The 144,179-nt window shown below is 36.7% G+C and overlaps 1 protein-coding gene across 1 annotated transcript; it reads left to right on the top strand.

Annotated features, from left to right (window-relative positions):
* The first annotated feature begins 81,105 nt into the window (after positions 1-81,105).
* On the top strand, positions 81,106-82,695 carry LOC131078996 (uncharacterized). Its single transcript, XM_058016861.1, has 2 exons — positions 81,106-81,441; positions 82,258-82,695. The coding sequence occupies exons 1-2, from the start codon at positions 81,106-81,108 to the stop codon at positions 82,693-82,695; spliced, it is 774 nt and encodes a 257-aa protein (XP_057872844.1).
* The last annotated feature ends 61,484 nt before the right edge of the window (positions 82,696-144,179 follow it).

Raw genomic sequence — 144,179 nt, 5'->3', positions numbered from 1 at the left:
TGGTGACCGCTAGGTTAACTCTGCCTTTATCATACTCGACCAACTTTTCCATGAAATTCGTCATGAATCCTTTCTCTAGCTTTGTCCAAACCTTAGGCATCTCCTTCCATCTAGAAATATTATCAGGTTCCTCTCTTCTTAGATCCCCCCCCATTTTAGATTTCGTTTTACAATTTCTCTTCTTCTGCATCAGAGATTTCTTCCAAATGAAATTCAAATTTTTGAAAATGCATACCCATAAAGTGTGCGGAAAATTAATATTCTTGATCAGGACTCTTCCCTTCTGACGTGTCATCATTACCTTTCTAAAAATTTGAAGATTACTCATTAAAACTTTCATGATTAATCCTGTGATCCATCTTTCCCCATAAATCTATCCTTTCTGATGAGTTCTTTAAAATTAAAACCAATATTAACTTCCCCATTCCATATACATTGAGCTTCATAAATTACGCCAAGGTTCATTAGACCATCCATAACCACATTTTTTTCTCTGAAGGCATGTTCAATGATAATAGATTTAAAGCTAGCAATAATTTCTATATCTTTAAAAATGATATTTTCTATAGTCAACAAAGGCTCAATTTCTCTCTTAAGGCATTGAATGATGTTAAGTGAGTCTCCCTCCAACCATAGATTATCATTATTAAGATTTTTTCTATAATCAAAGTATTCAAAGCCACAGAGGCTTCAACATAATGACTAGTTTGATTACCCAAAGGGCCAACAACTGCCACAAGGCAACTTTCAGCAAAATTCCTGACAATGCCCCCATAACCAGCTTTCCCTGGGCTCCCCATAATCAACATTCCAATGTCTATTTATTTTATGAATGTGATATCTGCTATAAGACTTTCCACAACTTTGATGCCTCAAAAGGGATCAATCTTCTTGTACCTCTATAACTTGCATCTTCAATACCTTGATATTAGATTTCCTACAACACTCATGCCTAGCATAAAAGCTATCTAAGCTACAATACCCAAAAGACATCAATCTTCTAACAAGTTTGATCCTTAACATTAAAAGTAGAGAAGTGAAATGACTCTTGGAAAGGAAATAAGAAAGATTCAACTTCTTCACTTGATGCTTGGTCTATATTTCTAAATTTATGATCTATTATGTCACATATTGGGTTAATTTCTTAGAAGATTATGGGAACTAAACAATCCACATGCGGGCCTCCTAGAGAATATAAAGTTGAAGGAATAGTAAGAAAAGTAAATTTCTCCTTTACACAAGGGAAAGAAATTACAAATAAAAACATGATAATACTAAAATAAGAAGTCATCCTCATTCATTACCAACATCAAGATAGCTAAAGAAAGTAATGAACATTCAAAAACATAATTATAACATATGTAAAAGAGGAAACAAATGTGTCAAGTTAATCATTTTTACAATTATGATATATATTTCAGTATGAATTTATTTTCCAAAGTAATGATAGATTTCTAACCAAATTATAATATTAAATAATTATATGATGGAGACCACGTCCAAAATATGGAAGGATGGCACTCTAATGTAATCATTATATAAGAATATTATTACCACATGATGGGCCACCTCTAAGATACTCCTATAATAGTATACTTAATCTAAGAATCCAAATTAGGAGCTTGTCTAGCTCATTAGAGATCTTTAAGGATAGACTAATCGGGCATGACAATTGCCCACCAATAATGTTACCATCATCAAGTACAAACTATGCATATACAAATTTAGGTTATTTTTGAAGCTGATATACCATTCCTATGGTCAAACTCCATCCATACAATATTCGTAAGGAGGAAACAACACTCACACAAGACTCATATGGAATTTTTTTCACACTTGCATGCAAGAGACTAAAGAAAGGTAATGCACTTGTACATGAGTCACAGATGTTGGCCTCTCATATGATAACATAAGAACACTTGGTTTATAACAACACAAGATAGAATTCTATATATCCAATTAAGAAATACAAAAGAGGGTAGCTCAGGCACTACAATGAACTTTCCTTAGTTCTCCAAAACTAAGATACAAAGTTAGCTAGACCATAAGGTATGAACATATATAAATAATCATGTATCCTTTCAGATAAATAAAATATAAACATAGTGCAATTTAATTGATAGCAAAACTTGCATCTAGTAGTAAACCAAAAATATCTTAAAGCCAAAACAAGGTAACTAGGAACAAGGAGTAAAACAATTATAGCTAAATTCAAGTTTATGGATAACCTAAATTTGCCAACTAATTGTTTGTGTAGAATCAGTTTATAAAATATTTCAATTGCATAATTGAGAGTTGCATATAGAAACTAACCCTAGTCCACCTTTACACATTTATAAGATCATGGGATACTAGCATTCAAGATTAGTTTATTATAATATTGAAATGATTAACTATTGCATTACTTAGTTTAATATCTAGTGTACCTATAATATGTCTTCTTACTAATGAGTAGCCTAAAAATTTATTCATCTCGAATCCTTGCATATAGTGGCATGAAAGGAGACTCCATATATAAATACTCCAAATAGACTAGAAGTTAAAAGAGAGAATTTTAAAGATATCATATTTGTGCATCTTGATTAAATCCATGTATCCAAATCAAATCCACACTTTTGTGAGTCAATTTTTTAGATAAGTGTTTAATCTTTTCATTGGAGATATTATCAACAACAATAAAAGTTGAGTTTACAAATTTAAAAGTGCTCCTCCTAACATTACTAAATTTCCTACACAATTACAAATCAATTGTTACCAACTCTTACAACATGTTTGCATTAAATTTTCAAACCTAATACTATTTTAATTTTCTAATATATATTTAAATAAATTTATTATTAAAATTTAAATAATTATATCAATTATTTATAATATCCTTTTGAAAAAGTACAACTTGAGCTGGCCTAGTGGTGGAGAACTTGTGCTCTTGAAATAGAGGTCACAAGTTCAAATCCCGCAAAGGGGGTAGAGTATGTACACCCTATCGGCTTCGACCCATTACCTATCAAAAAATATATATATCCTTTTGAAAAGAAAGGATATGTAGGGATTTTTAATACTATTGGCATTATGTGAACCAGCATGGCATTATGTAAACCGGCATGAAGACATAATGATATTGTATGTTGTCATTGATGTCAATATGGGACATAGTGTGAACCGGCACATGTGATAAGTGAAGAGAGAGGAACTAGCATATGTATGAACCAGTTTATATGCCAAAGTGAAGCGGCATATTTGTTCAAGGTGAACCGGCATGTAGTTATGGGAACTGGCACATGGAAGCATTGTATGACTACCAATTGGTAGGTAGCTTCCACTTCGGGGTTTCCGATTGGAGTACCTCAAGTCTGTGTGACTCAATCGGTGATCTTTATGTGATGAGTTAGCAGTATGATGAAGGACAAATCATGTTTCCATGTAAGCTCTGTGTGCGTGAAGGATCTTACATGAAGATGACTATTCCTATCTACCTCGGGAATGTGCGAAGTCTGTCAAACGGTGATAACGCGTGATGGGTTATCAACCACCATGAAAATGGTGGATAATGGACGATGGAAAATGTCTTGAGATCGATTCAAGATTGTTGCATTTAATGCAGCATGATTCAACAGTTAGGATCGAACCATTTGAATTGCTTAACCTAACAGGTTTAGGGTTTAGGGTTTTTGCTACTGACTTGTATGTTTCCTATAAGGTCGATGTTGGGTTTCTTTCTGAGGTTGTTGGCAAAAGTTGTGAGTGTGTATCCAAGGAAAGTGATACGTGATTCTTGCCAGACCAAAGGAGAGAAGAGATACCTGCAAAGTGAATGTGCAGAAGGAAAAGAGGAGCCTAAACGGATCTATATTAGCATTAAGTGTTGTTAACAGATCATTGTAATACCTATTGATCTCTAACCACTTCAATAGTTGTAAAATCCCCTAACAGGGTAGCCTTAACTGGCTTGATTCAAAATCCCTTAAATCGGGTGGTCTTAACCAACTTGTTTCAAATCCCTTAACTGGGTAACTTGAGGCTAATGAGTTCTGAGAAGCTAGAGAAGCTTAGGAGATCCTTTCAGCTATTGAGTTCTTGAAATCCTCTAACAAGGTGACCCTACCGAGTTTAACCCTTAACCAGGCATCCCTTAACGGGGTGATCCTTAACAGGATCAGTTCCTACAAGAACCTATTGTAATGTCCTTAACCGAATAAGGCTCCTAATAGAGCGGACTTCTAAAGAGTTCAAAAAGAAGCTTGTGGGTATTAATCCCCACTGTGGTTTTTCCCAATTGGGTTTCCACGTGAAAAATATGTGTGTCATGTGAAATGCTTCTGTCTTGTGATGCTTTGTTTTACCTGTTAAGCACATGAAGGTGCTATGTTTTATGCCTATCTATAAAACATATTGAACTCATTGTTGTGATGATTTGATGGTCAAGTTTACTAGTTTATGCATGAGAATATAATGATACTATAGTATTGAGCTAAGAGGAAAACTTATTGAGTGACCGGTTCATGACTGATTGAGCTATACTAGATGTTACCGGTTGCACTCTGCTTTACTGGTATCCCTGTTTGTCAGTCATTTGGAGCATTTGTTGTCAAACCGGTTTTTGACTGTATTTGTGTTTGTACTGATTCACCCCCCCCTCTCAGTACCAGTTTGGTACTAGTGGTTCATCATTGACCTATCAATTGGTATCAGAGCACTCCAGGTCCTCTGTGTTGTAAGCTTAACCGCTTAAGGAAAAGATCCTAGTCAAATGATGAAGAGGGAAGGTCCAAAGTTTAACAGGGAAAATTTTGGTATATGGAAAGACAGGATGAAGATATTCATCAAAAGCATGGGTGTTCAACACTGGAGTTATGTTGAAAATGTATATGTTGTTCCTACCGGTACTCTCACCGATGACCAAAAGAGAGAGATACAAGAAAATAGGCAAGTCATGGAAGCCCTCATCAGTAGCCTCTCTGACATTGAATTTATTGATGTTCAGGACAAGGCAAATCCCAAAGAGGTATGGGATGCTCTTGAAAATATCTATGGTGGTGATGAGCGTGTAAAATAGGCTAAGGAAGAGAGCTTGAGAGGAAAGTTTGAAGACATGCGGATGGTTGAAGGAGAGACCATTCAGCAGTATGGAATAAGAATCAAAACAGTTGTTGGAGAAATAAAGAGTGCAGGTGGCAAAATAGAAGATTCCACTATGGTAAGCAAAGTCCTGAGATCCCTGTTGCCGGTCTATACAATAAGGGTTGCTACTATTCAGGAGCTGAGATCAATAGACAAGTCTAAGGCGTCCTTGGATTCCATCATAGCCAAGGTTGATAGCCTATGAGCTGAATAGTTTTGATGGTAGTGTTCAAAAGATAGAATCAACTTTTAAAGCTTCTGCTATACCATCCAAAAAAGGAAAAGAGGCTAGCACTAGTGGGGAACCTAATCAGAATAGAGAAATGAAGGATGAAGAGTTTCTGATGGAATTTGAAGCTCTTCTTGCTAGGAGATTTCCAAAAGGGACTAGTAAATACAAAGGTAAGATTCCTTTGAAATGTTTCTCCTGTAACCAAATAGGACATATTGCTATGAACTATCCTAATAGTGACAACAAGGATAAACCAAAAAGGTTCAAGAAATTCAAAGGAGGAAACTGGAGAAATTGTTTTGTGGTAGTTGATGAAGGTGTCACAGATGAAGAATCAGAAGATGAAGAGAATGAAGACATTGTGTTTGTTGCTGTAAAGGAAGATGTGGCAGACAAGAAGGCTCTTGTCTCCTGGTTTGATGATTCCAATGAGTGGATCATTGATAGTGGTTGTTCTCACCATATGATTAGTGACCGGAGCAAGTTTCTATCCTTAGAGGAGTATGATGGTGGTGTGGTTCGCTTTGGCAATGATGCACCATGCATGGTCAAAGGCAGAGGGTCCATCTCTTTGAATGGAAAGAGTAGTGCTGACAATGTGTACTGGGTTGATGGTCTCAAACACAACCTTCTAAGTGTTGCCCAGCTAAATGATAGTGGTCTCACTCTGCAATTCAAGAATGGAGTTTGCAGAGTCAAAGGTAAAGATGGTAAATTGGTAGCCACCCGCATGCAGACTAAAGGTAACCTATTTCATCTGAATGCAAATATAAGTACATGTCTTATGGCTAATCTTGATGATAGCTGGATATGGCATAAGAGATTTTGCCATGTGAACTTTGATAACATTGTGAAGGCTAGTAAGATCAAGGCAGTTAGAGGGTTGTCGGTGCTGAGCAAACTAGATAATACCTTGTGTAGAGAATGTCAATTGGGGAAAATGTCTTCCTCAACCTTTAAAGGTAAATCTTTCACTACTGACAACTTTCTTGATCTTGTGCATACTGATTTATGTTGTCTTATGAAAACTAGAAGTGTGCAGGGTGATAGGTACTTCATGATTCTCACTGATGACTGCTCAAGAATGATGTGGGTCACATTCTTGAAAGACAAGTCTGAAGCTTTTGGGAAATTCAAAGATTTTAGAGCATTAGTGGAGAAGGAAAGTGGTAAAAGGATCAAATGTCTCAGAACTGATCAAGGAGGGGAATTCACTTCCAATGAATTCAACAAGTATTGTGAAGAATTTGGCATCAAGAGATAGCTGTCTGCCCCCCGGACTCCACAGTAGAATGGCCTAGCAGAGAGGAATAACCGGACTGTGATTGAAGCAGCTAGAACCATGTTGATCCAAGGAAAGGTTTCTCACACCTTTTGGAGAGAAGTGGTGAGCACTGCAGTCTACACTATGAACCGGGTACTCATCAAAAAAGGTAAGGACAAAACTCCTTATGAGTATTGGACCGGTAAGACACCTGTGGTTAACTACTTGAAGATATTTGGTAGCAAATGTTACATCAAGAGGAGTGAACATCAAGGAAAATTTGAAGCTAAATGTGATGAAGGAATATTTCTAGGATATTCCACCAAGAGTAAAGCTTTCAAGTGCTACAACAATAGGACTCAGAGAATTATGGAAAGCATCAATGTAAGAGTTGATGAATCCTCTGAGAAGATTGAGGAAACCGACAGTGAGCAAGTTGTAAATGAACCGGTTGCAACCTTCTGGGAACCAGTTGTCAGTCAACCAAGTACCAGTAACAGTGTTCCTAAACCAGTGAATGTTGATACTGATGAAGATGAGGATGAAGAAGAAAAGCAAGAAGAACCAGTTAAGACCATTCCTCGGTATGTCAAGTTGAATCATGATCCCAAGAAGATCATAGGTGATAAGGATACATGAATCCTTACCAAAAGGAAGATCAGAGAAAACTCATGTATGATCTCTGAATTTGAGCCTAATTCATTCAAAGAGGCTCATAAAGATGAAGACTGGATCAAGGCAATGGAAGAAGAACTTGACCAAATAGAGAAAAATGGTACATGGTCCTTGGTACCCAAACCAGAGCATAAAAATGTCATTGGCACCAAATGGGTGTTCAGAAATAAGTTGAATGAGGATGGCTCAGTGATTAGGAATAAAGCCAGACTGGTATGCAAAGGATATGCTCAAGAAGAAGGTGAAGACTATGGGGAAACCTTTGCTCCTGTAGCTAGATTGGAAGGAGTTTGTATGCTTCTTGCATATGCAACTTTTAAGAGATTCAAGGTATATCAAATGGATGTAAAATCTACATTCCTAAATGGTGTACTTGAAGAGGAGGTGTATATTGAGCAACCAGATGGGTTTACCCTATCTGAAGACAGTGACATCGTATGTAGGCTACATAAAGCATTATATGGTCTAAAGAAAGCACCTAGGGCATGGTATGAGCGCCTACATTCCCATCTTGTGAAGATTGGATTTGAGAGAACAATTGAAGATAGCAATATCTACTTGAAGTCTGAAGGAGATCAGATTCTGATCTGTGAAGTTTTTGTTGATGACATCATCTTTGGTGGAGATGACAAGACGAGTCATGAGTTTACTGATGAGATGAAGAAAGAGTTTGAGATGTCACTCATAGGGGAGATTAAGTTCTTCATTGGACTGTAGATCTAGCAGATGGAAGATGGAATCTTCATCACTCAGTCCAAATATGTCAAAGAGGTGTTGAAGACTTTTGGCATGGAAGAGACAGCAAACTGGTTCGTACACCGATGGTGACTGGTTGCAAATTGACAAAGGAGGATGATTCCGCACTAGTTGATGAGAAGGAATACCAGTCAATGATTGGTAAGTTGCATTATGTAGTGCATAGCAGACCAGATATTGCACATGCATTTGGCATCACTGCAAGGTTCCAGAAGAGTCCAAGAGAATCTCACTTGATTGTAGTCAAGTAGATTCTTAGGTATCTAAAGGGAACAGTTGACTATGGATTGTGGTACCCATACAGCAATAATTTCAATCTGAAAGTGTTCACAGATGCTGATTGGGCCGGTAATGTGGATGACCGGAAGAGCACAACCGGTGGTGCATTCTTTCTTGGTGGTAGACTGGTCTCATGGATGAGTAAAAGGTAGAGTTGTATCTCTCAGTCTACAGCAGAAGTGGAGTATGTTGCAGCTTTCATGAACTGCACTCAGACAATCTGGATGAAGCATGTACTGGAAGGCTTCAATATCCCTGTATCTGAACTGGTAATTATATTCTGTGATAACACAAGTGCTATCAATATATCAAAGAATCCGGTTTTACATTCTAGAACCAAGCATTTTGAGCTTAAGTATCATTTCTTGAGGGAAAAGGTTCAGAATAAAGAAATTGCACTGGAGCATGTGTCCAGTAAGGAACAGTTAGAAGACATATTCACCAAGCCTCTCCCAAAGACAACTTTCGTGCATTTGAGAGGTGAATTAGGGGTATTACCCATTCAGGAGGTGAACTAAAAGTGATTGTTCCACATCAGTCAAGTACTCGAAAGACAAAGTTTTGATTGATTGGTGTGTTGAAGGATGCTACTCCTCAAGGGGAGCAGCATGATGGAATAGTGATGATTGTACCTCCAGTTTGGCATTATTGTCAAAGGGGGAGAAGGAGTGAAGCGAAAAGATATCTGCAGCAAATGGGGAGAAGATGTGAAGCAGAGAAGATATCTTTTGTATATTGCCATCAATGCCAAAGGGGGAGATTGTTGGCATTATGTGAACTGGCATGGCATTATGTAAACCGACATGAAGACATAATGATATTGTATGTTGTCATTGATGTCAATATGGGACATAGTGTGAACTGGCACATGTGATAAGTGAAGAGAGAGGAAGCGACATATGTATGTGTAGACACCTAAAATTGTCATGTCTAATTAAATAAATATATTTATTTATTTAATTACTTTAGCCTAATTCTTCTATTAATTAAATAAATCCTTATTTATTTAATTAATTCATTTATCCTCTTCTAGCCTTATTTCTCATTTAAATAAATACATTTATTTATTTAAATTATTCCTTTTCCTAAATTAAATAAATATTTTATTTATTTAATTATCCTACTTCCTCTATTAATTAAATAAGTCTTTATTTATTTAATTAATTCACTAACCTTTTCTACCCATGACACATGTCATTCATCTCTTAATTCCTACACTACCTACCCCTTTCATTATTTTATTATTTTCTTTACCTACCCTCTAATCATAGCCGACCTCCTTTTACACCTCTCAATCTTATCCCTCCATTTCATATAGTGTCTTCTATATAAGGAGATGCTTCCTTCATTATCAGACCTTAACTACTCGACTACTTGACTACACTACGCTTTTCATATGAGATCCTACTTGCAACCACATTCCGTTCTTTGTTGAGCTCTTGTGCACATAAAATCTGAGAGCAAATATATCAAGCAAGATCAATGGAGATAGGAAGAATGGAGATCCAAACCCTATTGGACATGTGATGGTATAATCTTTGTGATTTCATTTGATTTACATTGTCTTAGGTAATCTTCATATGTTATGGTGGATCTTTGTTGTTGTTAGGCTAGGGTTTTGTGGTTGAATCCATTTAGCCTTTCATTATCATTATTATGTTATCCATTTTCACCATATATATTTTGGCATGCCCAGTGGGACTCTTGTCCCTTTTGCATTTAACATTTTTGTTCTAGGTTTTGTGTTTGAAGTTGCAAATCTGACATTTTCGACAACATTTCGACATTTTCGCATCTGCGCACTTTTGGGTCGCGTTTTTTATTTTCTGCCGCATCTGTGACATCTGGAGCCGCGTCTACATCCTCAACAGTATTTTATTTTATTTTATTTTATTTTTTTGCAGTTTCCGAAAACCACGTCTGTGTTCCTTAGTCGTGTTTGCAGTGTTTTTAGATGCGTCTATGTCCAAAAGTCACATTTGGGTTCTGGAATCGCGTCTATGTCTCGCAGAAGCACGTTTGCATCAGAGAGTCATGTATGTGTTTGGGGTAACTGCGTCTGTGTGCGTTGATTTCTTTTTTTTTGGAGTTTTATTGATTCAGTTTTTGGTCATTTAACATTTCAGATCCGGTTTATTTTGAGCTAACATCTTTAGATCTAGCTAACGAAATTGGTGCAGCTTGTCTTGAAAGCAAAATCGTTTGGTTGAAGGCCTCTATTTTCACAAAGTCTTTTGGATTTAAAATTTACCTAACTTGTGTGCTTGCAGGAAGGGGTGATTATTTCAAACAATCCAAACTACTAATAAATCTTTGTTGCAGGTCCTTGGCAAGGGTTTTTGGATTTTTATTGTGTGCCTTGTTTTCATAGACTATCAAACACTTCAATTGGTGCACTAAAATTGAATCATTGTCTTTTGTCTCTTGAGCAATAGGCTCTTTTTGTTTAATCTTTAGAGGGCATGTCTTCCCATGTGGTCATTAGGACTACTAGTGAGAAGAGAACGACCCAAGTGGTAGCGAGGAAAACCCACCTCTTCCGAACCACTATAAACAACTGTATTCATGGTGAAAACTATGGATAATGTGTGTTGATTAGTTCATACCGACACTATGTCTCCCCATAAACCCATTTGATTAAATTTATTTGATCAGTTGTAGGGTGTAACCCCTACCGACTGGGAGCCTTCTGTATTTATAGAGCTGAAAGTGTCGCATGTATGGCCACACGAGCGGATGCCCTTACTAGCACCTTTTTGTTTTAGAAGCCAAAATCCTTCTAGTTGTTGAGGCAGGAGGTCAGACCTCTAGTAGCGGCCCACACACATACGGTTTTTAGTAGAGATACAAAGTTCACCAAGGGAGTTTTCGTGGGGACTGATACTTGGCTAACCCGAGAAGTGATACCGAGGGTGGAGCTAGTGAGGTCAAGCATCTAAGTATCCACTCTAAATAGCGTAGCCTTGGGGGCAAAACCCCATGTGGGATCGACAACTATTGTCTTGGCCAGCCATAAGAATTGTGCTTGACTTATTTTGAACAATCAAACATTCAAGACCAAACAGCAAAACATTGTGTCTTTTGTGTTTTCAAGTGTATGCAAAAAAATTTTACATCAAACATCACACTTTCTTTAAGTCATTTTTTTTTTTTTTTTTGGAGTCTAGACACTTGCAAACATTGAGTCTTCATCCACACTGTGTCCTCTTGTCATGAAAAACAGTCAAACAGTCAGATTTCGTCACAACAAAACAACTTCACAAATTGGAAAAAATTGCACAAATTTTGCAGAAACGCGTCTGTGTCTGACATAATAGCGTCTGTGTTGTATAACCGCATCTGTGAAGGGCAGAAACACGTCTGTGTTTCTAGAATCAACATTGCAATTTACAAAAAAATCTCAGAAACATGTCTATGTTAAATAGAAACACGCCTGTGTCAAGAAATCGCGTCTGTGTAGTACACACGCACGTCTGTGTTCAGAATTGAAAAACTTTTATAGTCCAGCAAACAAACACAGTTAGTTTCAGAATTCTTGAGTTTCCTAGGTTATTTCTCTAGGTTTTCATCTAGCATTCAACCTGTCTTTGAGTCTCACACAATCCATCATTGCTTTACACCTTACATTACATTTACATTTGTCTAAACTTGAGTCAAAAGGTCACTTGCGTGTCCTCATCATACTTTGTCAACACACTACATACAACAACATTTTGCTAAGTGGTCCCTCATCAAGGTCTATCATCTTTGGGTCTCATTTGGTCTTACTTAGAGTCAAGGTCAACTTACCTCATCAAAAGAAACTATCCTCTCTTTGTAAGTCACACCTACTCTACTACATACATACTTGGTCTTACACTTTGGACATTGCAAGTACACCTCAGATTCATTTACATTCCATCCAACTCTTGGTCTTCCATACTTTTTCCATTTTCATCTAGTCTCACACATCTCGGTCAATAGCTAGTTCATGGTTGAAACCCATCTTCAAAAATCTAGGAGAGAAACTAAAGAGGCTCAAGAGTCCACAAACATGAGTGTCTATGAGTATGATAATGATGTCTTTTCCAATACTGATCACAACACATTACCTGACATTGATGCCTATAGAAACATTCCAAATGTTGAGAACATGGACACTACAAACAACAATGATGATATGGACAACTTTTTAGTACATTCAGCAGATGTGGAAGAATGCATTATGGATCCCCGTTTCAATTGATTGGTTGAGGAAATAATGAGGAGGGATAGACAATACTTCTTACAAATGATGGCACAAAGTGGAGCCAAGATACCTCATGATTTTGACATGTCTCAAATAATGGAAAATCGACCTTTGCAACAACCTCACTCCAACATGGATCAAAGGAGGCCTAATAGTGGAGGCAATAGAAGACCACATCTTGTGCCTGAATCACCATCATCTTTGTCTCAAAAACTAGAGGTCCCACATACACATGGTCAAGCATATGATACTCACCTTCGCAAACCATTATGGAAGTCTTATGCAAAGAAATATACTCAATCACATATCAATGCTAAGGATCAACCACCAAAGCAATTGGATATTCAAAGGCATGCTCAAAATTTGGACACAAGGAAACCCTGTGTCAAATTTGGGGGCAACACATTAGAACATGACATGCCTGTAGAGTATGGTATACATGGACAAAGCAGATATTTTGTTCCTCAACATGAATCTATACCAAGTGGTCCATATAAGCAGCATCATTATAGACCTCCTCTATATGAACATGTGTATGATCAATATCATCCATATATGCAACATGCTCCTCCTCCAATTGGTGCCTCAAGCATGGGGTATGGTCCAAGGAGTTGATCTCCACCTAAGAACAATTTGGAGCAACAAATCAAAGACTTACAAAAGAAAATGGAGGACATAAATACACCGAAGCCAACATACACAATGAGAGACATATGTCCTTATCCGTTTGACAAAAACATTCCAATGCCTCCTTTCCCGGCACACTTTGTGACATCGAAGTTTGAAAAGTACAGAGGCAAAGGGGATCCTAAGGCACACATAAGATAGTTTTTCACATCTTGCATTGAGGTAGCAGCAGAAGAGACATATTTGATGAGATTATTCCCACAAAGCCTAGGTGATCAAGCTATGGAATGGTTCTCCCAACTTCCACCTCGTATTAAGTCATGGAGTGACTTAGCAGAGGCATTTATTCAACATTTCTCCTACAACATAGAGACAGACATATCAGTCACTACTTTGTGTAACACCAAGCAAAAAGAGGGAGAATCTTTTTCATCATTTTTACAAAGATGGAGAAATCTAGCTAGCAGATGCTCTTGTGAAATTCCACAAAAACAAATGGTGGAGATGTTCACCAAGAATGTTAACAAAGACATTGGCTATGATCTAAGGAAAGCTTGTTTGTCCACCTTCAAGGACGTCATTGAAAAAGGCTTAGTAGTAGAGAAGGTCCTAATTGAGCAAGGTATCGTCAAGATATTCAAGGAAAACAAAGATGACTTTAAAGGAAAAGACAAGCCAAGATTTTGGAATAAAAACAAGAACACAATCAATGATGGTGTTGTTGATGCCAATACAGTGCAACCCAAATTTGTTTTTTCTGGATCTACAAACAATCAAGTGAATACTCAAACAACTTCTAAATCATGAAGGAAGTATACTCCATTGGGAGAACCACTTGAGTCAGTTTTCAAAAAGCTAGTGGCAAACAAAGTAATCACAATTCCAGATTTTCCTCCATATGAACCAAAGGTTAAACCAAATTGGTGGAATGATGACAAGTATTGTGAATTTCATAAGAGCAAGGGTCATAAGACAGGAAATTGTCATTGATTGAAGAACATCATACAAGATCTCATTGATAGAGGTGACATTGAGATTTAAGGACACTCATCCAATCAAGAACATGAGATGTTTAAGGAACCATTCCCAAAACATGACAAGGGAAAAGCTAAAGCCACAGATGACCAAACCAACTATACCAGAGCAACCTATAACTATGATTCAACTATCAATCACATTTCGATGGACAATTACGTCTCTACCATTATCATCAAGGACAAAAACCCAGAGACCCAAGATTGTCCTAAAAGGTGTTGGATCTTCTTCCGAACCTACCTCTTAATGTCATGTCACAACTCGTCGAGGTAAAATCACTTTGCAAGGTGCTCCAACTAAAAACACTGCTTCTTCATCAACCAAACCTGAGTACGACCTTGTAGAATAGTTAGGGAAGACACCCACACTCATCTCCATCCTTGAGCTCTTACGCATATCCCCCACACATAAAGCTATTCTTGACAAAATCTTGAGAGACACTGTCATTCCTATTGATCTGAATGTGGACCAGTTTCAAGCCATGGTGGGATACCTTTCCATTCCATACTCTCTTACATTCACAGAAGCCGACGACGCCTCCATGAGCCAACCACATAATGCACCACTACACATTGAATCCTTCATACACAAACATCGAATAAAATGAGTCCTGATAGATGGAGGAGCTGGTCTAAACATTTGTACATTGAGCACAATTAAACAATTGGGATATTCTGATAAAGCTGTGAATTCTACAAACAAAATCACTATCAAGGCATATGATGATGAAGAGCGTTCATCCAAGGGAACAGTCACCTTACCTCTCAGAGTTGGGCTAGTTATGAAGGATGTGGTTTGTCAAGTCCTAGACCTAGATCTCACTTACAACATATTGCTAGGGCATCCTTGGATTCATGAAATGAGGGCAATCCCATCTACATATCACCAATGCATTAAGTTTCCTCACAATGGAGTTGAGGTAATAGTTAACGATGATCCTAATCCATTCATATACTGCAATAACCTGAGATAAAAAACTGAGACCATCATTCCCAGTAATCGTGAAGTTGTTCCTTCTTCGGCATACATTGATCCTGAGTCATTGAAATCTTTGACATCAAAACAAGGTGAGCTTAAAGGCAAATTTCAAGACAAGGGCATGGGGGATACACTTTAAATCAGACCATGTACTTACAACAAGTCATGAGTTCACCAAAAGAATATGGAATACCACATTCTAACAAGCAAGTATCCATCATTGTACTCAAATGGGACCCTACTACCTTTCAAAGATGGGGCGAACTGGAAGAGGAAGACTTATACAAAATGCTTTACAAAGACCTTGAAGATGATACACAAGATCACATCAGTCTACCATGTGATAAATATGGCAAAGGTTTCAAGATCCTACAAAAATTCGGGTATGATGGAAAAAGCCCTCTTGGTTTACGAAAGGAAGGCATCATTCAACCTTTACAACCTGAATTGACATTCAAAAAGGAACACTCGAAGGGACTTGGTTTCCTGACTTCCAAGGTCCACACTCAAAGTATAGAAGAAGCCTTACAAATCAAAGCTGCCAAAATTCAACAAGAGGATGGCTATTCCACAGACTCCAACAAATGGGAATTGGGTTTAGACAAATCCTCCAGTGACTACGAGCTCACCGAGACATTCATAGAGCCAGATGAACCCACAGAAGAAGAGGAATTTTATAAAAGATTCAAATTTGGTCAAGAAACAACCCATGAGGATTCCACACAGTCCTTGTCTCAAGGTCCTAAGTTGAAATCACATAGGATGAGAACACCTGTCCCAGAATGCACTACTAGTGATGATAATTTGGATTCGTTTGCGATCGAGACTGATGAGGAGAGTGCCTTCGATGACCTCGATAATTACCTTGACATTCCCAAATATAACTGCATCTTCACTCTTAGCCCCACTAACTTCGAAGATATTAAAGGCCTTCTCCTCGTTCACCACCAACTCATTGACTAGGATCATGAAGGACTTGCACAGTTTGACACATTCCAAAATGATGAAGCTTTTATTAACTATCTTGGCATACGAGATGATCTTCCCCCTGGAGACCATAAAGTGGGATACACTATAGAACTCAATAGCATGGCATATTTTGGTGAGGGCATCGGACCTTCCAGTCACAAAAATGTGAAAATAAGAACAAACCAAGGGTCTTATGGCGAAAACCACACTGTGGCGCTGTCTGACCCCAAAAAAGTAAAAAGAAAGGATGTATCTAAGGGCGAAAACCTCTATGAGGCACCCGAAGATGGAAGGCTCGACATTCTCCCAGCATCATATGAGGAAAAGTCATCCATGTTGGTAGAGGAGACTATCAAAACAAACATTGGTACAGAAGAGGTTCCACACAACATATTTCTGGCTCAATCTTTGACAGAGTCAGAAAGGTCAAAATTCATAAGTTTCTTCAAAGAACGACAAATCAACTTTGCATGGTCATACACTGATATGCCTAGATTAGATCTAGATTTGGTAATGCATCATTTGACAGTTAAACCGAGGGCAAAACCAGTGAAACAGAAATTAAGAAAGATGCATCCACAAGTCGCATTATTGGTCAAAGCAGAACTTGAGAAATTATTGGATGTCGGATTCATCCACCCAATTGATTATCCTGAATGGATCTCCAATTTAGTACCTGTCAGTAAACTAGATCGCAACATCACAATATGTATAGATTTTAGAGACATCAACAAAGCTTGTCCTAAGGATGACTTCCCATTACCAAACATAGATTTGATTGTAGATCTCACAGCAGGTCATGAAATGTTATCATTGATGGATGGATTCTCTGGTTATAATCAAATAAAGATCGCGTCTAAGGCAAATAAAGATCGCATCTGAGGATCAACACAAAACATCATTCACTTGTCCTTGGGGAACTTTCTATTGGAATGTCATGCCCTTTGGGCTAAAAAATGCAGGTGCTACATATCAAAGAGCCATGACTACTATCTTTCATGATCTCATGCATGTAACTATGGAAGATTATGTTGACGACCTCTTGGGCAAATCAATAGACAGAAATACACATTTAAACATACTTTCAGTCGTCTTTGATCGGTTGGAAAAATACAAAGTAAGATTAAACCCTAAGAAATGTGTCTTTGGAGTGACCTCCGGGAAGCTCCTAGGATTCATTGTATCAAAAAGAGGAATCGAAGCTGATCCAGCAAAAGTCAAGGCCATCCTAGAGATGCAACCACCAAGAAACATCAGTCAACTTCGGTCTTTACAAGGGAGACTTCAGTCCATATGAAGATTCATAGCACAACTTGCAAATAAATGTAATCCCTTTCAGCACTTGCTACATAAAAACATTGAATTCAAATGGGATGATAACTATCAACAGGCTTTCCAGATACTCGAGGATTATCTTCTGAATCCGCCAGTTTTGATGCCACCAGTTCTAGATCAGCCTTTATTATTATACATATCAACTACTTCAACAGCACTGGGGGCACTCTTAGCACAACAAGTTGATGAGGGCAAAGAAAAGGCAGTATACTATATCAATCGCACATTGGTGGGATATGAACTAAACTACACACCAATTGAGTGTGCATGTCTTGTCGTGGTCTTTGCTTCGCAGAAATTATGACATTACATGCTCACTCATAAGACTAAGTTGGTTGCAAGGATAGATCCATTGAAATACCTTCTCAATAAAGCAATGCTTACTGGGCGACTAGCCAAATGGGTAATGATCTTGAGTGAATTCAACATCGAGTATGTGGACAGAAAAGCAATAAAAGGACAAGCCATCGCAGATCAATTAGCAGATGCTCCCATGATAGATGATGTTCCTCTAAGTTCAGAATTTCCAGATGAATCCATTTTAACAATGTCACATGCGAAGCCATGGCAACTGTACTTCGATGGCTCATACACACAGCATGGGGCAGGAGCTGGCATCCTCTTTATAACTCCTCAAGGGGATTCTATACCAAAATCATACCACTTATCATTTCCTTGCACTAATAATATAGCAAAATATGAGGCATTAACAACTAGATTACGGATTGCAGTTCAGTGGAAGATCCAAGAACTTCGTGTTTTTGGGGACTCTCAACTTGTAATCCATCAAGCAACTGATGATTACCAAACAAAAGATGAAAAATTAATGCCTTACAAAAAAAAGGTGGATGACCTGAAACAACATTTCACAAAGATAGACTTTGAGCAAATACCAAGAGAGCAGAATCGAGCCGCAGATGCCATGGCTACAATTGCTTCACTGATCGATCTACCTCCGAATGAGACCCGCTATGAGTTCTTGGTGGATAACCTTTTGGTTCCTTCATATGAAATCAATTCTACTGAGATGATATGTGTCGTCGGTCCTGAGTCCCAGTTATACGGTTCCATCTTCACATACCTTCATGACAATACCCTACCTCCTGATCTATCCAATAACCAACGTCGCACTTTCATTCACCAATCTTCTCGATACATCATTTTAGTTGATATCCTATACCAGCGAGGTCTAGATGGCACTCTTCTTAGATGTTTAGAAAGCAATGAAGCTGAGATTGTGTTATGTGAAGTACATGAAGGGATATGTGGTCCACATACTAGTGGTCCTACCTTAGCCAAGAAACTCATCAGGACTGGATATTACTGGCCCAATATGGAAAAAGACTCATATCAGTTTGTCAAGAAATGTAAGCAATGTCAAATTCATGGAGACCTCATCCATGCGCCAGTGCAAGAACTTCAACCAATTGCGTCTCCTTGGCCCTTTTGTCAGTGGGGACTCAATCTCATAGGCAAGATTCACCCTCCTTCTTCCAATGGTCATAAATTCATTATCACTGCCACAGAGTATTTTACAAATGGATTGAAGCCATGCCTCTTACACAAGTCACTGGAAAATAGATTGCTACGTTCATCCTCAACTATATCATTTGTCGATATGGTATTCCTGTTTCCATTATCACTGATAATGGGCGTCTCTTCAAAAATCAGGATGTTCATGAACTCTGTGACCGCTTCCATATTTCCCATCATTTCTCCATGCCATATTACCCCGAAGGTAATGGTCAAGCTGAGGTGTCTAATAAAACAATCCTTAAAATCCTAAAAAAGGCAATCGACGACGCTGGCCGTAATTGGCATATCCAACTTAATCCTGCACTTTGGGCATACCGCACAAGTATCCGCACACTTACAGGAGCTACACCCTATTCACTTGTCTACAGCACTGAAGCCATCTTTCCTATTAAGGTTGAGCTACCCTCTTTACGAGTCTCTTTGCAAAACATTATCAGTGATGAAGACTATAGGGTCTCTCGCTAACAAGAACTTGAACTATTGGATGAACGAAGACAAACTACTTTTAATCATCTCAAGGCTTATCAACAATGAATGAGTCGCAGCTACAATCACAAGGTCAAGCCTCGCACATTTGAGGTAGGTGATTTGGTTCTCAGAGAAAACCCCAAAAATCAGCAAGACAGAGAGAAGGAGGGTAAGTTCAAACCAAATTGGCTTGGTCCTTACATCATTACAGCAGCATATGGATCTGGTGCATATTAGCTCTCAACCACAGAGGGTGAACCTTTAGAGGATCCTATCAATAGCATGCACCTTCGCAGGTTTTACACATAGCTCTTCAGAATATCCTAATTCAAAAATACAAAAAAAAATCATAAAACAAAAAATCGTTACTTGGTAAAAACCTAGCAAACAAGCACCTTGTGACACAAAAAAAAATTGAAAAAATAAAAAAAGTAAAGAAGAAAATTTTGTCCAATAGTGAAAACCACTTCGGTGGTGCCTTGGGCAAGTACCATGGTGAAAACTGGGTCACCGGCGCCATGTGTAGAGACATTGCTCCTCCCTCCTTCAGGATTCCATTTCATCCTTTCACTTTGCACACACTCACATCCTATCCATTAATAATAAACTTACACATTCCCATCATGGCTTGTTATTGATCTACCCAAGATTGGTTCGCCATTCATAATAACCTTCATTTTCATCCCTTTCCATCCATAATAAATTAGCTCCTATCTGTGGCTAAGGAAAATCCTATGTCTAAGTGATGGGTGTGGAACTGAGAGCATCGCACGTTCTGAGGAGTACGGTTTCTTCTAGTTTTCTTCAGTCTATCTGCGCACAATCTGCAATAAAGCAGCATTTGCATCACAATCCGCAATAAAGTTTCACTTTCTCTGTAATAAAGTATCAGTTTCATGGATTCAGTCAGTTTCAGATGAGATAGCAACAACAATGGACTTCAACAAATCAAATCTTTCAACAGACTCAGACAACATATGGTTCAGTGCTATCTATCCTTTCTGTGAAAGTAAACATTGTGACCACAATCAAATAAGACTTATACAAGTGACAAGAGACACTAAACTTGAGGACTACAGTGGATGTTGGTGTCGAGTCTTGGTTTTCTTTTGATTTTATCTTTTTGGTGACATGTCTTTTAGCTTTTCAAGGATGTCTCTGACTAGAGATTTTATCTCCAGGATGTCTTTGACTAGAAAGGCGAGGATAGGGTATCATCACCTATTTGTATTTGTTGTCTATGGATTGTCTTTTAGTAATGCTATGACTTGTCCAAGGATATGAGGACACTATGAGTCTAGTATGAACTAGGGCATTCCTTGTTTGTGACTGTCTTATCTCCATGCAAACAGGTACAATGACTTTCTGGGTCGAACATATGCCTCGATTGTCATAACCTACTTGCCATAATAAAGCTCAATGATGATAATGCACAAGAAGCTCTTTCACTTTCATATCTTCTGTCTTCCATCCCCCTTTCTTGATTGACTTCCATCGTCCTTCTGGAGTCCGTGTAGCCTGCTATCACATGACTTAGTATAATGACACATCAAAAACATTTGCATTTCATGTAGTTGCACCCGCATTACCTCATATAAGCATTTCATACATACATATAGATATCACAACTGCATCACATCCTACACACAACATCTATTAGCACAATTTATATTTGCATTATCATATTCATCTGCATTTCATACATTCACATTTACATCATGCATACACATATAAAACATAAAAGAACAAAAATATATATTACATTTCATCATGTACAAATATTTGCATCCCTTTCATAACCATCACATAAGAAGCATCACATAAGAACATACATCATATAGGTACACATGCATATAACTACCGCAAAGATGAATCATCTCATATATATATATATAAAGTGTCATGATACAATGATGTCAAAATCATATGGCTACAATCACTCAAAGGTGTCTACATCATCATACAAAAATGATACAATACTGATAAATAGGGAGCCCTCTACGACTATGATGAACTCCCTCCCTCGGAGCTGCCTAGCCTCGATGGAATTTGAGCCCTCGAAGGACCCGCCCCAGGATCATCCCTCTTGTCCCCCTTATCTGGTGGTGGTGGAGGACCCATAACCCCACCCCTTGACGCCTATCACCTCTAGCTCCCTCCCGTAGTTGTTGCTATCCGCGATGGTCTGCGGAAGCTCCTCGCCCGTTGATCAGCTAGCACTGCACCATAATAGAGATCCCGCTAGTAAGTGATCTCCTCCCCTACCCGTAGGACATAGGCGTATCCAGCCCCTGTGTCCTCTGTAGCCTACCTCCCAGCCCTCAGTACTGTCTCAGCCTCTGTGTAGCGTTGAATAGCCTAGTCTCGCTCCCACTCAGTATCTCTGAGCCGCCTCCTGAGTCTATCTCTCTCCCTCTCTAGGTCTTGAATCTCATCTGCCTGTCCCTGGCAGATCTCCCTCAGCTCAACCAACTCATCCTCCTCTACCTCGGCCCCCTGTGCCTCTGCATGTGGCTCTGCCTGTGCCTCCCATTGTATAGGTGCCTATCCCTATCCTTGTGCTTGTACCGGTGGCTATCCCTGTACCTGTACCTGCCTCTGTCCCTGTCCCTGCACCTGTCTGGGACCCTGTGCTACTAGCACCTGTAGCGGTAATCCACCACAACCCCTCACAATCCAAACCTATCTGTCCTCTCCACCCTCCCTCCATGGCACCACCCTCCTCTCTCCAACTGCACCCCGCCTCCTTCGTCAACCTCTCCCCCCATCATCTCCATCATCATCACCATCCCCACCACTATCTCCATCTAGTGGCTCTCCTGGATCTGTCAGGCATGGGAATGGATGCTTGGCCCAATACGTTGTGTACTCTGCATCCATGCCGGCATCCTCGATCTCTAGCCACATGTCCCAGGGTAGGGGCATCATCTCCACTAGCTATGTAATAGCCTGATCGTATGATAGTAATAGCCCGAACTATGCCTAATCCCTGACCATCCGCGCGTACATGCTTGAACCTTGTGGCATCTACTGGATCCTACCAAACTGCCTGCCCACCCTGTCAACCATTTGCCTCTCCAGTACATAGGGCATCTGCCCAATCAAATACCTGCTATGGAAGGTGTAGGGTAGCTCTACTGCATCATCCTCCCACTGCTCGCATCCCAGGTACGGCCTCCATATAACCATATCAATCTCATCTATAGCCCGCCGCCAGTACTCCAACCTGCCAATCCATGGCTGTGAGGTGATCATATCGTACAAATGCATGAAACTGCATTCGTGACCTCTGCCCCTAAAATGTATAGGTCATGTCACCGGTAGATGCTCATAGGCCCACACCTGTAACAATGTGACCTTGCAGCCCAATCCCACTGATCCATGGTACACAAACTGATGAAGCTCATAATATAAGTGTGCCAACACGCATGGTCCCCAGGCATATCTGGTGTGTTGTGTCACTAGTGTCTCCAATGTGCTCCCCCAGCCCATAGCCAACCCTTGTATCGCTCTATCCGGACACAAGAACCCACTGATCGCTCCTCCTACCACTGCCGGTAGTGCCAATCCTGTCTATGTCATGGTATCCCATGACACATGTCCTGCCCTCATCTCCAGTCTTAGATCTCGGAACAATCATCTCAGGGCATCCCTATCTCCATCTCGATCATAGGGCATCAGCTCCCCATTGATCAGTATCCTCAGAATCTAGTATACATCCTCTAGGGTGACTGTCATCTCCCCCATCGGCAAATGAAAAGTGCAAGTCTCAGAGTGCCACCTCTCCGCCAGTGCAGTCAGCAATCCCATGTTCACCCAAAATTTAGGCACATACAGAATATGTCTCAATCCCATAGCCTCAATCGCAACTCGATCCTCGAATGTCAACTCAGGTTGCAACCTCTGAGTCAATGGGAATCTCTCCCGTGACTCCAGCATAGGCAAATACTCCTGCAGTCAGGCAAATCAATCATGTCAGTCATAGTGGCATTCACTGTTCATCACAAAATGCTACTTTGTATCTAAGTGCATATGGTACTCTATCCTAGTAACACTCACTATTCATCACAAAGTGTTGCTTCTATCCTAGTGACACTCACTATTCATCACAAAGTGTTGCTTCTATCCTAGTGGTACTCCCTGTTCATCACAAAGTACTACGTGTTTGGCACTCCCTGTTCATCACAAAGTGCTCCTCACATTTGCACTCACTGTTCATCACAAAGTGCTGCTCATATTTTGGTACTCACTATTCATCACAAAGTACTATGTCTTGGTACTCACTGTTCATCACAAAGTGCCTTGATCTATCCTATCCTAGGGCCTCTACTTGAGTTAATCCTCTTGAGTAGTTTCCTAATTGGCAACGTATGTTCTATCACAGAATTGTCAATCCTAGCCCTATTTGCAATTCTAGTCTTCCCTAGAGGACCTGCTTGAGTGTATCCTCTCAGCAGCTTATCCAATCGCCAACGTATGTTCATCATAGAACTATCAATTTGACCTTGAAGACACAAACGTGCCTTCATGACATAAACATGCTTAGAGACTGCTCAAACGCGCCTGAAACACATAGACGTGCCTATGCTCTGCATAGACACGCCTAGAAGTCACAAATGTGCCTGCCTAGCACAGACGTGCTTGCACAGCATAGACGTGATCGCATTCTATACAGACGCCCTTTTTAGCACAGACGCACCTGGCACAAACACAGACGTGCCCAACCAGCACAGACGCACCTGGCACCAATGCAGATGCACTGGACGTTTTTGACATTTTTTGGACCCTATCCTAGAGCACATTTATTACCCTATCTAGCATGCATTAATTACAACAATAAATGCATCAAAGTACAAGGAGGTTTTGTGGTACTTACCGGCTCCCCTGCCTCTGCTGGCCTCTGATATCGGCGAACGCGATCGAATCTATGAACCAATGCCATCGCTGCTGACTACTGCTGGTCTATTTCGCTTTGCACTCTGATCTCGTGGATGTGTGGATGACAATGAGGATGTATTTCCCTCATGGTCTATTTTATAGACTACCCTAGCCCTAGCCCTCGTCTCCCGAGTCAGTCTTCTTTATCCCGTGACTCTGTCACTTTATCCGGTCAATCCATTCTATCCCGTCTTTCTTATCGAGAGATTGTTTGTGATCTTTTCAAACATTTTTTCATCCAATCTCTCGAGGGGGCATATCATTCCCATCTTGGGGCAACTCTGTATCAGTTCATCTTATCTTCTTTGAAACAACGCGACAAGCCGCATTGTCTCAAAGAGGGGCAAAATGTAGACACCTAAAATTGTCATGTCTAATTAAATAAATATCTTTATTTATTTAATTACTTTAGCCTAATTTTTCTATTAATTAAATAAATCCTTATTTATTTAATTAATTTATTTATCCTCTTCTAGCCTTATTTCTCATTTAAATAAATACATTTATTTATTTAAATTATTCCTTTTCCTAAATTAAATAAATATTTTATTTATTTAATTATCCTACTTCCTCTATTAATTAAATAAGTCTTTATTTATTTAATTAATTCATTAACCTTTTCTACCCATGACACATGTCATTCATCTCTTAATTCCTACACTATCTACCCCTTTCATTATTTTATTATTTTCTTTACCTACCCTCTAATCATAGCCGACCTCCTTTTACACCTCTCAATCTTATCCCTCCATTTCATATAGTGTCTTCTATATAAGGAGATGCTTCCTTCATTATCAGACCCTAACTACTCGACTACTTGACTACACTACACTTTTCATATGCGATCCTACTTGCAACCACATTCCGTTCTTTGTTGAGCTCTTGTGCACATAAAATCTGAGAGCAAATATATCAAGCAAGATCAATGGAGATAGGAAGAATGGAGATCCAAACCCTATTGGACATGTGATGGTATAATCTTTGTGATTTCATTTGATTTGCATTGTCTTAGGTAATCTTCATGTGTTATGGTGGATCTTTGTTGTTGTTAGGCTAGGGTTTTGTGGTTGAATCCATTTAGCCTTTCATTATCATTATTATGTTATCCATTTTCACCATATACAGTATGAACCGGTTTATATGCCAAAGTGAAGCGGCATATTTGTTCAAGAGGCATGTAGTTATGGGAATCGGCACATGGAAGCATTGTATGACTATCGGTTGGTAGGTAGCTTCCACTTCCAGGTTTCTGGTTGGAGTACCTCAAGTCTATGTGACTCAATCAGTGATCTTTGTGTGATGAGTTAGTAGTATGATGAATGATAGATCATGTTGCCACATAAGCTCTGTGTGCGTGAAGGATCTTGCATGAAGATGACTATTCCTATCTACCTCGGGAATGTGCGAAGTCTGTCAAACGGTGATAACGTGTGATGGGTTATCAACCGCCATGAAAATGGTGGATAATGGATGATGGAGAATGTCTTGAGATCGATTCAAGATTGTTGCATTTAATGCAGCATGATTCAATGGTTAGGATCGAACCATTTGAATTGCTTAACCTAATAGGTTTAGGGTTTAGGGTTTTTGGTACCGACCTGTATGTTTCCTATAAGGTCGATGTTGGGTTTCTTTCTGAGGTTGTTGGAAAAAGTTGTGAGTGTGTATCCAAGGAAAGTGATACATGATTCTTGCCAGACCAAAGGAGAGAAGAGATACCTGCAAAGTGAATGTGCAAAAGGAAAAGAGGAGCCTAAATGGATCTACATTAGCATTAAGTGTTGTTAATAGATCATTGTAATACCTGTTGATCTCTAACCACTTCAATAGTTGTAAAATCCCCTAACAGGGTAGCCTTAACTGGCTTGATTCAAAATCCCTTAAATCGAGTGGTCTTAACCAGCTTGTTTCAAATCCCTTAACCGAGTAACTCGAGGCTAATGAGTTCTACGAAGCTAGAGAAGCTTAGGAGATCCTTTCAGCCATTGAGTTCTTGAAATCCTCTAACAAGGTCACCCTACCGGGTTTAACCCTTAACCAGGTATCCCTTAACCAAGTATCCCTTAACCAGGTGATCCTTAACAGGATCGGTTCCTACCACAACCTATTGTAATGTCCTTAACCGGACAAGCCTCCTAACAGAGCGGACTTCTAAAGAGTTCAAAAAGCAACTTGTGGTATTCATCCCCACCATGGTTTTTCCCAGTTGGGTTTCCACGTGAAAAATATGTGTGTCATGTGAAATGCTTCTGTCTTGTGATGCTTTGTTTTACCTATTAAGCACATGAAGGTTCTGTGTTTTATGCCTATCTATAAAACATATTGAACTCATTGTTGTGATGATCTGATGGTCAAGTTTACTAGTTTATGCATGAGAATATAATGATACTGTAGTATTGACCTAAGAGGAAAGCTTATTGAGTGACTGGTTCAGGACTGATTGAGCTATACTAGATGTTACCGGTTGCACTCTACTTTACTGGTATCCCTGTTTGTCAGTCATTTGGAGCATTTGTTGTCAAACCAATTTTTGACTCTATTTGTGTTTGTACTAATTCACCTCCCCCTCTCAGTACCGGTTTGGTACTAGTGGTTCATCATTGACCTATCAAATACTTCTATTTTTAAGATCAGATTTCATATCGATATCCCAAATTCAAAGTTCAATGAACTTGAATTCAGAAGAGTCTATTTAAATAATCTTGTAGGAAGTGTAGAATATTTACAGTTTTTTAATACTTCTATTTACAAGGTCAAATTCCATAATGATACTCTAAAATTAAAGTTCAATGAACCTTAATTCAAAAGAGTCTATTTAAATAAAATTGGGACATCAAATTGATGAATTTTGACAAACCTAAATGCATGATAGTAGTACTCGAAGCAATCCTTTCAATGATTATCATTTTAATATATATTGAGTTTATTATGATTTTTTTTTTAAGATTAACTAAACATAGGTTTCATGCAAAACATCAACTTCTATGTTCAAGGCTTATGGAAAAATAGTAAACAAGTGAATTTTTTTTTTGAAAAATATCTACGCAATAGGTATTGAAATCCTCTTTTGTAACAAAAAAATAATAATTTCTATACATACACAAAAAGTTACAAGCAACCAAATGAACATATGTCAAAATTATAGTTAACTTGACTTCAAAAATTCATAAAATATGAAATATGCAAACATTAGATATGGATGTCACAAAGCTAAATTAGAAAGAATCACATTCATATCTATTTTAGAAAAAAAGCTATGCCATACCAAATGAGTATCACTCATTAAAAATGTTGTTTTTTTAATAAAAAAGTATTTTTTGAAGGATATAGAAAAATGAAAACAAATTGATTCGAAAAACTTTCAAAAAAATATATTTAGAATCAATACACAAAATATCACAAATTTAATTTTGGTTTGTCTATCTATTGTGCATCCTTACACATTTCCAAATTTTTTTGGCTGTCACCCATAACCAGCTAGCAGAGGAAGTTCCATAACCTTAGAGTTCAAGTCAATAGTATATATGTTTTTAATATATGTGGTCTTGGAGTTGTCGACTATCTTGATAAGAGTAGGAGATACAACATTATTTGTGTCTTATGAGAGATGGTCCACGCTCAAAAAATAATTTTATATATTCACTTATTCTTCTATTTGTGTTTCTTGATGTTCCCTACTTTAGGTAATTGCCTTATCATTTGGGTCTAGTTGCTTTTTTCTCTAATTTGTCTTACCTTCAACAATTTTCCTTCCAAACATTGCCACTTCTTCTATTGAGTTGTATTTTTCATAACTTGAGGTCCATGTTCTTATATAGAGTGGTTCTCCATAAGAATACATATATGTCCCTTGGTTGGACCATTCTTTTTGAGATAGTATGTCTTCTTATGAATAATCTTTCCTTAGTGAATGGGTGCAATCCTTCACTAAGAATCCACTTTTTCCTAGCATTGGGGAAGCTATGTATTCTTAGTCCCCTTCTCCTTCCAAATATGTTATCCTTATTAAATACCTCCTTTATTCTTGAAGGTAGATATCTTTATGTAAATGTCTCTTCCTCTTTGCATCCCTTACAAGGATCCCTTTACACTTGTTGCAAGATATCTCTTTTATAGATATATTTTTCTTGCTCATAAGAGTTGTGCATTTTTAACTTCGAGTTATGTACATTATTTCCTAAATGATATCTCCTTGGTGTATAAGGTGTGTATCCTTATTTCTATTTTTTACTTAAGACATCAACACAGGGCTATGTTGACATCTTAGGGACGGAACACATCATGGCCTCCTTGTAGCATATGTTTAATTCAAGTGGTAGATTTCCTTGAATGATGGATTGCCTGTTTATCCTTTTTTAATTCAAGTTTGTATATTTCCTTATGAAGAAAATGTTTTTTTTTGGTTATTCTTATGTCTTAGACGAGATGTACATGCTTGAAACCAGACCAAAGTTTTAGACTAGATGTTTCATTCTTGAAACTAGATATTTTGCATTATATGTCTTATAGAAGTTGTTACATTCTCAAAATAAAAATAAAGTTTTAGATGCGCATGAAACCAAAACAAAGTCTTAGATCACTAATACATTTGGCCTAAAATTCTGATAGAAGTTTCTGACGGAGAAGGTATATTGAGACCAAATTTGATTTTTTTTTAAAATTTCCCACATTCGTTGGAATTCCAATGATAATTCAATATCTAGTTTCGATAGAGAAGGAATTGCCAATGAAATTTGTGCTTTTTTACAAAAAGTGCCCATGTTCGTCGAAATTCTGACGACTACGGGCATTACTTAAAAAAAAAAAGACCAAGACATTTCAAACATTATTCTCGTGGCCTCTTCCCATTCTCATGTTGCCACCCCCAGTAGCATAATAATGAGCGGGTTTGGCTTAAACATACATTCCCGCCCAGAATCAAACCCCATGGAACAAATAGGTTTCCATCATACAATCCCACCCATAATCAAACCCCATGGAACAAATAGGTTTCCATGGACATGGTCATGTTTATTTCCAACGTACTCTAGCTTTTGGATGAGGCACATGAACCGTTTGACCAATTAATGCCTCCAAGCAATGTCGGCTCGTGAAATAGGGATATGCAAAAATGAGAGCAATGCCGGCTCATGGAATAGGGTAGGTAAATCTCTGTCAACATCCCCCAGCCTGTGCGTAAATGGGAGCTTTGGAATAGGGTGTGGACATCCAGGAATTGTATTAGTTGGTGTAGCTGCAATTGCCCTGGCAGTCATGTATGCAAAATGTGTGAGATGAGACAAGGCACACCTACTGTTTGATAGACTACCTCAAAGAAACTGGAAATTTTAGAACAAGGTATGAACATCTATCATAGGATAAATAATAGAAGAATTTTGTCACATGTTGTAGTTGCAATTGCAAGGGTACATGTTTTAAAGATGTTTTATATCATAGAATCAACATTCCAATGTCTATTTATTTTTTTAAATTTGGATATCGTATTCCCAATTGATGTTTATTTTCATGAAACTATTCCTGTAGGAAAGCAAAAAAAGCCTGAAAAAACTACACAAGGCTTAAACCATTATTCATAGCCCCTAGAAAATCTATTCATTACCAAAAAAACATATTCATACTTGAAAACATTATTCACACCTAAAACATTGTCCATGCCTAAGACATTAATCACAACATCAAATAATATTCATAGTGTAAATAAATACTATTCATGTTTAAACTACTGTTAATAGATTCATTTAACCTCAAAAATTACTCTTGAAGCTCTTGAGTCCAAATTTGTTATTCTTTATATGAATTATGGGGTTGAAATCTATTTAGTATGATCGTGAGCTCTTTTTTACACTAGTATGTATTGATTATACCCTTGTGTGTAAAACTCAAAATAAACAAAACATGTGTAGAACTAGAATTTTGATGCCATATTTTTTATTACGGGAAAAGTAGGTTTTGAAGGGATCCTGAAACCCTTTACAAAAGATCCTTAAAAGATAATAGAATTAAGAAACATGAAAAGGCAAACTGTCAAAAAACCAGCTCAATTTTGGGCAAAAATCAACAAAAAACCCCAACAAAACTAGCAACATCCAACCATAACAGAAAAATACTTAATGTTTTTTAGGGCATTAGCCAAATTTCCACTAATCCCTTGCAAATATTTAATATTATCCCTAAGCTTAGGGATATCCTTGGAAGAGGCCACAACAACTTTTTTCATGCTCGCCCTTCTTCTTTTTGCCGCACCATCAGGAGCACTTTCCACTGTCCTTGCCTCAATAGCATCCTCATCAATATCTAGTTCCACGACAGGTTTGGAGGTGCTAGAGACATCAAGGAACTTGGTAATTTCCTCTAAATTCTTAGTCACAGAGTTAAGGATATCCAGAATCATTACCAAAAAAAATTTCATAGCTATTTTTCCTTCCTCCAAATTACTAATCTGAGCTTCCAGCTTCTCCACTTTTTCCTCCATTCCCTTATTCCACTGCTCTTGGTTCATTTCAGCTTTCTTCCCTTTCTCTTCCTGGTGCTTATCATTTTTTTCTAGATTCTTGATTCCTTCATAAAACCACCTGTCAAAACCCATTCGAGCCTCAGACTGGTTTTTGAGTTTTTCCAGAATTATCCCCTCTCCAGCTTTTATCCTGATCCCTTCTCAAATTCTCCTTTTCCTTCTCCTGCTTAATTTCCTTGTCCTTCTCTTGCTCAATTTCCATTTCCCTTTCCTCATTAATCTTATTGTCCTGCTCCTCCATTGGCTAGTTGTTAACATTACCTATACTCACACTATGGGTAGGACTATTCTGATCAGAAACATCCTCAGCTCCTCCTTCCTCTTCCCCCACTTCCTCTTCTTTCCATCTCTCCTCTCCTTCAGACTCATCGATCTCCATCTCACTTCAATCTTTTCCAGTGTCCTTTGAATCAATCTCTGTATCCTTCTGATTACCCTTGTCCTCTTGAATTTTCTCCATAGTGGCTTTTTTGCCCTTTTTGCTTTGTGTCAACTCATCCTTTCTAAGCCCACCTTCCTCCATCTTCTTCTTTCCTTTCCCTGATGACACCGACAATCTCTTGTTTTCCTGGATATCCAGAATCTTGCAATGCTCATAAATGACCAAAATAAGGCTGCAATGAAGCACAGGTGTAGAAGGGTTCTTGCTATGCTTATTCAAAGATCACGACAGAGACCTAAAGAGGTAATAGGGAAGATAAATCCTCTTCTCATGTCTATAATGATTTAAAAGCACAAAATGGTATGTGTGGACCCTGGTAAAATGACCCTCCAGAGTAATACATTCCATGATTGTATTAAGCACACAGTCCTAGATTTCCTTAATATTGGAAGCATCATAATACCCCCCGTAGCTTTTCCTATTTTCTCTCTCTCCTTCTCTTTACCTAGAAAAAGCTTAACTGCATTATTAGACAAATTTAGGTCTCTAAAGAAGTTAAGACCAGAATGGGGCATACCTATGACCATCACAATGAGGTCCACATCCAGCTTAAACCCAACACCGTGAATTTTGAAGAAGCCATTTATCCAGTTTTTAGTAACTTTGGTGACCGCTAGGTTAACTTTGCCTTTATCATAGTCGACCAACTTTTCCATGAAATTAGTCATGAATCCTTTCTCTAGCTTTGTCCAAACCTTAGGCATCTCCTTCCATCTGGAAATATTATCAGGTTCCTCTCTTCTTAGATCCCCCCCATTTTAGATTTCGTTTTACAATTTCTCTTCTTCTGCAACTTCAGAGCTTTTTTCCAAATGACACTCGAATTTTTGAAAATGCATACCCACAAAGTGTATAGAAAATTAATATATTCTTGATTAGGACTCTTCCCTTCTGACGTGTCATCATTACCTTTCTAAAAATTTGAAGATTACTCATTAAAACTTTCATGATTAATCGTGTGATCCATCTTTCCCCATAAATCTGTCCTTTCTGATGAGTTCTTTAAAATTAAAACCAATATTAACATCCCCATTCCATGTAAATTGAGCTTCAGAAATTACGCCAAGGTTCACTAGACCATCCGTAACCACATTTTTTTCTCTAAAGGCATGTTCAATGATAATAGATTTAAAGCTAGCAATAATTTCTATATCGTTAAAAATGATATTTTCTATAGTCCACAAAGGCTCAATTTCTCCCTTAAGGCATTTAATGATGTTAAATGAGTCTCCCTCCAACCATAGATTATCATGATTAAGATTTTTTCTATAATCAAAGTATTCAAAGCCATAGAGGCTTCAACATAATGACTAGTTTGATTACCCAAAGGGCCAACAACTGCCACAATGCAACTTCCAACAAAATTCCTAACAATGCCCCCATAACCAACTTTCCCCGAGTTCCCCTTAGAAGCCCCATCAAAGTTGGCCTTAATCCATCCCTAAGAAGGAAACCGCCAGACAAGACCATCTCTACCCTTATCCAAACTGATTATGTTATTGGAGAGGTTCCATCTTTCTTTAAAGTCTTCTTTAGCAGCTAAACCATGATCAGTTCCATTTAAACATTCAAAAATCCCTCTATAGATTTTATCCACCACCACTTTAGGGTTAGCACTTTTATCCCTAAAAATCCTATTATTGTGCTCCTTACAAATGTTCCATATGACATTAGGGAGAGTATGCTTCCAAAGCTCAACATTCTTAGAATTGGAACTAGGACAATACCATTGCTACCAGAACTCTTCTAGAGAGTTCAAGAAAACCCAGCTCAAATTCCACCTACTAAAAATAATATTCCAGATTTCCTGACTGAAAATACACTGGTGGAGGATATGACAAGCAGACTCCTCCCTGCAACAAAGAGAACACCTGTCAGGAAAAATTTTTGGATAAAAATCCAAAGGAAGATATGAATTTTGGGCATCAATTTCTTTATCCACACTTTAGCTCACAAAGGGATCTCTTCTAAAACTTTGTTGTGGATAGACACAGCTGAAGACACAAAATATTTCCCATCCGAAGTTTCCCTCCAAATCAAACAATCCTCAACATTGTCCATAAAATTTTTATAAGAAAGCAAAATCTCTAGAAATTTTAATCCCGGACATAGCTGGCTAAACTCAATCCACTTCCCATTTCTCCTATAGTCTTTAACAAAGACTCCATACCTACTTTTGAACTAGTCTTTCCATTCCTTAAGGATAGGAATTTCCTCTAGTGGTTTATCCATGAGCCATCTGTCCTCCCAGAATCCAATAATTCTTCCATTCCCTGATTTCGACTTTCTACCAGTTGATGCCCAAGCTTTAGCCATTTGAGCTGCATTCCAAATTGCAGAGCCTTCAACAAAAAAATAATTTTCCATAAATTCTTCCTCAGATGGTTTTATGTAAAGGTATTTATTTTTCCAAATTAAATTCCATTCTCTTTCCTCCCCTTTCATTCTCCAAATTTGTTTAGCTAACAAGGCATTATTCATAGTTATAATATTCCTTAATCCCAAACCCCCAAAAGCCTTAGGAGTACAGATATTATTCAATGCGATAAGGCAGATTCTATTTTTATCTTCCACTCCCGACCATAAGAATTTTTTTTGAATTCTTTCAATTGCCTCCGCAAACTTTCTAGGGATTTTGAACAGACTAAGGGCATAGATAGGAAAATTTTGAAGGGTAGCTTTAAGAAACGTCACTTTACCCGCTTGGCTAAGGAGGGCTCCTTTCCATCTAGCTAGTTTGGAATTGAATCTATCAACCAGCTTCATCCAAAAATTCTTTGAAGGCTTTAAGCATAGAGGGAGACCCAAATAGGTTGAAGGAAACTCAACAATTTTGCATCCAAGGATTCTTTCTATCCTTCTTTGTCTATCCATAGGGGTATTGATGAAGAACAAAGAACTCTTATCCCAATTTATTTTTTGACCAGAAGCAGTTTCATAGGAATCTATGACACTCTTCATGTTTCTCGCTTCCCTAATGGCAGCTTCTCCCATAGTGATCTAATCATCAACAAATTGTTCATGAGTACAGGTTATGTTGGAAGATGAAGGTTTAAGGCCTTTGAGTTTCCCTTCTTCCACATTTCTCATAATAAATCTACCCAAACTTTCAACCAAAATAGTAAACAAGATAGGAGAGATGGGATCCCCCTGTCTTAGGCCTCTAGAAATTTTAAAGAAACTGGAAGGGGTTCCATTAATAATAACTGCAGAGGTAGAAGTTCCAGTGAAATGAGAACAAAGATGAATCACCTTTTCCCCAAACCCAAAAGCTTTCATAATTCTAAAAAGGAATTGCCAATTCACTCTGTCATGGGTCTTAGACATGTCCAGCTTAAAGAAAAAAAGCCTTGTTTTTTAGGAGCAGTTAAAGAATGAATATTCTCATGAACAGAAATGATAGAATCCAGAATCTATCTACCAAGGACAAAACCATTATGCTGAGCCGAAATAATGCAGGGGAGAATATCTAGCATTCTAGAAGTAAGAACCTTAGATATAATCTTGTAAACAGAATTACAAAGATTGATAGGTCTGAACTTATTGAGAGAGTCAGCTCCAGAGATCTTAGGAATAAGAACCATAAAGGTAGCATTGAGTTCTTTTAGAAGCCTCCCTAAGCCAAAGAATTCTTTAACTCCATTACAAATATCAATCTCCACAATATGCAAAAAGTTTTGGAAAAAGAACATAGGGAATCCATCTGGACCAGGAGACTTATCTCCATGAAAGGAAAACATAGATTTTTGATTTCCTGATTCGAAGGGATCCGATAGAGATTTTTGTTGTCATCCTCAATTAAAATGGGAGGGATTGATTGAGCAAGAAGGTCTTGATTTTTGATATCCAGAACATCCACCCCTCCAAACAGATTGCTAAAAAAATTCATAGCTTCCTTTCTTATTTCATTTTCATCCGATAAAATCCCCCTATTGCAGGATAACTTGGAAATCCTTTGGTTGCCCTATGCTTAAGAGCAATCAAGTGGAAAAACTGGGTGTTTTTATCACCTTCCTTCAAATACAAGGCTCTTAATCTTTGTCTCCAAAAAGGTTCTTCATTAGAGATAATTTCATGGTATTTAGACAGCAACCCATTTTCAACATTTCTCAAATCCCTAGAAAGCCCTTCCTCTTGGATTTTATCTTGAACTTCTTTTATATCAGTTTTATTTGAGCTTTACTTTTAAAGATATCTCCAAAAGTCTCTTTGTTCCAGATTTTGACTTTAGCTTTTACGATGTTAAGATTTTTGGCAACTCTGAATAAGGTTGTTCCCTCAATCTCCGAATTCCGCCATTCAACAACACAGACTTCCAAAGACAGGTGGGATAACCACACTTTTTCAAATCTAAAAGGAAAATTTCTCTTCGCGGAAGTTGAATTGGCAGTGAAAGAAATAGGGTAATGATCAGAGCCAATCTTAATGATTGACACCAAAGAACAATTATACTTAGAAAGCCAATCAGGAGAAATTAGGTATCTATCCAACCTTACTTTAATAAGATCAGAACCAATTCTTCGATTGGTCCAAGTGTAATTAATCCCTTGGAGATCCACATCCATCAAAGCTTGATCATTAATAAAATCCATAAGATCTTGTCTTCCCTCCAGCTGCAAAGGGAGGCCTCCCATCTTTTCATCCTCTTTTAAAGGTGTATTGAAATCTCCCATGATCATCCAACTTTTATCAGCAAAACTTAGTCTGTCTTCAGCCAGGCTCCTCCAAAATTTAGTTCTTCTAGCTTTAGAATTAGGCACATAGACATTAGTGATAACCCAGATAAAGTTATCCTTAATATGCTCAAGCGAGACTTAGGTCCTATTGACCCCTGAAGAAATTTCCTTACCTATAATAGTATTCTAGTTCCAAAAGATAGTTGTACCTCTAGAGGCACCCTCCAAACTTGTTCCAATTACATCTGGTTTATTATCTTTTACAATATTACGCAGCACATCCTGCTTATGGGGGGCACTCAACCCTCTAATATTCCATAATATTATCTTCATACTTTAACCGGGGATAAGGCTGACTCAATGGAGCTTTGTGTTCCATCAGCACGATTCTTCCAACTTTCTTGTTCCCTTTGATTCTTTAGAGAAGGTCTCCCCTTCTTTTTTCTATGACTTCCAACATCTGCCACTTTCTTATTCTTGCTTCTGGTTGAAATACCTCCATTAGGTCCTCCATTATTTGACTTGCCTTCTTTAATACCAAAAATCCTAAGATTTCCCTCAAGAACCACCAATTCCAAAATTTCAGGAGGATTTTTGCATTGGGAATTCAGGATCATATTTCCAGTCTACTTAGGACTTCCATTGTTTAATAAAAACAAAGGCTCAATAACTGAAATATTACAGTCTTGCACTTCATTAAAGTCTTCCTCATTTTCTTTATTATTAGATGAAGTAGAAGCATCATCATAGGAACTCTCATCAGCTTTACCATGGATAATAGGACCATCCTTCTGATCCTTTGATTTAGATTTTTGAGCCTTTTCTTCTTTCCCATGCTCTTCCTCCTTGTTAATTTCTTTTTGACTATTAGAACAGGCACAAACAAATTTTTCATTGTTACTATTCACACCCTTCTTTTCCTCATTTTCCATCTCGGTCACTTCCTTCGCAAGGACAACTTCAGAAGGTGGATCATCATTCTTCCCTTTCATTTTCCATTTTTTCTTTGAGTTGCTATCATTTTTACCAACCTTACTCTTCTTAAGCGGGCAAGATTTCGCCCAATGACCCGACTTTTTACAATGAAAACAAACAAATGGGAGAGATTCATATTCAATCACTTGGGTCCATTTCCCCAATTTAGACATACTCTCAATAGATTGAGGCATATCCATCATTTGATTAACATTAACACAAATACGAGAAAAAAGCAACCTCACCAAATGATCCTGTGATCCCTTTAAAGACCTCCTCCAATGGAAGGCCAAGGAGAGGCGTCCACACAAGTGCCGACACAAAAAAAGGACTCATCCAGAGGGAGGTTAGGAGCCCATTTCTGTAAAGCCAAGGTTGACTTGCCGAACATCCATGGCCCTTCACATAGTGCTTTATTCATGTCTTCTTCATTATTAAAAGCAAAGGAAAAAAAAAACCCCTAAGCAAAGCTGCCACATCCACTTGAACTTTGAGAACCCATTTCCTCCTTATAAAGTTCCTTACAACATCAATGTTAGGTCTAAAACTAGCAAACCTTGCAACCAAGGTCATAGCTAAGCCAGACATAGTGAAATCAACCAGCTTATCCGGAACAGAAATAGCAAAAACCCCTACCACTGGATTAGAGATATTTTTAACTTCTGGAAGACTAGATTTCACCAGAGGCCTGACTCCAAAAAGAGTAGACCATTTCTTTTCTTTACCTCTATCATGTGGGTCCCTAGTTTTGGAATCTTTATCCTCCACCGATTTGACTTTCGCCTTGTCCCTCTCAGTACCCTGAGAGGCTTGGGGACTAGCATGATTTCCAGCTCCATTTGTAGAAAGACTGCCATCCCCATGAATTCTGCCATCCCCAGGTTTGAAATTTGACTATCCCGCTCGCTGCTCCTCTCCACCCATCTTGTCCCTACATTTTATTTTTTTAATGGATCTTTATTTTGATGCCATGTTAGAGTTGTGATCTTCAATACTTTCTCTTAGACAAGAGATAAAATTAAAAAAACCACATGATTACTACAATAAATTTACTTTCTTATTAAAAATATAAATAATTACATTAGATATATATTTCACATAAAGAAAAGAAATGATGAAAATAATTTGTGTCTTAAATAATTGGATCAACAAATTAAAATGGGAAAATAATATCGTAATTACGACTCCCTAATTAGTATAAGATGCTATTTCTAATATTATACTAAGTATAATATTCAAAAAGTATAATAATTACACTAATAGATATATCACTCTCATGCCTTCCTTAATTTGATATAAGGTCCCTCTATCCAAATATGAAGTCTCAAGGGAGTTGTATGTGTCAATTATTCAAGCTTCTTCTAAATATATTCCAACCTCTTCTTCCAACACATGTCTTGATGATGGTTTGAGGATCCTTAAAATTTGAAAATATGAATGAGCACACTCCTCTAGACATGATTCAAATACCACATTTAATTATAAACATGGATGCAATGGACATGATTTAGGATGTGTGTAATGAAGTGTGGAGGTTCATGAGAAATATACATTACATTTTTTTGAAGAAATTTTAGGTTTCTATCCTCCTCCTTTGTTGGCATCCCCTCCCCATTGTCTAATATATCTATGACTTTTCCAACAACTTTAATCACAACACAAGATAATTTTGTATGAGTTTCTTACAGCCAGCTTTATTACTCTCCCCTTGAAAAATTGAAGAAAAACCCATAAACAAAATTAGCACAATCCTTTTTTCAAGCATCATCAACTATTCCACTAATGAATGTCATGATTTGGAGATTAAATTCAACATCTTATTGTAGTTCTAGTAACATTTAAATAATAGGTGACAATGAGTTATACACTCATCATATCCCTTCTAAATGACATTTATAACCTATTATGTTTTTATCTTGCTATATGACATCGGTAGCTTAATTAACTATTAGGGGCTCATTGTCATTCATGGTACTACGATTTCATGTGCAATCATACTTGGGAGGCAACGTAATAGCCTACATCTTCTTGTCTCTACACTGTGGAGCAAGAATAATAATTATCAATTGTTCCTCTTTTTTAAGGATCCACTTTACCTTTGTTTATTTTTATCTTTTATATAACTCGATATCCTTTCTTGCATAGAATTGTCCTCAATCCAAATTCTCTCCTTGCTTGGACGTGTGTGTTCCTTGATTAGGACCTCTTTCTTTCTTGAAATGGTATGTATTTTATGAACGATCTCTCCTTAGTGATAGAAAGTGTGCAATCCTTCATCAAGGATACCATTTCCTAGCAATATGGAAGGTTTGTATTCTTAATCTCCTGCCATTTCTTAATTTAAAAGATGATATCTTTATTAAATATCTCCTCTATTTTTGGAGTTAGACATCTTTAGGAAAATATTTCTTCCTCCCTCTTTAAAATGATCCTTTTACACTTGTTGAAAAATATCTCTTTTACAACTATCTCTTCCTTTCTTATAGAAATGAGGCATGTACAAGGATCTTTCTTCCTCGCTTGGAATGCATGTATGTTTATTAAGGGTATCTTCTTGGTGTTGAAGGTGCTTATCCTTGATTGCTATCTACCTTAAGATATCAACCTAGAGGTATGTTGACATCTTAAGGAAAGGCATATGAGCTCTCTTTTTTTCTCGTGTTAATTCATTTATGTATCCTCAAACAAGAAGTGTTGTGTTACATAGCGCCCCCTAGGGAATGGTTATCATTTTTTTGAGATTCGTGAAAGGTTACTTGGAATAGCATGGATTGCTAGTGTGATCATTGGTGTTGTTTAAACCTTTGCAAGTGTTGGTTATTATTGTTGTTTGTGTTTTGTGTCACTACAACAACCATTTTGTAGTAGAGTTTTTGGATTGACTTGCAAACAAATGGTTTTGTTTGTTAATCTTCTCTATCATGGATCACCTAGCATAACACAACTTGCTAGCCAATGAAATCCATGATGTAGCATGAATCACCCAACATTACACAACTTGTTAGCTAGTAGTATTCATGTTTCTTCTCTTTTCTCTTATCATATGACTAATAGTAAGCATCCCCTTAGTAGACCTAGAAGTCATATCTCTTCTCCTGTGATAGAGTGTTCAAGTAGAATTGTTGGGACTAGGAGGTGCAGATCGACTAGATCCTCCACCTATCAGATGTAGACAAAATGAATTCTTTTTGGATTAGGATAGTACATAGAATCTACTATCAAAAGGTTGTCAAAAATTATTGGGACTAGGAGGTGTGAACTGGCATAGTCTTCTGCTTTTCATGCCATTAAAATTTGAGTTTGATTGTCATTATTTACTTTGCCAAATTCTTCACACGTAACTCCTAAATCAATTTCCTACACACAAAATGATGAAAATAGGTTTGTTGATGGAGGATTTCCTAGTTCAAACCTCAGGTTGTGAATTAACCTTGAAGTATAATGTTTTCCTTTTGAGCAAAAGGATAGATCTAATCTAAAAATGCTTGAAATTGAACATGATACCTTGATGAATCTTTCTTGAATCCTCACACAAGATTTTAGGATGTCATGCAAAATGTTGATCATGAATGTTGTGCTTTAACTTGAATTCTCCTTCAATGCTTGATTGTTTGTTCACTTGGAATTGAATTGATTTTATAATTAAGAGATCACTTGAATTGTAGGTAGACCCCTTCAAATGATAGGGTAGGCTTTCTTTTATACCTAATCATACAAAAAGTGTTTGAATTTTTGGAGCCGACTGACATGAAGCTAATTTTTTTTTCACACACATGAGGCAAGAAATGAGGGGTCCTATTTTGGGTCTCAATCATGAGTATCAGGGCACCTAAGGCATCCTAGTCTTATCAATGAGGACTTAAAATTGAACAGAGGTTGAGGAAGGAGTTGAAAATGTAGATTTCAAGATGATGTGAGTAGAATCAAAGTGGGCACGAAGCAAAATATGCCTAGGGGATATTTTGGATAGGACATCCTAAAGTAGGGACACAAGAATGAGGGACACCGGTTATAATTTATGACATCACAACTGGTTATCAACCTCTTGATCTCAATAGTTTGGTTAATACCATAAGTCAGAATGATTTTTTGATGGTTGCGGGACTATACATGAATGCCCCTCTGAAAGAAAAGATAATGATAGAGAAAGATATCATTAGGCACTTGATAACTTATAACATGCATATCAATGGTCTCACTAGTTTTAGACAAGAATAAAAGACTAAAACATCTGGACATATGTTTTAGACAAGGTATGTGGTTCCTTATCTCGAGATGATAGAGCTAAGATTTCTGGAGATCTCAACACAAGGTTGACAACAAAAGAGAGCATTAACTACCAAATATTCTAATGATTATCAAAGATTGATCAAACTAATAGAATATGTAATAGCAGAAGTTGCAAAAGAATTGAAGAAGAATGTGTCTTCTCCTATGGAGAAGTTATTGCCTCTAAGGTACTTTAGGCATCAATATCCCAAGATCAGATGGACCTTAAGTGATTGTCTCCCTTGCATATGATTTATTTGGGTGATATACTTCACCATTCTACTCACAAGAATTTTACTAAGTCTCAAATATAGGGTTTATAACTTATTAGTGATGTAGTCAAAGCCCTTCATGAAGGACTTCTAGAAGTATTTTTGGATGATTTTTTGTCAAGTACAAAGAAAATACAATTGGTGCTTAATGGATTTAAGGAACGTGGTTTCAAATTGGAAGCCAATGTTTTGAGGGATGTAGAGAAGAAGGTGGAAGAGAAAAGACTAGAATTTTTGGTGATTAGATGTGCAACAACACATATCCAACTACAAGAAACCATAATTTTTTATTTAGAAAAGTGTAAAGGATGTAGTGGTGGCATACATTTTTAAAAGAAATGGCCTAAATATACTAAGGATATTAAGGGTCACATAGATATATATTATAGCATCACAAATTGTACAACTATCCAGTACTATAGACATGAAAAATGATGCAGAAGGAAATGAAAGGCTTCAAATAGAAAACTTGTACATGCAACTAAATCCATTGACTAATCAAAAGAAGAAAAATTAAGAAATGGTTCGATCATCTGAGAGATGTTGTAGACTTGCAACTCACCAGCATGGTGAGATTGTTTGAAGACTCTTAGAAGCTTGATTTGGTGGTGAAGGTTTCAGATAACTAGAGGGAGGCAGATGATATTCTTTTGAATATTTAAAGTCAATACAATATTTTGGCCTCTACGTAAGAAGATTGGAAGACCTCTTGGTATCAACTCAAGTTCGTTTGCAAGGGCATCATGTCCCCTGCCATGCAAGATACTTAGTTTTTGCGGGTAGGAATTTTATTTTTTTTGTACAAACATATATAGATGAGTAGAAGATTTTTGGAGCACAATTTCGGCTCTCAGTTTTGTTCATACACTAAGGAGGAGATGATGAAGATAAGGGAAGAAATTTTATAGAGATTGATGGAGTTTGTACAATGATGAACAAATGTCCTTATCTTTGATGTCAAAGGGGGAGAGATATATTGGTGTTTTGGTGGTTTCATGAGTGTTTCCATCAATGACAAAGGGGGAGATGTTTTAAATATGATTTTGTGTCGTCATTGATTTTTTTGTACTCATCGAGATAACATAAGTTGATGACCTCTCTTCTTCTTGATTGATGCGAGTTATCCCGCTAGTCTCATCAAGCATTGGGATAGCTTAAAATTTGTTCAGACGATGGGCATAGAGGTTGAATACCTAGTGGATTGTAATGTGGTATAGTGAATTCAAGATTTTGGAATTATTGAGTTTTTATTTATCCCTTGCTATTTGTGATTTTTTTGGTTATGGTTGTGGTGTTTGTAGGGAGACATTTACAAATTTATATCTATTTTCACTATTTTATGGTTTATGGGTTTGTAATGGTAATTTAATGTTCTTTCATATTTTTGTATAGATGCTTTATAATAGCCTATTATGGTGATTTGTTCTATTATGGATAATGTTGTGGGTTAGATGGCTTGGTCGTCGGTGCATGAAAGCATTGAACGAGTTATGATTTTAAAAATTACATGAAATATTTTTAATTTATTTGATTCAATGTTATTTGAAAAAAATATTGTCAATGATGTTTCATTTCTCCAATAATTGGATCTAGGATCTTTCCGTCAAATAATATGTAACATCCAATGACTAATTCTTTTCTTTACAAATGCTTATTTTATTTAATTATCATCTGAGCATGAATTATAATTTATATCTGTGTGGAAGTAGAAGATACAAGATGAAGACTAGTGTGCAAGTAAATTTCATAAAAGAAATAAAGCAGGCATTATCTTGAATGACATGGAAACAAGCCCATCAACTGCCTAAAAGAGAGAAATTGGAGAAAAGAAAAGGAAAGTATTAAAGGGTGATAAATACATAGAGAGTATGCAATACAAACAAACAATGTTTGGAGTGTGTGATGTGACGTCTCTAATTTATGTCTGGAGGGACTAACTGGTTTTGGAGTTCCTGGGAAACCTATTGGGCCATGCTTGGAGGAAATCAATGTCTTCATGCAAGGGCCACCTTTTTTCTATTATGAGAAGAATTCTTTTGCACCGAAGGATATTTGGAAGACAATATCCAAAAAATTTTATAGTGTGGAACCAGAGTTGGTGGACTCGAAGTACTTTTTGGCTTCCAGAAGACCAAGAGGTTATGTACACAATCTCCCAATAGAAGGGCAATTTCAAGAATTACCTCTCCCCCCATGACTATTCAGGAAGCACTTCCTCAAACAAAGAATTATTGGTCTCAATGGGATCAAAGAGAAAATTTGAATTGCATAGACTCTAGATGATGTGGTGGTGTCCTTCGTGAAGAACTCTGCACTATAATTGAAAATTCACAAGGGAAACTACAAGATAGTGAACATAAATACATTCTTGAAAAGTATGAAGAATGGAACTTGGTTTGGGTGGGGCTAGGTTAGGTGGCTGTTCTAGAGGTTGATGATATAGAAATTATATTTGGATTTGAAAAATATCATGCTCGTGGAACTTCGTGCATGACTAATTGATTGCGTTGTTTGGGTAATGCATTCCAAATAGATATAGTTGCATACCATTTATCAGTCTTGAAAGCATTTTATCCTGATGGCATTAAATTAAAGCTCTTTCTCTATTTTCTGGTATTTGTGGAGCAGAGGGTGCATTGCATCGACCTGGGATACGTATTTCCACAAATACAACAGAGCTTAAATGTATCCCAAGTCAATGCAAAGCAACCTCTGCTCCACCAATACCAGAAAATAGAGAAAGAACTTTAATGCCATCAAGATAAAATACTTTCAAGATAGATAAATGGTATGCAACTGTATCTATTTGGAATGCATTACCAAAATTGTGCAATTGATCAGTCGCACATGAAGTTCCACGAGTTTGATATTTTTCAAATCCTAATATAATTTCTATCTCATCAACCCCTAGAGGAGCCACCTAACCTGGCCCCACCCAAACCAAGTTCCATTCTTCGCATTTTTCAAGAATATAGTTTTTTTCACCATCTTGCAGTTTTCCTCATTAATTTTCAATTATAGTGTAGAGTTCTTCACGAAGGACACCACCACATCATCTAGAGTCTATGCTTCAATTTTTTTCTATGATCCCATGGAGGCCAATAGTCCTTTTTCTGAGGAAGTGCTTCTTGAATAGTCATGGGGGGGAGAGGTAATGCTTGAAATCGCCCTTCTATTGGGAGATTGTGTACATGACCTCTTGGTCTTCTAGAAGCTAAAAAGTACTTTGAGTCCACCAACTCCGATTCCACACTATAGAAATTTTTGGATATTACCTTCCAAATATCCTTCGATGCAAAAGCATCATTATCATAATAGAAGAAAAGGTGGTCCTTGCATGAACACATTGATTTCCTCCAAGCGTGGCCCAATAGGTTTCCCAGAAACTCCAAAACCAGTTAGTCCCTCCAGACATAAATTAGAGACATCACATTACACACTCCAAACATTGTTTGTTTGTATTGTATACTCTCTATGTATTTATCACCCTTTAACACTTTCATTTGCTTTTCTCCAATTGCTCTCTTCTAGGCAGCTGATGAACTTGTTTCCATGCCATTAAAGATAATGCCTTCTTGCTTTCTTTTATGAAATTTACTTGCACATGAGTCTTCATCTTGTATCTTCTACTTCCACATAGATATAAATTATAATTCATGCTCAGATGATAATTAAATAAAATAAGCATTTGTAAAGAAAAGATTTAGTCTTTGGATGTTACATATTATCTGACGAAAAGATCCTAGATAATTCTTGGAGAATGGAAACATCATTGATAATATTTTTTTGCAAATATCACCGAATCAAATAAATTAAAAATGTTTTATGAAATTTTTAAAAGTATAACTCGTTCAATGCTTTCATGCACTGACGGCCAAGTCGTCTGGCCCACATCATCTGATACCGTCAGAATTATGACAACAACTAAAGAAATATCTGACAAGGATGATGTATGTCCAACGTCACTTACTTGTCAGACAGTCGTCAATTAATGGTAGTGGGGGAGCGTCGTAATTTCGACCATAATCCGACGACATTTTTGGCCGGAGGAGCAAACATAGAAGTCATCACCAGACTGCCCATGCAAATGGCATTGTAGTCACATAAATCTGTCCACTTAATTAAATGAATATTTAATATTTATTTGATTATTTAACCATCAATTAATAATTAATTAAATTAATATTTAATTAATTCATCTTAACCCTATTCTCCTATTAATTAAATAAATTATTCAATTTATTTGATTTAATTCACTTAACCAAATTCAGACCATTAATTAAATAAATAAATCATATTTATTTAATTAAATATTCTCTCACATTTAAATAAATTAATATTTATTTAAATCCCCCAAAATCCCACCTCTCACATTTAAATAAATAAATCATTTATTTAAATCACCTTTATCCTCCACCCACTTGTATTTTCCTACAAAAGCAAGTTGCACAATTATTTTAAATAAATCATTTATTTAAATCACCTTTATCCTCCACCCACTTGTATTTTCCTACAAAAGCAAGTTGCACAATTATTTTAAATAAATAATTTATTTAAATCACCTTTATCCTCCACCCACTTGTATTTTCCTACAAAAGCAAGTTGCACAACTATTTTAAATAAATTATTTATTTAAAATCCTATTTATCCTCACCCACTTGAAACCTTTAATGGTTTCCCTTAAAGTATTCAAACTTGATGGCTTTAAAGTCTTCAAACTTGATGGCTTCCTTCTATAATCTTCTTAAGACTTTAATGGTTTTCCTTAAAGTCTTCAAGCCTTTAATGGTTTCCCTCAAAGTCTTCAAGCATTTTAATGCTTTATCTTCATTTTTCTCATTTAAATAAATTAATATTTATTTGAATATTTATCCAAATGCAAATTACACCATTTAATTGAAATAAATGATTTTATTTTAATTGAAAATACCAAAATTTCTCCCACTTGCATTTTCCTACAAAATCCACTTGTATGCCTAAACCCCTTCTAGATTCTTCTAAACCCTTCCTAATTAGCCTAATCCATCCCCTAAATATTGTCACATTCCTAAGCAAATTGGAGTCACTTCTCAAAGACTCCAAAGTCTTTGAAAAGCAATTAATGCTTTGTGTGTTCAACAAATTAACCCTCAAAGTCTTGGATAACCTTTGAAAGCTTTCAACCTTCAACCACTTAATCCCCAGAGTCTCCAATAACCATTAATGGTTACCTCAAACCTTCCCACATGGTTAAAACATTTGTTTTGACTCAACCTCTACCCAACCCAAAGGTCTCATCAAGCCTTTAATGCTTTGACCATGATTATCTCTTAAACATTTGCACAAAGGTTTATCCTTGGATTAACTCTTAATCCAATGGGTAATCTTAATTTAGACTTGACCCTTACCTTCTAGATAACCATGAGGTCTTCTCAGGCCTTTAATGCCTCCAACCTCTTCTCTCAACCCAATCCTATGTTGAAACTTGTCACCATTTTATTGGTGCCAATTGTGCACATGGATCCCCAACTTTCAATCCTAACCCTTGTTAAGATTGCTCAATCTTAACCCTTCATTTCCCTATTTCTTCTATAAATAGAACCCTTCTCCTCAAGCAAAAGGAGAAGCATTTTAGAGTATTGTTGTTATATTGGCATTAGCATAGAGCTTTTTCATAGCATCACTATCTACTCTTGCATAGTATTTGCTTATCATATTCAACCATCTTGAATCTCCATATGGCATCCATGGCTAGTGCTAAAAGCTGAGAGCTACACTCATTTGGGACTTGGAGAGGAGAGAAACAAGGGAGAAGCATCAAAAGGCATCATGGAAGCATCTTAGGGAGGCTCTTCTCCTTTCTTTTATTTTGTTAAACTTCTTTCATGCTTTTTGAAATCTCTCTTGATATGTTTGGAATGGTTTTTAGTTCTTTATTTTGTTTTTATGGTTGAATCTAACTTATTAACATTGAACTTTGTTGTTGCCTTGTCCCCATTTCCATGACATCATTTGGTGAACCCGACGTGAATCCAAACACCAAAAAGATCAACTTTTTTTTTTTTTTTAAACCAATAACATGTTTGAATGTTGAAAATGTCACACAGGTTGTGCTTTTGACACTGTTTTGGTGCGTTTGACATTATTTTGGTGCTATTCACCCTGTTTCAGTGCTTTTCCCTTCTTTGTCTTTCCCTTTCTTTTAGTGCGTTTGTGTTAAATAGTGCCTCTGTTCAAACGCAGACTAGCGCTATTGTAACAAAACGTTGTACAAATCACCTTGTAACCAAAAAAAAAAAAAAAAAAAAATTAGGCTTGTAGAAGCCCACCAAATAGGCGGATTTTACTAACTATTTTTCTCTTTTGTGCAGATTTAAATTAGATTAAAAAGTAGATTTATATTTTTTACTAACTTGTTTTTGAAGTTGGTTTTAAAAATGAATTCACTTTTTAGTTTGGTTTAAAATTAACTTCACATTTCAAATTTGGGCTTTTAAAAAAAAAGAATCACACATTTGTTTGGGGCTCTTAAAAAGAATTTCATTGTTCCAAGGTAAAAAGAACCACAAACTTATACAAAAACAACTTTATTTTTTTGCAAGTTAGGAAACAAACTTCGTTTTGGTGCTTAAAATCAACAAGGCAAATTTTATTTCTTGCATCAAGATAAAACTCACAATCCACACTTCCATTTTTGGTGCAAATAAAATTCACAATCAACTTGTCTCATTTTTAAAGCAATTTTACTTCATGCAAACGTGTTTTTCATTAAGTTGACCAAGATTTTCAAATTCTAGTTTACTCAAACAATTGCCTTTGAAAATTAAAAAGAACACCATGATTGTTGGAGCAACATCTCCAAATAGTTAGATCACATTGCAATGATAGATTAAAAAGAACAAGTATTTTTCGTGCTTGGCACACTTGTGCAAAGAGTTGGTCGAGTGGTCCTACTTCTAACACACACTATCCTCTCCCTTGGCTTTCGTGGTCCTAGGTGCAAGAGAAAAGTGTTAGTAACACTCAAAATTTTATCTTTTTAAGAGAGGCCTGCCAAGGGATCGATACTCTTGGGAACGACCTCGAGCGGTAAATCCTTCGAGCCGCTATAGAAATCAGGTGAGAGCGAAAGCTGTAGCCTTGGGTATAGTTGTTCCTACAGTGTAACTGGCCGAAAGGACAAATGGGCCCCACCACCAGTTACAAGGCTCTTAAGTGAGTCACTGCAGAATGAACTTATGTCCAAAAACATCGAACATGACTAAACACCTTTAAAGTAGTAGCCCACCCGTTCTATTGATTGAGGATATTTGAGATATAATTTAGTGCAAGAGCATAGATGGTTTTGCTCCCAAGATACTCACCATACATATTTCCTTGAGTAGAAACATAGCTTTTTGAAAAGTCACTTGTGGCTTGATAAAAGTGGTGACTCCCCCATCATAGGGATCATCTATTTGTTATGCTCGTGCAAGACTTAGTATATCACATCCTTACCTACCACGGCGGGATTCATAAGGTATGTAGTACCAAAGTCAAAGAAATATCAAGATGTGGGCTAAATTTATCACAACTGGCCATTTGACCTTAGGGATAAAAAGTGTTTGAAGTGTGTTCGTTTTACAGACCTAGTGCAAATTGAGCCGACTTCAGGCTTTGGAAATACACTTTAAAATAAATCTAAAGGAAGGGTCATATACAAGTCCAAAGATTGGGTTGATCTAGACCCATACTCATTTGTGCCTTTGAGGCTACAATTTTGTGTTTGTGTGCTTGCTTTGTTTTCTTGTCAAAGAAAAATCAGAAAATCAATCCCAAAAACAAAGTATTCATCCAACATCTGTCAACACAACCAAAAATACCAAAAACAAAGTGCAAACAACACAGAGTCACAACTTTTATGACCATTCTTCACATCTTGAGAAAGAAGAAGTGTCATCAGAATATTACCTTGAAAAGAAGACCATTAAGCTCAAAGGCTTTGATCAAAAAGAGGAAATTCTTCTATCTCAATAGACAAATCTTTGTCTCACATAGAGTCTTTCTACATCGCATGCGTCTCTATCTTCAAGGTAAAACAAATGAATTTGATTCCGAATCATTGAACTGCAGAGCTTTTATGCAATATAGAGCTCTGAGTTATCACAAAAATCATGGAGGAAAGATTAATCCCAACTTCTTCCCAAACATCTGTATCACCTACAACACAGCTCGAGAAGTGCCACCAACGCCTGAAAGGGAAGAAGTAGAGTTTGTTCCATTTGTAACACAAAGTTTTTATTGAAGTTGAAAACAAAACATCCATCATCTCATTCATACATCATTTTTCCATCATCAATTCATCCCAAAACTCTCAAAACATTAAGAGGTTCTTGTCCCAAGTTCTCTTTTAGATATTGCTTGAAATCAAACACATCACATCACTTTTAGATTGTTTCTACATCTAGGATAAGCTCATCCTAAGAGACACATCTACGCAGGTTAAAACTAGTTCATGAGTGAATCCTCTCATTGCTAGGTAGTCAAAATCTGTAACACATCTCAGATTTCTCTACACCTTATCACATCCAAACTCCTCAAAACAAACAAGCAATTCAAAGAAGGAATTTCAGTTACATCTACCTTAAAGTGCTAGAGATCCCCATACAATACAAATCACCAATCATCAATCTTTCATCAACAACTCATCATCATCTTCAATCAACTTCAAAAACAAACTTGCAAACAAAATGGCTCAAACCCGATCACGATCAAGGCAACGAGAAATAGAAATTGAGGAAGAAGAAGACAACCTCAATGAATTTCAAGAAGCACTTGGAGGACCTGTAACTGATGAAAACCCAAGTACTCCCACTCCTTCAACAATCGAAAGGGCTCAGCATAACCCTCACTTCAACAGATTATTTGATGAAATATTAAGGAGCAATGCGGATGCTCACTTTTTAAGACTCGCTCAAGAAGGAGCCAAACTCCCCTCAGACTTTGATCTTGCCCAATTAAGACAAGCATCAGAAAGACAAAGTCGCCATGAGGAGGAAAGAGGTAGAAATCACATTAGATATAACATCCCTCGAGGTAACCCACCACCTCCTCCTCCAAATGAAATAGAGATGTTGCGGCAACAAGTCGAGAATCTCGCCCAACAACTTCATAGTGGTGTTAAGACCAATCAATTCTCACTTAACGACATCTGTCCCTATCCTTTTGATAGGAATCTTTATATGCCACCCTTTCCACGCGGGTTCGAAACACCCAAATTTGAAAAATATAGAGGAAAGGGGGATCCCCATGATCATGTCCGAGAATTTCATTCCGCTTGTCTTGAAGTGGCTTATGAGGACACATACCTAATGCGCCTTTTTCCCCAAAGCTTGGGAGGAACAACCACATCATGGTTTTCCCGACTACCAGGTGGCATAAGAACATTTGAGGAACTCATCCAGAAGTTCCTATCTCATTACTCTTATAATATTGAACGCGACATCACCATGGCTGATCTGTGCAACACCAAACAAAAACCAGGTGAATTATTCTCAGTATTCTTGCAACGATGGCGCCAAATGTCTAGCAGATGTTCTCTTCAGTTACCTAAACAAGAACTAGTGGAAATTTTCATTTCCAACTTAAACGAAGAAATGGAATTTCACCTGGATGTCAAAGACACAGACTCCTTTAACGATATGATCACCAAGGGTATAAAATGTGAAAGGGCACTCATCAAGAAAGGACTCATCAAAATCTTTAATGAACCAAAAGATGTTCCTCGCCCGCGCTTCAATAGTGATAAACCAAACTTCTGGAACAAGAATAAAAATATCGTCAACGATGGGGTTGTGGATGCTCGAACTATCCAAAATGCACAACCTATGGTTCGGTTTGCAGGACAAAATCCTCCACCTCAGAATAACACAAATGTTCCTCCTAATCAAGGTCGCATCACATCTCATGATGAACCAAGACCTCATCCACAAAAACAAAAACGCACATACACTCCCTTAGGGGAACCCATTGAAACAGTGTTGCGACAACTCCTTTCTCAGAATTTGGTCACTCTACCTAAACTATCCAACTATGAGCCTCAGGTCAAACCAGCATGGTGGAGAGATACTTAACACTGTGAGTTCCATCAAGGACGAGGACACAAGACAAGTAATTGTCACCGATTGAAGGATCTCATTCAGGATCTTATTGATCGAGGAGAAATTGAAATTGAAGGACATGACCCAAAAACGACCAATAATGATCATCTCATGTTCAAGGATCCACTTCCATCACAAGATCAAAGGGGTCCTTCCACTTCCCGGCGAGGCACTGATACCACTGATTATACGCAAGCTGCGTATAATTACACTATCAATCACCTATATGATGCCAGTGAACAAATTGCAACTATCACCTTCAAAAATCCCACCTCAAATTGCAATGTTGTTACACGTCGTGGCAAGGTCACCATAAAGGCAGCTCCACAAGGCACCACCTCCGTCCCAAAGCAGTACAATCTTGTGGAACAATTAGATAAAATGCCTGTGCTCATTTCCATTTTAGAGCTATTACGTCTGTCACCCTCTCATAAAACTATCTTGGATCAAGCACTCCAAGAAGCGTCAGTCCCCGCAAATCTAAATACGAACCAGTTTCAAGCCATGGTTGGAAATCTAAAGTCATCACCTTGTCTCACTTTTTCCGAAAGTGACAACTCTTCTTTCCAACAACCTCATAATGCTTCACTACACATTGAAGGCTTTGTCAACCAACACAGGATCAAGTGAGTCTTGATTGATAATGGAGCAGGCCTAAACATCTGTACACTACAGTTGGTCACAGCATTGGGATATGCAATAGAATCAGTGGATCCTCGCAAGAAGATCACCATCAAGGCCTATGATGATGCAGAGTGTTCATCCAAAGGAGCTGTGGTACTACCAATCCGAGTGGGCCCTGTGGTAAAGCATATCATTTGTCAGGTTCTGGACCTTCCTCTGCCATATAATCTATTATTAGGGAGACCTTGGATACATGCCATGCAAGCCGTTCCATCTACCTACCATCAATGTATCAAGTTCCCACATAATGGTGCAGAGATCACAATCCTGGGCGATGCAAATCCCTTTGCATTTTGCCATAATATCAGCCATCAAACAGAGATTACTGTTCCTAATAATAGGGAAGCCATTTCCTCCACATCATATGTAAATCCCGCCTCTCTTGCCAGTTCGAACAACCCTATACCCAAGCAAGAAAAGCTTAAGATGAAAGTCGCAGAGGAAGGTCCTGGAGAATACAACTTGAGTCAGCTCTTTTGTGTGGGACAAATGCCCACTTCTCCTAGAACACATGGTAAACCACAGTAGTTGCTCCAGTAACCACTAATCACGCCTCCATGTGCCTTAACGCCTTTCATTCTTGGAAAGAGTCAAGAGGAAGAGACACAAGATGAGGACCTGGCGGACTGGATCTATAAAGATCCCATCACTACTGACAAACCGCAAGTTACACTTCCTACGGAACAATATGGCAAAGGCCTCCTCATTATGCAAAGAATGGGATATGATGGTCAGAGTGCTTTGGGATACTGCAAACAAGGACGACACGAACCGCTGCTACCAGAATTCAAGCCCAAAGGTAATACAGGCCTAGGTTTTGAAAAAGAGATCCTTCCTAAACTCAGATTCAAAGGAAAACCTAGCAAACCATTTTGCCCACCTACTGCAAAGAGGACACCTTTCATAATCAAAGCACCATAAAACACTATCCCCACTGCCCCATCGAGGCTCACAAACCCACCACAACCATCTACAATGCCAATCATCCCACCAAACGAACCAGTAATCCCATCAATAACACCAATAGCAGCAGCAACTGTATCAGAACCCGCTACAACATCTATGGTGCCAGTAATTCCAGCAGAAGCCACTGAGTCACCATTACCAATACTTCCAGTAACAAATCCTTTAAACCCCATCACGGTTCCTGCAGCACCGATCACCACAAAGATACATAAACTAATCACACCTGCCGTGTTCAACTCCAAAGACATCCCAGTATGGTATAGCAATCGGATGCTGGAAAGTGATTCAGAGACCGACTCACATGAGTGGGAATTTGATTCTGTACAGCTTAACACTTTAGATGAGGAAGACACATCACCACCTCCGCCACGCAAAGACATCCCTGTTTACGGAGAAGCACAGATAAAGACCACTTGGGTACCTGAGCTGGAAACATCTTCCACAGACCCTACGTCTCATCCTACGCCTGATTCTGACAGGGAGAGTACCATCAACGACCTTCACCACACTGTCTTAACCCTCACTGATACATCTCCCGCACTTAACCTAATCGATGACGTAATGCCCATTGTCCACCCTGAACTCATCGAATGGAACCAACCAAATCCCCCATGTCTTGACCTCTTCCAAAACGATGAGGCTATCATTGACTTTTTGGAATTAAGGGATAATCTACCAAGCGGGGATCACAAAGCTGGATTCGCCATTCAACTTAATAGCGCAGCATACTTCGGGGCGGATGCCAAACCTTTCAGCTGCAAAAACATAACAATAAAACATGGATCTTCTAGTGAAAACCACACTGTGGCGCTGTTTGATCCGACAAAAGTAAAAAGAAAGAGCGTATCCAATGGTGAAAACCTCTCTGAGGCACCTGAGGATGAAGGGTTTGACATTCTCCCTGCTAGTACACAACAGGAACAATCGACGATTCTCATTGAGGAGACTAAAGAATACAATGTGGGGACTCCTGAAAACCCTCATATCATACATCTGGCATCTCTTCTCACTCCAGAGGAACAGCCTCAATTTATAGAGTTCTTCCAACAGCGTCAGATCAACTTTGCATGGTCATATGCAGACATGCCTGGGCTTGATCCTGATTTAGTCATGCATCATCTCACAGTAGCAAAAGGAGCCAAACCTGTCAAGTAGAAGCTTCGTAAGATGCATCCTCAGATTGTCGTGCTAGTCAAAACAGAACTCAAGAAACTCCTGGATGTTGGTTTCATTAGACCAATTGATTATGCAGAATGGATCTCCAACATTGTACCAGTTGGCAAACCAAAAGGGGGCATCCGCATTTGTACAGACTTCAGAGATCTGAATAAGGCATGTCCTAAGGATGACTTTCCCCTACCAAATATCGACATCATAGTGGATTTGACAGCAGGACATGCCATGCTTTCACTCATGGATGGCTTTTCAGGATACAATCAAATAAAGATCGCACCAGAGGACCAACATAAGACAGCCTTCACATGTCCATGGGGCACATACTGCTGGAATGTAATGCCTTTTGGTCTAAAGAATGCAGGTGCAACCTATCAACGAGCAATGACCACCATCTTCCATGACATGATGCATACTATGATGGAAGATTATGTGGATGACTTACTAGCAAAATCACTTACTAGAGATGGACATCTCCACATCTTAGATAAAATCTTTGATAGACTGGAACAATATCATGTTCGACTCAACCCAAAGAAATGTGTCTTTGGAGTAACCTCCGGGAAGCTTCTAGGATACATTGTCTCAAGCAAAGGTATTGAGGTCGACCCAGCAAAGGTTAAAGCAATCATGGACATGCCACCTCCAAAGAATATCAGTCAGCTAAGAACACTACAAGGACGGCTTCAATCTATCCACAGATTCATTGCACAATTGGCTGATAAGTGTCACCCATTCACACACCTGCTACACAAGAACATCCGCTTTCAGTGGGATGCCAGATGCCAACAAGCATTTCAGACGCTTAAAGACTATCTCATGAATCCACCATTGTTGATGCCACCAGATCCAAGTAGACCGTTGTTACTTTATATCTCAGCGACAAGTACAGCATTAGGTGTATTACTGGCACAACATAATGCAGAAGGCAAAGAGTGTGCTGTATACTACATCTCTCGTACACTGGTTGGCTATGAACTCAATTACACACCTATTGAGCGAGCTTGCCTAGCAGTAATCCTGGCAGCCACTAAATTGCGGCACTATCTATTAACACACAAGGTACAACTCATTGCAAAGATTGATCCACTCAAGTATTTACTCAGCAAAGCAGCATTGACAGGTCATTTGGCCAAATGGGTGATGATTCTAAGTGAATTTGACATTGAGTATGTGGACCGTAAAGCTATCAAAGGGCAGGTCATTGCAGATCAGTTGGCCGATGCACCACTCATAGGCGATCATCCCCTCATTTGCAATTTTCCAGATGAAGAGATATTCATGATCACAGAAGTACAACCATGGAAACTATATTTTGATGGTTCATACACTAGGCACAGCTCAGGGGCAGGCATTCTGTTTATCACACCTCAAGGTGATAGCATCCCGAAGTCTTACAGGCTCACATTTCCATGCACAAACAACATAGCAGAGTATGAGGCCTTGATCACAGGACTGAGGCTCGCCATACAATGGAAATTACAAGAACTACAAGTATATGGCGACTCACAACTGGTCATTCGACAAGCAACTGATGAATATCAGACCAAAGATGATAAACTCATGCCATACAAGCAAATGGTGGACACTCTAAAGACATCATTTACTACTATCACTTTTGAGCAGATACCAAGAGATCAGAATCGAGCTGCTGACGCTATGGCTACCATCGCATCTCTACTAGATCTTCCACAGAATTCAACACGCTACGAGTTCTTGGTAGAACAACTTTGGATCCCCGCTTATGATATCCCTGAATCTGAAATGATATGTCACCTTGTCGGTTCTGAATCCCCATGGTACGGTGAGTTCTACACCTATCTTCGCGATCATACCCTTCCTCCCAACCAATCAAATAACCAACGTAAAACCTTCATTCGCCAAACTGCTCGATATGCCATTATTGCCGAAACCCTATACCGACGTAGTCTTGATGGTACTCTCCTTCGATGTCTGGAACAAGATGAGATAACAAAGGCTTTGGAAGAGGTACATGAAGGAATTTGCGGGACTCACTCAAGTGGTCCGTCACTAGCCAAGAAGATCTTGCGAGCTGGATATTATTGGCCATCTATGGAAAAGGATTCCTACTACTTTGTCAGAAAATGCAAGAAATGTCAAGTTCACGGCGACCTGATACATGCACCGGCCCAGGAACTGCAACCAATCACAACACCATGGCCTTTTTGTCAATGGGGTCTTGATCTTGTGGGTAAAATCCATCCATCTTCATCCAATGGCCATAAATTCATTATTACCGCCACCGAATATTTCACCAAGTGGATCGAAGCTGTTCCACTTACTCAAGTCACCGGCAAGCAGATTGCCTCATTCATCCTCAACTACATCATCTGCCGGTATGGTGTACCCATGACCATTGTCACAGATAACGGTCTTCCTTTCAAAAATCAGGATGTTCGTGAGCTTTGTGAGAAATTTCATATCCAACACCGCTTTTCCACTCCCTATTACCCACAAGGCAATGGTCAGGCCGAAGCATCCAATAAAAACATATTGAGGATCCTAAAGAAGACAGTCAATGATGTCGGCCGTGATTGGCATGTTCAATTGAATCCAGTGCTATGGGCATATCGAACTAGCATTCGTACCCCTACAGGTGCAACTCCTTATTCATTGGTCTATGGTGCTGAAGCTATCTTACCTATTGAGGTCGAGATACCATCCTTACGAGTTTCATTGCACAATCTCATCGATGATGAAGCATACAGAGTATCCCGTCTTCAGGACTTAGAGTTACTAGATGAGAAGCGACAAGCTGCATACAATCACCTCAAAGCCTATCAGCAGCGCATGAGTAGAAGCTACAATCACCGAGTTAGATCTCATACATTTGAGGTAGGTGATCTTGTTCTTCGAGAAAATCCTCGCAACCAACCAAACAGAGAACATCAAGGCAAGTTTGAATCAAACTGGTTGGGCCCATATGTTGTCACTGCTGTATTCGGGTCCGGGGCATATCAGTTGGCTACATCAGACGGAGAACCGCTCGCAGATCCAATCAATAGTATGCACCTCAAACGGTTTTATACCTAAGGTGTACAAGGCATCAGGCTCCCCTGCATATCAGAAAATACCAAAAACATTCAGAAAAATGTCCTAAAGAAAATACCAAAAACATTCAGAAAAATGTCCTAAAGAAAATACAAAACCATTCAAAACAAAAAAAAAAAGTAAAGAAAAATCATGCATCCAAACGGTGAACAACCACTCCGGTGGCACCTTGGGTAAGTGCGATGGTGAAAACCTGGCAAACAGACGCCACTCGTAAGGGCTATGGCTCCATTATCTTTTCAGACTTGTTGCGATCACATTTACTTCATACATACATCCATCCATCCAAAGCCATGGCTTGTTATTCATCTATCATTAAGAAAGTACTCCATGCATCTAGCATCCCACCTTTTCATAGTCAGGTCTAAAAACTGGGGGCAATACCCTTAACCTATTGATGGAAGTGGATTCTACATTGTCTTATGTGTCATTACGCTCTTCATTCAGGCAATCATCAAAAATATCAAAAACATTCAAAAATGTCCCAGAAAATATCAAAAACATTAAAAAATGACTCACAAAATCCACAAACATTCAAAAACTATTACACAAAATCCAAAAACATCGAAAAACCATCGAAAATCACCCAAAAAAACATGACAACACCTTGTACATATTCATCCGATCAGATACAAAATACTCACACAAATGACCACTTATCACTCGACCAACACAATCAACATCAACAATCCAAACTGTCTTAAACAAGGATGCATCCTTCCTTATCAAAACAAAGACAAGATGACATTTTCTTTGACAAGAAAATTATGTTAAGCTATCAAATGCTTGGTTGATTCGTGAGTAATTCATTTGTTTATCTGTATCGGGATCTTTCAGCATTGTTTTGTATCGTTTGCGCATTATTTCCGATGAAGTTCTGGGGCATGTACTAATGGTGTCTACGTGGGAAGTTCACTAGGCTACGTGATCTTACGCCAAATGCAATCATAGATCACTACGGCTTGCTGACTACAGCGTATACCTCGACCATATGAGCATGAACCATTACCAAGGATCCATATTCTTTTATTCTTTATGTATATACTATTTGTTTCCAGGTACAATGCTCTTTCTTTGGTTCCTCCTACCTCCTCCAAACTGGATAAAGGTTTTATTTCTTAGTACGGTATGCACTTGTCTCAGGATATGATCAGCCTAAGATCAAGGAGGACGATCCAAGTCATGCATGAAAGGAGATAATCCTTGTCTATTCCACAAGCAATACTCAGGTCAACTTGATCCATTATATCAAGTTGCTTGTATTAACTTGCTATATAAAAATCCATGTAAGAAATACTCTGGTCATCTTGAATCTTTATGTCAAGTTGCTTGTATTTTCTTACAACATTTTAAAGCTCAATGATGAAAAATAAAGCACCATGGATCGTCATTCCATCTCATTTGTATATATTGCATTTCGTTGCATTCCACCCATCCATACATTCATAATAGCTGCATATCATGCATACGTAGTCATAATAATGCATACTCTATTTTACTCATCTTCTTCCATAGGACTCGATCCTAGTCCTCCATATCTTCTATCTAACATCAAATCCCCCCTCACCCTCCCTATCTTGATCATCAACATCATCCTAATCCCTTCATCGCTTCCCATCCTCACTCATCCACAAAATTAAGCCAGTTACTCTATCTACACAGATACATCGACTCCCACACACCTAGACTATCAATAGATACTCTGATCAAGTATCTTCGGGTCTCAACAGGTAATCGATCATGGTAATCCTAGACTACATCAGGCATTTATCATAATGACCTAGTCTCAACGGGGCTGCTATGATTCCCCACAACCATCCATCACACGCACATACTATCAATTGATCAACCAATCAAACACAATCCAACGGACAATTACATCAATTGTCTATGTCTCAATGAGTATTTTGCTTCATATACCTTGACTTCATCGGGCAATTACATCAATTGTCTAAGTCACATCAGGTCACTTTGATTCACTTACTCAGACTTTATAATGTCCAAGCGACCAACTGACATCAACTGTCACGCTTTGACTTGACCGGGGCAATTCAACCGATTGCACCAGATTGTCCAACCAATTTTGATCAATTGTATAGCATCAATCAAAACCCCACACTACATCTGCTATGTATCTCTTGCATGACCTCAGGGTACTCGTTGGCTTGTTGTTTCTTCATATTCACTCCATTTTCTCCCATTCTTTCATCATTAGTTCTAATTTCTTCTATTCTACCTCCCCTCCACTTTTCATTCTTTTTCGAGAGATTGCCCGATTTTTCAAAAAAAATTCGGCCCATCTCTCGAGGGGGCATACCACCCATTAAATTTACATTTTATGGGGCATTTCTTCACACCTATTTTTCTTTCTTTGAAACGATGCGATAAACTGCACCGTCTCAAAGAGGGGCAAATGTAGTCACATAAATCTGTCCACTTAATTAAATGAATATTTAATATTTATTTGATTATTTAACCATCAATTAATAATTAATTAAATTAATATTTAATTAATTCATCTTAACCCTATTCTCCTATTAATTAAATAAATTATTCAATTTATTTGATTTAATTCACTTAACCAAATTCAGACCATTAATTAAATAAATAAATCATATTTATTTAATTAAATATTCTCTCACATTTAAATAAATTAATATTTATTTAAATCCCCCAAAATCCCACTTCTCACATTTAAATAAATAAATCATTTATTTAAATCACCTTTATCCTCCACCCACTTGTATTTTCCTACAAAAGCAAGTTGCACAATTATTTTAAATAAATCATTTATTTAAATCACCTTTATCCTCCACCCACTTGTATTTTCCTACAAAAGCAAGTTGCACAATTATTTTAAATAAATAATTTATTTAAATCACCTTTATCCTCCACCCACTTGTATTTTCCTACAAAAGCAAGTTGCACAACTATTTTAAATAAATTATTTATTTAAAATCCTATTTATCCTCACCCACTTGAAACCTTTAATGGTTTCCCTTAAAGTATTCAAACTTGATGGCTTCCTTCTATAATCTTCTTAAGACTTTAATGGTTTTCCTTAAAGTCTTCAAGCCTTTAATGGTTTCCCTCAAAGTCTTCAAGCATTTTAATGCTTTATCTTCATTTTTCTCATTTAAATAAATTAATATTTATTTGAATATTTATCCAAATGCAAATTACACCATTTAATTGAAATAAATGATTTTATTTTAATTGAAAATACCAAAATTTCTCCCACTTGCATTTTCCTACAAAATCCACTTGTATGCCTAAACCCCTTCTAGATTCTTCTAAACCCTTCCTAATTAGCCTAATCCATCCCCTAAATATTGTCACATTCCTAAGCAAATTGGAGTCACTTCTCAAAGACTCCAAAGTCTTTGAAAAGCAATTGATGCTTTGTGTGTTCAACAAATTAACCCTCAAAGTCTTGGATAACCTTTGAAAGCTTTCAACCTTCAACCACTTAATCCCCAAAGTCTCCAATAACCATTAATGGTTACCTCAAACCCTCCCACATGGTTAAAACATTTGTTTTGACTCAACCTCTACCCAACCCAAAGGTCTCATCAAGCCTTTAATGCTTTGACCATGATTATCTCTTAAACATTTGCACAAAGGTTTATCCTTGGATTAACTCTTAATCCAATGGGTAATCTTAATTTAGACTTGACCCTTACCTTCTAGATAACCATGAGGTCTTCTTAGGCCTTTAATGCCTCCAACCTCTTCTCTCAACCCAATCCTATGTTGAAACTTGTCACCATTTTATTGGTGCCAATTGTGCACATGGATCCCCAACTTTCAATCCTAACCCTTGTTAAGATTGCTCAATCTTAACCCTTCATTTCCCTATTTCTTCTATAAATAGAACCCTTCTCCTCAAGCAAAAGGAGAAGCATTTTAGAGTATTGTTGTTATACTGGCATTAGCATAGAGCTTTTTCATAGCATCACTATCTACTCTTGCATAGTATTTGCTTATCATATTCAACCATCTTGAATCTCCATATGGCATCCATGGCTAGTGCTAAAAGCTGAGAGCTACACTCATTTGGGACTTGGAGAGGAGAGAAACAAGGGAGAAGCATCAAAAGGCATCATGGAAGCATCTTAGGGAGGCTCTTCTCCTTTCTTTTATTTTGTTAAACTTCTTTCATGCTTTTTGAAATCTCTCTTGATATGTTTGGAATGGTTTTTAGTTCTTTGTTTTGCTTTTATGGTTGAAACTAACTTATTAACATTGAACTTTGTTGTTGCCTTGTCCCCATTTCCATGACATCAGGCATCATTGGGAAGATCGATGATGAATTTTCAATGGTTACATTTGTCAGAAGTCCGACATGTTATCATCAGACTTCTGACAATAAGCCATCGGAAATTAGGCCCGAATTTAATAGTGGATGAGATGCTTAACTCTTGAAAACTGAAAACATCTTAGTAGGATGAGTTGAATAGCATAACACAACTTGATAGACCTTTCAATTCTTCCTTTTTACACTTGTTTAAGGTAGGTTGACTAGAATAACACAACTTGAGCTACAAATTTCAACCCTCCTTGTGCTACACTTTTAGGATGAGTGGAACTATCACAACACATCTTGCTACTTGACTCTTCCTTCTTACATGGATTACACAATATAACACAACTTGTTGTCTTGTGAGGATTTGTGTTTCCATGGATCACCAAGCATAACATAGTTTTATATCTCATGGTATCTGCATTCCCTCTTTATTTTTCATCTCAATTATGACCTAACATAAATCAGCTTACTAGATTATGGAATCTATGCTTTCCGTTTTCTCTCTCCCATGAAACCATAAGCATAACATACATTTGTAGCCATTAAATCAGGGTAATTACTTGATGCATGATATTGTTGTTTCCATGTAACCACTTGTGCCCTTACAATAGCATTTTGAAAATGATATTAGATGTTGAGAAATTTTGACTATTGAGGTATCTTCAACTAGTTGATTTGGATTCTATTTTTAGTACTAACCCCTTTGTGTCTTTTGTCTTTTTGTGTGTCTTTTTACTTTGTCTTGTGTGTCCTTGCATAAGATTGTATGAGTTAATAAACTATGCTTGGGGGCTTGTTTCAAAAAATTTAGTGATGTCTTAACTCTTTGTGATCTAGCTCTTAGTTGTTTATCTCTCTCTATCTCTCTTTTTGGTTACTTTACCATGAGTATGTGCATAGGCTCATAATCCACCTAAAGTCGGAGATATTTTTATCATCATAAATTGTAACTCTGCACAATTTATATCACCTTTTGTGCTCCTACTTTAGTGTGACCTATCTTATCTCTCTCCTAGGTCCATTTATCACCGTTTCACATAAAACCTAATTTTATTTGTTTGCACAAATAGCTAAATTTGTACCTCAAGCTATGCACCCCAATCTCCCACTTATCTTCTCTATTTATGGTGGACCATGGAGCCTAGGGAATCCTAGTCCTCCTTAGATCATACCTAATTTAAATGGGTAAATGTACTTACCCTCTTAGGTGGTGATGGTTTACAATGCATTCTTCCTATTTATTTTCATATAACTTCATCCATAATCCACCAATATTGTAAGAATTCATCATCAACCATTCTCAAGCATTCAAGGTAGTATTTCATCCCACCATATCCTTCAATAATCATAGACCAACATATTTGTACATCAGTCTTAATGAAATCATTTGTGTTTGATTAGGTCATTCATGTTCATGTTATCTCAAGTCATTTTATTGAACCAACACTTGTGATTGCATCTAAAGAGAATTGAATCATCATCCATTATTAATTGCAATAGATCTAAAGAATATCATTGAATATTTCAATTTCAATTTAAATTCGATTGAAACGTTAACTCCAAATGTGTGGTTTGACCTAAGGTAAATACTTATTATCAACACCATTTTCCATCTTTTTGTGTGCAAGTGATAGATCTAGGAGCCACAGATGAATATTCTAGCAAAGGAGATGATGGAAATCAATTCTATTTTTTGTAGAGCCAAAAATTAGAGTATAAGGTAACTAATTGCCACACAATCCCAAATAAATTTGACAATCTTTTGTCAATAGATTTTGAGCGACATCTTGATGTCAAAATATTCTTGTCTGTTTGCATCTGACATCAAGGACCACATTGCTAATTGTCAACAACCCCCCACTATTGGGCTAAACTTGTTGTCACAAGTGCTCCTCTTTTTCTTCCTCTCAAACTTGTTTTTTGTGTTGTTTTATTTTAATGCTCTATCATTTACCCTAGATATAGCATTCAAATACATTCAAATCAATTTTTACTAAAGAAAGGAAAAATAAATTGATCTCCATTCAATCCTTTGGGGTGAACCCACAATAGTGGGTTACACTTTTTTGGATGAAGAAATTGCACTCGTTTGTCCAAAAAATATTTTTTATCACTTTCGGTCGAATGCCATGTTCAATCGAACAAAAAAAACCATTTCACCAAACATACTATTTTAAATATGTTCGATCTCCTTTTTTAATTTTTTTATTTTAAAAAGAACATGGTCATTAAAAAATTGTGCTCAAAGGGGTTTAATAGAACCCCTTTTGATAGAATATATGTTCTATTGAAACTTCTTGCTAGAGATCTCATCGGCAAACTCTCCTGGTTTTTACAAATTTTTGGCCTTTGAAGCTCAAATTGGGGGCTCAAATTGATGAATTTTGACAAACCTAAATGCATGATAGTAGTACTCGAAGAAATCCTTCCAATGATTATTATTTTAATATATATTGAGTTTATTATGATTTCTTTTTTTAAATTAACTAAACATAGGTTTCACACCAAACATCAACTTCTAAGTTCAACGCTTATGGAAAAATAGTAAACAAGTGAAAAAAATTTTAAAATATCTACGCAATAGGTATTGAAGTCCTCTTTCTAACAAAAAAATAATAATTTCTATACATACACAACAAGTTACAAGCAACCAAATGAACATATGTCAAAATTACAGTTAACTTGACTTCAAAACTTCATAAAATATGAAATATACAAACATTATATATGGATGTGACAAATATAAATTAGAAATAATAACATTCATATCTATTTTAGAAAAAACGTTATGCCATACCAAATGAGTATCATTGTTTAAAAATGTTGTTTTTTTATAAAAAACTAGTTCTAGAGGGAGATAGAAAAACCAAACGAAATTGACTCCAAAAACTTTTTTAAAATATATTTAGAATCAATACACAAAATTTCACAAATCATTAGTTCACATCATCTACAAATTCCTTACGGTGTCTAAATGTGAAGTTTTTTTGAATATTGTAGTGTCAAAGTTGGCAAAAAAAAGTGTAACCCACTATTGTGGTTTAACCCTTTGACATTGGATCAATTGAATTCTTCCTTTGTTTAATTTATTGTTTGCAAAGTTAGGTCATTTCCTAATTTACAAGGCTTAAATTCTAAGAACCTAATTTTCCATCCAATACAGAAAGATGTAATTTGGCTAAGGTTTCTCCTAATTCTAAAAAGGAAGGAACATGTAAACGTTTTTCTTAATCATAACTTTGGTTACCTCTTTAGTAACTCTGTTGTTTTGTTTCTATAACCACCTTTTATTTTTTATGGTTTGCTTCTAATCTATAAGGGTTGGGGCCCTTCCCCACTTATTTTAATAAAAAGTATATCTATAATAATTTATCGTATAAGATGTTCATCACATGTAAACTAACCTGTATTATTTTTTGCTCTTACAATTGTCAAAGAATATATAATAACATCATTAAATCAAGAATTTTATAATATAGCACTAAGTGGGCATATTTTAATAATTAATAACTCATTTCAGAAAGCATGGACATGTGACATAAGAACCAATTTAAAATTTTCACATCCTATTTTGGTGGATGATAAGTGTTTAATAATATACATTTTTAACAACTACAAATAATTATAATAAATATATAAGCATGAGATGCCTTAATTTGTAACATCATTTACAATAAGAAAGCTTTGTATGCTAACGTGTCATGTAAAAAATGATTTATTTCATATTTATTAAAACTTTTAGAAGCATTATACTAACTTTATAAATGGAACTCAATAAATTGAAATTATTATTTCAAATTGATTTCTTCACTAGATAAATTCTCTATGTCAATTAGGAGACTTTTGCTCCACCTTAGTTAGAATAACTAAAGCTAATTCTCTTTTTCTTTCATGAAATTTCTAAATATGTTCATAGTGATAGAAATGTGGAAGTGAAAGGAGGTTCACAGATTCATACTTTTGAGTTTATTATTATATTCAAGTCCCCTATGATCTTAAGGAGAAGGAAAATCTATCAACCCTTTTTATTCCAAGAATAATATTTCTCAACTCTGTCATCTTTTTGTTTTGGTTGGTTATGCATAATTTATTCGTAGTTTAAATGTAGGTTCTTGATCAGTTGCTTTTAGGATGGTAGAGTCATTTGAAAGGAGTATTTTTCAGGAAGCAACATCCATGTATCTGTATGAGTATCATTTTCATGAGCTTTTGAATAAATTTATTTTTATGTTGGGTGCCTAATTTAATTTTACATACATTCTCATGATAGTTTGCATTCAATTCAAATGTGGGATAGGGTATATTAGTAAAAATTATATACCTTTCACTTTTTCCATTTAGTTTAGACTCACTTTCACTCAAATGTTCATGCAATGATAAATGTACAAGCAACACCATATGTGTATAAAGTTGACACATAATCTAAGTCATATGCATCTTTATCTACACTCCCTTCTAGGAAGCAATATTAAGCATGTTGCATATATCTCCCATATTGGATCAAAATCTTAAGTACATAATATTATCTCTAAATGTTTAGTTAATTTTGGATAAATATAGATATAAAACCTATTGTTAGCAAATACTAGTCATACAACCAAATTTTTATGTTGAAATATATACAAATACTCAAGATAGAGTGGAAGTGAAGTGTTAATAATTTGTAAAGATTAGACATATACACTCAAATTGCATATATTTATCGAAATCAAATGTTCACTTACATGAACCAATTCTATAAATATGTGATTATTTTTTCATTGAAAAAAATTATCAATACTAATAGAATAGAGTTTACAAATCCTAAAATGACAAATCCCCTCTTAGCAAGTTTTATGACACAACTCCATTGAATTTTCTAACTAAATACTATTAAATTTGTAAAAAAATAATCTAATACATTTCTTACCTATGATTGTCTTACGTCAAATGAAATATGAATGGTTATAATAATTATGTATTTTCTCTCAAGGATAATTTAGTCTCCTTTTGAAAAAGAAAAAAATGTGTGTCCTTGTTACTATTGCATCCTTTTCTAGATTCCTTCCCAGAGAAAATATATGGTAGACAAACGTAATATATCCAATGGACATATGGACCTCTGTCACGTTATGACTGGGAAACTTCTCTAGAATTTAGTGCCCATAAACCACTGTAAAAGTCTTTACCGGTTGAAAAACACAAAAGTAAGACAAGTGTATTTCCTGGAACCTGCGTCCTAGGGCCCTGATTGACAAAAATCTAGTGGTCGTACACGTGCATGGTATGGTCCTAAAACACACATTTTTAAAAAGTGGTTTTTAGAAATCCCTTTTGAAAATCAATTTATATTATCTAGGTATTAAAATAAGTTACATATTTGAAAATTAGACTCTGAGTGTAAAATAATGTGTTACTTACTTCTTTCAAGATTTAATCTCTAAGTGCTTCAAAATTTTAGGTCAAATATGGAAAAATCTAAAAATCAGGGAAAACACTTCCACGTTTTGGCCAAAAAGTTGACTCAGCTTCTTGCATTGACCGTAATTATAGATTATAAAATAAGTAATAATTAACATATAAATTTTAACCATCAAATTCTTGATTAGATTTTGCAACTTCCATAAAATAAGAGACATGAATTTTGAAATGAGTGAAAATTAACCTAAGGAAAATATTGAGGAAATTCAAGTTCTAAAATAATTGTGGAAAGCATATTGTTTATGAAATCTAAAATGAAGAGGGATCCCTATTGGTTACCACTTTCTAGTGTTCCTACCCAATATACTCCTATTGCAATTAGTAGTACGCATTCAATGATAAAATGTGTGATATCACTAACATTAACACGGTAAACCTAGAACAAGAAAACTATAACTTCTTATGTTCAAGATGATAAGCCACATATGTTTCTTAACATGATTCCTAAGCTCAGTCAATCATTATTTCTTACCTTTAAACTTGAAGTGATATTAATGATAGCATAGAAATTGAGTAGAAACATGATAATATATGGATGTTTAATATATTTTTTTTACATGATTGAAAATTAAAATGATTATCATTCCATAAACTGTATATGCATCACATGTACTTATACAATTGTATACTATAGTTGAAACTGATAGCAACATAATGCACCTAACTAAATAATGTAACAATTCACACTCACAAACATTGCACCAACATTCCCTCCTTATTACATTGTTTCTAAAAAAGTACCAAGGGACACCCCTTAAGGCTTACACAAAAAAACTTCTTGATTACATAACATGAATACAATTTTTTTAGATGATATTTTCCTAAAGAAACAAATCTTGAATCAAGTGGGGCTCAATCATGCTACCTCATCACCCTCAAAAGGGTGTAATTATAGAATCTAAGTGAATAAAATTATTGACCATAATCTTGAAAGCTTATTGGACAATAATCCATATTGAACTCTACACCAAAACCTAATCCCACCTCCAAGATCAATCTTTACAATACACGCTTTCTTCAAAATTGCCATCAGGAATAAAGAAATCTAAAAAAAAAATGGAAATAAGACCAAAACACCAAAAAACACTTAGATCAATCAAGACACCATCTCAAATTGAGAAGCTAATTTGATATGATTAAAATTACTCCATCCTATGGTGCCACTAGCCAACAATGTAGACAATGTTATACTTTATCCATTTGATTTCTTATGAATTTTTTGAGAGGCCTTTTCAAAAAAAATATGGATGATTTCATAAGTACAAGATAAATATGAAATCTAGATCTTTTTTTGTTCTTGTTGTTTATGTAACACTAGTGATAATGCATATGAGAAACGATTGGATTCCTAAATGACTACAAATTTTGACAATTTTTTCTTTGCCGTGCCTTCCATCCAATATTTTCCATAATTTCTCTATTATATTCTTTCCAATATGCATAGTATCAAAAAATGCACAATTTTGTAACTTCTCATAGTAGGGTAACCTACTAAATTATCGTGGACAACTTTTTAGTCCCTTAGGAAGGTGGTCATTTATGCCTTGATAACCTTCATGATCATCAATCACATCATCAGTAAACAAAACATAATAGAAAAGATGTTTTATGACATAAACCAGTAGATGGAATGTCATTACCTTGATGATTAATTCTATTATATTCCAACTTCCACATGTGAGGTGTCATTCTTCGTGGCTTTGATGTATTCTCTTCTTTCCCATTGAAAAGATGTTTTTCAGTATTTCAATACTTATGATTTTTGTGGAGAAAGTCCCTATACTCATCAAACACCTACTTTCCTAAATTTTTTGAATGACATGATTTCATCTTTGGACCACAAATTGGACATGCAAATTTTCCCTTTGTTTGAAGACCTACAAGATAATGTATAATTGGATTAAATATATTAATTTTTTAAATTATAATTATCATGTGCAACTTGAACACTATAACATACCACAAAAATGTGTTAGCCCTGGGGTATCATGTATTGTCCATACAAGCATCGCATGGAATTAAAATTGTCTTTGTCCTATTGGTCTAGAGACATCATACATAGTGACACCATTCCATAACTCCAGCAACTCGTCGATAAGAGGCTCAATATATACATTCATATCTTTAACTCCAATCCTGTTTTAACTCCAATCCTAAGGTACTCACCACAATATCTAAACCGAGGAACCAAATTAGTCTAGAAAAAGGGAGAAACATACTTTCAAATCAAGTGTTACAAAAGGCCAACAAATAGAAGGTGGATAAGCCTCTTTTTCACTTTGAGCCCTACCAAGTTGTGGAGGGTGTTCTTAAAGATCTCTAAAATACGTTTCTATTTGTGCCAGCTATGATGCATCACAAGGTGGAGAATTGGTTAGTAGTGAATTCTCAATTTTTTCTTGTACTGACCATAGCCAAGTCGTTTAGTGAATAAGGACTCTAGGAGGGTCCAAGAGTTAGTGTTTAGAGTCAATGTAGGCCTAGGTTGAGTTCATTCTTCTTAGGTTTGCATTTTGTGCTTAAATAGTGGTTTGAGTAGGTAGTTGACCTTCTTGATGGTCAAAAGTGTCAAAAAATGGTATAGGAATTATGGAGGGTTAAATTATTCTTAGACATGTTTAAAAATTCATGTGTGATGACTTAGAATAGGCCTCATGGGTTGAGAAGTCCAAAAAGTGAAAAAGTACAAAGTTGCAAAAAGTTGTCATGACAACTTTTGAAAGTTGTCATGACAAGTTTTGTCCTAATTTGATTAGCGATAGAGTTAGGGATTGTCCAATGCCCTATAAAGACTCCACATGTGCGAAATTATATTAGAAGCCTCTCTTGCATGGTTACCAAGGTTGGATACTTAGTTTTGTAAGTTCAACAATCTGAAACTACTCATTTTTAGACTAGTTGGCAGCATTTTGGCATGTTTTGTTCATTTTTGTAAATGCAAATGGATTGAATCCATTAATCCAGCAATGGATTTAGTTTCTTTGGTATGTTATAGAGTTTTTAGTTCCATTTCAATCTTTTTAGATAGTTTACATTAGTGTCTTCTTGTTTTGGTTTGCACATAGCCAGTTTTGGCTTATATATAGCAGTTTTATGTAAAATGGTTGCCCCATGAATTCCACACGTGCTACCATCATGACTTGTTGGTATGTAAACCACTTGTATAGTGTACATATACAAGGAAAAGTGTTGGAGATTATTTTCAATATGACTGTCACCTTGTTCTAGGCGAGTCCAGGAGCAACCCGGCTAGAGGAAATAGGGTGAAATTGATGTGCAAAGTGCAGGGGTGAATGCCAAACCACCATATAAGATTTTGAGGGGTCTATGAAGTTGGGACAATATTTCCATTGCAAGGATAAGCCTTGAAAAAATCATTTGATTCCCAAACACCAACTTGACAAGTCACTGTCAGCTAGAAGGCCTAGAAACCCTTCAAAACCCTCATTTCGGGGTTAGCATATTGTATGGTGGAGTAAGGAGCCAAAACCACAAAAATCACTTGAGGTTAGGTGTATATTTGAATAAAATATAAACTTTTTAGGGGGTCTTTTGGACTATTTTCCTCCAAGCCCTAGAAAATTGGATTTTGGGGGCCTAATAGGGCTAATTCCTTGTAGCCCTTTTCTAGGCAAAATGGTGAAATAGGTAAGGAGGGAAAAGATTGAAAACCTCAAATGGACCCAAAAGGAATTAAAAACATGGTAGTAGCCACCTCCACACCTCTACATCAACTCACAATAGTAGGAGATCAATTTCACAAGTTGAAACCAAGAAAGCCATAATTGAGCACATGGGAAGCATTGTAACTTGGTAGGGTTCCTAGCTAAAACACTTGAGGCAAACACCTTGGAATGGTTAAGAAGAAATCCCTAGAAGATATTGAGAAGGAATTAGAGGTCTAGAATGCAATTAGGCCTAGAGAGTTGGTGAAATTGAGCAACCCCAACTAGGTGAAGTGTTGAGCAAACTAGGTGAACCCCTATCAATTACATAATTATTATGACCATTTTACTACAATATTTATAATTAAATGTAGATGAATATTAAATTATAAAATACCTGGAACAATCATTTCCAACATTATGTGCTCTCTCTTTATTGACATCCATGGAGGAATGTTATTGTTGATAACAAAAACAGGCCACACTGAGTAAACAGATCTCAGCTCTCCAAATGGATTGACATCGTTCACTACCAATGAAAGCCTAAGATTTTGAGGTTCTTCTTTAAAGTGTCACCAATTTTACTTTATGTCCATAAATTATGAACCATCCGCAGGCATTCGAATAATTTCATCTCGACTTCTATTGTGTGCTTGTTAATCCATAAATTGTGTCAATCTAGTGCACTTGAATAATTGTTGCATATGTGGAATAATGGGAATATAATGAAGAACCTTGTGAGGCACCCTTTTTATTATTTGATCTGTTCGATATCTACTGATATGACATTCAGGGCATTCAATTTGAAATTTATGTTGTTTGTGATATATAATATGATCATTGGGACAAGCATCTATTGCTTGATACTCTGTTCCAATATCTTTCATAATGGCAGTTATTTCTCAGTATGAGCAAGGTCGAATATTTGATGGTGGTAACAAAACTCACCTATCAATCTATAGCAAAAAAATATAATTTGTTAATATAAAGAATATTAATGGTACAAGATTCACTATTTATTAACTATAATGACATATATGACATACCTTAACATACGTGAGATTGTGATGTTGGATAAACCATTCATAACCTTCAAGTTCACCAACAACAATACAATGAAGAGAAGAGTTGTTTGGGAGCCTTCAAAAAGGGCCTCAGATGCCTTCTCAAGTAGAGGGACATCATGAACAACATCAAGGTCATCTCCATCATCATTATCAGCTGTGCCAGTACTAAATGTGTCATGGATCAATATATTTGTACCATCATCTTCAATTGTGTTTTATGGCTCATCATCATCATCATCCATGGGATCATTATCTCTAGCTTCGATATTCACACCTCCATGTTCCTCCACTTTGAAAACCATATTCTCCGAGTTGTGTTGATCCATATCATGTGCTCCAGAGTGCTCAACCTATATAAAATTGATAAACATAAATAAACCATGATCATGATCTCATCATCAAGTGATTTCTTGGGTATGTGCAGGATCATGGTGGGCCAAATAGGCTCTTAAGTGGCAATGAAAATCAAAAAATAGAGTTAGGAAACTTGACATAAAATTTTGAATAAGTTATCAATAGCATTTCAAAAATATGTAAGAATAGAATCTGTAGCGAATTGAATGTAGTTTCTAAGCTACTAGTTTGTTTTTTGAAAAAAAAATCTATTTGACAAAAAATTGAAATTTCAATGTAGTACTAAAATTTTCGGAAAAAGATAAGAAGCAGGTGTTTCTCTGGCCACCCTAATTATAGTCAAATCATAATAATTTTTAATAATATTTTATCTATAAGTAGAAGACTCATGTCCAAATGTGACACATTTTTTTTCTTTTAAATTTGAAATAAATAATTAATTATGATTTTTTTACTGTAGCTTTTTACAAATATAAAAAACTTGTATGTTTGACCACCATAACTTGTTCAAAACTTTATGAAATTTAATTTTTATTTTTTTAATCCTATAGTGTATGAAACATAGAATGTGACGTATGTTTTAGATTCAAAAAATGTGATACCATTTGAAAGTTATAGATAATTTTCAATCAGCCTATCATCAAAAATTTAGTCAGAATATCACCACCTTTTGGCCCCTCATGATCCTACACATACCCTCTTATGTATATAAATTGTTAAAATGATATAATGAAAAACTTACCAATGAATGATAATCATGTCCCCCTTCAATGTGACCATGTAGCCTACAATGTTTCTTAGTTGTTTTGTTTAGAAGTCTTCTAGTCTTTAACCTATTACAAATTTTGCAAGGACAATAACATTTTCCATCACCTTTTCTTTTCAAGCTAGACCACAATCTAGAAATTGTCTCCTTATTTTGTTGTTCGCTGATATTGTCTGACATGGTCTTTCTTCAAAGGCAAAAAAATCAGGCTATAGAACTAGTTATATAGAAGTTGAAATGTTAGTTATGAAATCACGTTTCAGTATAATATACCAAATTAAATTACTTGAACATAGAAATTATGCAAATTGAACCAAAACCATTTAACTCTTATTTTTCATCTCAAAACATATCTAATGGCTTTGTGGTGATTTAGAGTAGGTGATATGCTAATGGCTTTGTGGTATGCAATCCTTGTATCATATCTTAAGTTGACTAATGTCTAATTGGGGCAATCCATGAGTGTCTAATGTGAATTCATTATCAATGTTGTGAAGTCATTGAGAGTATGGTGATAGTCATCCTTATAGGATCCTCTCAATATTGTCCAAATAAGTCTAAAAGGAAAGTAACTATCTGTTCCCATGCTCATGCATGCTTACATGACTAATGTTGCCCTTGTGTATCCTAAACATTGAAGAGACCTTATTTGACTTGCCTGATCAATGTGGTTGTTGTCCTAATATGAAATATTGAGTTCTACCCTTGCCTCTGCATAAAAATTCTCACATCATGTTTCTTCAACAAAACACACTATTCTTATCCAAATCTTCCTCAATACCCTCAATTGAGGGGCATGTATAATGGTTTCAACATAAAAAATCAATGATCATACAATTCATTCTTCTAGACACCCTTGGATACATTACTTGGCTTCTAGGCATGGGAAAACTAATATAAATTGAGCCAACACCATGAGAATTTTACTTGGCAAGGTCCCCACACATCACTTCAACACCAAACATTAGGCAATTCAACATTTTGCCTTCTTAATGCATTTTTTTTTCTTTCACTGGTTTTCTCCGTCTGATACATAGCGATATCAAACCTTTCATGGCATCATCACACAAGCGAGATTCCCCATATGTCCCTATAAGTCTAATATATTAAATATATTTTACCTAGCACTATCTAGTACAGATTCTTATGTCCTATCCATTTAGGATTTTTTCACACCACACTATCATCCTTGACTCATGTGTGTGATATAGAGGTAGGGGCATGTATAATGGTTTCAACATACAAAGTCAATGATCATATTGTCCATTCTTCTAGACACCCTTGGATACATTAATTGGCTTCTAGGCTTGGGAAAACTAATATGAAAGAGGTAGAAACTAAAGGTATTCAAGATCTCCCAAGTTCTCTTTGTTGTGTCACAACGATGCAAGATAACTAAGTGTTCATGTTGTTTGGAGAACTAACACAGCTATGGTTTTTATTCACCAAAGGGACCATGATAAATGGGGATGTTGTTTGGACAATGCGTGTCAATTGTGAAGATGAATATGGGGCTGTCATTTTTCTTTATTTCCTTTGGATCTAGTGATGAGTCCAAGCTCTAATAATTTTCCTTTGTTGGGAGTTAATCTTAGAACCCTCTTGAACTTCTCAAGAGAGAACAATGGCATACGTTGCAACTTGTTCTTTCCCTCCCTCTAGAGACAATTTTGTTGATGGGTTTTTTGACACACTCAACATAGACTAAGTATCACCACATAATCTCTCTTATAAAATAGTAGAAACTAAAGGTATTCCAAACCTCCCAAGGTAACAATGATACAAGGTAACAAAGTGTTCATGTGGTCAGTTTGTTCAAGGGGAAAATGTCACTAATCAAGTTGAAATGTCGATTTTTCAACCTGCCTAAACTAAAAGGTTAAAATAAATTGCAAAAGATAGAATAAGGCTATGAGAAAATGAATCATCAGTATTACCAAAACCCACATTATCAACAAAATCTAGAAATAACCTTGTATTTAAATAATTTATCATGCTGAAATTGTCAATTCTAACATGAAAATGAGACCAAGGAAAGCTCTAGAACAACTACTACTATTCATTCACATGTTCATTATTAACCTCAATCACCACAAAATATGCACAAATTGATTATAACAAAGAAGATGTTTCATAAATGTAAATATTAATTCAGGACTAAGGAAAATGAAAGAAATAGAAGAATACCAAGTAGTCAAAAAAGACAACCAATACCGTTGCAAACTATGAACTTCATTTCCATTAATTCTTCAAAATATACTAGCAAAGCACAAGTATTCAATCTACAACCTCTTGTTAAATGTCTTTTGAAAGAAAACAAACTAAGTAGTGTTAGTAAACTTGGACCTTAAATAATCAATTCTTAGACTCTCAAAATGAATTTTGAGATTACATTTATAGGGAAACTTTTTCCTCAAAATTAGAGATTAAAATCCACCCACAACCTTTTCAAACTAAGAGGTACAATCAACACACAAGATACTAGCCTATAATTGAATTAAGAACTATAAGTGGACTCATGAAAATGAAATATAAGTTAGAAGGAACTTAGAATATGGAATTGAAGCATTGGGAATTGATAGTTGTAACTCAAACTGTTGAGAATGAGCACTTTGGACCTTTAGTTGAATTGGGAATGATCAAAGTGTTGAGAATGATCATACAGTCCATTCTTCTTGACACCCTTGGATACATTAATTGGATTCTAGGCTTGGGAAAACTAATATGAATTGAGCCAACAAAATGAGGATAAGGTCAAGTATCATGGAAACTGATCATAATTTGTGAAGACAGGGTTCACACTCATTGATGGTCATTTTGCAACTCACCTTGAGTCTACATGAGCTGCAGAAGCTTGTGATAAGTATGGATGATTGTCTCCTTCCAATATGTATTCCTTTCATATTTTAGGTGCCTACACACTATGTTGTTGTTAAGTATTTATGTAGTCTTAAGACATCTCATGACTCCATTATATGTCCACACTTGGGTTTACAAATACAACTATGTCGAAACAAAAACAATATCACTAGTAAAACTATGACTGTGACAATTAATACCCTTATGACAGTCATAGAAATTTAATCTATTTCATTTGGTTTTGATCCACAAACCCTTCTGAAGGTTGTATAGGGTCCCCTCACCCCTCTCTTTGTCATCAACCACTTCAAAATACCAATCGCTTGGTCTTCCCACCAAATTATTCACTCTTACTGTCTTTTTGATGCAGAGGATCTTGGAAAACTAATCACAACTCTAGGATCATGCTAATCCATCTATATTTTTACCATTATAAAAATTCATTAGAGGCATATTCCATCATACGTCAACAATCAATCAATCAAGAAAACACAAACTTGATCCAGGTATCAAATTTGCTAACTTGCTGTCCCTTTGGATAGACCTGTACACAGAGGTATATAAATATCTAACCAGATATAAAAAAAACTCAATCCCTTCAGTCAGAACCTGAATAGCTTTCTTACAAACAACATATCCCAAATTTAGCCAAATCCAACGGTTAGATTAAAAGCTATGGTCTTTTCACCGAGACCCATTTTTGTTGTCCCCAAATAAGACATGTGCATGCCCAGTCCGTCTAGGGCATCAGATATCTTTCACAAAACAAAACCAAATGAAATATTTATGGATCTAGTTTCATAATATATAATCCATTACCTTCCATGGGTTATTTCAACAATCTTGACCCTATAGACCAGACTGGGACCTAAAGAACAACTTTTAACAACTTTATGCAAATAATTACAATAATTGATCTTGTCTTTACAAATGGATTCATCATGAATCAATACATCATAAAAATGATCAAAATGACTTAAAACATCACTTTCCTCCTGGTGACCTCATGTTCTTGGTTGCTCCTGCACCATACTACTGACCTTGAAAGTTTTCCAAGTCTCTTAGAAATGTGAATGCAACAACCTCTTTGTCTTTACCTCTTTGTCTTCTTATCATGCCTCTACATCCTTCTCTTGCCTTCAATCAAGACTCCCATCTATGGAGTTCATACTGGCTACTCCTCAAGGTGTTGCTCCAAACATAAGTCCACCCTCAATGCTACACCAAACTCACCAACTATCTTGCCTCACCCAGGAGTCCTTGCCTTGCCTCTCTCCCTAGGACTTTTGGCAACCCACTGGACCTCCTTCTCAAGCCCCTTGGACCATCTCCTATGGCCCCATGATAGACCTTCATGTCTGCCTACTTTCAACTAGTGGACAAGCACCTACAACCATAAAATATTAGCAAAAACCAAATAACAAATCTTCTTGGGCTAGGTCCTAGTGTGGATTGCCTCCTTCGGCGATCTATCCACACACTCAGGCTCTTCTAGCTCTGATACCAATCTGATGCAGAGGATCTTGGAAAACTAATCACAACTATAGGATCATGCTAATCCATCTATATTTTTACCATTATAAAAATTCATTAGAGGCATATTCCATCATACTTCAACAATCAATCAATCAAGAAAACACAAACTTGATCCAAGTATCAAATTTGCCAACTTGTTGTCCCTTTGGATAGACCTATACACAGAGGTATATAAATATCTAACCAGATATTAAAAAAACTCAATCCCTTCAGTTGGAACCTAAATAGCTTTCTTACAAACAACATATCCCAAATTTAGCCAAATCCAATGGTTAGATTAAAAGTTATGGTCTTTTCACCGAGACCCATTTCTATTGTCCCCAAATAAGACATGTGCATGCCCAGTCCGTCTAGACCATCAGATATCTTTCAAAACAAAACCAAATGGAATATTTATGGATCTAGTTTCATAATATATAATCCATTACCTTCCATGGGTTATTTCAACAATCTTGACCTTATAGACCATACTAGGACCTAAAGAACAACTTTTAACAACTTTATGCAAATAATTACAATAATTGATCTTGTCTTTACAAATGGATTCATCATGAATCAATACATCATAAAAATGATCAAAATGACTTAAAACATCACTTTTCTCCTGGTGACCTCATGTTCTTGGTTGCTCTTGCACCACTTTTACTATCTGATACATAGAGATATCAGACTGTCCTCATGCCCAAACATGTACCAAATCTAATTTGGAGCCTTTCACACAACATAATATGATACATAGCATGATACCCAAGCTATCATGATACACCTATGGTTACTCCTACCCAAGTGCAAACATAAGAAGAAATGGAAATGGGTGTGGACCAAGACAACTCAATAATTATCATGACAATAGAAGACCAATAAAATTTCTTTTCAGAGCATAAGGCCAAACAAAATGAAGAGAGAAAAAACATGGAGTCAAAGAAGCATGGAGAACAGAGAAAGAGGATCTATCTAGGCCCCCACCCCTAAGATGACTCCTCCAAAATTTTAAACTTATGTGCACAAGAAACAAGATGAAGAACAAAGACCAAAGTAGGTTGTAATTACCATGAACTCATCCATCCAAAGTGATGAGAATATAGATGTTCCTAAGTGGATGCAATTCAACTTTGAAAGGATAAAGAAGAGAGTATTGAAGAAAGTAAGTTTGCAAAAGACGATCGTTGAGGTTGAGGCCGCAAGGAAGCCAAAGAAGGCAATGACCTTGTATGCCACCTAAAACTATGCAAAAGGAGCTTGATAGTTGCAAACGTCACTATCCCAATACCAAATAAGGATGAATGAGAAATGGATCCTTTTGATGATTAGGGAACTTGAGTGAAATTTAGAAAATAAACTAAATGGGGAGAAGTAGCAACTTTAGATGCAACTACTGAGACTATAAAGGTAAGGATGAAAAAATGATACCAATCTAAACAAGAAAGGAAGGATATTTAGTATCATAGTACATAAACAACTCTTTAAAGATATTGATACCCCTTGAGCTTCTCAAATTTTAGGGATATTGATGCCTAATTTTCTTCCTAAAAAAGAAATGGAATATTTGTATCCTATGAAGGGTAAAGCTACAATGATGGATACATGAGTTATGGACCAAATGAATCACATCAGAACCTTCTTTGCTAAGTTTTATAATGTTTATGATGAAGCCAATAAGTTAGAATTAATAATGTCAACCAATGCCAATCAATGGGAGAAAGATGCGAGGAAGTGAAATTAAAACGTTGAGTGAAAATAAAATTAAAGAAGCTGATGTATTGATAGATGAAGATAATGGCTTCATTCAAAGTAGTCTAGATGAGCGAATATTCAAGCTAGAAATTAGAGAAGGAAAAATAACTAAGATGGTAGAGTGTCATTATCCCATGTTAACTGAGCATCAGGCTTCTGATGAATACATAACAATCAATTTGGGGGGCTCATCCCTTTAAATCAGATAAGGATTGGTTGGACACTATATAAGTTATTTTTTCTAAATGGGATAAGAAGGTGGAAGGGAAGTTTGGGTCAAATAGTAAATTTGATGAACAAGTCTTGAATGAATGTATGGGGCTAATTGTGGCTACATCTCATGCTGCCAATGTGGTGAAAGCCTTAGAGAATTCCATTACCAAACTAAATAAAGTTGTTAGAGTTGTTGACTTTTGAATCAAATGGATAGATGGGCCAAATGAAAGATCTTTAGGCTAATATTTGTATAATTATAAGGAGTCTAAGGAAAGGCAAAAGAAGGCTTCCTCCACAATAAATCCAAGTCTGAATTGATTTGTTTCAAATTTTGATCAAGTAGATGGCAAATAATGGATTCTTACTTAATTCGAAGTGATTAACTAGCAAGCTTATCTTTATTTAAGTAAGGTCCCATTCAAATACTATTAGTGATTTCTTGTGTTCTCGGACATAAAAGTCTACTAAAATGAACTTTTCTTTGTATTAACTGCTTTACCGACTTGGGAGATCTATTGGATGTGTTAGAGGAGTGGATTCTTTGTCATTTCCCTTTGATTTCATCCATTTTCATTCATTTTTTACAAAGTTAGAGAAGATTTAGTAAAAATTGCCAATACCCTAAACTAGGGTAACCCAAGATAGTAAGAAAATGGTTTGGGGGTCATTCCGATGTTGAAAAACCTTGTCAAGAAGTGGGATAAACCTAGTAATCATGTATTTAATCTTCTTTGTCTTTGCAGTGCCACATAATAATTCTTCCACATGCTACATGAGTTGGAAGGACTAATTTTGGGGTGTCTCGGTTTGTCAGGACAAAATTTTGATGGTGGGTTAGGTTGTGAATGAAAAGATTAGGCTTTGGAAGGTTGGAGAAGGGATAGCATGGTGTGTGAAGATACCACAAACTTGTTCCTAGCTCTGCACCCAAATTAGAAAGTTTCCTTCTTTCTACAAGCATTTCAACTTCTTCCTCTACATACATGAAATCCAACTTCAATGTACACAAAGTATTAAGGAAAGTCTGAGTGTTTGAAATTCCTCATGCAAATATTATGCAAATATGAAGATCCAATGAATGAATTAAGGTGAAGATTCAACAATTCATCATTATGCAAATCCAAAATTAAGGTGAAGAATCTACCTCCAATGGTGAGTGTGCTTTTTGATCTTGTCAGGGGTTGAAGTCAATGTGGATGCTTGCACGAGATTGAATGCACAAATGACTTGCCCCCTTTTGTTTTTTTTTCAATAATGCCCGTTGTTGTCGGAATTTCGACGAACATGGGCACTTTTTGAAAAACAAAACAAATTTCATTACTAATGCCTTCTCCGTCGAAATCAAATGTAAAATTACCATTGGAATTCCAACAAATTTGGGCATTTTTTTTTTTTTAAATCAAATTTGGTCACAATATACCTTCTCCATCGGAAATCTCCGTCAGAAATTTAGACCAAATGTATTAGTGTGACTCTACTACTTCCTCTTTCCTTTGTAATCCACGGCCACAGTTTATTCTCACACTTCCTCCTCAGCAAAATCATGAAGACCAATGTATCATTTGGCATACAGGCCGGCAACCCTGCCATAGAAAGCGTCCACCATAGCTTGCACATACAGATTGAGGAACTTGTACTGCTCACAACAGTGTACAGAGCCCTAGTTTTTGCCTACTCATTGTTGTATAGATCAGCAGTGGTGTACACAGTGGCATCTATCTACACTGACAAAGAATTGTCTTACACAAACGTTATGAGAATCGTGCCCAGAATATGGAAGCATCTTATCTTCACTTTTCTCTGGTTTTTCCTTATTATGTTTCTATACTGTGTGGCCATCATGGGCGCCCTATTTTTCTGGTTATTGATATCCGATGTGGTTGGACTGAAGAAGGGGACTCTCTGTTAGGATTCCCACAGATACTGAGAGGGGGGATGAATCAGTATCTAACTGGTGAGTAGTATTTCTTAAGTTAAAACATGCAGAACATAAAATAGCAGTATACTGGTATGCAAGAATTAATGCAATAAACAGAATCAGAAACATCCACATGAAAAGAACACCATAACACAAGATGTTTAACGAGGAAACCCGGTGTGGGGAAAACCTCGGTGGGATTTGTGACCCACAATATTCACTTACTGGCCAATAAGAGAATATTACTTACAATAGGGGCCTGCACATGCAGGAAAGCCAACTGCCTAGAGCTCATTGCTCAATGAGAAGTCACACTGACTTACAATGAGGATTATACTAATCCAATGATCTATACTTCTTTACAATAGCATCTCCAATGCCAGAGTTAGTACCAGTTCTAACTCTGTTCTTTACATATACCCTCGACCTATAATTCGCACATTAGGTCTACCTAATAATTTTCTTTATGCTCGCTTACTTACACACTTAAATGTCTACAATGATCTCCTTTATATACAAGAGTCATTTTACAATTTTCCAAGTTGGCTTACAATAATAATCAAAATATTACATATCAAAAATCATGTCGGCCTCTATGTCGGTATACATCTTTTCTTCTGTGCCGGTGTCGATGCCGGTGTAGAGTGATCTTGTTGATGCCGGTGCACTATCTTGCTTGTGTAATGCTTTGCCGGTATGATGTCTTGTCGGTGCCATAGGATTGCAAGGTTGCCATCAATGACAAAACCTTCAATCATACACAATGTCTCATTGGAGTGTCCATATGCCAACACTCTCTTTGTTGGGGTGCTTGTTATTGTCATCGTTGCTTTACTTTTCCACATGTATATCGTTATGGTGTGGGAGCTTGCCATCGTGGTGTGCGTGGAGCAGGATATACAGAGATTGGATGCTATGAAGAAAAGCAAACAATTTATGAAAGGAAAGAGGGTCACAGCGTTGACACTGTATGTTTTGTACACGTTGGTTATGGGTGGCGTTCAGAGCTATTCAGTGTATAGAAATGGGGAGCAAGTGATTAGCATGGGAGTTATTGTGGTGGTGGTGGTGTTTCAGTGTGTTGTTGATTTAGTATGGCTGCTCACCCATGTCGTCCTTTACTTTGTCTCCAAATCCTGTCACCGTGAGGACATAGATAAGTCGGCCTTGTCCAATCATTTGGAGACGTATAATGGAGGCTATGTACTTCTCTAGGTGATCAGAAGAAAATTTGAATTATATTTTTTTTTTTACTTTAGTTTGTCTATATGTTACTAATTTTCATTTTTGAAGGTCTTAAGGGCATTTTTAGCTCTTGCAACTGGCGAAAGAGTTCTTTCAAATTTGTGTCTACAACTCTTGGAGACCTTTCCAACGAGATCAACGGCTCTTAATTTCGAGTCCCGAGCAGAAAGTTATGTCTAGTTGAAGTTAGGATAAAATTTGATATAGTTTTTTAAAAATTTCGTAGTTTTTAGATTTTATTATGTAATGAACAAATGTGACTGTTGGACTTCGATTCTCAAGAGGTTTTTTGTGACTCTTGGAATCTCATGAACTTCTATATGTTTGGTTTTCGAATGAAATAGATTACTGTTTGGCTTGCTTCAATTCTATGATTTCTGGTTCTTGTAACAAAATTTACAATACCGCAGGTTCTCACTCAGGTGTTGTCATCCGAATCCATAATCCAAATCAGTAGGATGCTTCTATTCAGCTCAACATGTTTGACCCATAAAGATTGTTTGGGAAAGAGATAGCTTAGATTACTGCACATAACTTTTTTTCTTTTTTGGTAAAATAATCTAGGATAGAACATCTGAGGAATTGGAATATTTCAGATTAATGAATGCTCTAGAAATTGATGGTTTTCAGATTTAATCTTCTAAGGTATTGGATTGAATGTTAGATTCATATGATATTTTTCTTCTATGACTTTATTTTATTTTATGCTCCGTTTTGTTCTAGTTTTTGTTGCTTTCTGTCTTCTTATTTTTGGGTTCTATTTTTTCACGTGGTATTATTGGCAAGTGAGTGCTTGAAATATTTCAACAAGGTTCGGACGTTTTATTGATTTTTTTTAGTTAGATAAGTTTTGAAATCTATATAATTTATTTATTTGATACAAATTGGTTTCTAAATTAAAACATTGCAGTCAACAATATTGTCAGAGAAAAGAGAATAAAGAAATTGGCAAGTCTCAACAAAGAGATAATAAACATAGTCATGAAAATGGTAGTTGGAACTAGCTAAATGTATTATTAATAAAGTTTTGCATTTCAATCTCAGTAGAAGACATGTTGATATCGATAATCCGATAGAATTGTGGTAAAAGTTTAGAAAAGACTTTAATTAAGATGCAAATATCATCGGAATCTTTAGCATAGAAGAAAAAATAATGAACTTCAATCTACTTAATTTTTAAAGAAATCTGATTATTTTAATGAAGTTATATATGTAAATGCTAAGCTAATGAAAACAGGAGTTGAATATGCAAAAAAAAACATATTTTTAGTTTATTTGGAATGTTTGAAAGCAAGCTTCTTAAACTTTTCAATGTTTATGAAGAATAGAAGAAAATATTTATTCAATTAAACCAATATTGGCAAGGTTTTATATGTAATCTATCTTGGCATAAGACACTAAATTTGACATTACAAAATGAGGCATGAGATAGAGAGAGGAATTTCAGAACCACTAGAACACCCTTATAGCATATATATGTAAAAAAACATTAAATTCCATTAGGTTACAATATGCATAAAATCCAAAATTTGTAGTTACTTTTCTTATAAAATACCCTTTTCCCTTTACCCCTTATAATCCAACAATGTATCAAACTTCATTCATTTTTATATCTGACGGTTCGTATCAATTTTCATCTACTCTAGATACAATGTGGAGTACCAAACTTCCACCTTCTCTAATAAATGTATATTAAGAATTCCTCCACTCTAATATATTTGGAAAGGTATTAAATTTCCAATGACTTTGATACACCAAAATGCACTTCCAACAACTTCAATACAAAAAAAAGGTGTTGAATATATATTTAAACGCTTAGCTAAAGAAAATGAGTGTTGAATATGCAAAAATATATTTTTAGTTGATTTTAAATGGTTGAAAGCAAGCTTCCCAAACCTTACAATGTATCTAAAGAATCGAAGAAAATGTTTATTCAATTAAACCAATATCCACCAGGTGTCTTATGCAACATATGATCAATACACTTGCCATGTACACCAATGCAACAACATAAAGACATAGATCTAGAAGACTTAACTCTATCTTTGGATACTTGAGACCAAAGTTGACATAAAAAAAGAGGCATGAGATAGATAAACGAATCCCAAAATCACTAGAACACCCTTATATCATATCAATGAAACCAACCATTAAATCCCACTAGGTTACAACATGCATAAAATCCAAAAATGGTAATTGCTTTTTTTTATAAAACACCCTTTTCATTTGACCCCTTATATTCCAACAAGGTATAAAACTTCATCTATTTTTATATCTGATAGAGTATCAAATTTCATCCACTCCAAATATGATGTGGAGTACCAAACTTCTACCTTCTCTAATGGATCTATAGTAGGAATTTCTCAACTCCAATACCTTTGACAAGGTATTAAACTTCCAATGACTTTGATACACAAATATGTACATCAAACAACTTTAATACATTAGTGTCAAACTTACCAAGACTTTAGTACCCTAAAGGATATTAGAATTCTTGCACCTCTAATAGCTTGGTATCAAACTTCTAACAACTTCAATACCTTGACAAGGTATCAAAATTCTTATGAATATGATATCTAGTATAAGACTTTCCACAACTTTCATCCCTCAAAAGGGATCAATCTTCTTGTACCTCTATAACCCCAAAATATATCAAACATCTTGCATCTTCAATACCTGATAGTTCTCATACTTAATGTTAAGTATAGATGCCAAGCTAATAAGATGAGAGGGGGGGTGAATCATACAACCTTAATCTTCCATAAAAATAACAGATTCAACCTCGGCAACATATACTTCAGTAATATAACCAAAACTACTAAACATGCAAACTCAAAAGCATATAAACATCATAAAACTCATAACACCAGATTTAACATGGAAACCCAAATAGGGAAAAACCACTGTGGGATTTTGGACCCACTAAGAAATATACTCTTCTAGAGTATGCTCGGTTAAAAGCAAATCCTGTTAAAGATTACAAACACATTGCTAGATGTGATCCAGTTAAGGGATTTCCCTCAGATCTGTTAGGATCTTCACCTTGTTAGAAGTGACCTTGTTAAAGGATTTCAAACACTCAATCAGAATGTCACCTTGCTAGAGGGTTTTACAAATAAGACTGTAAAGTCCACTCGGTTAAGAGATTTTTTGTTACTTCACAAAATAACTGTAATAAAAATCTATCTGCAACTTCACATCTAAAATGCTAAAGCAGATTCTTATTTGCTCAATACAATAGGACTTATCTTGTCCATCCGATGGGCTCTATACTCTGTTATTCAAACAGGTCTTCAATCTTTTGTGTTCGGTAATCACTATGTAGCATCCCTGTGCATACACTTGCCCGTATACATTGTTTATCAACAGTTCCTTATTTATAAACAATTCGCCAACCGCTTAATCTCCTTGATCATATTTCCCATGATCAATCATAGTCATTAGATCTTCAAACTTTGACTAGGTTCAATGTATCCTTCGATCTGAAAATCTTTTACCCCGCCTTGGAACTTGCATACATTTCTTGGAACTTGTGCTAGGGTATTGCGGTTCAATCTGAGTTGTAGATCTTCCTGTTGATTTTCCTTTACCATAGATTCTTTAACAAACTTCATGCATGGCATACCAATCATTTAATCAATTCCATCTCATCATCTTCTTTCATTAAATAATGCTTTTATTCATTCAATGCATTCTGTTACTACTTGGTTGCAACTCGATAAATACTAAACTTTACTCGATACACATTCTGCCTTCATTAACCGATAGCGATAACCTTAGGGTTTACTGACTAGGTTCTTTACTCGATAACATAGTATAGTATTAACCTTACAATCAATAACATATGTAGGATATCAAAACAATCTAAACATCATGATCTCATCTTTGTCTAACTCGGTAATAGTTGCCCATTGAATAACTTATTCCTCCCCTTATTCATCACATTCTTTCTGTGTTTTTTACCGACATCTTTATACTCATCAAATCATACTTCTTAAGATATGGCAACATCATACTGAATTAGAAAATCAATTTCTTGACATCAATGACAAAATAATAATATTGACAGTAAACATCCTTGATCAGTTATATCCATAATCATCAACAACCTTCTCAATATCCTTATTGAAATGCCAACAATCTCTCTTTGTCTGTTATAATGCCAACAATCTCCCCCTTTGGTATTGATGACAAAACCAATTGACCTGACTGATTCGGATTGTTGTTCTGAAATGCTCTCCCTCTGTCATCAGTCTTCTCCCCCATACATTAGTCTTCTCCTCTTTTCTTCAGTCTTCTCCCCCTTTGACAACAATGCCAAAAAGTAAAGAACTAAAACATAATCTCTTCCTGTATGAAGTGATTTCCTACTGTTATGTGTCAACTTAGTCTTGGTCAAAGCATTTTGTCTTCAATTCCTGTTCCCTGTATTTGTTTCCTGTACACCTTTAGAAAAAATCCTTAAGTGTGTAAATCATCATCAACTCCTAAAAGATATTTTGTAGATTCGTCGAATTGATGTGTTCACTGAACTTGGTCAGTGAATGGAAGATAGGGGTAGGACCCCTAACTTACTTCTGAGATACTCAAAAGTGTCCCTTGGTAGTGGCTTGGTAAAGATATCTGCTATTTGTTCATTTGTGCTAACATACTCCAACACCACTTTCTTCTCTTGAGCTTCTTCTCTAAGATAATGATATTTGATAGAGATGTGCTTTGTCTTAGAGTGCATAATAGGATTCTTTGAAATGTTAATGGCACTAGTATTGTCACAGAATATAGTTACTGGCTCGGTAACTTTCTCATTTATACCTTCCAATAGTTGTTTGATCCATGCTATGTTGGTACAATTCAATGTTGCAGCAACGTATTCAGCTTCTATCGTTGATTGTGAAACACATCCTTGTTTCTTGCTAAGCCAACTCACTAGTCTTTCTCCTACAAAGAAAGCTCCTCCACTTGTGCTTTTTTTGTCATCAATGTTGCCTGCCCAATCAGCATCAGTATAAACTTTTAAATCAAATTCATTTCCTTTCTGATATACTAAGCCATAATCTTCAGTGCCTTTCAAGTATCTGAAAATGTTAAATTCTGTGAGAAGCAAGAATCGAGCCAGGATCTGATGTCGGTCATAGATCACATGCAACTCCAAGAAATGGATGATCGAAGATCAAAATAGCTGAATGAAGATAAATCTGATATGAGAGAAAAATAGAGATAAAGAAGAGAATTTAGAGAAGACTCTCACCGAGCTATCACTTAACTAGTGAAGAAGAGAGTATATTGCTTATTATATAGAAAAATAATAGCATATACAACCAAGAGGTGCATTAACTCCCACCTCCATAAAAAGTGGGAGGTTTTACCTACTACCCCATAAAAGGTGGGAGGTTTTTACCTACTTGGTAAATGTCAAAACATGTGGCATAACCTCCTTACATGAAAACAAAAAAGGAGTTATAAGAGGTGGCACATAAGGCCAAAAGAGGGTGAGGAACCCAACTACCCCATAACCCACTTAGGAAATGACAAAATAGTGGTTATGAGAGGTGGCACAACAAGCCAAAAGAGGGTGTGTAACTCAACTACCCATGTGAGGTGGAGAGTTACACATGTAGCTAATGTATTCCGCCACGTGTCCTCATATTAATCACACCTAATAACCTAAGAAAGCTTAATAATATATGTGTAGGAAAAATAAATACCCCCTAACATAAGGAAAATAAAAAAACCTACACTAACACTCCCCCTTAAGCGTAGCTTAGGTGGGTGAAAAGATGGGTCCCGGCAAATGAGGCCATGTTAGGTACCCATGTACATAAATATCACCCCCAAAAGAAGAAGCCCCCCATAAGAGGAATAGACCCCCCTAAATAGAGAGAGAAAGAATGAAGGACTAAGAAGCCCCTCCTGAAGTAGACACCTTTTGCATCCCAAGCAAAGATCGCAAATGAAGGAACTTGCTTTCGGTGAAAGGTTTGGTGCAGATGTCCGCAGTTTGCTCCGATGTAGAACAATACTTAAGATCAATGATGCCTTCCTAAATGAGCTCCTGAATATAGTGCATATGTATCTCAATGTGTTTCGTCCTCTGATGATGAACTGGATTTCTTGAGATCTGTATAGCACTCTGATTATCACAAAAGATGATGGTAGGCTTTCTAACTGGAATACCAAACTCAGTAAGAATATTTTGAAGCCAAATAGCCTCAATGGTGGCATTGACTGCCCCTCGATACTTGGCCTCTGTCGATGAAAGAGCAATTGCATACTGCTTCTTTCTCGACCAACAAATTGGACCAGAACCAAGTGAGAAGCAATACCCAGAAGTAGACTTGCGATCCTGAGAATCACCTGCCCAATCTGAATCCGTATATCCTACCAAGTCAATATCCACACCTACTACATACTGAATTCCATAATTGTGAGTACCCTGAATGTAGTGGAAGATCTGCTTAGCTACTTTCCAATGCAACTCATGTGGCTCTTGCATGAATCTAGAGACCATGCCCACAGCATAAGAAATGTCGGGTCTCGTATGAGTCAAATAAATGAGGCTTCCAACAAGTTGTCGATATAAAGTGCCATCAACCAAGGGTGAAGAGCACTTAGCCTCAAGTTTGACCCCTGACAAAAATGGAGTAGGTGCAGGCTTACAATCAGCCATGTGAAATCTGGAGAGCATATCAAGTGCATACTTGGGTTGTCCAAGGAAGATTCCTGAAGATGATTGAGTGATCTCAATTCCCAAGAAGTAATGCAGAAGACCCAAGTCTGACATCAAAAATCTATCATGTAGAGAAATTTTCACTTCTTTGATGGTGGATGAGTGACTCCCTGTGAGTAACAAGTCATCAACATAGAGAACCAGAAATGTGAGAGTTTCATCCTGTTGCAGAATGTATACGTTCGGATCAGAATGGCACCGAGTGAAACCAACTTTCAGAAGGAATGAGTCCATCTTGGCATACCAAGCTCGAGGAGCCTGTTTGAGGCCATAGAGAGACTTTCAAAGTCGACACACAAGTGAAGGATCCTGAACAAACCCCTGTGGTTGCTCCATGTAGATTTCCTCCTGAAGGTCACCATGAAGAAATGCACTCTTCACATCCATCTGATGAACTTCCCAATGATGGGCTGCAGCTATAGCAAGAACAAGTTAGATGGAATTCATCTTAGCAACTGGAGAAAAAGTCTCAGAGTAATCAACCCCTGGAACTTGGGAAAAACCTTTTGCTACCAAGCGAGCCTTATACTTATCAACCGACCCATCCGCTGCAAATTTTGTTCGATAGATCCACTTGCATCAAACAAGTTTCCTTCCCTTAGGAAGAGGAACTAAATCCCATGTGTGATTCCTTTCCAAGGAATTGAACTCTTCTTGCATTGCAGCATCCCACTCAGGAACACCTGAAGCTTCTCAAAAGGACTGTGGATCAGAAGCTGAAGCAATGAAGAGATGTGGAGCTTGTTGAAATTGTGACCTTGTTCTTCTAGTATCTAATGGATCACCAAGCCAATCTCCTGCTGACTCAAATGTTTGTCAAGCCCAAAGAGGCACTAAGGCTGGAGAGTCTGGGGGAGAATCATCAACCTCTGAATGATGACTATGAGAGGAATGTGAATCCTCATCATCACTATCACCATCTAAAGTAGAGGAAGAAGACTCCTCATCAAGATTAGGAGGATTAAGATCCTCTGAAGAACTATCATCATAATGCAATTTCTCCAATGTGATAGTGGATGGAGAAGTGGTATGAGAATAACTAGAAGAACTCTCCTCAAAACGAACACTCCTCTCAATGAACAACTCATGAGTAGTGGGATGGAGAAGCCTATACCCTTTGACATCATCTGGATATCCAACAAATATGCAAGGCTTACTCTGCGGATCCATAGCCTTGCATTTTTCAGCTGGAATGTGGGCCCATGCAAGAGAACCAAACACTCTAAAGTGTTTAACTGTGGGTTTTCGACCAGTCCAAGCTTGAAAGGGAGTTACCCCCTTCACACCTTTATGAGGAACTCGGTTCTGGATGTAACACGCACAATTGATGGCCTCTGCCCAATACTGAGGTGCCAAAGACTTGGAGTGAATCATACAATTAGCCATCTCCTTCAAGGACCTATTCTTTCATTCTGCTCCACCATTTTGTTGAGGACTGTATGGAACTGTGTGCTACATGTTGATACCTTCTGAAGCACAAAACTATTCAAACTGATTATTAACATATTCACCCCCATTATCTGTACGCAGAATCTTGATGAACTTCCCAGATTGTTTCTCTGCAAAAGCTTTGAAATCTAGAAAATTTTCAAAGACTTCAGACTTTTGTTTGAGAAAGTAAACCCATGTATATCTGGAAAAGTCATCAATAAATGTCAAGACATATCTAGCCTTGCTGAAAGATGGTTGTGGAAATGGTCCTACCAAGTCACTATGTACCAAATCCAATAGTTGTGTAGCTCTCCAAGCTTTACCTTTATCATACTTCTCCTCTGGATGCTTACCAAGAATGCACCCCTGGCAAACTCCATCAGAAAATTGAATAGAAGGCAACCCTGAAACCATTTCTTGTTGACTGAGTTGTTGCAAGTAACGGTAGTTCAAGTGGCCAAACCGTTGATGCCACAAACAACTCACCTCATTTGCATGAGTGAGTAAAACTGTCGAAGGAGAGTCAAGAACAAAGTGAGAAAACTGATATAATCTAGAATGATGATCTGCTTTTCCCACAGCAACAGTAGACCCATTATGCATTTTGTTGATTACCACTGCATCTGGTGTGAACTCAACTCGCTTGCCAGAACCAGTGTGAGTGATCTGATAAACAGATAGGAGATTAGTTGATAAAGATGGAACGCAAAGGACATCTTGAAATGTTCCTTCACCCACATCAACAGACCCTCTCCCATGCACTTCAATAGGAGTGTCATCACCCATTAGGATGGAAGGCATAGAACATGGCTCTAAAGATGTGAAATCATCTTCTGAAGAAGCCATGTGGTGTGAAGCACCTAAGTCAATTATCCAAGAATTTGGTTGTGAAGCAATAGCAACTAGGGCCTTACCCTTTCCTTTCCCCTTACTCTTATCTATGTCCTTAGAAGATCCTTCTGATGAACTCTATTTTACTGAATCGGGAACCTTGATATTATTCTTTTCAAGAAGATTTGAAAGGTGATCAATTTGTTTCTTTAAACACTTATGTTCATCATGACCAGGCCTCTTACAATAAGAACACTTGACCTTCTCCTTCTTAGGTTGTTCACCTTTTGATGAAGAGGTCTCATTGTTTGCTTTTGAAGTAGCAGATTTCTGATCTTTCTTCTTCTCTCCTTGGTTCTTTTGTTTCTTATCTTGCTTGCTAGACCCTTTCTGTTCTTTTGTGCCTTGATTTACAACTAAGGCATGTGACTTAGAGGGCTTTATTGTACCCATTTGAACCAATTTGTCCTGCTCCTTAGTGAGTTCTGTAGCAAAATCATCTAAAGAAGGCATTTTGAATGTGATACCTAGGGCACATTTGGTAGCATAGAATGTAGAAACAAACACTGAATAGTTAGGACCAAGCTTAGAAAGAATACTCAAGATCAGTTGCTTATCATCTTTCTTAGTTCCACACTGTTCCAACTACAATCTTATAGACTTAAGTTTAGTGAAGAAGTCTTGTATAGTATCAAAATTGGTTGGATTCAACCCTATGAGTTCATTCTCCAATTGATGACCTCTTAGTTCATCCTGCTTACCAAAGAGGTTTCCCAAAGTAGTCCATACTGCATTTGGTGTAGTAGCAGATTCAATGTGAAAAAGAAGGTCAGGAGAGACTGACATGCACAATGTACCAAAAGCTTCATCACATTTATTAAACCATTTAATCTTTTATGCAGCATCTTGAGGTTCAGTTTCAAGTCCCATAGTAACACGATGATATCCATGTCTTTTCAGATATATTATAATCTTAGATTTCCATTCAAAGTAATTATATGGTGTTAAAAGTGGAACTATAGATGCATCCATGATAGAAGAAAAGAAGATTGCAAAGAGTCAAGAAGAGTGCAAGAAAGAAGACACAAGAGACACCCCCCCTTTCCACTAGTCTTTGAAATCACCCCCCCCAAATATTACAAGGTTGGCACTTTATAATTAGTGCATTTACAAGGATTTTATCAGATTACAATGTTTTCTAAGGCTTTAATGGCCAAAATAGAAAGTTTAAATACATATAAATTTAACACAAAATCTGAAAAAATTAGCCTTATAGCTGCTCAATGTATCTTAATACCTTTCCAACAACTATTCATTTTTGTAAAATAGAGTTGTGAGAAGAAATAGAAGGGAAAAAAAACATGCAGCTGATTCAACCTGCAATATCTAACAAAGAAGGGTAGAATATTTCAATAAGACCTGCAATTATGAAGAGTGCTCATTTTCAGCTTTCCGTCAAGTACTCATTTGCAAAAAACTGACACCCGAGGCAAAAGTTATGCAACTTTTAAGAAAGGTTGTTGAATTTTCCTGATAGAAAAACGGCTTAAGCCTTGTTGAAACTCGAATTCTGCAAAAATTATTAATTTTCTAGAAAACCCTCCAAAACCCAAAAGTTTTTTGATGCTGGGAACAAAACCCAGAAATATTTTTTTCTGAAAATAAACGGAGGTTAGAACACTAGGGCCGAAATGAAAAAAGCTCTAGTAAAATATTTCACTCTGATTTTTTTTACTGTGTTCTCCAAACTCTGAATTTGGTGAAATAAAAGTCACTTATGATTTTCACAAGCCTTCTGGACACTCTGGAAATGCTAAAGAAGCCTCCAATATTACCAAAAATGCTACAATCACCCAGATCTCAAAGAACACATATAAAACCAGATTTAACTAGAAGCTTATTTTCCTTTAAACTGTTTTGATTCTCCAGATCACACGAAAATGCAGGAGAAGAGCATACTTGGTTTTTAAGAAAAATATTAGCTATCTAACAATCTCAAATCTCTCAAATAAATCAGAAAAGCAATTAGCTATACCAGACAACATGGCTTTGATACCATGTTAAATACTATGAGAAGCAAGAATCGAGCCAGGATCTGATGTCGGTCATAGATCACATGCAACTCCAAGCAACGGATGATCGAAGATCAAAATAGCTGAATGAAGATAAATCTGATATGAGAGAAAAATAGAGATAAAGAAGAGAATTTAGAGAAGACTCTCACCGAGCTATCACTTAACTAGTGAAGGTGACAGTATATTGCTTATTATATTGAAAAATAATAGCATATACAACCAAGAGGTGCATTAACTCCCACCTCCATAAAAAGTGGGAGGTTTTACCTACTACCCCATAAAAGGTGGGAGGTTTTTACCTACTTGGTAAATGTTAAAACATGTGGCATAACCTCCTTACATGAAAACAAAAAAGGAGTTATAAGAGGTGGCACATAAGGCCAAAAGAGGGTGAGAAACCCAACTACCCCATAACCCACTTAGGAAATGACAAAATAGTGGTTATGAGAGGTGGCACAACAAGCCAAAAGAGGGTGTGTAACTCAACTACCCATGTGAGGTGGAGAGTTACATATGTAGCTAATGTATTCTGCCATATGTCCTCATATTAACCACACCTAATAACCTAAGCAAGCTTAATAATATATGTGTAGGAAAAATAAATACCCCCTAACATAAGGAAAATAAAAAAACCTACACTAACAGAAAATTCTCTTGATTGTTGTCATGTGTGTTTCCTTAGGATCTACAGAGAATCTTGCAACTATATCTACTGCATGTGCTATGTCTAGCCTGCTGTGAACAACATATTGTAGCTTTCCAATCATGTATCGGTAAAGTGTCTCATCAACAGATGCAGATTCATCATTCTTTGATAATTTACAATTGGTAGTCATAGGAGTACTTACTAGTTTTGAGTCCTCTATTCCAAATTTCTTCAAGATTTCCTTTATGTACTTGGATTGAGTAATGAAAATCTCATCTTTCATTTGCAGTATCTATAAACCTATAAAATACTTTATCTCACTGATTAATGACATCTCAAATTCTTTGCTCATTTCATTTCCAAAGTTTTTGCATACAGAGTCATTTCCACAAAATATAATATCATCAACAAATATGGCTGAGATCTATATTCCATTTTCATCATTCTTCATGTACATATTGATGTTTTCACTTGTTCTTATAAAACCAATCTTGATTAAATAAGAGTGCAATCTTTCATATCATGCTCTAGGTGCTTGTTTCAGACCATATAAAGCTTTGTTCAATTTACATACCTGATCTTTATTCTTGTCTTCAACAAATCCTTTAGGTTGTTCAATAAAAACTTCTAATATACCATTCAGAAATGCAGATTTGACATCCATTTGATATACCTTGAAATTATTGAAAGCAGCATATGCCAACAATGTTCTTACTCCTTCAAGTCTAGCCACAGGTGCAAAAGTCTCACCATAATCAATTCCTTCTTCTTGGGCATAACCTTTGCAAACTAGTCTTTCTTTATTTCGAATGACCTCACCTTTTTCATTCAGCTTGTTTCTGAAAATCCACTTTGTATTGATTACATTTTTGTCCTTCGGTCTTGGGACCAGTGTCCATTTGTCATTCTTCTTGATTTGATCAATCTCTTCTGTCATAGTATTTATCCAATCTTCACTGTTAAATGCCTCTTTCATTATTCTCAGTTCAAATTCAGATAACAGACATGTGTTCTGTCTCAGTTTGTTCCTTGTCATCACTGGATCATCCTTATCTCCTATAATCTGACTTGATGCATGATGTCTTCTGACATACTTGGCCAATACAAGATCGGTAGGCTCTGTATGATCTTCTTCATCACTTGGTAACTAGATATTCTCTTCATTTTCTTCAACAGTTCTCTCGGTAAGACTTGTCGGTTGAACATAGACAAATTCATCATAATATTCTGGTTCCTTGGAGTTTCCTTCATCGTTTCTTTCTGCAAGTTCATCAATTTTCACATTTGCACTTTCTACTATTTTGTTAGATGATTTGATCAGACATTTAAATGCTTTACTTCTAGAAGAATAACCTAGAAATGTTCCTTCTTCACTTTTCTGATCAAACTTTCCATTTCTATCATCTTTGTGTACATAGCATCTACTTCCAAAGATTTTGAAGTAACTTACATTAGGTTTCTTGTCATACCAGATTTCATATGGTGTCTTTAAAGTTCCTTTTTTCAGTTGTACTCAGTTTAGGGTGTAAACTGTTGTGCTTATTGCTTCTCTCCAAAATGTTTGTGGCACTTTCTTTTCAATCATCAGGGTTCTGGCACAATCAACAATAGATCTATTTCTTCTCTCAGCTATTCCATTTTGTTGTGGAGTTCTCGGTGTAGAGACTTGTCTTTTTATACCATGATCATTGCAGAATAAGTTGAACTCATCAAATTTGAACTCTCCTCCTCTATCTAATCTAAGACATTTCAGTTGTCTTCCTGTTTCATTTTCAACTCTTGCCTTGTACCATTTAAACATTTGAAAAGCTTCTAATTTTTCTTTTAAAAACATTACTGACATCATCCTTGAGTAATCATCCACAAATAATATGAAATATTTATCACCATAATAACTTTGAACTTTCATAGGACCACAAAGATCAGTGTGCACAAGATCTAAAATTCCCTTAGAAGTGTAGGACTTACTTGTAAATCTTGATCTTGTCATTTTACCCATCTGGCATCCTCGGCACATAGCATTCTCAGGTTTCTCAAAACTCGGTAGACCTCTTACTCAGTACTTCTTGCTTATTTTGATCAGATTATCAAAATTTACATGACAAAACCTTTAATGCCATAACCAGGTATCATTTATCTTTGCATATAGACACTTTTTCTGAGTTGAGTCAAGGTGAAATGTGTTACCTTTTGTTTGTGTCCCGATAGCAGCTAACTTTCCATGCTTGTCATGAACTTTGACAATTCCTTTCTGAGATTCTATTCGGTAACCTGTATTGTTTAGCTGTGCTACACTCAACAAATTGTATTTCAAACCTTCAACCCAATAAACATCATTACATTTAGCATTGTCAAGAAGTGTTATGGATCCTTTACCTTTTACCGGACATGGTGCATCATTACCGAATCTTACATAGCCTCCATCATAATCTTCTAACATAACAAACTTGTGTTTATCACTTGTCATGTGATGTGAGAATCCACTATCTATGATCCAAGAATCATTAGTATTTATGTGAGATATTAGGGATTTTTCTTCATACCTTTCTTCATCTGATCCATCTTTGATAGCCACATAAACTACTTCCTCTGTATCAGTTTCATCTGATTTATCATCATTGGATTCCTTATCGGCTATTAAGCATGACTTTCTATCTCTTCTTTTGAAGTCTCGGTGTCCTCTGTAATGATTATCTTTCTATCTGTCATCTCGGTAATCTCTCTTTTCAGTAGAATCTTTGTCAGGACAGTTAGAAGCCATATGTCCTATCTTATCACAATAGAAACATTTCAAAGGTAGTTTTCCTTTATACTTACCTTTGCCTCTTGGTAACCTTCTAGCTAATAGTGCTTCAAACTCTTCTTGCTTTATGATTTCCTCATACAATTTGTGTACTTCTTCCATATTCTTGCGAAATCTTTTACTTGCTCCACTGTGATCCCCTTTTGTGTACTTACTCATTCTATCATCGTAATCATCAAATTCACCAATATGAAAAGAACTAAATGCAGACTCAACTTTATTTACCGATGACCCACTGTTATCAAAATTACTTAACTCAAATGCATGCAGCTTACCAATAGTAGCATCTAAAGAAACTAGCATATTGGGTACAAACCTTAATTCATTGATTGCAGAGACTCAGATTGCATAAGCTGGTAGAAGGGTTCTTAACAACTTACTTGTTATATCCTTTTCTTCAATAGTTCCACCTGCTCCTTTGATTTGATTGACAATCTCCTTTAGTCTTGTACTGTACTAGGTTATGTTCTCACCTTCATTCATCCTCATAGATTCAAGTTGTCCTCTTAGACTATCCACTTTTTCTCTTTGAACATGTTCATCTCCACCATACATAGATATGAGCTTGTCCCACATTGCCTTTGCATCATTGCAGCCTTCTAGATCATTAAACTCTAAGTCAGTCAATGTAGATGTTATTTCAATCATTGCTTGGATATGTTCTTGCTTTTCTTTTATCTCTTCTATTGTCAATGGATAGGTTCTCGGTGTAATGAAATCATTCTCCAAATAATATACAGCATATTCTCCAACTCCTTATAGGTGCAGCTTCATCCTTTTCTGCCATGTAGAGAAACTTGACTTGTTCAGCTTCGGTGCATCCCTCTTATACATCTTTGGATCTTTGCCTCAAGTACCTTTAAACTTTTTCTTCCGAAGTCTAAAGCTCTGATACCAATTGATAGTTCTGATACTAAATGTTAAGTACAAATGCCAAGCTAATAAGATGAGAGGGGGGGGTGAATCATACAACCTTAATCTTCCATAAAAACAACAGATTCAACCTTAGTAACATATACTTCAGTAATATAACCAAAACTACTAAACATGCAAACTCAAAAGCATATAAACATCATAAAACTCATAACACCAGATTTAACGTGGAAACCCAAATAGGGAAAAACCACTGTGGGATTTTGGACCCACTAAGAAATATACTCTTCTAGAGTATGCTCGATTAAAAGCAAATCCTGTTAAAGATTACAAACACATTGCTAGATGTGACCCGGTTAAGGGATTTCCCTCAGATCTGTTAGGATCTTCACCTTGTTAGAAGTGACCTTGTTAAAGGATTTCAAACACTCAATCAGAATGTCACCTTGCTGGAGGGTTTTACAAATAAGATTGTAAAGTTCACTCGGTTAAGAGATTTTCTGTTACTTCACAAAATAACGGTAATAAAAATCTATCTGCAACTTCACATCTAAAATGCTAAAGCAGATTCTTATTTGCTCAATACAATAGGACTTATCTTGTCCATCTACTGGGCTCTATACTCTGTTATTCAAACAGGTCTTCAAGCTTTTGTGCTCGGTAATCACTATGTAGCATCCTTGTGCATACACTTGCCTGCATACATTGTTTATCAACAATTCCTTATTTATAAATTGTTTATGGTGAAAATGGATAACAATAATAACAATATTGAAAGGCTAAATGAATTCAACCACAAAACCCTAACCTAACAATGAACAAAGATCCACCATAACATATGAAGATTACCTAAGACAATGCAAATAACTCAAAATCACAAAGATTATACCATCACATGTCCAATAGGGTTTTGATCTCCATTCTTCCTATCTCCATTGATCTTGCTTGATATATATTTGCTCTCAGATTTTTATATGCACAAGAGTTCAACAAAGAACAGAATGTGGTTGCAAGTAGGATCGTAGTGTAGTCGAGTCCTCCAAAATCAGTCATTAGGGTTTGACAATGAAAAAAGCATCTCCTTAAATAGAAGACACAATAAGAAATGGAGGGTTAAGATTGAGAGGTGTAAAAAGAGAGGTCGGCTAGGATTAGAGGGTAGGTAAAAGAAATACCAAAATAATGAAAGAGGTAGGTAGTGTATGAATTAAGAGATGAATGACATGTGTCATGGGTAGAAAAAGCTAATGAATTAATTAAATAAATAAAGATTTATTTAATAAATAGAAGAAGTAGGATAATTAAATAAATAAAATATTTATTTAATTTAGGAAAAGGATAATTTAAATAAATAAATATATTTATTTAAATGAGAAATAAGGCTAGAAGAGGATAAATGAATTAATTAAATAAATAAAGATTTATTTAATAAATAGAAGAATTAGGCTTAGGTAATTAAATAAATAAAATATTTATTTAATTAGACATGACAATTTTGAGTGTCTACATTTTGCCCCTCTTTGAGACAATGCGGCTTGTCACGTTGTTTCAAAGAAGATAAGATGAACTGATACAGAGTTGCCCCAGAATGGGAATGATATGCACCCTCAAGAGATTGGATGAAAATGTCTGAAAAGATTGCAGACAATCTCTCGATTAAGAAAGAAAGGCTAGAATGGACTGACCGAATAAAGTGACAAAGTCACAAGATGAAGAATAGTGACTCGGGAAATGAAGGCGAGGGCTAGGATAGGCTATAAGATAGACCACGGGCAAAAGACATCCTCATTGTCATCCACACCCTTACAAGATCACAGTGCAGAGTGAGAAAAGAGCAGCAGCAGTCAGCAGCGATGGCCTTCGTTCATAGATTCGACCGCGTTCGCCAATTCCAGAGGCTAGCAGAAGCAGGAGAGCCGGTAAGTACCACCAAACCTCCTCGTACTTTCACGCATTTCAATTTTTGTCATTAATGCTCAATAGGTAGCAATAAATGCGCTAGGAATAGGGTAGTTAAAAAAATGCAAAAACGCGCAACCGCGTCTGTGTCAGTGCCAGGCACGTCTGTGTCCAACAGGCGCGTCTGTGTCAGGTCCAGGCGCGTCTATGACTGGGACCGCGTTTGTGAATTGTAGAGGCATTTGTGTCATGTAGGGATGTCTATGTTCCCTAGCCGCGTTTGTGCATGATACAAGCACGTTTGTGTTCAGAAAGCGCGTTTGTGCAGTCTATAAGCGCGTTTATGAGTTTAAAGCGCATTTGTGTGTCAAAATGCATGGTTTTGGTCTTCGAAGTCAAATCGACAGTTATGTGATGAACATACGATGTCGATTGGATAAGCTGTTGAGAGGATACACTCAAGCAGGTCCTCTAGGGAAGACTAAGATAGATCAAGGCACTTTGTGATGAACAGGGAGCACCAAGATAGAGTACTTTGCGATAAACAGGGAGTACCCAAAGGATGAGCAGCACTTTGTGATGAACAGGGAGTGCTAAATGTGAGTAACACTTTGTGATGAATAGGGAATGTCACACACGTAGTACTTTGTGATGAACAGGGAGCACTACTAGGATAGATAGCAACACTTTGTGATGAACAGTGAGTGTCACTAGGATAGATAACCATCTGCATTTAGGTACAAAGTAGCATTTTGTGATAACCAGTGAATGCCACTATAACTGACATGATTGAGTTGTTTGACTGCAGGAGTATTTGCCTATGCTGGAGTCACGGGAGAGATTCCCGTCTACACAGAGATTGCGACCAGAGTTGTCAATTCAGGATAGGATTGCTATTGAGGAGATGGGCCTCAGACATGTGCTATATGTGCCCGAGTTTCGGGCAAACATGGGTTTGCTGACTGCACTGGCGGAGAGATGGCACTCCGAGACTTGCACGTTTCACTTGCCTATGGGGGAGATGACAGTGACGCTCGAGGATGTCTATAGGATACTGCATATACCGATCGATGGAGAGCTGATTCCATATGATCGAGATGGAGACAGGGAGGCGCTGAGACGGGTATTCTAGGATCTCGGTTTGGAGATGAGAGCAGGGCACGTGGCATGGGATACCATGACTACGACAGGTTTAGCGTTACCAGCTGTTATTGGAGGAGCCATCAGTGGTTTCTTGTGTCCTGACAGGGCTACACGGGGATTGGCAGTGGGCTAGGGAGGAGCACTGGAGACACTGGTGACTGAGCACACCAGATATGCCTGGGGTCCATGTGTCCTGGCACATTTATACTATGAGCTGCATCAGTTTGTCTATCATGGATCAGTAGGACTGGGCTGCGGAGTGACGTTGTTACAGGTGTGGGCATATGAGCACCTTCCTATCACACGGCCGATTCATTTCAGGGGCAGAGGACATGGACGGAGCTTTGTACATTTGTATGATATGATTACGTCACAGCCTCGGATTGGTCGGCTGGAGCACTGGAGGCGTGTTATAGATGATATTGACACAGTCATCTGGAGGCCGTACCTGGGGTGCGAGGAGTGGGAGGACGATGCCGTGGAGCTGCCATATACATTCAGGAGCAGATATCTGATTGGGCGGACGCCCTACATACTGGAGAGGCAGCTGGTTGATAGGGTAGGCAGACAGTTCGGCCGGATCCAGAGGATGCCACGAGGCTCGGGCATGTATGCCCGTACAGTCAGGGATCAGGCACAGTTCGGACTGCTGTTATCGTATGATCAGGCCGTGACACAGATGACAGAGATGATGCCATTACCCTGGGATATGTGGCCAGAGGTTGAGGATGCAGGTATGGATGTAGAGTACGCTGCATATTGGGCAGAGCATCCGTTTCCGCGATTGACAAATCCGGGAGAGCTGTTGGAGGGAGAGGTTGGAGGGGATGATGATGATGATGATGGTGGAGGGGATGGAGGTAGGGGTCGACGGAGGTGGAGGGGAGTAGTGGGGGAGAGGCGGGTAGCACCTTGGAGGGAGGGAGGACAGGAGGGAGCAGCCCAGGTGGTGAGGGGTCGCGGTGGATTGCCCCTACAGGTACCAGCAGCACAGGGTCCTAGAGCACAGGGACCTAGACAGGGACAGGTGCAGGGACAGGCACATGTACAGAGACAAGTGCAGGTTCCCAGGCATGTACAGAGACAGGTACCGGTTTAGGGACCGAGACAAGTACAAGGGGAGGCACAGGTACAGGAACCCGCAGAGGGAGAGCCACAGGCAGAGGCTGAGGGTGGGGATCCCAAGGAGGATGAGCTGCTAGAGCTCAGGGAGATCTGCCAGGGCCAGGCAGACGAGATCCAGGAGTTGGAGAGGGAGAGGGATCACCTCAGGATCAGGCTCCGGGATATAGAGCGAGAGAGGGATCAGGCCATCCAGCGATATACTGAGGCCAAGACAGCTCTGAGGGCAGGGAGGCAGGCGGCAGAGGACGCAGGGGCAGGCTACGCATATGTGCTACGAGCCGGAGAGGAAATAGGTTATTGGAGGGACCTGTACTATGGTGTTGTGCCAGCGGATCAGCGAGCGAGGAGCTTCCATAGACCATCGCGTACAGCGACGGCTACGGGAGGGAGTCGTAGGAGGCAGGCATCTAGCGGTGGGGTCATGGGTCCTCCACCACCACCAGATAGGCAGGGTGATCTTGAAGTGGGTCCATCTAGAGCTCAGACTCCGTCGAAGCTAGGCGGCTCCGAGGGAGGGAGTTCATCATAGCCATAGAGGGCTCCCCTTTGTATCAGTATATGTACGATTTTAGTATTGTAGACACCTGCAGGTGATTTTGTAGCCATATGATTTTTGACATCATTGTATCATGACACATTTTGATTATATATGAGATGATTCATCATTTTTGTGGCAGCTATATGCATGTGTACCTTATGTGATGAGATGTTCTTATGATATGGATGCAAATATGTATATGATGCAATGCAATATATTTTTGTTTTTTTATGTTGTATATGTGATGCATGATGCAAATGTGAATGTATGTAATTCAAATGAATATGATAATGCAAATGATTATTTACATGTAAAATGTGCTAATATGTGTTGTATGCAGGATGTGATGCACTTGTGATATCTATATATATGTATGAAATGCTTATATGTGGTGATGCAGGTGCAAACTATATGAAATGCAAATGTTTTTGGTGTGTCATTATACTCAGTCATGTGATAGCGGGCTACGCGGATTCGAGAAAGACAATGGAAGTCAATCAAGAAATGGGGATGGAAGACAAAAGATATGAACGTGAAAGAGCTTCTTGTGCGTTATCATCATTGAGCTTTATTATGGCAAGTAGATTATGACAATCGAGGCATATGTTTGACCCAGAAAGTCATTGTACCTGTTTGCATGGAGATAAGATAGTCACAAACAAGGAATGCCCCAGTTCATACTAGACTCATAGTGTCCTCATATCCTTGGACAAGTCATAGCATTACTAAAAGACAATCTATAGACAGCAAATGCAAATAGGTGACGATACCCCATCCTCGCCTTTTTTAGTCAAAGACATCTTGGAGATAGAATCTCTAGTCAAAGACATCCGGAAAAGCTAAAAGACATGTCACCATAAAGATGAAATCAAAAGAAAACCAAGACTCAACACCAACATCCACTGTAGTCCTCAAGTTTAGTGTCTCTTGTCACTTGTATAAGTCATGTTTGATTGTGGTCACAATGTTCACTTTCACAAAAGGGATAGATTAACACTGAACCATAATGTTGTCTGAGTCTGTTGAAAGATTTGATTTTGTTGAAGCCCATTGTTGTTGTTGTGTCTCATCTGAAACTGACTGAATCCATGAAACTGATACTTTATTGTGGAGAAGATGGAACTTTATTGTGGATCTGCGATACAAATGTTGCTTTATTGCGGATTGTGCGCGAATAGACTAAAGAAAGCTGGAAGAAACTGTACTCCTCGAAACATGTGATGTTCTTAGTTCCACACCCATCACTAGACGTAGGAATTGCCTTAGCCACAGATAGGAGCTGATTTATTATGGATGGAAAGGGAGTGAAAAGGGAGGTTATTATGAATGGCTAACCAATCTTGGGTAGATCAATAACAAGCCATGATGGGAATGGGTAAGTTTATTATGAACGAGTAGGTTGTGAGTGTGTGCAAAGTGAAGGATGAAAGAGAATCCTGAAGGAGGGAGGAGCAATGTCCCTACACATGGCGCTGGTGACCCAGTTTTCACCATGGTACTTGCCCAGGGCACCACCGAAGTGGTTTTCACCGTTGGACAAAATTATTTCTCTTTACTTTTTTGATTTTTCAATTTTTTTGTGTCACAAGGCGCCTGTTTGCCAGGTTTTCACCAAGTAACAATTTTTTTGTTTTATAATTTTTTTGTATTTTTTGAATTAGGATACTCTGATGAGCTATGTGTAAAACTGGCGAAGGTGCATGCTGTTGATAGGATCCTCCAAAGATTCCCCTTCTGTAGTTGAGAGCTGATATGCCCCAGATCCATATACCGCTGTGATGATGTAAGGACCAAGCCAGTTTGGTTTGAACTTGCCCTTCTTATCTCTGTCTTGCTGATTCTTGGGGTTCTCTCTGAGTACTAAGTCACCTACCTCAAATGCGCGAGGCTTGACTTTGTGATTGTAGCTGCGACTCATTCTTTGTTGGTAAGCCTTGAGATTATTAAAAGCAGTGTGTCTTCGTTCCTCCAGCAGTTCTAGTTCTTGTAAGCGAGAGATCCTGTAATCTTCATCGTTGATTATGTTTCTCAAGGAGACCCGTAAAGAAGGTAACTCGACCTCAATAGGCAAGATGGCTTCAGCGCCGTAGACAAGCGAATAGGGTGTAGCTCTTGTAGGTGTGCGGACACTTGTGCGATAGGCCCAAAGTGTAGGATTAAGTTGGATATGCCAGTTATGGCCAGCGTCGTCGACTGTCTTTTTAAGGATTTTAAGAATTGTTTTGTTAGACGCCTCAGCTTGGCCATTACCTTGGGGGTAATATGGTGTGGAGAAACGATGAGAGATATGGAAGCGGTCACAGAGTTCACGAACATCCTGATTTTTGAAGGGACACCCGTTATCAGTAATAATGGAAGTAGGAATCCCGTATCGGCAAATGATGTAGTTCAAGATGAAGGTAGCGATTTGTTTCCCAATAACTTGTGTGAGAGGCACGGCTTCTATCCACTTTGTGAAATACTCTGTGGCTGTGATAATGAATTTATGACCATTGGAAGAAGGAGGGTGAATCTTGCCTATGAGATCGAGTCCCCACTGACAAAAGGGCCAAGGAGATGCAAGTGGTTGTAGTTCTTGTGCTGGTGCATGTATGAGGTCTCCATGAATTTGACACTGCCTACACTTCTTGACAAACTGATATGAGTCTTTTTCCATAGTAGGCCAGTAATATCCAGTCCTGATGAGTTTCTTGGCCAAGGTAGGACCACTAGTATGCGGACCACATATCCCTTCATGCACTTCTCGTAACGCAATCTGAGCTTCGTCACTCTCTAAACATCTAAGAAGGGTGCCATCTAGACCTCGTCGGTATAGGATATCAGCTAAAATGACGCATCGAGAGGATTGGCGAATGAAAGTACGGCATTGATTGTTCGATAGATCGGGAGGTAAGATATTGTCGCGAAGGTATGTGAATATGGAACCATATAACTGGGATTCAGGACCAACAACGCATATCATTTCAGTAGGAGTGATCTCGTATGAAGGAATCAACAGATTATCTACCAGGAACTCATAGCAGGTCTCATTTTGTGGTAGATCAATGAGCGAAGCAATCGTAGCCATGGCATCTGTAGCACGATTCTATTCTCTTGGTATCTGCTCAAAATCTATCTTTGTGAAGTGTTGTTTCAAATCATCTACCAGTTGTTTGTAAGGCATTAGCTTTTCATCTTTTGTTTGGTAATCATCAGTTGCTTGATGGATGACCAGTTGAGAATCCCCAAAAACGCGAAGTTCTTGGATCTTCCATTGAACTGCAATTCTTAATCCAGTTGTTAATGCCTCATATTCCGCTATATTGTTGGTGCAAGGAAATGATAAGCGGTATGACTTTGGTATAGAATCGCCTTGGGGAGTTATAAAGAGAATACCCGCTCCTGCTCCATGCTGTGTGTATGAGCCATCAAAGTATAGTTGCCATGGCTTCACATGTGGTATTGTTAAAATTGCTTCATCTGGAAATTCTGACTGTAGAGGAACATCATCTATCATGGGAGCATCTGCCAATTGATCTGCAATTGCTTGTCCTTTTATTGCTTTTCTGTCTACGTACTCGATGTCAAATTCACTTAGAATCATTACCCACTTGGCCAGCCACCCAGTAAGTGTAGCTTTGTTGAGAAGATATTTTAGTGGATCAATTCTGGCAATCAACTTAGTCTTGTGAGTGAGCATATAATGGCGTAATTTTAGTGAAGCAAAGACCACAGCGAGACATGCACGCTCGATTGGTGTGTAATTTAACTCATATCCCACCAATGTGCGACTGATATAGTACACTACTTTTTCCTTGTCGTCGGCAACTTGTTGTGCTAGGAGTGCCCCCAGTGCCGTTGGAGTAGCTGATATGTAAAGTAGCAACGGTTGATCTGGAATTGGTGGCATCAAAACTGGTGGGTTCAAAAGATAGTCTTTGAGCGCCTGAAAAGCTTGTTGACAGTTCTCATCCCATTTGAACTTGATGTTTTTGTGTAGCAGGTGCTGGAAAGGATTACACTTATCTGCAAGTTGTGCTATGAATCTTCGTATGGACTGGAGTCTCCCTTGTAAAGATCGAAGTTGACTGATATTCTTGGGTGGCGACATGTCCAAGATAGCCTTGACCTTTGCTGGATCGGCTTCTATTCCTCTTTTAGACACAATGAATCCTAGGAGCTTCCCGGAGGTTACTCCAAAGACACATTTCTTTGGATTTAGTCTTACCTTGTATTTTTCCAGCCGATCAAAGACAACTGAAAGTATGTCCAAGTGTGTATCTCTGTCTATTGATTTTCCCAAAAGATCGTCAACATAATCTTCTACGGTTATATGCATGAGATCATGAAAAATAGTGGTCATCGCTCTTTGATACGTAGCACCTGCATTTTTCAGCCCAAAAGGCATGACATTCCAACAGAAGGTTCCCCATGGACAAGTGAATGATGTTTTATGTTGATCCTCAGGTACAATCCTGATTTGATTATATCCAGAAAATCCGTCCATTAAAGATAACATTTAATGACCTGCTGTAAGATCAACGATCAAGTCAATGTTTGGTAATGGGAAATCGTCCTTTGGACAAGCCTTGTTGATATCTCTGAAGTCTATAAATATTCGGATACTGCGATCTGGTTTGCTGACAGGTACTAAATTGAAGATCCATTCGGGATAATCAATAGGGCGTATGAATCCGACATCCAATAATTTCTCCAGCTCTGCCTTGATGAGTAATGCCACTTGTGGGTGCATTTTCCTTAATTTCTGTTTTACTGGTTTTGCCCCCGGTTTGACTGTCAAATGATGCATTACCAAATCCGGATCTAGTCCAGGCATATTAGTGTATGACCATGCAAAGTTGATTTGTCGTTCCTTGAAGAAGCTTATGAATTTTGCCCTTTCCGACTCTGTCAATGATTGAGCCAAGAATATGTTGTGTGGAACCTCTTCTGTACCAATGTTTGTCTTGATAGTCTCCTCTACCAACATGGATGACTTTTCCTCATATGATGCTGGGAGAATGTCGAGCCTTCCATCTTCGGGTGCCTCAGAGAGGTTTTCGCCCTCAGATACATCCTTTCTTTTTACTTTTTTGGAATCAGATAGCGCCACAGTGTGGTTTTCGCCATAAGACCCTTGTTTTGTCTTTATTTTCACATTTTTGCGACTGGAAGGTCCGACACCCACACCAAAGTATGCCATGTTGTTGAGCTCTATGGTGTATCCTGCCTTATGGTCCCCAGGGGGAAGATCATCTCGAATGCCAAGATAGTCGATAATAGCTTCGTCATTTTGAAATGTATCAAATTGTGCTAGTCCTTCATGATCCCAGTCAATGAGTTGGGGGTGAACAAGGGGAAGATCTTTAGTGTTTTTGGAATTTGCAGGGCTAATAGTGAAGATGTGGTTATATTCCGGTATGTCAAGGCAATCGTCGAGGTCATCGATGGCACTTTCCTCATCAGTTTCGATCGCGAGTGAATCCAAATTGTCATCACTAGTAGAGCCTTCTGGGACAGGTGTCCTCATCCTATGTGGTTTTGACCTAAGACCTTGAAACGAAGACTGTGCGGGATCCTTATGGTTTGGTTCTTGACCAACTCTGAATTTTTTATAAAATTCCTCCTCCTCTATAGGTTCATCTGGCTCTCTGAATGTCTCGATGAGTTCATAGTCACTGGAGGATTTGTCTGAACCCCATTCCCACTCATTAGAATCTGTGGAATAATAATCCTCTTGTTGAACTTCGGCGACTTTGATTTGTGAGGTTCTTTCTGTTCTTTTATTATGAATCTTGGAATTCAGAAAACCTAGTCCCTTTGAGCGTTCCCTTCTTGTAGTAAGCTCAGGTTGTAAGGGCTCCATGACACCTTCTTTGCGTAACCCGAGAGGGCTTTTTCCATCATACCCGAATCTTTGCAGAATTTTGAAGCCTTTGCCATAGTTCTCACAGGGTATAATAATTTGATCTTGTGTGTCCTCTTCAATGTCTTTATAGAGCATTTTATATAAATTTTCTTCTTCTAGTTCGCCCCATCTTTGAAAGATGGTAGGATCCCATTTGAGTATCATGATGGAGATTTGCTTGTTAGGATGTGGCCTCCCATATTCTTTTGGAGAGCTCATGACTTGTCGTAAAAACATCGTCTGATTCAAAGTGTATTCTCCCATGCCTTTGTCTTGAAACTTGCCTCTAAGTTCACCTTGTTTGGATGTCGAGGGTTTTAATGACTCAGGGTCAATGTATGCCGAAGAAGGAGTAGCCTCACGGTTACTGGGAATGATAGTCTCAGTATGTGATCTCAAGTTATTGCAATATATGAATGGATTTGGATCACCATTTACTGTTACCTCAACTCCATTATGAGGAAACTTAATGCATTGATGATATGTTGATGGGACTGCCCTCATTTCATGAATCCAAGGACGTCCTAGCAATATGTTATATGTGAGATCTAGATCTAGGACTTGACAAACCACATCCTTTGTGACTAGCCCAATTCTTAGTGGTAAGGTAACTGTGCCCTTGGATGAACGCTCTTCATCATCATAAGCCTTGATGGTGATTTGGTTTGTAGAATTCACAGCTTTGTCAGAATATCCCAATTGTCTGATGGTGCTCAATGTACAAATGTTTAGACCTACTCCTCCATCTATCAGGACTCGCTTTATTCGATGTTTATGTATGAAGGCTTCAACGTGTAAAGGTGCATTATGAGGTTGACTTATGGAGGCGTCATCGGCTTCTGTGAATGTGAGGGAGTGTGGAATGGATAGGTATCCCACCATGGCTTGAAACTGGTCCACGTTCAGATCAGTAGGGACAGCAGTGTCTCTCAAGATTTTGTCAAGGATGGCTTTATGTGCAGGGGATATACGTAAGAGCTCAAGAATGGAGATGAGCGCGGGTGTCTTCCCTAATTGTTCTACAAGGTCGTACTCAGGCTTGATTGATAAAGGATTGGTATTCTTAGTGGAGGCACCTAGCAACGTGATCTTACCTCGACGGGTTGTAACATGACATTCAGAGGTAGATTCAGACGAAGATCCAACACCCCTTAGGACAATCCTAGGTCGCTGAGGAGGATTCTCAGGATTTTTGTTTTTGATAGTAATAGTAGAAATATGATTGTCCATCGAGATATGATTGATAGTAGAATCATAATTGTAAGGTGCTCTAGTGTAATTGGCTTGATCATCTGTGACTTTGCCTTTTCCTTTGTCATGTTTTGGGAATGGTTCCTTAAACATCTCATGCTCTTGATTAGATGAATGTCCCTTAATCTCGATGTCGCCTCTATCAATGAGATCTTGCACAATGTTTTTCAATCGATGGCAATTACTTGTCTTATGACCCTTGCTCTTATGAAATTCACAAAACTCATCATCATTCCACCAATTTGGTTTGACCTTTGGTTCATATGGAGGAAAATCTAGAACTGTGATCACTTTGTTTGCTACAAGCTTTTTGAATACTGATTCAAGTGGTTCTCCCAATGGAGTGTACTTCCTTCGTGGTTTAGAAGTTGTTTGATTGTTCACCTGATTGTTGGTAGAACTTGATCCAGAAAAGACGAACTTTGGTCTCACTGTATTGGCATCAACAACGCCATCATTAACTATGTTCTTGTTCTTGTTCCAAAATTTTGGTTTGTCCTTTCCTTTAAAGTCCTCTTTGTTTTCTTTGAATAGCTTGATAACTCCTTGTTCAATTAAGACTTTTTCTGTTGCTAGGCCCTTTTCAATAACATCCTTGAATGAAGACAAACAAGCTTTCCTGAGATCATAGCCAATATCCTTGTTAACGTTTTGAGTGAACATTTCTACCATTTGTTTTTGTGGGATCTCACAAGAGCATCTGCTGGCTAGATTTCTCCATCTTTGTAAAAATGACACAAAAGATTCTCCTTCCTTTTGCTTAGTATTGCATAGAGTAGTGACTGAGATATCTGTTTCTATATTGTAGGAGAAATGCTGAATGAATGCCTCTGCTAAGTCGCCCCATGACTTAATACCAGGAGGTAATTGAGAGAACCATTCCATAGCTTGATCGCCTAAGCTTTGCAGGAACAACCTCATCAAATATGTTTCTTCTGCCGCTACCTCAATGCAAGCTGTGAAAAATTGTCTTATATGTCCCTTGGGGTCTCCTCTCCCTCTATATTTGTCAAATTTTGGTGTCACAAAGTGTGCAGGAAACGGAGGCATTGGAATGCTCTTATCAAAGGGATAAGGACATATATCTCTCATAGTGTATGTAGGTTTTGATGTACTCATGTCCTCCATTTTCTTTTGTAGATCTCTAATTTGTTGCTCCAAATTATTCTTGGGAGGAGATTGATTTCTTGTAGCATACCCCATGTTTGAAACACCCATTTGAGGAGGAGCTTGTTGCATGTATGGATGATACTGATCGTAGACATGTCCATATGGAGGTCTATATTGTTGCGGTATATATGGAGCACTTGGCATAACTTCTTGTTGGGGAACCCCATATCTATTTTGTGCATATATACCATATTCAATAGGCCTTTCATTTTCCATTGTGTTGCCCCCAATTTTGACATGAGGTCTCCTTGTGTCAAAATTTTGAGGATGTCCTTGAGTGTCCACTTGTTTTGATTGATCCATACCTTGAGCATGTGATTGAGCATATCTATCCACATAAGGCCTCCATGATGGTCTTTGAGTGTAAGTATCATATGTTTGAGCTTGTGTATGTGGGATTGCTGGCTTTTGAAGCAAAACTGATGGTGACTCAGGCATCATATTATTCGGTCCTCTATTTCCTCCACTATTTGGTCTCCTTTGATCCATGTTGGGTTGAGTTTGTTGGGAGGGTCGACTTTCCATAAGTTGAGATAAGTCAAAATCATGCGATATTTTAGCTCCACTTTGTGCCATCATGTGTAAAAAGTACTGTCGATCTCTCCTCATTATCTCTTCAACCAATCTATTGAAATTAGGATTCATTATGGATTCTTCTATGTCTGCTGATAGTATTGAAGAGTTGTCAACATTGTCATTGTGTGTAGCATTGTTGTTTATAGTATTTGCGCTTTCCACATTTGGATTGTGTCTATAAACATTCATGTCTGGTAATGTAGTGTGCTCAGGATTGTAGAATAGATCATTGTCATACTCATAAGAACTCATGTTTACGGATTCTTGAGCTTCTTTAGCTATTCTCCTAGATTTTTGAAGGCGGGTTTCAACCATGAACTAGGTGTTTGACCAAGATGTGAGAGACTAGATGAAAAATATGAAAAGAGTATGGAAGACCAAGAGTTGTATGGAGTGTAAATGAATCTTGAGGTGTACTTGCAATGTCCAAAGTGTAAGACCAAGTATGTAAGTAGTAGAGTAGGTGTGACTTCCAAAGAGAGGATCGTTTCTCTTGATGAGGTAAGCTGACCTTGACTCTAAGTAAGACCAAATGAGACCCAAAGGTAAGAAACCTTGATGAGGGACCACTTAGCAAAGTGTAGTTGTATGTAGTGTGTTGAAAGAGTATAGTGAGGACAAGCAAGTGACCTTTTTGACTCAAGTTTAGACAAGTATGAATGTAAAGTGAAATGTGAAGCAATGATGGACTGTGTGAAACCTTAGAACAGGCTGAATGCTAGATGAAACCTGAAGAGACAACCTAGGAAGCTCAAGTATGCCGAAACTGATTTTCTCTGTTTGCTGGACTGTTAAAGTTTCCAATTCCTGACACAGACGCCTCTGTATACTTCACAGACGCGATTCCCATACACAGACGCTTCTCTGTTTTACACAGACGCTGTTAAAAACACAGACGCTATTCTGCCCTTCACAGACGCGATTATATGACGCAGACGCGGTTAAAACAGACACAGACGCGTTTCTGTAACCTTAATGCAATTTTTCCAATATGTGAAGTTGTTTTGTTGTGACCAAATCCGACTGTTTGACTGTTTTTCGTGACAAGAGGACACAATATTGATGACTCAATGTTTGCAAACTGTTTAGACTCCAAAAGTGTGTTGTTTGATGTAAAGTTTTGCATACACTTGAAGACACAAAAGACACAATGTTTTGTTGTTTTGTCTTGAATGTTTGAGTGTTTAGCATAAGACAAGCACAAATCTTAGGGCTGGCCAAGACAATAGTTGTTGATCCCACATAGGGTTTTACCCCCGAGGCTACGCTATTCAGAGCGGATACTTAGATGCTTGACCTCACTGGCTCCACCCTCGGCACTCACTTCTCGGGTCAGCCAAGCATCAGTCCCCATGAAAACTCCCCATGGCGAACTTTGTATCTCTACTAAGAACCGTATGTGTGTGGGCCGCTACCAGAGGTCCGACCTCCTGCCTCAACAACTAGAAGGATTTGGGCTTCTAAAACAAAAAGGTGCTAGTAAGGGCATCCGCTCGTGTGGCCATACATGCGGCACTTTCAGCTCTGTAAATACAGAAGGCTCCCAGCCGGTAGGGGTTACGCCCTACAAATGATCAAATAAATTTGATCAAACGGGTTTATGGGGAGACATAGTGTCGGTATGAACTAATCAGCACACGTTATTCATAGTTTTCACCATGAATACATTTGATTATAGTGGTTCGGAAGAGGTGGGTTTTCCTCGCTACCACTTGGGTCGTTCTCTTCTCACTAGTAGTCCTAATGACCACACGGGAAGATAGGCCCTCTAAAGATTAAACAAAAAAGAGCCTATTGCTCAAGACACAAAAGACAATGATTCAATTTTAGTGCACCAATTGAAGTGTTTGCTAGTCTATGAAAACAAGGCACACAACAAAATTACAAAACCCTAGCCAAGGCCCTGCAACAAAATTGTTAGTAGTTTGGGTTGTTTCAAATGATAACCCCTTCCTGCAAGCACATAAGTTAGGTAAATTTTAGAAAACCCAAAAGACTTTGTGAAAAGGGGCCTTCAACAAAAACATTTTTTTTGCCTCCAAAGCAAGCTGCGCAAACTTAGTTAACTAGATCTGCAAGGGTTAGCCGAAAATAAACCAGATCTTAAACCCTAAGTATGACATCCGAAAACCCGAATCAAAGAAAATTGAAAAATTTGCAAAACAGAAAGCACATACGCAGTTATACCAGACACAGACGCGTCTTTATTACACAAACGCGGTTCTGTGATTCACAGACGCGCTCAGATACCGCAGACGCTTTTCCCGAACACAGACGCGATAAGATCAAGCACAGATGCGGTTTTAATTCACAGACGCGGTTCTAGAAACCTGCAAAATAAATTCTGACAAAAGCATAGACGCGATTCACGATATTGCAGACGCTTCTGAAACACAAAAACGCGATCCGAACGCTCGCAGACGCAGAAAAACCTAAAATGTCGTCGAAAATTGTCTGATCTGCAACTTCAAAAATGCAAAATCTGCAACAAAAATGTTAAATGCAAAGGGACAAGGGTCCCACCGGGCGTGCCAAAATGTTTATGGTGAAAATGGATAACAATAATAACAATATTGAAAGGCTAAATGAATTCAACCACAAAACCCTAACCTAACAATGAACAAAGATCCACCATAACATATGAAGATTACCTAAGACAATGCAAATAACTCAAAATCACAAAGATTATACCATCACATGTCCAATAGGGTTTTGATCTCCATTCTTCCTATCTCCATTGATCTTGCTTGATATATATTTGCTCTCAGATTTTTATATGCACAAGAGCTCAACAAAGAACGGAATGTGGTTGCAAGTAGGATCGTAGTGTAGTCGAGTCCTCCAAAATCAGTCATTAGGGTTTGACAATGAAGAAAGCATCTCCTTAAATAGAAGACACAATAAGAAATGGAGGGTTAAGATTGAGAGGTGTAAAAAGAGAGGTCGGCTAGGATTAGAGGGTAGGTAAAAGAAATACCAAAATAATGAAAGAGGTAGGTAGTGTATGAATTAAGAGATGAATGACATGTGTCATGGGTAGAAAAAGCTAATGAATTAATTAAATAAATAAAGATTTATTTAATAAATAGAAGAAGTAGGATAATTAAATAAATAAAATATTTATTTAATTTAGGAAAAGGATAATTTAAATAAATAAATGTATTTATTTAAATGAGAAATAAGGCTAGAAGAGGATAAATGAATTAATTAAATAAATAAAGATTTATTTAATAAATAGAAGAATTAGGCTTAGGTAATTAAATAAATAAAATATTTATTTAATTAGACATGACAATTTTGAGTGTCTACATAAACAATTCGCCAACCGCTTAATCTCCTTGATCACATTTCCCATGATCAATCATAGTCATCAGATCTTCAAACTTTGACTAGGTTCAATGTATCCTTCTATCTGAAAACATTTTACCCCGCCTTGGAACTTGCATACATTTCTTGGAATTTGTGCTAGGGTATTGTGGTTCAATCTAAGCTGTAGATCTTCCTACCGATTTTCCTTTACCATAGATTCTTTAACAAATTTCATGCATGGCATACCAATCATTTAATCAGTTCCAGCTCATCAGCTTCCTTCGTTAAATAATGCTTTTATTCATTCAACGCATTTTGTTACTACTCAGTTGCAACTCGGTAAATACTAAACTTTACTCGGTAGACATTCTGCCTTCATTAACCGATAGCGATAACCTTAGGGTTTACCGACTAGGTTCCTTAGGGTTTATCGACTAGGTTCTTTGCTCGGTAACATAGTATAGTATTAACCTTACAATCAATAACATATGTAGGATATCAAAACAATCTAAACATCATGATCTCATCATTGTCTAACTCGGTAATAGTTGCCCATTGAATAACTTATTTCTCCCCTTATTCATCACATTCTTTCTGTGTCTTTTATCGACATCTTTATACTCATCAAATCATACTTCTTAAGATATGGCAACATCATACTGAATTAGAAAATCAATTTCTTGACATCAATGACAAAATAATAATATTAAGACAGTAAACATCCTTGATCAGTTATATCCATAATCATCAACAACCTTCTCAATATCCTTATTGAAATGCCAACAATCTCTCTTTGTCTGTTATAATGCCAACAATACTTTGATATTAGATTTCCTACAACACTCATGGCTAGCATTAAAGCTATCAAAATTACAATACCCCAAAAGGCATCAATCTTCTCACAAGTTTGATCCTTAACAATAAAAGTAGAGAAGAGAAATGAGTTTTGGTAAGGAAATTAGAAAGATTCAACTTCTTCACTTGATGCTTGGTCTATATTTCTTAATTTATGATCTATTATGTCACATATTGGGTTAATTTCTTAGAAGATTATGGGAACTAGACAATCCACATGCGAGCCTCCTAGAGAATATAAAGTTGAAGGAATAATAAGAAAAGTAAATTTCTCCTTTACACAAGGGAAAGAAACTACAAATAAAAACATGATAATACTAAAATAAGAAGTCATCCTCATTCAACATCAAGATAGATAAAGAAAGAAATGAACATTCAAAAACATAATTATAATATATGTAAAAGAGGAAACTAATGTGTCAAATTAATCATTTCTACAATTATGATATATATTTCAGTATGAATTTATTTTCCAAAGTAATGATAGATTTCTAACCAAATTATAGTATTAAATAATTATATTATGGAGGCCACATCCAAGATATGGAAGGATAGCACTCTAATATAACCATTATATAAGAATATTATTACCACATGATGGGCCACCTCTAAGGTACTCCTATAATAGTAAGCTTAATATAAGAATCCAAATTAGGAACTTGTCTAGCTCATTAGAAATCTTTAATGATGGACTAATTGGGCATGATAATTGCCCACCAACAATGTTACCATAATCAAGTACAATCTATGCATATGCCAATTTAGGTTAGTTTTGAAGTTGATATACCATTCCTATGGTCAAACTCACAAGCATACAATATTCTTAACGAGGAAACAACACTCACAGAAGAGTCTTATAGAATTTTTTTCACACTTGCATGCAAGAGACTAAAGAAAGGTAATGCACTTCTACATGAGTCACAGATGTTGTCCTCTCATATAATAACATAAGAACACTTAGTTTATAACAACAAGAGACGGAATGCTATATATCCAATTCAAAAAGACAAAAGAGGGTAGCTTAGGCACTACAATGAACTTTCCTTCGTTCTCCAAAACTAAGATACAAAGTTAGCTAGACCATAAGGTATCAAGTGAACTAGAACATAAGGTATGAACATATATAAAGAATCATGTATCCATTAAGATAAAGAAAATATAAACATAGTGCAATTTAATGTGAGAGTAAAAATTGCATCTAGTAGTAAACCAAACAAGTCTTAAAGCCAAAACAAGGTAACTAGGAGCAAGCACTAAAAACATTACAACTAAATTCACGTTTAGGGATGACTTAAATTTGCCAACTAATTGTTTGTGTAGAATGAGTTTATAAAATATTTCAATTGCATAATTGAGAGTTGCATATAGAGACTAACGCTAGTCTGCCTTTACACATCTAGAAGATCATGCAATACTAGCATTCAAGATTGATTTATTATAATAGTGAAAGGATTCATTGTTGCATTGCTTCCTTAGTTTAATATCTAGTGCACCTATAATATGTTTTCTTACTAATGAGTAGCTTAAAAATTTATTGACCTGGGATCCTCACATATAGTGGCATGAAAGGAGATACAATTCCTATCACAAGAAAATCCTTGCCATACGATCTTTTTTGTTATGTGTAACCATATACAAATACTCAAGATAGACTAGAGTTTAAAAGAGAGAATTTTAAAGATATCATATGTATGCATCTAGATTAAATCCATGTATCCAAATCAAATCCACACTTTTGTGAGTCGGTTCTATAGATAAATGATTAATCTTTTCATTAGAGAGATTATCAACAACAATAGAAGTTGAGTTTACAAATTTAAAAGTGCTCCTCCTAACAATACTAAATTTCCTACATAATGACAAATCAATTGTTACCAACTCTTACAACATGTTTGCATTAAATTTTCAAACCAAATTCCATTTTAATTTTCTAATATATATTTCAATAAATTTATTACTGAAATTTAAATAATTATATCAATTATTTATAATATCCTTTTGACAAAGAAAGGATATGTAAGGCTTTTTAATACTTCTATTTATAAGATCAAATTTCGTATTGATGTCTCAAAAACAAAGTTCAACGAACCTTAATTCAGAAGAATCTATTTAAATAATCTTTTAGGAAGTGTAGAATATTTACAGTTTTTTAATACTTCTATTTACAAGGTCAAATTCCATAATGATACTCTAAAATTAATGTTCAATGAACCTATTTAAATCATCTTTTAGAAAACTTAAGATATTTTCAGATTTTTAATACTTCTATTTACAAGATCAAATCCTGTAATGATACCCTAAAATTAAAGGGTCAATGAACTTGCATTTATCTCGCATAGATGGAACACAGCTTATACATATACAGGTGTTAGAACTTTACCGATAGTCCCGTTGATTCTTTCTCCGCCTAACACTATTTATACCGCCTGCACTTCACTTCCCCATTAACTCTTTCAAAGGAGTACCAAATCCCGCAACTATATTCACTCAGCAAAATATTCTGTTTCATAGTGATGGATAGAGAAGAGGAAGAATTACATCTCCTGGATGCCTTTGGAATCGTGGGAGAGGCAAATAACAAACATTTAAAATATATTCTGGAGTCTTAAAAATTGTGATTCATGCTTGGTATGTTAGTGGTGGATTCCTCTTTCTTTATATTTTTTTGTTTATTATTTTACTCTTTTTTAAATAGATGTATTGTCTATATTATCTAAGAAGGGAAAGGATCTAGTAGTTAAGCATCATTAGTTGATATATTTCAAAATCTTATGTGGCAATTTCAAATATGCTAATTTTTTACAGTAGTTTATTTTCAAGTCTCATGCTAATAACTAAGGTTTCAGATCAACATTAACGCATATGATGCCACATTAGCATGCTATTTGTTGAGGTGTCTAAAATAACCCAAAAAAACGTTAGATTAATAGTTGTACACCAAGTCATGTTTTATTGATGCATTGATTTGATATCACATGATTTGTTGCTTTTTAGATCCAAGGAATACATTTCATTTAATTATCAATACTCATGATCAACATTAACAACATTAAAGTCACAAATGTGAATAGTATCTCTTGCTCATGGCTTCCGGCTCATCCTCCCAATCTCCAAATACAAAACTCAATCTCTTGCCCATGATGACTGGGAGCAACAACTCCCCTAGTAGCAAATCCCTTGCTAATGGCTTTGTTGTTTTTAAATTGGTAGTCAACATTTGAAACTTAGAGCCATCCCCTTCATATAAAACACAACCTTTCATTTCTATTGGAAATGCCTCTATTAACTTTCCACTTAAAAATTCCTTTGCAAACCTACTCCATAAACCCTTAAAGGAATCTTTTGCCTGGATTGCAAAATGTCTCCCCTGTGCCTTCTCTTTTCTAGAGGAGGTGTTGGGGAAGGATGTGTTGGAGTGTATTTCATATTTTGAGAAGCTAGTGCTTATTGGCAATTTTTTTCTTTTTTTGGTCGTCTCTTTAATCACTGCACTCCTAGATCTCTAAGAAATGGAACCCCTTGGTGTCATGTAAAGTGGAATTTTATCCCTGTGCTTGTGGTTTCTTTGACACTATGGATGATAAGGATATTTTTGTATCGCTAGATGTCTTGAAATAGGGTGCACATGCTCTATCCCTTCACCCTTGGACACTTTCTTTCAATCCCTTTGTGGAACCTATTGAGTTTTCCCCTATCTAGGTTAGAATCCCCCGCCTCCTTCTCCACCTCTAGCATTTTTCTACCTACAAATCTATTAGCAACAAGTTGGGCTGCTTCATTAAATTTGACCCTAATACCAACCTTTTCTCCTACACCTCCTATGTGAAGATTTTAGTGGATTTGGACCTCTCCAAACCACCTCCTATTGATATCACTCATAAGGTTGGTGAGTTAAATTGTAGATAGATCCTAGGCTATGGAAGGGTCTAGTTAAGGTGTAGACGTTCTTTTGCAAGTGGGCATTTGGCCTCTTCTTGTCCCCGGAGTTCTCATCTTTACTCTTTTCCTACCTTATGGAAAGATGATGAATAGTATCATCTTAAAATCTTTCTAGTGGATTCAGACTCTACTTTAGATTCTCCTACAAACTCTATGCACCACTTGCTGACTATTGTTCTTGTTTTGGTGGCACACATTAGTTTGGCTCTTTTGGCCCCTATCTCATCGGTAGGTATTGTTCCTGTTATAGTGGCCCCTAATTTTGGAGCTCCCTCTGCATTGGGTCATGTTGCTCATTCTCCATTGGCTCCCTCTAGTGCTCTTTCAAGCACTGGCCTAGTCTGATCCATTGTTACTAATTCCCTCTCTTAAAACTACCAAGTTCTTCTTCTAGGCTTGGCATCAAGCTTGTTTAACTCATATGTTGCTTCTGATGGATCTGCCAACATAGCTCCTCTCATTTCTCTGAAGAATGATGTTTCTTCATGGATAGTTGTACGATGAAATAAATAGGATTATATTCCCTTTTGACCCAAAAATCTCAAATTTTTTTGTTGGGAACACTCCTTGGTCCTAACACTAATTTTCACTAGTTAGTGTTTTTGGTCAAATTTAGCTTTGCAGCATTGCACTTGCATTATCTGCTAATAACTCTATTGTTTGGTCACACAACCACCTATTGTTCTGATGTGTTAAGTCTGATTTGTAATGGATTAGAGCCCTTCCCTACTTTAATCAAAAGCAACTTTAAAGTCACAACTACTACTGCTTTAATATTAAAAAAATTAAAAATTAAATCAACAAATCCTATAACAAATTTTGGGATATGCTCAACTACTATATTTTCTTCCTACAATAATTCCAAAAATACTTTATAAAATAAAACAACTTAAAAAATAAAACATTCTAAATTGAATCATCTTTTATTCTAAATTGATATATCCAATGCAATAAAAACTATATTAATATAATATTTTCCTTAGCCATTAAGTTTATTGTACACCCTACTTTAACCTGTGTAATTGTTATATTTTTTAATTATTTTGGACCTTCCTTTTACATATGTCTAGCACTTAAAATGAATTGCGTAGATTTATTCCCCACTAGTATGCTTAAATTGTATAAAAGGACGAGTTTGGGGATAATTATCACATCTACAATATCATTTGCTATGCAAAACTTCATTTTTATCGTGTATTTTTCCTTTAAAACCCAACCAAACCGCAAAGTCTAAATTAAAAAATTCAACATCTATCCAAAGGAAGAACTCATTAATGTATATTAAGATCTCGCATGTAATATCAGTGATTCTATTAATTAAGGCTTTATTATAGTTGTGTTTCACGGCAACTATTTTTTTTTTTCCTAAATTGAACAATGAAACTTAGAAGAAAAAATATCAATGCTATAACACAAGGCAAGAGGAACACCAAGGCCTCCAAAATAAACTGAAAAAATAGAAAACTGGGAATATAAAAGGATTAGAACCTTAGTAAAATGTTAATAATATAAATCTCATCATCAAACCTTGGGCACAAGTCGCATATAAGGAAGCAACTAAATGGTACCAAGCTACAAAACAAGAATCTAGACACATCAAAACCATAATTCATGCTCGTCTCATATTTAAGGACTAGGAAGTTAGAAATTAGATGCATCACATAGGAAGATTTGATTGTTTTTCCATCACCAATTGAGGAGCTATTACAAGTAGCAAAACTAACATTTAGGCATAGAAAAATCATGGTACTCAGTTTAGAGGTTTTAGAGATTGATAATAGGAATCTAATCAAGAACATTACTAATGAGGATTTTACATGTAAGGAAAAGTATAAGGATTTATCATGGATAATTCAAATTTAAACCTTTATATCAATCAACTACAAAGGATTCAATTTCAAAGCCTAGTAGATAATTTGATTAGTGGCAGCTACTATTGATGAAATGTTTGTGACATCCAAATGGTAGTCAAATTTGAATTGCAATTATGATTTGAATTGCATTACAATATTGTATTATACCATTTAGCATGCATAAGACCATTAGAAAGGTGTAAAGTCACATAAGGATGGTGAAGATTTAAAGTTTGATTGGTTTCTAAAGGATGAATTAAAAGGTATATTTTTTTCTCCTTGATCTTTCTATCATATTGATGATGGATCATAGAGTATGATCTGAAATATTGATGCAAACAAATACACACAACCAAAACCAGAAGAGTACTAAATTTCTAACATGGATTGTGAAAAATTAATATCTTTAAGTAGATTTTGATTATGAAGAAATGTGAAAGGATCAATCACCAAGTTTTGTAGATTAAAAAAGATTATAATATTTTTTACAAATTAAAGAAGTCAATTTATGATCTTAAACAAACACTAACAATATGGAATTGAAAGAATCATATGTAGTTTTACTTTCATAGGCTCTAAGAAATGTAAATCATATCGAAATAATTATGTGAAGAAAGCCAAATATGAGATTAATCTTGTTCTAGTTTATAATGCAAATGATCCCCTCATTTTTAAACTAAATATTTGGCTAGTCAATTTAATTTAAAATAAAATTCTACAAGGATATTGGATCATTTTTAAACTAAATATTTGGCTAATCAATTTAATTTAAAATAAAATTCTACAAGGATATTTCATATGAATTATTTGGCTGAACTAAACCATTTTATTGATTTGTATATTTGTAGGCTACATCATGGATTACTCATCTCACAATCAAAATATGATTTGGATCTTTTAAAAAATATTGACTTGCAAGACAAACTCTACTTCTTTTTAGTCTAAATTCAAGGATGCTAAAGAACATACTTCCATAAGGGTAGGTGTCACTTTATTAGTTGTTATTGGCTTAGTTTATCTAACTAATTTTAGATAAAAAATAAATTTTTAGTCGATCTAATATCTATATTTATAATAACAAATTATCACAATTTTAATTTATAAAAGCTTCAATCACATACATCTAAATTTAATTTTCATCTCATATTTTACACTTCTCATTCAAATTAATTACATACTTGTGAACCTACTTTTTTTATTCTAAATTTAAATTATATGATATTATTCTACAAAATGTATATTTAAGAAAAATATTGATTTAATGGTACTTGTTACTAATTTACTATTAAAAGGACTTCGTTTAAATAACATCAAGGATTATGTTTTCTAATGTTTCATGTTAGTGAAATTATGAGCCCGTGAAGCTACACATACTTCAATAGATCAACTAGGACACTATCCAACCACACATGATAATTTTGCAACTTGAGCAATGAAGAACAATCGAGATCGAGAAACAATGCTTGAGATGCACCCGAAATGAATTGCTATGAATTTCTATGTTACTATGTACAAATGAGCTTGCTTATATAGGCAAGTGAGGAGGGACTAGTTACAACTACCCTATGACAAAATTAAATGCATAAAACTAATATGATGACACCTAAGATAACTAACATGAACAATATTAAATGATTATGTCATATGACAACTAAGCTATCCTAAGTAAAATTAGTTAAAGTAAATAGAACAAATCAAATTTACTCTAACATTTCCTTTAAATATGAGATTTTGTATAAATAAAAATATAGATAAATCTTCTATATTTGGGTGATTTCACAATAGTGTGCCTTACATTTTTACTCAAGTGAAAAACTTAAATTAAAACATTTTTAACCAATCTAAGTTTTTAAAGTGATCTTTTAATGGGTATCTCCTAGATTGAAGCTCCACTTCTATCTTTCTTTACAAATGGTGCTCAAGACTCAAGTACATTATTGATAGAAGATAATGTGGGTAGTGAGGATCTATATGGTACTAATAACAATCAAAATTAATCCATAGTTAGTGAAGTTGTATTGGGTTCGGTAAAAGGTTTTCTTGTGGCTAGGCTAATTCTATGGCCCTGCACTGTGTCAACCCATGGGATGCCCCAAAATATTCCCTCTCATAGACCCTTGTACATTAGCTCCCAACCTAGGACTAGTCCCTCAGAGTCTTCAAACCTTGGAAAAACCTATTTTATTCTAACAAGGACTTTACACAAGGTTTGGTTCAGATTGTGTGTTTTGAGTGGGCAGCCACTATTAAAATTCAATATAAAACTCTTAATCATTCACTAGAAAAAATGGAGAACACTCTAATTGGGAGATATTTTGGAAGATGCTCATATATTGATGTGGTTAGGAAATGGGTCACTTCTCAATGGGATATCAAAGGTAACATGTCCATTTTGGTTTTTCAGAGAGGTTTGTTTAGTTTTTCTTTCTCCCTCTCTAAAGACCGCAATAAGACTTTCACTATTGAGGCTTGGTTCTTTGGCAAGAAAAGCCAAGTCTTATGTAAGGTTTTTCTCTATTGTTGTTCCCACTTGGTATTAGCTCCCAAGTTTGCCTCTAGAATTCTAGGATGAGGATATCATTGCATGCATTACTAACTCCTTTGATCATTTCCTCACGCTAAATAATGTCAATGGGGCCAGATCCAATATTGTCTTTCCTCAATTTTATGTTAGAATAGAGTCTCATCAAATCCTTTCTACCTCTATTCTTTTAGAGTCTAGACTTGGGAAGTGTGCTTAAGTTATTGAATATGGGAATATTATTTGACCCTGTAAGTTTTTCTCTTCCCCAGAGAACCCTTGCAGTTCCTACTCTCATGGTGTTGTGTAGTCTAAGCCTCCCTCCTCTTTGGTTAAAGGAAAGTCCTCTATCCAATTGGCATTGACTTTTTCCACTCCAATTGTTCCTATTGTCCTCACGATTTCACTTACCATGCCACCCCTTCTATGTTATCCTCTCCTACCTCTGCTCGACATATGCATCTCAATATGATAACATAATAATTAGTAAAAACCAAAATGTGAATCTATTGATAATAAAATACAACTATGAACATCTATAGAGAAGTTTGTGTCAACTAAAATAAAGTAAAATGTAAGCATTCCCCAATTTAATCCTAGAGTAACACATGCATTTAACAATAAACCATCAAAATCCAAAACCCAATACAAATTAATGAAGAGCAACTACTAAAAGCAATATAATGAAACTCAATCATTGGGCAAACCTAACCATTCCAACTATTTATTTGTGTAGAATAAAATTACAAATTCTTTCATTTGCATCATTTGGAGTTGTATCTAGGGACCAAACTGAGTCCGATTTAATGCATCTAGAAGATCAATCGATAAGAGATTTCATGATTCACTTATTATTAAAGTTAGAGTATTCATTATTGCATTACTTTCTTACATCAACATCTAAGCCATCTATTATATGTTTTCTTATCAATAATCTTATAAAAAAATTATGTACATAACACCATATTATACTTTGACATGAAAGGAGATATAACCCCTATCATGAGAAATTCTTGAGCATACAACCAACTTTTTTATGTGGAAACGTATTGAAATACTTAAGATATACCTTAAATTAAAAGTTAGGGATTTAAGAGATCATCTTCATAGATCTATGTATCCAAATCAAATCTTCACTTGTTTAGGTTGGTTCTATAATGTGTGATTAGTCTATGGTCATTGGGGAGATTATCAAAAATTGAAGGTGATTTACAAATTCTAAAACACACCTCCAAACGTTATTAAATTTTTGGCATATTGACAAATCACTTCTTACCAACTCAAATTACGACACATCAATGTTAGATTTTTAACTAAATACTATTATTCAATCCATTTTTTTATTCAAAGATATTTTACTTAAAATAAATTTTGAATACTTATATCAACTTTGTATTTGCTCCCAATATATAAAAAGGAGAATTTAATCTCCTTTTGAAAAAAATCAATGTTTAGAAATTTTTGATACTTTTATCTACTTTCCAGAAGGTCAAATCTCGTAATGATACCCCAAATTAAAGTTGAATGAACCTTGATTTAGAAGAATCCATTTAATTCATATTTTGGGAAACCTCCCCATAATACGATTTAATTAATTTATTACACGACTTCAAAATTTTTTAAAAAGTTTGCCCTTTTCTTATTGCATTGTTATCTAGAAACCTTTGCATGAATAATCTATGGAAGAAAATAATAGTAAAAAAGAACGAGCATGGAAGGCCTGGCCTAGTTATGACCCGGAGGCTCTCCTAGAATCTATATCTCAGTCAAGGGCTTTACGGGGTCACAAGCGTAAGATTAAGGGAAGTTTATTTTTAGTTTTCATGGCTAGATCGGAAGGTTAAGCACATAGATGGAAGACAGTTTATACAGATACAGGTGTCTGAACATTACCAACCCCTATTTGAAAAATTCATGTTGATTGTTTCTCCACGTACAACCTTAACCTGCTCTGTAACATTATTTATACCCCCTACACATCACTTCCACATTAAATCTTCCAAAGGAGTACCAAATCGCACGACTCCAAAGTTATTCAGTGTATAGAAAGGGGGAGTGTTGCAGTGTGTTGTGGATTTAGTATGGCTGCTCACTCACGCTGTGCTTTACTTTGTCTGCAAATCACTGCACAGAACAGTTTTCTTTTTGCTAAAATAATCTAGGATAGAACATATGAGGAATTGGAATATTTCAGATTGATGAATGTTAATCTTCTAATTTATTGGATTGAATGTTAGATTTTTAGTTCCCTTTCATTCATAATAGAAAGATATACATCGCAATCCTCTAACCACCCATCATAGTTCCCTTCCCCTAATAGCCTTGTTTGAAACACAAGCACTTAAATATTACTTTACAACCCCTAATCTCTACTAAAAGCATCTTTAATGTTGTTTGTTCCATCTTTGGAATGGGAATTGATGAGCCTAATTAGAGATCCATATCTCCTTAACCTCTTATTTATCTTCCCTTTCACAGTTAGCCATACTTCTTCCAACATTGCAACTTCCTTCATTTATACATGTCCTGCTCCTCAAGAATACCAGAAATTTTTGTATCTGCATTTCCTACACTTTCTACTTCACTTTTCCCTGGGGTTCTTGATTTTGTAATGTTATGATCACCTAGTTCCGAGGATAAGGAAGATTCATTCTTAGAGTCTTCCACACTTTCTTCACAATTAGCAACAAAGGCTCTATTTTCCCCCTTCTTTTCCCTCGTTTTTAAGACATTTCTTGAATCCTTTTCCATTTGCCTTTCAATAGTTGTCTCAACCAAATTGGTCTCTGAAGTTATGGATCTTTCTTTTTCAGCTACATTGAATATTGAATCTTTCTCCTTCCACTATGAGGCCTGTTTTTGGAAATTTCTTTTGGAGCACTGGGCTGTCATGTGACCCATTTGGAATCACTTGCTACATCTAAATAAAATTCCTTCATAATCTATAGGTTGTACCCAATTCCCATTAACAAATTTCAAGCAAAATTTTGTAGGGGGAGCCATCTTTGTATCAATCTCCACAAGAATAAGAGCATAGGTGGTATGAAAGAAACAAAGAAAATCCTCGTCTGCTCCCAAAAATTTACCTGAAGTGTTTCCAATAGCTTCAAAGAAAGATTCAGTCCACTAATGCAACTGAAGGTTGGGAAGTCTTACCCAATTGGAATCTTATCAAAGGATTCAAAAGCCAAGTTGAAAGGTGGGTGTCATGGTTTCAACAGCAACATATATTTCTCTTCCTAGCTCCATTGACGCCCACACATTATTTCATCTTGTCCTTTACACTTTCAAAGAGCACCACTAAGGAACCACGAGCCCCAAGAAAAATCTTGACATCCTCATCCAAAATGGGTAACCATCACTCTGAAATCCATTTGTGAAGCTCTCTCAAACTTGGCCAAGTACCCTTAAATCTCCCTATCAACCCCCATGCTAAGAGACCCATTTCAGCTTCTGCAACCTCACGCCCAGTCTCTTCATCCAGACACACTGTCGACCCGCTTTTCGAAGGCAGAATGCTCATCTTCCCTCTTTCTGGTCCAAAAAAACTAACTCCCTTTACCTCTTCTGACCCATGAGATCCCATCCCTTACTTCTATTTTATTCAATCCCAGGGGAAATCACATTGTTCTGATCTCTAATTGACTTGCCTCTTCCATTTGGATCTCTACTCACATAAGACATACTAGTACCCTTCACTTTGGTTATGGGTTTATTTGATTCATTCCGCTCCTGGGGACACCTAGCTCCACCCTTAAATATCTTACCCGTTTCAGAGTACAAAACCCTAGATTTTTCCTTCTGTCGCCCTACCAAATTTCATGTTTTCTCACTCACATAGAAATCCCTTGAGCCACACCCAGAAATGTTAGTGCTAAACAGCTTTCAGACAGATGGGTCCATACCTGAATCCACTGATGCAACAAATTGGCAATGTTGGTGTCGAGGCAGGCCTCCCCTGCCTCTTGCTGTGGGACGAAACGACATCTCCTCTCGGCCATACCATCTGCATCTTGCCTCTTCCTTGCCATTTGAAACACACACTATATCCGTCCTTGCTGGTTGTTTTGCGCATCACCAGAGCTTGAGATGTTTTTTTAAAAACCCTATAACTCGGAAGGAAAGAACGTGGCATTGTTGATCATCTGTTTTTTATATTAAAAGAACCCAAAACTTACGTCTATCAAAAAACTATAATCATTCTATGCATATTCATCAGATATATAAAATTCAATAAAAAAATTTCACGCAGGTAACAGGTAGATAAGTTCAAACATAAACAGAAATTAATACTATAAGCCAAAAGGCCACTAGGGCCGAAAAAAAAACCAGAGGTCCGAGACATAGAAGAGAACTATTTCTTTTTTCCATGGCTCCTCTTGGGGAGGAGCTTCCTAGCCCATTCCTTGGTGAGGAATTTGAAGAGGTCCTTGTAATCTTCGTTCTTCTTTCCTTTGCCTTTGATAGTACTTTCTTGTAGAAGACACAGCATGATTGTCGAGCAGTGCATAACGTTTAGAGAAAACTTGGAGATGTCCTGTAGCTTATTTTTCATGGCCTCCATTCTGTTGGTGATTTCCTGCAAGTTATCAAACAAACCCTCCACTTTCTTACCCAACTTCGCCAGGTGGTTGTCCTCTTCCTCCTTTATACTACTCACTTCCTCCACCACAATCATCTTATCGAACCTAAGAGTCGGTGATAGAGAGTTGGTTTGGGATTTGGGGTCGGCCTCCAGACTCGTGGAATTTTTTGGACTCTCAGAAGCGTGGGTTGAGCTAACGGAGTGGGGGGTCGAGGTAGACTGAAACGGGGCCACATTCTCAGAGGGGATTGAATTCTTAGTTTCATGGGATGAGGAGAGGTCTCTTAAGGATTTATCAGAGGGTTTGGAGGCCAATCTCATAGAACGGCGAGGGGTGTTGGCCTCAACTGTAATCTCCACATCGGAGTTAAGCTCCTGAATTCTAACTTTCTTAGGGGTTTTAGCATCCTCAGGGTGGTGCTTTTTGTTCTTCTTACTACAAGAGCCAATTTCAGGCTGCCGAGGAGGGCTTATATCGGGTTTATCAGTAGAAATGGCTAAGGGTCGGTTTTCAGGCACATTCTGGACAGAAATTGTGCAGGGTGGGCAAAGGGCCAAGTGGAAATTGTAGAGGTGAAGGATGAGGCATTGGTGCAGAATGGGAAAGTCCTTTCCTTTTCTCTTGGCCTCCACAATATCTTTAACATTAGAGTCCAACGAGTGCAGCAGAAAAAAAGGAATGGAGATAAGATCTTTATTCTTAAGATGGTTGACCGTCTATTGGATTGAATGTTAGATTAATATTAAAAAAAATTCCCTGTCTAGCATTCATCTAGTTCTTTTTTTAAATTAATTTACCCAAACAATATCTAAAATTAAAAATTTTGAGTCAAAATCTATAGTTTAAATTTAATTTTTATTTTAAATAATTATAAAACTGTCATTTTTCTCAATGTATAAAATTTAATTTTCTTAAAAATAATTAAAAAAATTTCTATGTTTTCAATGCATTAAATGATTGTCAATTTAACCAACTCAATACTGCATTAAATAAATGTCATTTTACCTAGCCTGTGACATCATCACACAAAGTTTTATTTATTTAATTTACGGACCAACATGATTTGATAAATACATTCTGTCCAATTCTATTATATAGTTTTTTGGCAGTCGTTTCATTTACAATTTTATATTTGCAGAAACAAGAATATGTTGTGCTTAAGATATCAAAAGATAACAATAGTGCGATAGTTGGTAGATAAAGTTAAAGACAAGCAAATTCATGGCATTCCCCTATGAATATTTAATAAAGCTTACAAAATAATAAACTTTTTTTTTATTGAAATAATGTAAAAAAAAGTTACATTAAATAGAAGATAGTTAATAGACCGTCAGATAAAACATGGCATATTTGTTGAAACAATATCATAAACAGCAATACAAAGTTGTAGACCATTACATAAACATAAACAACAATAGAAAGTTGTAGACCATTAGATATTTGCATACATAGCAAGCCTAAAAATACAACAGCTGTGACAACTAAAAGAGCCTACCAACTATTGAAGGAACATAAGCAACTTGAATTTTAATGACACCAGCAAAGACATGAAAGCACATTATCATTGCATTATCTAGTGACTTCTTCGACTTTTGACTTTGTTTTTGATTAATTAAAAACAGGTTTTAAGGGACCTGAAACCCATATACATAAGAAAGATATTCAATATAGCAACAAAATACAACAGCAGCAAAACACCAGCAAAAAGACTGGCAACAAAGGAAAGGACAACAAAAGGCTAGCAAGAAATTGGCCTCAAGCCCAGTAAAAGACAACAATTAGAAATTCTTCATGGTTTCTTCTGCATCCTGTACCAAAAGCATCATAGCTTTTGCCACTTCCCTCAAATCAGTATTTTCCTGAGCAGTCTGGCTATCTTTCATCTTCATTTCCTTCTTCGTCCTTATCCTCCTCCACCTGTTCCTTCAGAATTTTGATGACATCCTCCAGGTGTTTTAGGTCGCCTTTAATCAAGTCTTTCTCCTGCCAGTCTTCCATTTCCATTTCTTCCTCCGCTTCACTATTCTCCATCTCCTCGTGTTGCTTCCCAGAATCAGACATGTTGATCAACTTGTTGATCTTAACTTCCAATTCCCTCTCTTTACCCTGCATGCTGGTAATGTTTTCCACCACCCACTTCTGAAAGTTGAAGAATTCAAGGGTACAATTGTGGGCGGTATTCAGTATGGTTTCCGCAGAATCCTTACTTTGTTTCGTCTCCTCCTCATTAGGGTTTTCACCTTCCTCAGGCTTCAGAGCCTCTTTCTCAATTTTCGAGCCGACAATATTATGTTGACAATTCTCAGAATTGCCCCCTTCCTCTCCTTCCCCATACTCCTCCTCCTTATTGATCTCCTTTTCAGAAATTTCTTCATTATTTTTTCCTCCTTCTTCCTCACAAAGCACATCTGTTTCTTCCTGCACATTAATCTTCCTTTTTTTATGGGAAGGGGTTTTGGTCTCCTCAGTTGAACCAGATTCTATGATTTTCTCAGAAGTCTAAGCATTGAGAATTAAAGGGTCATCCTTTGTTGCCCTAGTCTTATTCTTCATATATTCATAAATCAGCAGGATGAGACCCTGGTGCGCAAGAGGGTAGGAGCTAGGTTTTTTAATGTGGTCGGCCAAACTCTCATTCAGAGAAGAAGCAAGATAGAAGGGCAAAGAAATTTTCACCCCATGGCGGAAGTGGTTCAGGATGGCAAAGTGATAATTGTAAATTTTCGTAAACCTACCATCCACAGTTAAATATTCCATTAATGCCCTAAGAATTTTTTGCCAGAAAGGTTTTACCTGTTGGGGGGTGAAGTAAGAGATATTATCCTTCTTCTCCAGGTTGCTCTTCTCATCCTCCGTCTTAGGGAAGTTTTTGAAGGCCTCAGTGGCATACTTTCTATCCCTATAGAATTTGGTCCCCTCCATCTTGAGCTCCGTTACCTCCGAGATCAGGCTTTCATCAATGTGACAGATTTCCCCAAATAGGGTAGCCCTGTTATTGCTCCAGCTTTTTGCGAACCCCTGAGAAACAAAGCTTCTACTACCATGGAGCTTCTCCATGTAATCTGTGAACCCGTGTCGATGGAGCCTTCTCCACACCTTCCTTTCGCTCTTCCAGTGCTCACACCCAGACGGTTCATTCCTGTTAAGGCTGCCTCCCATTCTGCTTTTCAGGTCACAATCACCTTCATTACAGCTCTCGGCCCGCAAGTAAAACTCTGTGTTTCTGGTTTCTCCTTGAAAAGATACTTTCACAATTTTGAAATTGTCTTTCATGTTCATACGAACCTGGCTATTATTACAATTATCTCTCGCACACATGTGTTCTTGGTAATGATGCCTAGAAGCACTCATCTACTGGCAGTTCATCCGCCTCCATACTCTATCATTGTACTCGTTCCCCAGAATTCAATCATAATATTTGCTTGCTCCATTAAGGCGATAAAAAAAATAATTGTTCCTTAATCTCCCACTTAATGTGATCTTCCCCTATATATTTGATCCCCTTTTCCAAATTAACCCCTTCATTAGCAAGGATATCCGCTACCTTGTTACCCTCTCTAAAAGTGTGGGTTAAAATAATGCTAACATAGTTATTAAGGATAGTCTTAGCATTTTTAATAATATTAGCAATATTCTAGGAGACTGAACTAATCCCTTTGAGGGCTTGTATAATATTTAAGGAATCCCCTTCAAGCCAGATTTTTTTAAATTTGAATTCCTGGGCTAACTGGAGGCTCTTAAGCATGGCCATAGCTTTAGCCACATGGTTGTTTTGGATTCCAAAAGGGGAAGCAAAAGCAGCAATACACCTTCCTTGAGCATTTCTGATAACTCCACCTCCACCAGCCTTTCCAGGGTTCCCTTTAGCAGCCCCATCAAAATTAACCTTTATCCAGTCATAATCAGGGAACCTCCAAACAATGTTTTCTCTCTTCTTCTTGTTATCCACTCTGTAGACCTTATCAATCAGGTTCCATTCAGTAATAATGCCTTTTTCCATATCATTCAAATTTATAATAGCCCATTGCTGATTATTCTTGTGAGGGATGTTGATGTTCTCCTTTATAGCCCTGCATATTTTTTCAAAGACAACCTGAGTATTACACTTTTCTTCCCTAAATATCCTGTTATTCCTTTCTTTCCAAATGCCCAAGCATATCATGGGGAGGGTCAGGGACCACGGGTTTTTAATAATTTGGCAATTGGTAGGAAAATTCCATTGCCATATTATATCCTTAATGCTTTTGTTCATGACCCAATTAATTTTCCATTTTTCCCATATTTTACACCAGATTTCCCAAGTGTAGGAGCAATGAAAAAATAGGTGATCAACTGATTCCTCCTCCTTCTGACAGAGCTCACATCTGTTAGGGAAATTGAAGCCCCTTTGAATTAAATTATCAATAGTAAGGATGCTATTATAGGAAGCAAGCCAAAAGAACATGTTGACTTTTGGGATCAGGATGTTGTTCCAAACTTTATTCCAGAAAGGATTGTAGATTTGAGAAAAAGTGTTTTTATAAGCAGAAGAAACTATGAATTCACCTTTAGGGTCACTTTTCCAAAGGAAAACATCATCATAGTTGTTGTTAGGGGAAAAGGACAGCATCTCTTTCTGAATAGAGGAAAGACCAGGATGGATGTCCTCAAGATTGACCCATTTATTCTCCTTCCAATAGTCACAAACCATCAGCCCAAGCCTCCTTTTACATTCTTCAATGACTTGATTGTTGTTTTGATCAAATAGGGCTTCATTCTTCATCTAGGGGTCTTCCCAAAACCTTATTCTATCACCTTTTCCAAGGACCCATCCAGCTCCAGCTTTTGCAACTTTTATGGCTTTGGTTACACTATTCCAGATGAAAGATCCAACCGGGATATCTTCATCATTGAGGATCCCTTGGATAGTCTGATTCTTAATGTATTTATCAAACCAAATTTGGCTCCAGTCTTTCTTAATGTCAAAAGCTCTCCATAATTGCTTGGCAAGAAGAGCTTTATTAAAAGTTTTAATAATTTTAATCCCCAACCCTCCTTTGTTCTTTGGTCTACACACCTTGTCCCAAGCAATCAAAGGTATTCTCTTCTTTTCTTCAACTCCTGACCATAAGAATCTCTTCTGAATTCTTTCCATAGTTTCAGCAATTTTTGCCGGAATACCAAACAGAGTGAGGGCATAAACAGGGAGATTTTGAAGAGTAGCTTGGAGGAGCTGCATTTTCCCAGCTTGAGATAACATTGAACCTTTCCATCCTGCAAGTCTCTTATTAATTTTATCAATGATCATATTCCAGAAAGAGTTTGGGGGAGCCATCCCTAAAGGAAGACCCAGGTAGGTAGAAGGCAGCAAGTCCACTTTACAACCAATTATATTGGCTATTCTCTGTTGTCTTATGACTGGAGTATTGAGAAAGTACATAGCTGATTTGTCCCAGTTAACCAATTGACCAGTTGCCAAAGAATAGGAGTTGAGAGCAGTTTTGAAGGATTCAGCCTCCTTGACTGAAGAATATCCCATGATGATAGTATCATCAACAAACTATTGATGAGTGCAAAACACATTGGCAGAAGAAGGTTGAAGACCTTTGATAATTTTGCTTTGTTTCAATTTATGAATCATTCTACTCATACTTTCAGCCAGAATGGTAAAAAGGATAGGTGATATGGGGTCTCCTTGTCTTAGCCCTCTAGAGTTTTTAAAAAAAATTGTAGGAGATCCATTAACCAAAATAGAGAACATAGGAGTAGTGATTAGTTCTCTGATTATTTTGATAACCTTACCATCAAAACCAAAAGCCCCCATTATTTTAAATAGAACATCCCATTCAACTCTATCATAAGCTTTAGCCAAATCCAACTTTATCAAGAAACCTTCTTTTTTGGAAGCGCTGAGAGAGTGAATGTTCTCATGAACAAGAATGATTGAATCAAGAATCTGTCTACCAGGAACAAATCCTTTTTGCTCTTCAGATATGATGAAGGGAAGCATCGCCAACATTCTTGTCGTCATCACTTTGGATATTATTTTATAGAAAGAGTTGCATAGACTACTAGGCCTAAATTTTCCCATAGAATTTGCCCCAGCAACTTTGGGGATTAAAGCAATGAAAGCGGAGTTCAACTCCTTAAGGATTCTTCTGGACCCAAAAAATTCTTGTACCACATTAACCGTATCCTTCCCCACAATATTCCAAAATTCTTGAAAGAAAAACATAGGGAATCCATCAGGGCCCGAAGCTTTATCCCCTTGAAAGGAGAAGATAGTTTTTTTGATTTCTTCAGCAGACGGAATGGCAACAAGGGTCTTATTCTGAAAAGAGTTTATAATACTAGGAATATTGCTGACTAGATTGAGTTGATGGGTGATCAAGCTCCTCATTACTAGACAACAGCTGCTTGAAGAATCTAACAGCTTCATCCCTTATTTCATCCTTATTTGTCAGAGTGTTGTTCTCAACAGTTAACTTGGTGATTCTATTAGCTGCCTTATGTTTTAGGGAGGTCATGTGGAAAAACTTAGTGTTTCTATTCCCTGCCTTCAGCCATATAGCCCTGGATCTCTGTCTCAAATATATTTCTTCCCTTGAAATTATGGTATGAATGTTGTCAAGGACCTTATCTTCCATGGCTCTGGAATACTTTGTGTAGCCCTCTTTTTGAATGGAAATTTGAATCTGGTTCAGTTCCTCCTTTAGCTTTTTCTTTGAATCAAAAATATCACCAAAGACCTTTTTGTTCCAAGTCTTAATGTTGGTTTTGACATGTTTAAGTTTTTTGGCAACTTTATACATGGCAGTTCCATTAATATCAAGATTCCACCATTCAGCAATGGACTTTTCAAGATTGGGGTGGGATATCCACATCTTTTCAAAGCGAAAGGGGAATCTTTGATTTTGCTTAGAGTTCTCAGCAACAAAGGAAATGGGATAATGATCTAATCCAATTCTATCAATGACAGAAAGGGAACAACTATGAGAAAGAATCCAATCATTAGAGAGAAGAGCTCTATCAAGTCTTACTTGGATAAGATCTTCCCATCTCTTTGGTTTGACCAAGTGTAGGATGCTCCACTAAGATCCAGATCAATGAGAGAATTGTCATTGACAAAGTCCATCAGGTCGGATCTGCTTTCAGGTTGAGCTTGACTTCCTCCAAATTTTTCTCTATCTTGCAGAGGAGTATTGAAATCTCCCATAACAATCCAACTGTTCATAGAGACATTTTTCCTTTTTTGATGAACTTTTTCCCAAAATTTACTTCTAGCATGTTTGGAATTAGGGGCATAGATGTTAGTTATAACAAATTCCTTCTCATCAAAAATATTTCTAGCTTTTAAGGATAGAATATTGCCATCCTCTTCAATCATGTCTCCAGAAGTTGTGCTTTTATTCCAGAATATTGCAACTCCACCAGAGGTGCCATTTGAGCTACTGCCACAGACTCCCCCATTTTTAAAAAACTTAATTTTCTCCACTTTTTCTTTGCTCATTTTAGTTTCCTGAATCAGGATAATATCCGGATTTTGATCTCGAATAAGATTCCTTAATATATCCTGTTTATTGAGACCATTTAGGCTTCTAATGTTCCATGATATTACCTTCATTTTGAGACCTGGGGGCAGGACTCCTTGATAGTTCTCTGTCGTCCATCAGCTATGCTTTGTTTACTCTCCTGGTCCCTGTGCCATTTCATGGTTTTACATCCTGGTGGGGATCTTGATGCCCCAAAATTTGCCTTGGATCTGGTTCTGGTTTTTACTCTATTAGGACCTCCTGTCTTCTTGGTCTTAATTTTCTTTTCATTTTCTATCGTGTTTTCTTCTTGTTGTTCTGCCCTGGATTCATCTTGTATGTTACTCCAAATCTTTTCTCTCTTCCGAGGTGAAGTGGTCATATTTACTTCTATGTTCTGGAATAAGGCATTTAAGTTTGCTTGTGGTGATCCAAACTTGTTGCTCCTTCTCATTTCTATTTCCTGTTCCTGAAACTCTTTTCCTAAACAGGGTTCTTCTTTCTCTGACATGGGTTCATTTCGTTCCTCATGATGCGAGTCAGTGATATCCTCAATCTCACCATCCTCAAGGGTCTCTGTACTAATTTCATCCTCCTTTTCTTGCAACTGAAGGGCTTCAAAGGTATTACCTATTTTGATCTCAAACTCCTTAGTTTCATTCTTCTTGTTCCCCTTCAAAGTAGGGTCTTTAGTTAAGTCACTGGATTCATTTTCCTGATTTTCTGTAAACAGATTTCCACTTTTTTCTTCTGCCTTATTGCAGACTTTGTTGTTATTTTTTTCTTTCCATACCGATTTATTAATATTTTTGTCTTTAATCATAGGTCTTTTAGGGTTGCTGGAACAAGCCTTAGCCCAGTGACCTGCTTTTTTGCAAGAGAAGCACACAAAAGGGAGAGATTCAAATTCAATGGTTTGTTCCCATACCCCAAGTTTGGAATTTATATCAATGGTACTTGGGAGATCCATATTCTGTGAAATGTTGACGCAGATGTGTGCATACACAAGTCTCTTGCGAGCTGCAGTCATTGGGTCTATCGCAATAAGCTCCCCAAAGGAGTTAGCAATTCCTGAGAAAACATCCTCCACCCAGTATTCCAACGGTAGTCCAGGCAGTCTTACCCACACTAGGGCAAATTCAAAAAAGGAATCATTTAATTCCATGTTAGGGGTCCATTTTCTTAAAGAAAGAGATGATTTACCAAACATCCAAGGGCCTCCACTTAGAACTGCTTCCAAATCTTCCCCGCATGAAAAAAAAAACTCAAAAAAACCCCTTGGCAGGGCAGAAACTTCAACCTGTCCTTTCATTCTCCATTTTCTTTTAACAAAGGATCTAACATACTCAATATTAGGTCGGGGTCCGACAAATTTTCCCACCAAGAAAGAGTCATTAAAGAAATGTTATGATCAATAACCAAATCAGGAACCTCTATCGCAAGTTTACCTATTCTATTGTCTGATATATCCTTCACAAAGGGGAGAGAGGATTTACCAGTCAGTTTACCAGAGGTATGTCTAGCGAAGAGGCTATTCCATGGTTTAGGTATTCGTCCCTCCTTAGTAGAACCTAGAACAGCCTGCACCGCCTCGGGACAAGAATCTTGCTTGTTTTTTAACTTTTCAGGATCGGGAGGAGGGTCCCATGTTCGTGGGTCCCCATCTTGTCTTCCATCCTCATCATTAGCTGTATGTCCTCGAGCTGCAGTGGATACAGACCTAGAGGACCCAACATTGTTGTTCCCTCCATTTCCTGAATTCAAATTCCCCCCTGCAAACGTTGTTCCCTCCGTTGTTCCCTCCATGGCTTTTGACTTTGTTACCATAGTAGAATATAATAAATAAAAAATATTTATTAGTATTTACTAGTGATTTAAATGTTCAATAATTCTTAATTTATTTAAATGAAAATTCTTTGTATTGGACAAATGATCTAACACTAACCCACATGCAAGAAGGTCTTAACTAACTATAATGGAAATAGGAACATTATATTTCAGTAGATTCAAAATCATATATATTATTTTTAATTAATTAATATTGGGAGGTTATAATTGAAGATTTTATAAAAGAAATTAATATAATCTTTTAAATTTAAGTTTCAAATTTTAACTAAATGTCATCGTGTTTATATATCATATGATAATTTTGTATAGATTTTTTATTTAATTAAATATTTATTTTATTTTTATTGAATGATAATAAATTTATATAATCAGTTTTTTATATAGATAATGTATTCATGTTTTATCATACTTTCTTAAAACCAATTATTTATTTGGTCAATTTAACACTATTTAGCCTTAATTTATAAGTTTTCTTTCAATTCTATTCATAAGCATTTAATGGGTTATTTTATTTTTGTTGAAAAATAACACATTAATTAAATTATTTTTTTATAAATAATATAATCATGTTTTATCAAGTCTTCTTAAAATAATTTTTTTAATTGGTCAATTTAAGACTTTTTAGTCATAATTTAGAATTTTTATTTCAATCCTATCCATGACCATTTATTGTGATGAAAAGTAATAATTTGATTTGATAGGTATATATATAAATCATGGTTTATCAATTCTTTTTTAAATCAATTTTTTTCTTTTGTAAACGTAAGACTTTTGTCTTAATATTGTAAATTTTATTCAATATAATGTGAAAGCTATAACTTTGATGCATTGTATTAATCATGCAATGAAAAAAAAAATGTTTTGTATTTTATACAATTCAAAGTTTGAAATGAAAATTGTAACTTTGGTAATATGCTTAGTCATGAAAAGTAATCATTCATCTCTACCTCTATCTTTCTCTTTCAACTGCTTTCTATCTCTTTATCTCCATCTTCCATTTGCATATCTCTACCTTCTTCTAACTTTTGGCAAGAACTTGACTTATTGCATCTCTTGTTTTATGCTCTGTTTTGTCATAGTTTTAGTTGCTTTATCTCTTCTTTTTTGGGGTTCTATTTTTCATGTGGTGTCAATAGCAAGTGATCACTTGAAACTTTTCAACAAGGTTCAGATGTTTTATTGATTTTGTTTAGTTAGATAAGTTTTGAAGTTATTTAACTTATTTATTTGAAAGTTGTTTTTTTAATGTGGGCTCTACAAACAAAATTTTGTCAATCTTTGATGCAAATTGGTTTCTAAATTAAAACATTGCAGTAAAAAATATTCTAAGAGAAAAGAGAAAAAAAAATTTGGCAAGCCTCAACAAAAAAAACTAAAAGTATTATTACTAAAGTTTTGAACTTCAATCTCAATAGAAGACATGTTGATGTTGTTGGAATGCAATCAATCCAAGAACACTAAGAGCGGGGGGGGGAGGGTGAATCAGTGTTCTATCGATAACATAAGATTTTACCTTATTACAACATACACATATAAACCGGTAAATGAAGAAACATATAACGTGAAGTAAATAAACCAGCCACATGAATGAACACCATAGCACACATTGTTTATATGTGGAAAAACCCAAAGAGGAAAAACCATGGTGGGATTTTTGACCCACAATATCAATTCCTTGGCCATATGAAAGATATTACATAGTATGGGGGGCCTGCACATGCAGGAAGGCACACTGCTCAACACAAAAGAGTCACTAACTACAAAATTATGCTGAGATAAAACAATAATAGTGAGCTCACAAAATGCATTTGCTATGCCAAAAAGAGTTCCAGTTATAGATATGTTTTGTACCGGTTCTTAAACCCTTTTACCGGTATCTCCTTTTCTCCAAGAATGCTTTACAAACCATCTACTGATCATTGCATGATATTAATTTCACATACAAATTATGTACATACATGTCCTTTGCATCACACTATTATGCTTCCTTTTCTTACACACTCTTATATATCACAATGACCTAATAAACTGACTTATATACCCTTTACAAATAATATGACTTATGTCGGCTTACAATACATTAAAAGAGATTCAATGTCAGCCCTATACAATAATTACAAAATGATTGAATAAAACTTCTCAGATCCCAGATTGATGTCGGCTTCACAGAAGTGTTGGATGTTAGTGTCGATGTCGGTGTCAGTTATGATCTTGATTACTCCAATGCCCGTGTCTCCCGGTATATGCCTTCTATGGAATCTTGTTGCCATCATTGACAATATATGAATCCAATGAGTGTCAATTGCCAACAAATGTCGATAATCCAATAGAATGGAGTCAAAAGTTTACAAAATAATTTAAGAAAATATTGTTGGCACGTTTAGCATAGAAGAAAAATTAGTGAACTTAAATCTAGTCAGTTTTGAAAGAAAATTGATTATTTTAATGAAGTTACATATTTAAATGCTTAGCTAAAGAAAATAGGTGTTCAATATGCAAAAGAACCAATGTTGTTTTTTCTCTTCTTACCACAAATGAGCTGTGTGGAACGAGTATAAAGGAACATGGATCATATTCTAACAAAAAGGGGAAGAAATCATAGAGCAACCAGAGAAAAAAGAGAACATGTATCAAATTCCAACAATCCGTGGGCAAATTATCGAATAACCCATCAAAGGAATTTCCATATAAATTACTGGTCGAATTTTTATAGAGAGAAAACTCGAACAAGGGGAAGAAACCATAGAGCAACTGGAGAAAACAGATAACATGGATTAGATTCCAGCAATTAGTAGGCAAATTCTTGAATAACCCATCAAAAGAATTTTCATATAAACTTCTAGCTGAATTTTTATAGAGAACAAAGTCAAGATTTCAATGGCAACCGGGGTAGGTCATGGGTGGATTCATTGAGAAAACAATGGAGGACATAAACTTATGGTGGTGGAAAAAATATAGTGAATATTTTGGAGGTTTCGGATGGGAAAGACAACTCTTCAAATTTGGAATTTCTTGCTACTAGAGCCAACACAATTCAAGCTGGACAAAAAAGGAAAAATATCAATGTAGAGCTTTAGAATACACTCAAATGAGTCTATCTTAAAGAACCAAAACATTGAAGGGTATTCTTTTAAGATATACTCAAACAATTATGGATGGAAGAGGAGAAGAAACTAGTTGCAAGAATACTCTCGATTTGACTATCAAACCCGGTTTGAGAAAGATAATGGGGGAAGGGATAGAAAGGTGAAAGCTTTAAGCCTTCAAGGTCAACAGGACAAAGGTCAAACTCAGAATGTAGAAGGTAGGATCAAGAAAAACCTTGGGAAGCAAGATTTTTGTGATGTCGTCTAAAATAACAAATCCAATGGTAAGTTGCCGAAAGAAAAAAGATTTGGTGGTCAACTGGTGTGGGGATGGAGGGAATGAGGTAGAGATTATGGAGTGGTTGGAAAATTATATCTAGGTAAGATAAGTATTCGCCCTCTCCAAAATAGTTTTCTTTTGATAGAATGCTTGGATTTAAATTTAAAATGTGAAATCTTATATGGAAGCTTGATATTCTTTAGAGGATCAAGATTTCACAAAAGAAATTGGACACCAAACTTTGACCCTACCAAATATAGGATTAATAAGTCTTCTATGTGGCTTAGTTTGGTAGGTCTCCCCATTGAGTATTGGAGTGGGGATACTATAGGCTCCTTTTTGCGGGGTAGAAGAGGATTTTTTAATAGAAAAATAGGGGATATGGATAATATATGTGTGGAGGTGGATTTGGAGATAGGGTTCTATAGAGAATTAGAAATTTTTTCAAATTCTAGAAGATGGAAGAAAAGAGAGGTTCCCTTAAGGGGTGGTCAACCAATCAAATGCTTATTCAAGGGGAAAATTCAAGAGATTAGCTTTGTGACATTAATCAAAGGAGGTAAAAATATCAGAATAATTCAAATCTCAGGTGTTCTAGGTGTGGAAGATATTCAAAATGAGGGAACAAGCTTACACCAAAATGATGGAATTTGCTAGTTTACTCTAGCAAATGTGATAGCTTATAGAAAAGATATAAGGGACAATTGAAGTAAAGGAGAGAAATTAAGCCCCTCAAAGAAAAGAAAATAGTTGGAGATGGAAAAGGGCAGTGAAAAGGAAATTAGAATGAGATCTCTCGAGAGAGACTCAGAGAAAGAGAGGAATCGAGAAAAAATTATCAATTGAAAGAAATTTTGGAGTCTCAATAAAATTTTTGTGATCAATAAGGATGGAGTGGAATTAGTAGTGCTCCTAGAGGATATATATTCTCTAAGAGAATCTATTTGTCAAACATTAGAATATGTTGGTAGGAAGATTAATAATGAGGATGTAGAGGAAACTCAAGCTGTAGAGGAGGAAGTTTATTCTAAAGAAGAGATAGTGAAAGAGACTATGTTCTTTGAGGATGGTCTATCTATAGATAGGGTCCTGGGAAAAGGGATTTCAAACAAGGAGATACAAGAAGGGTAGGAAATTTATAAGATAGTAATGATTAATGATATTTTGGGAATCACAGAAAATAAGTTATATGAGGATGAAGATAGTCCAAATTATCCTGTGGACAGGAGAAAGAAGTGTGAATTTATTTGTTATGAATTATTAGAAGGTTAAGGATATGTGGAACAGAAGATCAAAACAATAGTAGTAATTAAGGGCTCTAAGAATAAGGAACATAGAAAATTAGGAATACAAAAAGTTTAAGCCACTGAATCTAAACTAGTATTTGGAAAGGAATCAAGGAAAAGAGGAAGAAAACCATTACCTGAGTTGAGAATTAAAGATGGTGAGGCAGATGGACAACTCAAAATCACTCAAATATTGAGATCGGAGAAGGGAGATACCCTTCCATTGGAGTCATGAAGCTCCTTTCTTGGAATGTTGGGGGATTAAATGCCCCTAACAAAAAAAATCTGGTCAAATGTAGTTTTGTGTTGACTAAGGCAGATGGGATTTTGTTACAAGAGACCAAATTTAATTTAGAGGATATAGATTTATTTGCGAAGAGTTTTAACCATTAGCAAGTAGAAGTTGTTTAGTCAAATGGTGCATCAAGAGGTTTGCCTTTTATGTGAATGCATTTGCTATTACATTTGAATGATTGGGATCAAGGACTCATTGGCTGGGAGGAGAGGTAAGGAGCATTAACTCGAATTTGGCATTTCTCTTAATTAATGTTTATGAATCAATATCATATCTTCAAAATAAGGGGCTTTGGTTTGAATTGGATGCATTCATAAATGCGCATCCTTTATCTCATATCATTATAGGAGGTGACTTTATTGCCATTTTCAATAGAAAGGATAAAAAAGGAGGAAATAATAACCCTGGACGCTCACAAAAATATTTTAATGCTTGTGTATCAAGAAAAAATTTAGTGGAGTTAGAGTTAGGTGAAAATGTTTTCACTTGGAACAATAGGTGATCAAGATTTAGTAACATTGAGGAGAAATTGGATAGATTATTCTTCTCTGGGGATTTATCAACTTTCCCCTTTCCCTTCAAATGCAGAGTGCTCCCATGCTCTAGCTTTTATCACTTCCCAATTGTGCTCTTCTTCTTGGGAGATGACAAGACATTCAAACCCCCATTCAAATTTGAAAATATGTTGTTCAAGGATGAAACTTTTCTAAGCCTAATAGAGATATGGTGGAAGGAAGAACAATTTCATGGCTCTAAGATGTTTTGTTTCATGTAACGATTAAAACGTGCTAAGAAAAGGTTGATTGAATGGAATAAAGCACATTTCAAAAACATCTATTAGTCTAAGGACAAAATTGAAGAGGAGATAAAATCTTTGAATGAAGAAATAATTTAGAATGGAATTTCATAGACTCAATTTCTCAAAGAAAAAGAATTGTTGAGGGAATATGAAGATGTCTCATCAAAGGAAGAAATATTCTAGAAACAAAAATCAAGGGAGAATTGGTTAGAGGTAGGAGATAGGAATACTAAATTTTTTCACAACATAACAAAGCAAAGGAGAGGGACAAATATAATATCTAGATTGGAGCTGGAAGGAGTATTAGTAAC

The sequence above is a fragment of the Cryptomeria japonica genome, chromosome 11, assembly GCF_030272615.1.
Source record: "Cryptomeria japonica chromosome 11, Sugi_1.0, whole genome shotgun sequence".
Classification (NCBI taxonomy): domain Eukaryota; kingdom Viridiplantae; phylum Streptophyta; class Pinopsida; order Cupressales; family Cupressaceae; genus Cryptomeria; species Cryptomeria japonica.
Note: the sequence above shows the minus strand (reverse complement) of the source record. Positions and strands in the feature narration are given on the sequence as shown.

What these genes read in the sequence shown, in the direction of transcription:
- LOC131078996 (XM_058016861.1), top strand. Translation starts at nt 81,106, where the DNA reads ATGAAGACCAATGTATCATTTGGCATACAGGCCGGCAACCCTGCCATA. An exon ending in GGTTATTGATATCCGATGTG is followed by an intron (nt 81,442 to 82,257) that starts GTTGGACTGAAG and finishes GTCTCATTGGAG; the next exon opens with TGTCCATATGCCAACACTCT.